Source organism: Haliotis asinina, chromosome 14 (genome assembly GCF_037392515.1).
Source record: "Haliotis asinina isolate JCU_RB_2024 chromosome 14, JCU_Hal_asi_v2, whole genome shotgun sequence".
Lineage (NCBI taxonomy): Eukaryota > Metazoa > Mollusca > Gastropoda > Lepetellida > Haliotidae > Haliotis > Haliotis asinina.
Window position 1 is genome coordinate 12,956,904 of NC_090293.1, and position 138,427 is coordinate 13,095,330.

The 138,427-nt window shown below is 40.8% G+C and overlaps 3 protein-coding genes and 1 long non-coding RNA gene across 5 annotated transcripts; 2 read left to right on the forward strand and 2 right to left on the reverse strand.

The window, feature by feature from the left end:
* Positions 1 to 2,083: 2,083 nt before the first annotated feature.
* On the reverse strand, positions 2,084 to 9,513 carry LOC137261693 (uncharacterized). Its single transcript, XR_010954861.1, has 3 exons — positions 9,382 to 9,513; positions 4,328 to 4,459; positions 2,084 to 2,422 (listed from the first exon to the last, which is right to left on the reverse strand). It is a non-coding gene; the product is annotated as an uncharacterized lncRNA (long non-coding RNA).
* An 11,727-nt stretch (positions 9,514 to 21,240) lies between these two features.
* On the reverse strand, positions 21,241 to 25,237 carry LOC137262197 (serine-enriched protein-like). Its single transcript, XM_067799992.1, has 6 exons — positions 25,048 to 25,237; positions 24,592 to 24,660; positions 24,170 to 24,392; positions 23,539 to 23,786; positions 22,334 to 22,491; positions 21,241 to 21,258 (listed from the first exon to the last, which is right to left on the reverse strand). The coding sequence occupies exons 1-6, from the start codon at positions 25,106 to 25,108 to the stop codon at positions 21,241 to 21,243; spliced, it is 777 nt and encodes a 258-aa protein (XP_067656093.1). The 5' UTR covers positions 25,109 to 25,237.
* A 25,018-nt stretch (positions 25,238 to 50,255) lies between these two features.
* Positions 50,256 to 108,961, forward strand: LOC137261075 (SCO-spondin-like). 2 transcript variants are annotated; one of them, XM_067798742.1, is made up of 67 exons: positions 50,256 to 50,620; positions 51,048 to 51,119; positions 56,325 to 56,409; positions 56,812 to 57,387; positions 58,035 to 58,301; positions 58,682 to 58,930; positions 59,484 to 59,744; positions 59,966 to 60,214; positions 60,584 to 60,781; positions 63,299 to 63,481; positions 64,209 to 64,400; positions 65,790 to 65,984; positions 66,487 to 66,678; positions 67,405 to 67,599; positions 68,111 to 68,308; positions 68,783 to 68,977; positions 69,565 to 69,762; positions 70,736 to 70,930; positions 71,461 to 71,646; positions 73,324 to 73,521; positions 75,233 to 75,424; positions 77,251 to 77,442; positions 77,984 to 78,175; positions 78,289 to 78,480; positions 78,694 to 78,885; positions 79,249 to 79,434; positions 80,131 to 80,322; positions 80,682 to 80,873; positions 81,341 to 81,529; positions 82,075 to 82,260; positions 82,558 to 82,749; positions 83,113 to 83,301; positions 83,973 to 84,161; positions 84,705 to 84,893; positions 85,167 to 85,358; positions 85,801 to 85,986; positions 86,259 to 86,450; positions 86,771 to 86,959; positions 87,122 to 87,310; positions 87,801 to 87,989; positions 89,032 to 89,223; positions 89,470 to 89,661; positions 90,197 to 90,388; positions 92,387 to 92,578; positions 92,940 to 93,128; positions 93,414 to 93,602; positions 94,533 to 94,721; positions 95,017 to 95,208; positions 95,545 to 95,739; positions 95,866 to 96,057; positions 96,765 to 96,956; positions 97,850 to 98,041; positions 98,206 to 98,397; positions 99,047 to 99,238; positions 99,888 to 100,079; positions 100,695 to 100,889; positions 101,885 to 102,079; positions 102,570 to 102,761; positions 102,973 to 103,164; positions 103,733 to 103,744; positions 104,097 to 104,291; positions 104,909 to 105,097; positions 105,703 to 105,843; positions 106,137 to 106,480; positions 106,913 to 107,018; positions 107,473 to 107,558; positions 108,239 to 108,961. In XM_067798742.1, the coding sequence occupies exons 3-67, from the start codon at positions 56,331 to 56,333 to the stop codon at positions 108,275 to 108,277; spliced, it is 12,567 nt and encodes a 4,188-aa protein (XP_067654843.1). In that variant the 5' UTR covers positions 50,256 to 50,620; positions 51,048 to 51,119; positions 56,325 to 56,330; the 3' UTR covers positions 108,278 to 108,961. The 2 variants fall into 2 exon arrangements, with proteins under 2 accessions (XP_067654843.1, XP_067654844.1); XM_067798743.1 differs by lacking the exon at positions 65,790 to 65,984.
* Positions 108,962 to 126,896: 17,935 nt separating this feature from the next.
* LOC137262016 (uncharacterized) lies at positions 126,897 to 137,009 on the forward strand. Its single transcript, XM_067799814.1, has 9 exons — positions 126,897 to 127,174; positions 128,637 to 128,696; positions 129,668 to 129,880; positions 131,411 to 131,599; positions 131,894 to 132,046; positions 132,411 to 132,751; positions 135,104 to 135,203; positions 136,160 to 136,236; positions 136,525 to 137,009. The coding sequence occupies exons 2-9, from the start codon at positions 128,642 to 128,644 to the stop codon at positions 136,582 to 136,584; spliced, it is 1,188 nt and encodes a 395-aa protein (XP_067655915.1). The 5' UTR covers positions 126,897 to 127,174; positions 128,637 to 128,641; the 3' UTR covers positions 136,585 to 137,009.
* The last annotated feature ends 1,418 nt before the right edge of the window (positions 137,010 to 138,427 follow it).

Consider the following 138,427-nt stretch of genomic DNA (forward strand, 5'->3'; position numbering starts at 1 on the left):
CGAAGAGCAGGAGGTGTCATAAAAATGTGACGAGCAGGAGATGTCTTAATAATGTGAAGATGTACCCTCACGAGCAGGAAATATCTTAATAATGTGAAGATGCACCCTGACAAGTAGATGTTTTAATAATGTGAAGATTTACGCTGACAAGCAGGGGATGTCTTAATAATGTGAAGATGTACCACGACAAGTAGAGTCTTGATAATGATGTGAAGATATGCCCCGAGGAGCAGGAAGAGCATCGGATGTCAAAATAATGTGATCATGTCCCCCGACAAGTAGATGTCTCGATAATGTGAAGACGTACCCTTTCGACGCAGGCAGGACAGTTCTTCATAACGTAGGTGAGATGTACCTTGACATGCATAACAGTTCCCCATAATGTAGGTGAGATGTACCATAACATTCAGGACAGTTCTTCATAACGTAGGTGAGATGTACCTTGACATGCAGGACAGTTCCCCATAATGTAGGTGAGATGTACCTTGACATGCATAACAGTTCTCCATAATGTAGGTGAGATGTACCATAACATTCAGGACAGTTCTTCATAACGTTGGTGAGATGTACCTTGACATGCAGGACAGTTCCCCATAATGTAGGTGAGATGTACCATAACATTCAGGACAGTTCTTCATAACGTTGGTGAGATGTACCTTGACATGCAGGACAGTTCTCAATGTGGGTGAGATGTATCATGACAAGTCTTCATAATGTTAAAATATATCTTGACGAGTAGGTCATGTCTCCATAATGTGTGTGATATGTACCATTGGAACGTATTTCCATTGACAAGAGTGGTATTCCTAGATTCAGTCAATGGAGGTTACATACATACCATAACGAAAAGATCATCTATTCAACTAAGCTGATGTTCAGGCCATTGCGCTGTCTCTGTTAAACGTTGTCGTCACTCCCGTGTACCAGATATTGCAGCAGTGGTGATAACGACCGTCCCCAGCCAGGAACCCCAGTGTTATATATCACACCCCCCACACACACCCCTCACACCTGTCACCTGTCACAGTTTTGGGAAACAAAATAACGGTTCTTACATGCACACATGTTCATTTACTGCATCCGAATGGTACTTGACCGAAGCAAGAGCCAATAAAAAATCTCATGGAAGTTTATAACACCGTGACTTCAATAAATCTTCCACAATTTGCCCCTCTTTTCACACAGAGAGAAGGTTTGTGTTTGCACACTGATAGCATGCCATATATTCGAGAACATTCCAAAATGGCGTTTTCAGGTATACTTCTACATCATTTGTACAGCAATATTGTTTTTTACTTTCAGGTGAAACTGTTTGGATGGATTATTGAAACTGGTATTCGTTTGCGTTGACGTTTCATATATATACACAAGTAAACACTATCGCAACACCCTCTAATTTTCATAATATCTGTATGTTACCATTAGCCTCAGGAAGGCGATTACCAAACCCAATCTCTCTAGGTCTCTGCGACCCATATTGTCTAAAACATGTTCTGTGAGACTGAGATCTGTACTCCTTGCGGGAGTTTCGACGTATGAAATGACACTGATGCCTAGCATTGTAGAGAGGATGTGTTGAGAGGATGGTCATCAAAGCCGGGTGCAACGACCTTGTCTGGGATCTCACTGCCACTGCAACGACCTTGTCTGGGATCTCACTGCCATATCGTTCCCACTCAATCCCACCCTGCAAAACGGAACGTGCTCCAAGTTTTGTTCCTAATTCCCCCGGCTATGCATTGCATCGAAACAATTCATCTGTAACGGTAAACTTGGACCCATGCTTCGAATGGAACGAGCCACCTGATACTTTAAATTTGTGGGTAAGGCTTCTTTCAAGGCACAACTCACCCTGTACCTTTATGTCCGGTATGACCTTGGGCTGGGAACACGTTTCGTGAATTTGGTTTAACCTGTCATCCAAAGATGTTAGTTTCACATTTGATCTTTGCCCTGTATTGCTGACAAACCATGAACAAGATCAGGGTTAACTAATCAATTGTGTATATTTGCAAGGGACGCACTTGGAAGGCAAGGCTCGTTCACTCACTCACTGTTTTCATTCCTGAGAGATATACATGTATCTAAAACCATGCAAAAGAAGTTTTATTTTCAAAACAATTGACTGTTAATTTGATGACGCCACATTGACAAGCGTTGGGTCGGTGAAAGTCAAGGACAACGGTCTCCTTTCACGTCATTCACGTCTCGAAATGCACATCATGGTTGTACACATTCAAAGGCCGGTCCATGCGTCCGGATTCACTCCTGGTCTGCACAAGTTGGCCTCTGTTGTCGCAGCTTCAATCACATGCAGAAATTAGAATGAGGAACGTTTCGTGAAAGCTCTACAGCCTGAGAAGGGCCAAAGCAGCAAGGACCATCGTTACTGACACCGAGCAGTAGACGTTAGCTGCCCCGCCTGAAATAATACAGAAACGGTAAGTCTCGAAATATAATAGATTTGGTTAAGGAAAATAGACCAGCATACACGTTATAGATTAGAGAAGGTATTGCATTGCATCTCGATCCTAACATAGTAGATGCATTTACACTTACATTTCAGTCTGCATTTACATTTACATTTACATTTACATTTACATTTACATTTACATTTACATTTACATTTACATTTACATTTACATTTCAGTCTGCATTTACATTTACATTTACATTTACATTTACATTTACATTTCAGTCTGCATTTACATTTACATTTACATTTCAGTCTGCATTCACATTTACCCAAACACTGAGATTTACACTTACATTGCCATTTACACTAACACGTACATGTACATTTAGAGTTACATCAACATTTACATTAACATTTGTACTTACACTTAATTTACATTTAGATTTACACTAACGTACATTTACATTTACACTCACTTACACTTACACTTACACTCATGAGAAATTGAAATACTGTACTAAGTAAGTGATGAAAACGACTGAGATAGTGACGTCACTTTGGTAAAAGCTTTGGTTGCCAACTGTATGTTATGGAACAGAGGTAAATGATTTTGTTCCTGCAGGAAAGGCAAAAAATTAATTTAATTTAATTATGACAACAGTTCAAATACTATTCATCTATGAAAACAAAGTATGGATTCATAGTGCAAATGAGCCAAACACACCCATGACTCCGGGATAAAACACAGTGTCTTAGCACTGATATAAAGTTGAACTGATCTGTTTTGTGAAGCCACCTATTACTCTGGTTTTTAACTTCCTCAACGTTCAACGTAAAGTGGCGTTGAATGAAGAAACGATCGCCATACAATGATGCACTATGACGATATAAACTCTGTGGTATGACGTAGGTTGCCACTGTAGTGTGTCTATTAGTGTTCTTAGATGTCCTACATCTTTTACGGTTGGTTTTCGTCAGCCACATGTTGTAATCTTTATGGCATCCCGTGAAGACAGTGAAGATAGTTCTTCAGCAACCCATGGCGACTATGAAAGGCGAATATGCTTGTCGTAAGAGGCGACTAACGGAATCGGATGGTCAGGCTTGCTGACTTGGTTGACTCATGTCATCGGTTCCCAATTGCGCTGATCGATGGTCATGCTGATGGTAAGGGAAAGGTCTGGTCCAGACTCCCTTATTTAGAAACCCCCGCCATATAGCTGGAATATTGCTGAGTGCGGTGTAAAACTAAACTCACTAACTCTATCAGTGAACGTTGCAGTAATAGTCCACAGCTTAATGCATTGTTTGTAAATTTAGATAGCAATATGTTAACATCCAGGTTGATATGCACACCCAAGTCTATATAATAGTGAGTGAGTGAGTGAGTTTAGTTTTACGTCGCACTTAGCAATATTCCAGCTATATGGCGACGGTCTGTAAATAATCGAGTCTGAACCAGACAATCCAGCGATCAACAACATGAGCATCGATCTGCGCAATGGGGAACCGATGACATGTGTCAACCAAGTCAGCTAGTCTGACCACCCGATCCCGTTAGTCGCCTCTTACGACAAGTCTAGTCACCTTTTATGGCAAGCATGGGTTGCTGAAGGCCTATTCTACCCCGGGACCTTCACGGGTCTCTATATAATAGGCTCAACCACATCCCAAGGGGTAAAGCTAATACTTGATAACAACCTTTATATCCAATCAAAGGCACAGGATCTGTCAAAGCTCACTAAGTTATATAACTAACCAGAAGACAAAATAATCCCTGCTTTCGCAGTCGAAATCCACACTTTTACACAGACATATACATGATAGATGTAACGTTCAGACTGCTTTGTGGCATTGGTGCCGGAACTCTCTACAGGAGATCAAGTTTCCATCATAGTGGAGTGCACATACTTGGAGTAGTCGTATCTGTGTTGCCGGCACCTGTCGAGCTGCTACCGCCAGTTGCTGGAGATGCTGGTGATGATTCGGTAGAAACCGTAGATGGCGACACCGAAGATGATGATGCAGCAAGGCCAACACAGGCTGAAAGAAATTGAGTGAACTGAGAAACTGAGAAATTGTGGGTGAGTGAGTTTATTTTTACGCCGCTTTTAGCAATATTCCAGCAATATCGCGGCGGAGAACACATCGTATCTATGTGGGGTACAGAACGTGACGAGCAGGCACTTTAACCACTAGGCTACCTCACTGCTCCAGATTAAGCGGGGAATCTGCACCTGCACGCATGAAAAATGCAACATTTTTAGACATTGGCCTCCTAACACAGTTATTAAAAAAATCAATTATTTCAACCTACCTCTCGTTATACAAAAAACAAACTATTGCTACATATTAGATCAAATTGCTTATATCAGCATTTATTATCGTCATGGCTTGGGTTCGCCAACGAAGGATGGTTGTCCATGTCGTCTGCAGGCACGCTCATGACTGACGAGTCCTATGCGGGAGCAGTTTCCACAGGTGAAGGCAACGTCATGTGCTGTGTCAGATGTGGCTTGGGCCTATTGGTTATTGGTTAACATGACATTCGGTGAGGGACTTGTTGATGCAGTCATTGTGGGTCATCCCTCTTGCTGGCCGGTGGAGAGAGTTCGTCATACAGGGAAATCTTTGGTAGGCGATGGTTCTCCATTCTCGAGACATGCTTTGCCCATCGAATGTGGTACTGCAGCAGCACGGCTTCAATACTGTGATCTTGGTCTGTTCCAGGACTCTAACCTTTGTGACGAAGTCACTCCAGTGGATGTTTAGGATTGTGCGGAGACAGTGCTGGTGGAAGCGCTCGAGGAGATGGCTGTGACTGCTGTAGGTGACCAGGTATCCGAGCCGTGGAGGAGAGTGGTAAGAACCACAGGGGAGTGGAGGAGAGTGGTCTACGGTCCCGTAGACTCGGATTTGTGTCTTGTTCTTCGGTTGTTTGTACAGACGTGTTTGGAACAGCAATCTGCCAAAATAAACTATTTGCCTTAGTGCTGTCAATTTCTTTGTCGACCCTTGCACTGGATGAGATGATGCAGCCCACGTAGATGAACTGTTATGTGGATTTCAGATTGTGTATCGCCAATGTTGAAATAGGGTGGAAGGTATTCTTCTTGGGGAGCAGGTTGGTAGAAAAGCCTACGTCTCCTTTAGGCTGACTTCAAGGCCGAACAGCGACGTTCTACATCAGCAACTCCTGGGTCTTGGTGTGGGCTTTGATAGAAGAGATTGAAGAGACTGCCATCCAGACAGTACCTGACATACACCCCATCCTCATCATCAACATCCTTTTATGCTTGAGCACCATGGTTTAAGATGATGCTGAGGAGAGTCGGTGCCAGGATGATTCAGATGGGGGAGGACTCCGACAGGTCGTCACTGATATTGACTCCGAAGCCACACTGGAGGTTTTCTTCGGCAATCGTCAATGCGAGGCCGTTGAGCAGGACCCTGGCAAGTACTTTGCCATCGACAGAGAGTATACGAACGCGATGGATGGCAGCGTCCTGTATGGTGTGGTATGCACTGAAAAGGCTTTTGAAGTGCTCGGACCAGCAAGCGGGGATGGAGGTGTTGTCCAAGAGGAGGTCTTCTCCATCTGCACTGCACAGGGAACTCTGGACCTGGTGGATGGGGCCTGATACTGCTTTCAGAGCTTCATACAAGCCTCTACAGTCTCCGAGGTCAGTGCACAGCTGGGTTCTCCAAGCCAGATGGTCCGACCACTTGTTTTGTAATTCTCTGAGTTTGCGCTGTAGAGTGCCCCGTGCGCGTTGGAAGGTAACTTTCTGGGCCTGATGAGCCGTTATGTCAGTGTTGAGGCGGGAGAGTGCATGTTCTTGGAGAGCTGAATGACGTTCCGGGAGGATGCCGTCAGCCTTGTCAAGCATGGTCCTGACACATCCAACTTTCAGGTCCTGCTCACTTATCCATGGTTTTGTTTGCATATTTGTTAGACCGTTCTAAAGATGCCCGTTGACTGCGGCTCGCCCAGGGTGCTGCCGACTGGTGTCGTCGTCACAAGGTCGACCAGAGTCTTGAACCGTCTACATGCAAGATCGAGACTACGGCTTTTCCAGTGACATCTTCCACCTGCCGCTTTCGCCCCTTTCCCATCGCTGCAAGGCTTTTTTGGGATTGTTGGTCGTAGAACGTGGGGGTGTCCTTCGGCCTGCGCGGGGTAGTTTTAAGGTGAAGTGCAGTGCAAACTGGCCCCTCCCTTTAAGCACGAGGTTCATCTGCCATGGCCTAGCAAGCTGGGACGGTGAGGTCCTCTCGCCGTATTTTTGATGTCGGGGTTCCCTCTCCTAGGTGAGGGCCGACCAAGGCTGACGAGCCCAACCCGCCTTGAGCAAACCTGGTTATATTGCGCCAAACACTCGCAGTTGCCCTCTCCTTTTGGTTGGAATCCAGGAGGTACCACGTGGAGGTTGGACGCAAAGTCTGCGCCACTCGGTGTATGCTTTACGTTCAGCTATGGAGCTCACCCATACCGGCTTCCAGTGACTATGTTGGCCCAATATACCCCCATTTACCCCCCTTCACACGTACCATTTATCATAGTTATTAAGAAAATATGCTGGACGTGCCCCAGAATGGCCCTTGGGGGCCTATAAGCATGACTGTCAAAGATAGATACGTGAATGTATATGTGTATATTGGTATTAATCAGTAGCAGAATAACTGGCGTCGCCGTCTCTGGTGAGCATCGTTCCTACTCTTTACTAGTGAGTACATCGCCAACAACACGAGTTCCTGTGTCCAGTCCAGGGGATCATGCAGGTCCGCAAGTTGTATGGAGTGGGAAGGAATTCGTTGTGACGTAAAAACAGTAAATCTTCCCAGCGTAAATCTTCCCGCTCGCAAAAGTGTTGCCCAGACGTTTCGTTCCATTGTTCTGTTATTTCTGCAGTGGAGGTAAGACACGCGGTCCCCAAAAGACCATCGCCAGAACGCAAACGGCACTGATTACTGTCATGCAGTGGCCACCGGGTTTCCACAATACACCTTGCGTGTCTTACTGTATCACCGAATCAGAGTACTAGGCTATGTTTTGGACTCGGTTCAAAACTTATCATCATTAAACAATACTGTGATAAGAGGTGACTGAAGTGATCCATTGTTCAGGCTGCTGTATCTAGTTGATGTCAGCGTTATTATTTACGTGATATCATGAAATCATTTTACTGATTAAGTAAGATTTGATTATTTGCAAACTTGGAGTAGTCTCGAGCGCGACTTCAAAACTGAAACACACGCCTTTGTCACTACTTGATAAATGGTGCCAGATTCCCGTGGACGTCCTCCCCATGTTCTTTAAAGTACGACTCGTGAAGATCCAGGTTAGAATTGATCTTCAGTAACCCATGCTTGTCGTTAGAGCGACTGACGGGGTCGAGTGGTCCGGATCGTCGACTTGGTTGACACATGTATTCGTATCTCTGTTGCGAAGATCGATGCTCGTGTTGTTGATAACTGAATTGTGTGGTCCAGACTCCATTATTTACAGACCGTCGCCAAATAGTGATTAGTCCGCATAAAACTACACTCACACACGCTATGTAGTGCAGGACGAGACTGGCCTCTTGCTCGAATACTGAACAAATGAACGTCATTATTCGTACCATTCCACCAAAGGTCGTGAAATAGTACTTTCAAAGTAAAATTAATATTTCCAATAACTTTTCAGAAAGTGTGACGTTGTGCCTGGCATCATTTTACTTGGTCAACACAGAATTCCATTTCGAAAACCGAATTAAAAAGAATATGTCTGTGATGCATATATTGCTGCTAGTGTTCGTATATGTTCAATCATCTAGTTCCTTGTTGATGACGTCAAACATAATGAACAGGATGTGATATATTGTTTGTGGAGCTTTGGAGGAAAACCGTTTTAACAAATCCGTTTCCTGTTGTCTGTTGTGTATGTAACTTTTTCAAAATAATTATTACCTACAAGTGTTAATGTATTAAATATGGTAAGTATACTCAATGCTGATAATGGGTAGACAGATCTGCACGTTTCATCACCCTTTACCCACACTCCGTGTTTCTAAGTTAGTAAATTGGATCATGAGTATGGCGACTTTGAGAAAGTCAACCTTTATCATGAAAATATTCTTGCCGATAGGAGGAGCCACTGAACATGTGGTCAGTGATATGTTTTGTTTTGTCCTGTATTATTGACGTTAAATGGATCATTGCTATTGTGAAGCAACATTGATGTACCCGTCCTTTAGCGAAATGCCAAGGTATCATACAACAAACAGAATGTCAGAATAGACACATGGTGACCACGTGAGTGAATGAACCTCGGCCTTCGTAGTCATATATATATCACTATATCACTAATGACTACCAAGGTTTTAAAATCTTCGCTCTATACCACCTTAGGTGCACGATGCCTTGAGACTGGTCGGAAACTCAAGGGTCCTACGGAGACGACATAGCTACTCCACCCTGTATCCCTAATGTCCCCCAACGCCTAACCACCCTTGTTCCGTTTTAACGTAACAATTTCAAGATTTTAAGCTCCAAGGGAACCACATACATAGTGTATCATTCATTTGAACATTAAATTGAAACTTGTACATCCATAAAGTTTAACAATATTCTTAGAAATTATTACATGGGTACAAGCATTTGTTTAACCCTCGCACATAACGAGATGGTCTTTTAGAAAGGGAAAAATATGCTTATCTGACGCCGTAAACGTCATTTGTATATTCCAGATTCTATACCTTTAAAACCTAAATTTCAAAATATTCTATTACTTTGTAAATGTAATTAATAACAATATTTGTCGATAGCCAGTGAGGTTCGCCATCATTTCAGCACAGGACATTACAAATCTTTTAACAATACACGTTTCATTATCGTGATAATTTTAACGCGATCACAAACAGATTTGTTATTAAGTATATCCGGCGTACAAGTGCCCGGTTTCAAAATAGGACAATACTCACCGAGAACGATAAGCATATAAAATACAGGCTTCATGATGAGATGATGGTACTTGCAGTAGCTGATCACGATATGCCGCACAACTCCCGTTTTCCTGGTGACGCTATAACTTTATACGCAACAAGGTTGTAAATAAGTCATGTGATGTGAGAGTGGTCATGTGATATAAAATTCCTATCCGATTAGGTGTTAAGGAAAAACACCCAGTTTGTGAATCGCTGTTTAATTCAAGCACCAGCTGTGATATCGGGTCACCTCCTTTTTCACAATATTATCACACTAGCTTGGGCATTGAGGATTTGCTTCAGAGTGATACCATACACATGTTCCCCGAACAAATGTCTGTCTGGGATACAAAAAATGGTATGAAACTGTTATCCTGAAGATATCTGGGACGTGTGTTTTCATTGTATGTTTCAGACCTTCTTTCTGTCAAGTCGCGGATTACTCCGAAAATGAAATGGGTTCCTTTTACGACAGGATGGGATACACAAACATAAACGTTCGCAGTCTCCAGTCAAACTGCATTTACTGCTACATCATCCCATCCTTGTTACAACAGAGCACTGAAATGAGGATTACGTGGTTATATTGACAAATGTACGGTTCGATAAGTGGGTGGTGTTCATGATGTCAACCACTGTTTTGATATGTCTGTACTATTTTATTTACTATTTTATTTACGGTCGGTAACACGACTTGAATATCTGAGCTTATCAGAAACCTTATCGTGCATTAATGACGTGATTGTGAGAAAGCTATTAGAACTATATCATTACCTGTGCAATGAATTTAGGAGATGTAACAATGAGATGAATTTGAAACACCCCACCCCACCAAACCCCAACCTTGAACCATAGGTGTACAGGTGCGTCAGCAACACACATAAAGAACGTTGAGACTTGACCGCTAAAAGCCCGCTGACCAGGTGTCAGACTAGCCACCTGATACTCATCTATGCGTCATTCCTGAGAGAGAGTGGATGTATCACAAAACTCATTCAGAAAATGCAAACAGTTTGCATTGAAAAGGAAGCTGTCTGATTCATCGCTGAAGCTCGAGCAAAGCCTATTGAAAACAAGATAAGCACGTTTCAGATATTCTCGGTCTGTATATGTCGACTGCCTCAGCGACTGCCCTACCTACCCGTTTGACTCAAAGCGGACAGATGAGTTGCAATCTGTCTAGTAAACATATTATAGTCAATGAAACACCGATCATAATCAAAACATCAGACTGTGTGAGTTGTTTTCAGAATTTAAGACCTAAAAATGAAAAAAAGTTGTTTAACAAACTATCATTGAAATATTGACACAGTGTACTATTTCGCACGAGGGAGGAGTGCACAGACAGGGTCAGTGAAGTGTGTGAGAAAGGATGGAGACAGCACAGCACACAGGTACATAATAAAATAATTTATTTTAATGGTAGTTTAGGACATATATTTCTGGAGAAAAAAGTTGGTCTGGTATTTTGATTACGATGAGCGTTTCATTGAATGTTATTTCAGGCAGACGGACTATACTTTGCATACCTCATCCAAATCATCTCCTGTTCTCCCGTTACCTCTTCGTCCAGACCTGAACACACCTACATGGTCTGTTGCGTCAGGTTACTAAAGCCAAATACACTTTAACAATAAAGACAAGTTGGGATACCCCGTTTTCAACCGCAGGTAATCAAGACATGATATCCGAACCCAGAACGTCTTTGGGGGTTACAGGTGAGCTGTGCTCAGCAGGGCTCTGCCTTAATAATAACAATCGCCTCAACATCTGTACAGCAATAGACCCATTCCCTGATGCCACAGGTTTGAAATTCTGTTCCCGTTGAAATAATTTGATCGTGTCCAACAAAAATAGGACATTGGGTAACCTAGTGGTTAAAGCCTCGCTTTTCACACCGAAGACCCGGGTTCGATTCCCCACATGAACACAATGTGTGAAGCCCATTTGTGTTGTCCGCCAGCCTGATATTGCTGGCATATTGCGTGAAGCCCATACTCATTCACTCAGATTATCTTCTGATACAGGATTTAGGTGTGACCCATAACAGGGCATTCCATACATCAGGGTGTGTTCTAAGTGAAGGAATCTAGGTCATATTAAGGAATACCTCACCAGACAATCAATAATAATAAGAACCAACATTCCAGTTCTTTTCAAAGTCGGACCGATTACTGCAACAGCCCATCAACTGGATGGCCACTAATATTACCATGGTTATTGTGACAGAAGCATATGCGTCGGTGAGATCAGACAAATGTAATATCTTTGTGGTAACAGAATCAGAAACGTCGGTGTGATCAGACAAATGTAATATCTTCGTTAGTGTGAGAAGTAGGCACGTCGGTGTGATCAGACAAATGTAATATCTTTGTGGTAACAGAATCAGAAACATCAGTGTGATCAGACAAATGTAATATCTTTGTGGTAACAGAATCAGAAACATCAGTGTGATCAGACAAATGTAATATCTTCGTGGTGTGAGAAGTAGGCACGTCGGTGTGATCAGACAAATGTAATATGTTTGTGGTAACAGAATCAGAAACATCGGTTTGGTCAGACAAATGTAATATCTTTATGGCAACAGAATCAGAAAAATCGGTGTGATCAGACAATTGTAATATCTTTGTGGTAACAGAATCAGAAACGTTGGTGTGATCAGACAAATGTAATATCTTTGTGGTAACAGAATCAGAAACATCGGTTTGGTCAGACAAATGTAATATCTTATGGCAACAGAATCAGAAACATCGGTGTGATCAGACAAATGTAATATCTTTGTGGTGACAGAATCAGAAACGTTGTTGTGATCAGATAAATGTAATATCTTTGTGGGATGAGGAGCAGGCACGTCGGTGTGATCAGGCAAATGTAATATGTTTGTGGTAACAGAATCAGAAACATCGGTTTGGTCAGACAATTGTAATATCAGTATGGTAACAGAATCAGAAACGTCGGTGTGATCAGACAAATGTAATATCAGTGTGGTACAGAATCAGAAACTGTAACATTCGGCTGCTCACAAAAAATATATGTTTCTTGGGCACAGTTTTTTCAAACGTGACAGGGGCGATAGGACTTTTTAAAACATTTTGATAGAAAAATGTGACGAGGGAGAAGAATATTTTTTTCTCTCAGAAATACAGCTTGGAAAGTTTACCAAGTGTTAATAAGTTGTAGATTCAGTCATACTCGTTCTTACGGACACTCATTCTTATAGTACACAAATGGATGATCTGGACGCTGCGAAGACAATTTTTTAATGGCAATAAAATGTTGTTACATGCACAAATAAAAGTGACGCACCGATACGCGAGAAACATTTCACTTTTTTTATTTAGACTTACTGTGATAACAAACCTATCAGTGAAATCAGGCAGTGGTAACATTATTGTGGTACCAGTTTGTTTGCTTAATATTCATATCTATATAATATTTCCCAAAGAATGAAATCAATACTATCGAATAAAAACATAAGTTGTGTAGAATAAATCGCAATTCTAGAAAGGTGATAAATAAGTATGAATGGATCAGTGAAAAATCATTTACTCATTGCCTTCAGTGAACTCGGTGCCCCCTCCCTGATATACATGCATTTATCATACCTCAGAGTACTGTTGGTTACGTGGTACTCAATAACATGTCGGGTTTGTGCGTGAAGGAGATGGCTTAAAGGCAAATTTACACGTGCAAACCCTTATTGGAAAACCTCCATGGTTACACCATAACAAACAAAGGATTAATTACAGTATAGTACAATGATGTCTGAGTGTTGTTTGTTGTACGATTGTAGGCAACCTACAAAGTTGGTATTAAATTGTCATAAATCAAATGCATGAACCAATCAACGTCAGAGCAAATCCTTTAATGCAAGAAATGCCGCAAGTATTCTTTGAAGTATAGCCTGTTAATCTTATCAATAAGTGCACATGCACACACACAAACACAAATGCACACACTCTCATGTTGAGGTTGATATATTTATTACTTGAAAAGTAATATGTCAGATAGAAGTTGAACGATTTTTATGCCCTTTCCAAATGCTATGCAAGTGGGACTCTCTTCTTTTATTATTGTTAGAGTTTCAAACCTCTGTTTGAACTCTTTGTGCATAGTTTACTCCCTTCCTACAGCTCACCGGAATAGCGTCCAGCGCTCATCCCAGCATAAACAACGAGGAACACTACTGAGAACCTACCTCGGGGTCTTACAATGACTACACGTCACTCTGAACAGCCGTAGTCGCGTTCTTTAGGATCCACGGTTCGAATCCAAGTTCAGATACCCACGGCCTCCCAAACAAGCTGACACATAAATAATATGATTTACATAACCTGTGTAGTAAAACACCCAGCAATGCAGATTTTGTGCGGTGTGACACCTGGTTCTCAGCAGCCCACACTTGTCGAGGCGACCACCCGGATCGGGTGGTCAGACCAGAGTTCGTGTGATTGAAGCATATTAACGTATCCCATTTCCTTAGAGCGATGCTCATTATGTCCACCATGAACGGATTTTCTTGTGAAGACAGTAATTTAGATACTGCTTTGTATATAGCTGGAAATACACTGTGTGACGTTAGGCAATACAAATATAAGCAGTAACGAAATACATTGGTCATTTTATTTCTTCACACGAAATGATGTTCTGTCACATTCGTCGCCGTGAAATTGCTGGAATTTTGCGAAAAGCGGCGTAAAACTATAGTCATCATGTCGGAGAAAGGGAGCTTAACCCCTCGATATCTGTTTGAACATGTTTTAAATCAAGGAACGTGTGATTGTCCGCTTGAACGTGGGTAATTACAATTTCAAACAAAATTGAAATTGAACTCGGGAATTGATTTAATATATATTGGAAAACTAATCTTCGTGACAAAATAGAAACCATGTTCTTACTTTATATGTAATTCGTTTGGGCTTTAATCATCAGTGCCTAGATTTTCGAAGTTTTCTTAGCGCTAAGATAGTCATAAGTTAATGTTAGTGTATGGCACTTACGACTATCTCAGTGCAAAGAGAGCTTCGAAAATCTGTGCCCTGAATTACTATAAATACATGATGTTCCAGAATCTATTTGACATGCAGATATGTAGACATAATATAGTGTAGATACATTGCTGAATATAATTCCTCTATTAATACAAACTGCACCTAGATTGCTGATTGCTGATTCACTAAACGAACTAGAGATAAGGAAAGGTGACTATGCTTGTCGTAAGAGGCGACTAACGGGATCGGGTGGTCAGACTAGCTGACTTGGTTGACACATGTCATCGGTTCCCAATTGCGCAGATCGATGCTCATGTTGTTGATCACTGGATTGTCTGGTCCAGACTCGATTATTTACAGACCGTCGCCATATAGCTGGAATATTGCCAAGTGCGACGTAAAACTAAACTCACTCACTCACTCACTAGAGATAAGGATGAGTCACTTGAGAGAATGTCGATATTTACAAAAAAAACGTATTCGCGCCTTGTGATATATTGACTTGTACTAAAGGGTAAATTTTGTGTTAGGCATGTCCGTTTAGCATGAGTTAAAAGTTAAGAAGGTTTTTTTTAAATGTTCAATAAAACAGTGAACATAAAAAAATGGAGTGAAGGTTCGTGTGATGAAATCGGCAATGACGGATTGAACAGTCTAAGTCCAGTACTGCAAACAACAAAGCAGCGAAAAACAGGGTAGCTGTAGATTTTGTGTATTGGGGTAAACCCTAAACCAGATATGTACTTGACTGTAAATTTAGACAAGATAGTTTAGAACTTGTACTATTGTTGTTGTTTTTTTCTAAATGTGCATGGAAGAAATGTTCTATAGATATATGAAGCCATTGGGATTTTCTCATGAGGATATGTAATGTGTTAATGTATAACAAGAAACATTAATGGTCGAGGACATTGTATATTAACTATGATTAGAAATATACATTGTTTGAAAAATTAAGGTACGATCAGTTGGAACCTACTGCCTTCCCCATCAGTTAAGACTAATAAATATAGCATCATATAGTATGAGCAGAAGTTATTGAGATTGCATGTTTGTATTTTTTTCACTCACTCATTACTCACGTATTAAATGCAAATCTTAGCAAAACATAGCCCCAGATTCAATGACAGATGAACAGTCAGCATTTTGTCAAGTGACTATGGGCAGCAATGCAGGCTTCAGTGCGCACGTCGGATCACCTCTTCTTTCATTTCAACTATATTTGTCAGATTTTTCTTATCGACACTTTCCTTCCTGTTTGATTTAGGTCAGGGCTGTAGCTTTGGACAATCTAATAATGTCATATTCTGGGTCCGAAACAAGGCCTGTGAATGCTTTGAACAATGTTTTTGGCCGTTGTCCTGCTGGAGAGGCCAAACATTTCCATAAACATTTCCATAAACATTTCCATAAACATTTCCATAGAACATTCTCTAAATCATCCATTCTGAGGATCACTGAAAATGTCATCTGCTAACAGGTAAGCAAAGGGGGATAACTCTTTACAAGCTAATGAAAAGGATTAACGAAGTTGTCTCTCTTGAATGAAACCATCCACTTGACAGCTGGTCAAGGTTGTTTATTCTAGAAATCCAATTAAACAGGTTCCTAAAATTCTCACTGATTTCTGCTCATTCTATGTCGGGTTACTTGCGATGAGGAAGCTATGTTCAAGAAATGAAACACCAATGACAATGTAGCGTCAATATTGTTTATGAATTGCTTCTTAAAAGATAAAATGTTTAATATGAGCACTATTGTGTAAGTGTAACAGTAGGAAATTCGACCCAATTCTTCCCTGTCTTCACTTTATATGCAAGTTTTGAAACACGATATGACTGATATTGTCGATCCATTCACCTTACACAGAATTTTCGTTTAATTTCGTCTCGCTTTAAATACAAATATAAATTGTAATATCTACCATCAATAATATTGTGTCTTGGAACTGATTGATTAAAACACCAATAAAATATTTCGCCTAAACTGTCTCAATATTCCACAGTATAAATAATGTTTTCAGATTGTGAAATGCAACCCACAACATTTCAGCAACAAAAATATCAACATATATGCCTTGTATGCCTCAACAGGGAGTGGAGGAATTTCATCTCAACACCCACCCTTTGCTCCTTGTTAAATCAAGATCAATATTCATACTCATTTACGTGGTGGTGGTTGAAAGTCATCGGATATTTTTAGTGTTACGATTTACGTGACTCATTCTAACTATACATTCTGTTAATGTCTAGCAACAAACGCAGTTTTCTCGGGGTATATTTACCTTCTTCCTGTACTGTCTTTGAACTTCCTCGTTTGCTCGAATAGCAGTGGTTTGAGCTTACAGTGGAGGATGTGTAGTTATATTGAAACGCTTAATATCCAGGTCCTAATTTAAAGTAACGCGGCGTGTTTTAGGAACTGGCACAGCAATCAAAAGGCTTTTAACTGTAACAGATATGGTGTAGTAGATAGAGGGTAGTTCGATCCACGGTCACGTCATACCAAGTACATGCCATTTCGTGTGTACATCGAGTTTTGTTTGGTATATGAGTGGGCTATCTATTTTAGACTATAATGGTCTAGCTAACACTGTCACACCGACACTTGTCCCGATGTGTACACACAAACGCGCACGCACATGCACACGCACTGGCACACACGCAGTCCATGCTCGAGTCTATACATGTACAATAACCGTGTACAACCCTACTCAAGCTCTCACCAACACGCTGGTAACAATTCACCAACACAGAAATAAAGCAAAATTAGAGCGCATTTAAATGGAAAATGAACAGGCACTAAATCCATGGGAATTAGATAAGTTAATAAGCCAGGAAGAAGTCCAACAAGCCATTCAAAGACTGAAGTCCAGTAAATCAGTGTGAGTAGACGGCATGTGTTCATGTGTAACAAATACCCAAGCTATTCAACACATTCATTCGCACAAGGCGTGGTAGATTTATCTAAAGCCTTTGACAGCGTCCGTAGGAACGGTTTACTGTGAAAATTATGAACATGGAATAAAAGGCCAAATCCATACACTGTGAAGTTAACGCACATGCATAAGTAAACTCAACCTATTCCGAATTCATCAGTATTGGAGCTGGAATAAAACAAGGAGAAGTTATGCCCCCCTTACTATTCAATTTTTGAATGGAGGATTTAGAACAGGGTCTACAGAATTGCGACAATGTTGGGCTGATAATGGACTGCTTCTATCTGTTCCTGATTCATTTTGTAGATGATATGGTACTTTTAGATTGGACACCAAAAGGTTTACAGAGACTGTTAGATCCACAGCATGAATGATGCCACACATGCGACGGTATATAAATGCTGATATCGCTAAAATAATGATTTTCGAGAAAGGAAGGAAATCATCCACTCCACTACAATCGGCAAAGTTAAAACAAGTTGCCAGCTTTCAATTATTTTCTATCCAGTCCAGTAAACTGTGGGTGTGAAGTTTTGGGATACACCAGTGAAATTGAGAAAGTACACCTTAAGTTCTGCAAGAGAATATTTTAAAAGTTCATTCAAAGCCTAACTCTATAGTCCACGGAGACATAGGAAGATATCATCACTACAGAAATGGGTTCTGCGGTATTTTTTTCAAATAAGTAAATCTTGGAGTGTATTTTTAAGATAATGATGGAAAATTGTTATAAGAATTTGGCTTCTTTTGTGGTTTTGGTTTTGTGTGTCTGAAACCACAGAGCGTAAACTCATAAGAATTTTGTAATATATTTAGGTAGCGTTTGAGTTTTCACAAAAAATGGCAAAATGATAAAGATTAGAGCACTAAGCTTGATGTATATTAAAACATTAAGCATACGTTTCCCTATGACCATTGTCCTATTCCTCGAAATATGTCCTGTTGCATTACGACTTTCAGAATATCATGTCATAGGTTAAGAATATAAGTTGGTAGAGCTTTACATTTAAATGGAGCATTGCGATCATGTGATTTTTGTTTTTAGCAAGGTATCCCTGCATCGAAGATGGGTATCATTTCATTTGTCCAAACTGTCGTTCATAAAGCAATGTTTATATGAAGAGCTAATTTTGTCTTGACTCCATGCCCCGAATGTTAAATGCACTGTGTAACGATGGCGAGCTCAGGTCCTTAGGAATAAACTTGTTCTGCCTCCTCCCGGACCTTACAAGAGTAAACTCTCAATCACAGTACAGACTCCATGTACTGACGCTTTGAGTGGAAACGCGGCGTGACAGTGACCCTCGGCGTGAGATTTTGTGGCCTTTAAAAAAGTCCCTTTAACTTATCTACAGATATGGCGTGAAGAGCTTCTCAATAATGTTCAAGGTTGTGTTTTGATCCTGTGGGGACTGGTTGTATGCCGACGGTGGTATTGTGATACTGCAAGGTGATTTTATTAAGTGGAATAAGTTCACTTTGACCCAACCCCTCTCTCCCTCTTTCTCTAACTCTCTTTTTGTGTGCAGGAAGGTGAGTTGTAACCCGAAGGGAGTATTTTGAGGTGATTTCATCCTGTGTTTCTATTCTATGGCGATGATCAACCAGGAGCGGCATCTATGGGGGTGATATGATCGTGCCACACCACTTCTCACCGCCCCAACTTGTCACGTGACTGTGTGCTGATTAGATGTTGCGCAGGTGCACCCAGTCAACAATGCATCACAGAAAAGGCGTGTTTGTTAAGCAAATATAACCTAGACGAGTGGTCTTGCTAAGATTAACAAGGTATAATACCTCAATGTCTGTTTGTGATTTTCAATACACCAGGAAGAAATACAAGTATGTGGACGTTAAGTAAACATTTTGTCTTCAACTGTTCACGAACCGTTGTACGTTTTTCAAACATAATTTTCAAGTGTTTATGCTTTTGACCAGCAGTATATTATCAACACACGCTGGGTTTATTCATCCCGTAAAAAAATACAATTTAAGTAGGAAAGTACACAAACAGTAATTTAAACTAAAACATAACAAAACTTCCCTTCCGACAACACAAACACTGGATTTCATCTACATGTTAGTAAGTAGAATTAGCTGTGTGTTTACAAACCAGCATATGGATCCGTACTATATTCCATACAAATACCGTCATGGGAGAAACACCTTACATGATACCTACATTATACCTTCATAGAATGTAGTAATCCAAATATTGGTTTGTTAATATAACTCCCAAACAGCGGCAATGTTCAGTATCAATCGATCCTTTCTTCTTTTCGACTTAAATCCTACGCTTTCACCAAAGTAGGTGATAGTTTGGGGATTTTTTACAGAATGAGCGCACATACGGGGCCATATCAATTATTCTCTTGTATCATTTGAAATCGTTTTGAATTTTAGTCGTGGGTGGTTATTTATCTGAATAAATAAACTGAACCGAATTTGAACCAATCCAGTGACTGATGTTATGAGCTTTGATATACGATAAAATGTTTTAAGTCAAGTCAAGCGTTAGTCGCCTCTTACGACAAGCATCGAAGACCCAGATGTTCATGGGTTACACGAGAGACGTAGGTGTACGGTGTATATAATTGTGCTAGATTAAATCGTTCATATTTCAAATGATACTAATCGAAAAGCATTGTCGTTCAATGATATTAATCTCGATAGGGACAAGAGAACGTGTTTCCTATGGATTATTTCAATATACGTCGTTTACCGAATGATAATATCTAACGTCCCTATCAGCGATAAGTGTTGTTGAAGGAAAAGCTATTTACTTTGACATCCAAGAAAATATAGCATGACGATCAAGATCAAGTAGCATTATATAATAAATCAGTCAGAGCTGGTGACTGCATTTCGATGGTGAAAACTGTAATTGTTGTCAGCTGTTATGGCGGTGAATGAACACTTCAGTTTTCTCAAGGTCCGTTCAAAATAGGTTTGGACCATTTCGAGGAGTATTGCTAGACATCAATGTAGCCTTCTCCATGTGATTGATGACCTGTTGTCACGGGTATAATTCATCTAGAATGAGTATCTGCACATACCTTTCGTGCGATCGTTCGTTCCTCGAGCTGGTTTCGAATTCATACTTATGAACAATGCATGAACCCAAAACTTTACCGACTCCATATTTGCGGTAGCCATGATACAGAGTAGGGCTTGGTTTTGAAGGATACTAACAGTTGAAGACACCTTAGAAATTAGTTCGAGTAATTTAAAGTTCGTCACAACCGAACCGTTGTCTTTATGAAGAAATATATATGAAAGTACGAGAAAAGCAGCACAGTTCGACACAACTGCAGTGTCAAGTGGGCCTCTGATACAACCTCCAAACAGTTTTGGCTTTTGACCTGTGTGATTCTTACACACTGTGCAACTTCTGAAAATGTGGATGTATGACACGTACATTCTTCACCGCTAATAATGACGTTGTGTGTAACTATATGAAAGGATACCCATGTTCACATGAATACATAACAGGCTTTGCTGAATTTTATGGATTACTGGAATAACAAAAGAAGTACTTCCGTGAATGATATGCCATTACATTGTACAATTTATACATGTATAATCATTTCCTGCACATCGTATCAATTGGTGTGCATAAATCTAGGTACGAAAAGACAACCTTAACTATCACTATGTGTATGTGTAAAGTCATGCCATGCAAGTCTATCAACAGCATACTGAAATCATTCGGTATCGTATATCAGCATAACGTTTACAATATACTTCAGTTTGACTACATTTACTGCTAGTGAACACGAGCAGTTGAAGATAAGGCGCGACAACGTATGACATCGTGGGTTTTTTATGTTTACGTTTATTCACTTTGAGTAATATGTACAATTTGAGCACTGCGTGATTTGAGTCACGCAATCTATAGCACAGCAGAGGAAACCTCTATCGACTCTTCTATCGCATCCTGGATATCTGCAAACAATACAATTGGTTAGTTTAGTTGGAACAGAAGCGACAAACTTCACTTTCCATACCAATAAGAAGTCTCTGCTTAAAACAGAGTTGATTTTACAACTGTGACCATATGAATATATATTTGTTTCAACAGTATTACACCCGTGAAGGTCTCGGGGTAGAATAGGCCTTCAGCAACCCATGCTTGCCATAAAAGGCGATTATGCTTGTCGTAAGAGGCGACTAACGGGATCGGGTGGTCAGGCTCGCTGACTGATTGACACATGTCAACGGTTCCCAACTGCGCATATCGATGCTCATGTTGTTGATCGCTGGATTGTCTGGTCCAGACTGGATTATTTACAGACCGCCGTCATATAGCTGGAATATTACTGAGTGCGGCGTAAAACTAAACTCACTCACTCACTCAGCAGTATTACAGCTGTTCGGTGTTGTTTGTAAACAAATCGGGTTTGGACAAGACAATACAATGATTATCACCATGACAGACCATGTGTTTATGAATCACCATAGATCGACCGTCAAAAACAATCGTCGTCAATTGTTCTTCTGAAGGGACGTGTGGTGCAAGTGAAACTAAGGAATTGCATCGGAAATAACAATAATAATATGTGCATTAATAATATGTGCATTTATACTGCGCCATACCACACTCACGAGGTGAATGTTCATAAAGCTAACAGTCAAAGCCGGTACATTATTACCCCGGATAACCCATTCTGTCAGGCGCTAGAAGGTTATAGCCACATGACTTATTCTACGGGGTACCCATTTTCTCAGGCGCTAGCGTCCGGTCACCCATCCGAGCATTGTCCGCGCCCATCGTTGCTTAAGTTCACCTGATTGTGACCTGAGCTTTATGCACAGGGTCACACGCCATCATTTTACCACTGATGCATCTAATTTGAAAGTTTCCTCCATCTGTCTACCTACCTTTCTTGAAAGCTTTGCTGGGGCCTTGAGTGTACCAGGATAAAACTTCTGCGCAGGAGGGGCAGGACGTTTTTTTGAAATATTGACAATGCTCAGTATCATCATGCTCGGTTTTACCTCATAAATATTAGTCACTCACCATCTGAAGGAATAGTTTCACATGTGGATTTGTTCTATACAGAGCACCAGACTTCAGGATGTCCGGCAGAGTTTCTGATGTTGTACATCTGGCTACGAACTCCCAGCACGCCTGGCGCAGGTCTTCCAGTTGGTACTCAGTCGAGGCACATATCAATCCTGAAGGACAATTTATGTATCTGTGTTATAACCCTTCCATTTATAAATAATATTACGCAGATGTTCAACACTTCCCCAACAGGAACTACACATACTGCTATCTCCACACTGATGCAAACCCTCGTTCCCCACAGATACGGAATGCATGTATGACAGTATTATATAATAGTCATGTGTGAAGACCACAAGTTCCTTTCCATATTTGATACCACAACTATACTAACTCGTTTGTGCAACTGCCACGTGATCAAGAGCATTTGAATAACTATCACAGTTTGTGAATCATACAGGAGTGACAATACCAGGTGAAAAGGTGTCCCACGATACCAGGAGTAACGTGTCCCACCATCGACACCCGACACAACGTGTCACCTGAAACCGATGGGTATAGAATAGGGGACCCTATAAGGTGTCAGTGATGCATCAGATTTCAGAAATGCGATCCACATATTCACCACTAAAGCATTTAAGCATTTCTTGAACCGGAGCCCTATTGACATGATTACACATGCCATTTGACATCTTGGTACCCTAGTATGGTGATCTACTTTCAGTTGTTTGCGATCTATAGCCAGTGCTTTATATCGTATTGTGCTCTTTGGCAATGTTTAACTCTCAATGCTAGTTTTAAGTTCATATTAATGATAGGCTAGTATTTTTACTGTCATTCGATGGCAGGTTTTTAACCTTTCAATTTATTGCTCTTAATATTGGTGTAAATTAAATTGTTCTCGTCACGATATGGCTGCAATGTTGCCGATGTGACTATAAATATTAACTCACTCACTCTCGGAGATGTCCAATTCCCTTAAGAAATGTAAACGTTCACAGAAATATTGTTCGACCTGAAGGGAGCTGACTATTGACCTGGTGGCAACCTTGGTCTTATAGATTAGTTTCTCTCCGCGTCAATATATGAGCATCACATCTGAGTGTGCATAACAGTGTATGTATAGGACACCAAGGCCAATCTCTACATAACCATATTGACAATCAACACACGAAACTTAACATGGTGTACATCCGTGTACAATTCCGTGTACTTACCTATGATAGTATCTGTTGTTATGGCCACGTGACCAAGGTGAACGAAGGTGACAACTTTCCTGAACACTTCGTGGTCGTAGTCGGGGACAGGGATGGTGATGTGGTTATCTCCGGTGCTGCATACTTTAGTTGCCTCAGAATTCGTTTTTGTTGATTTTGTCTTGAAGAAGGAGAAAAATCCATCCTTACTCTTGCCGGACTTTCTCGTATGTTCTTTCCGTTTTGATAGAAATAATCGATAGAAGTATCTGTAACAACACAAATAGAGATTAATCAAAACAAGGGTTATGTCTGCCACTAGTACTTGTATTGACAGGAATAATGATATGTATTGGAGGGTGAGCTTAAAGTTTGCCCTTAACTCTGAAAAACTGCAGGCCCAATCGACGCAGAGGACCAGGAAAAACTGTGGGTCATGTATAGCCCTATATTTCAGTATGGAAATAACACTCTCAGTTATAGGGGATAAGAAAGCCGTCGGCTATAAGGACCTACAGAAAACAAAAGCTCTGCATCCGAATAGTTTTCAGTGGGCTTTGAGTGTAAGGTCCGACGTCAGTTTCAAACGCTAATTAATCAGCACATTATGTCATCTCGTGGGAATTTTATTCTAGTCTTTCTTGACACTCACCTTGACCTTGAACCCATGACTGCCTGCAGTCCGTACACGGGTTCTTTCATTTTGCCAGCAAGGAATGTGACGTTACACATTTCTTTCACACAGAGTATGTACTGGAGCGTGTGTATGAGCGGCTTCGTACTTTCATACACCACTCCATCTTCACTGTCGTCAACGTCGCTCAGATCATGGGGACTGCTAGCTCGGGAACTATACCCAGACGTTGCTGATGAACCTAAAGGACAAGTGACTTGATTAATTAAACTGGATTAATGATGGGATCTATGGATTGTCAACATCTTTATTGTTGACTGAAACGTTTCGGCGCAGGTACTGACGCCGTTATCACCACTTGCTTCTCGTTTGAAAAATATTTGACGGGACAATTCTCCAAACCTACTCCCTGACATAACGGTAAAAACAATGGCTCATACCGTCTGTTTCCGATTCATCCGATGAGTAAGCATCGTTCACAAAAGCAATATGGCGCCGGTCTCTGGAATCTGAAACATGAACCCAAGATTTCGATATGGCAATTTGATGAATATATTAATGCAATGAAACCGATATGGTGAGGATACCGAAAGGTCGGAAGGGGGGGGGGGGGTATGTGAAAAGGATATTTGGGGATCACATAATATGCGTGACTGAGGTGCATGACATGAGCCACCGAGTTGTGGGCTCAGTTACACGTACTCCATCAATCGCCTCTTTCAATATAATATAGATTAAGGAAAACCAAGTTCTACAGATAGTCAACTTCTTTATCGATGATAACTTGATTACTTGCTCGACAACGGTGTTAACGGTTTCCCTTCATGTATATAACTTCCAAATGTATAACCTCTTCATGTGCATCTCGAATATGATGTGAATAATATAAAACTTACCTTGTAATTCTAACGTATCCACAACAAGAATATTCTCGTACTTGGCGGTGTTCGACTCCATAGGTGAGAATTCCGATTTCCCAAATTCTGTCAGAAGGCACTTGCTCTCTTTCTGCTCCCTTCAAATGCATGACCTTCAAGTTGATCACCACATTTTTATAATCTGCATTTGCGAGTGCTGAGGCTCGTGAGCTCGCTCACCGGTAAGGAAGTGTCCGACATGTGACAAGCCGTGACGTTTATTATGACGTCACCCGCTCATGAGTGCAGTTCACACCTGATTAACCGGTCAAAGGGTGATAATCCCCTGCAGTCTCTAGTCAAGTTGTCTTCCTGATTACATCTCATCGACATGTCTGTGACAGGTATGTTGTACTGACGGCATCTTTAGTTACCATCCATGGACGAGAGAGGACAGGTGAGCTCGTGTCGTGTCAAGATTATGATAACTGATAGGACTATTCTCAGTTATCGAGCTATTCCCCTTCATGGCCGTTCTCCAACAAGATTCAGCATCTTTCCAATGAAACAGATAAGAAATTATTTTTAATAGAAACGAAAACACAAAACGTTTGTTGTTTGGTGAAAGATGACGACCGAGCGTCTACCTACGTATCATTCCACTAACTCTACTGAAATGGAATAGATGGGTAAACAAACATGACTCTGGAATAGATGGGGAATAAACGTGATTTTATTGTAATCGAATAGATGGGTGAAAAACGCGATTCCTTTGTAACAATAAATGGGGACTATAAGTGGCTATTGAAATTGAATACCATAAGAAATGGAGACCATATGGTTTAAACATATTTATTTTATAATAGATCATGACGGGACTCACAACAATATTTACAAAATAATGTGTGCCAGTTTACACAGAAACGTTTAAAACAAATAAACTCAGTTTAAAATTTAGTAGCTACGGTGATGTTAAATATCATGAAGGAACACCATATACAAGAAAACTAAGTTCCGTAAATTATAAGTATGAGTGAGTGAGTTTAGTTTTACGCCGCACTCAGAAATATTCCAGCTATATGGTGGCGGTCTGTATATAATCGAGTCCAGACCAGACAATCCAGTGATCTACAACATGAGCATCGATATGCGCAGTTGGGAACCGATGACGTGTCAACCAAGTCAGCTAGCCTGACCACCCGATCCCGTTAGTCGCCTCTTACGACAAGCATAATCGCCTTTTATGGCAAGCATGGGTTGCTGAAGGCCTATTCTACCCCGTTACCTTCACGTCACTATAAGTATGAAATAATATATTAAGGAATAAGCGTTATTGACAATATACAACCTTTTCTGTGCTTAAATGACACTGTAAAGTACATGCTGGCGCATGCAATGAAACAAATACATGAAATATGAGTGCGAATGAAATAGAATTAAAACAGGCAGAAGCGGTTCAAATATGCCGACACAAACCCTCAAGCAACAGAGAACATGGATACCTCATTCCATCCGCTTACAATAAACTGATGAAAACAACTGAACAGATTACTCCAGCCATCATTACCATCTAATCCCATCTGCTTCCTCAACAATTGGCTTCCTCCTGTTGTTACTGCATTATTACATATGTTTGTTGTTGTTGTTGTTGTTGTTGTTGTTGTTGTTGTCCCCTTTGATGAATGAGCATGCCCAATACATAAGTCACATCTGTGCTGCATCACTGCAACCCCCACACCGCAAAGGTCGCACCACTCATCAACCACTCAACCCACCACCCCACCCTTCCCACAAATCTAAACCACCCCACCCCCATCCCCTCAACCCCACCCCAGACCACATCAACCAAAACAAAACGTTCCCTCCGCACCCCCACCTTCAACCCCCACCCTCAGCACCACTCTAACCAGCACCCCCACCACCCACCACCCACCACCCACCACCCACCACCACCACCCCAAAAAAAAAAAGAAAAGAAAAGAAAATAACACACCTCGCAAACCAACCAACAGTCACCCGCTTAAGGCATTCACCACCCTGGACGAACATAAACTCATCACGCTAAATGGCTATCAACCCACTAGTTCCCCACTTTCATGCCTTCAACAATCATCAGCCATAGACCTCACAACCACTACAACCACACTCACAAAATCTTCTACATGGCAGGTCCATTCAGACACCTGGGGCAGCGATGACTTCCCCATCAAAATCACTATAAAACACACACTCCCACCCAGCACCCAACAAGGACCTTGTTAAAAGCTCAGAGGAAAATGCCATACACAGGAGAATTCTAAATTTCATTCATGATTTCTTAAAGGACAGACAAATAATTATCAAATCTCACAACACACTTTCGGACCCATATCCTCCAGAAAATGGAACCCCACAGGGGAGCATAATATCCCCAACGATAATGAACTTCATTATAAATGATATCTTTCCGGACAAGTGGCAAGGAATTTCAACTGCTAAATTCGCTGATAATAGTTCCTTTTGGACCTCCTCAACCTCAGTGAAACAAACCACATTGAAAACACAACGAATGCTAAATTACATCCAAAATTGGGCCCACAAATGTGGGTTCCACATAAATGTTACAAAATAAACGTGGGCATACCATTAAAAAAAGCAATGGATGCAGAATTATACACCCAAACTACATCTCAATAACCAAGAAATTCAATTCGGAAAAGAAGCAAACTTCTTAAGGGTAATATTTGACCAACACTTAACATGGACACCCCAAATTAATATCTTGGTCACATCATGTCAAAAGATTTACACTTCGTGAGAGCTATCAATAGTACCATTTGGGGTGCCCAAAAAACCCACTTATCAACAACTATAAAAACCTTATCCAGTCGAAACTGGACTACGCCACCAAGGTCCTGCACTACCTACTTCCAACAACATCCAAAAATTAAACTGTGTCAAGTATAAAGCCCTTAAATTAGCGCTAGGCGTTAGGACAGGCAACTCCCAATACACACGTCTCCTACTCACAGGCATCCATTGAATCAGAACAAAAATAAACCAAACAGCACTCAACTACTGGGCTGGGGCCCAACACAACCCAATATTTAAACTAATCACAACAAAATACAACAGCACACACGATCAACCATTAACATGTTCAAAATAACCCAAACAGGTCCCCACCCACCCACTTCTCTAAACACTCTGCTAAACTCAGAACAACCACACAACATCCAACACACACTTCCATTACAAGTTACATTCAAAAATAAACACTCAAAATCACGACACGACTTATTTTATAACATCACCCTACAGATTCACTCACACCAACAACAGAACAAAAACATGACACTCCTATTTATACCAGGCCACACTCACAACTGGGAAACGACACAGCATAGACAGCAGCAAAACTAGCCAGAACACACTCCACAACATCTATTAACCAACACTCATCCAAAACAGAAATAAAGACCTCATTAAAACACATACCCTCAATCAAAACTACCAACACAACATCAGCAGGAACAAATCCATCTGGGTCGAATCTATTAAAACACAACCCATATATAAAACGGTCGCTTTCTCTCCTACCAAACACCACAATAATTATCATCTACTTCTTAACCCACTAAATCCACCAAACATATTTAAAGCCACAGCAAACTTCCTCACAAACTCAAACCTTATACATAAGACTTAGACAATCCCAAACAAATTAAGTCAATTCAAATAACCATCACATCTCCCCTACAACTTTAGACCTGGGACCTCATACATACTAACTAAAAGTGCTTTATGGTTCAACTTCTTTATTATACAAGGTCACAACGTTTCGAGACAGGTTCTGGTCTCTTCTTTAGGTGAAGTGACTTCACCTTGTATAATAATGAAGTTGAACCATAAAGCACTTTTAGTTTGATTCCTCCAACTTCTAAATGCCTTTGAAACAACTCAAACATACTCCCCAGCGTGGTCGTCTTCTCCGACGTCCGCGCGTCCGCGGTCGTCTTGCCCCCGTTAGATAAACAACAGCAAGCACAGCCAACACTCACGATCCCACATTCCAACTGCATAACTCAACACAGTAACTCTACTACCCGCTACCAGTGCATCGCCCCTGCCAACATTCCATCCCACTCACCCCCATTGTCACTGTATATTTATATCAACCACCGCTCCATCAACCACTTACCCCCAAATACCACACAACAACTTAACAAACCCAGCCTATCTCCAACCCACCGGCCTTCACGCTCCTACCAACCCCATTTAAACGTTTCCTGTCAAAATTCACTTAAGTTTAAAGTCCCTTCATTTACATGTTTTGGGCAGGTGATTTATCCGCTATTGTTTTCATAGCAGTAATTTACTTAAACCCCACCTACCCCATCGAGGACACTGGCTACGCTAAAAGTCGACGTAAAACACCAAATTAATAATAATGATCATCATCACTTTACTATTGCTTGACAACGGTACAAGAAGCTATACCGAAACGTCGCATCAGAATAAAAAGAGAAGCTTTACAGTATTATACTTTTCTCTGTAATTTTACTAAGTACACACGAGAATCGAGTAAGTGTATTGCTCAGAAACCATTTTAATTGACATACAACTTCGCTGTGACTTCGACGTTTCGGTGTAGATCCTAACAGCGTTATTAAGCAAATAACTGCATCCACTGCAAGAATGAAGTTGCAGGTCAATAATAAGTGTTCATCTTCATCACGTCAGCTTCTAAATGCCACCCAAGGAAGACAAAATGTGTCATGTGCCATGTATGTGTATAGCTACAGCGAACTATATGATTGAGTTAGCTGGTGTATCTGTACTCTAGTTGCTGGAATCTCAAACATGAATAGAATAGAATAGAATGTACAACAGAAAATACGACTGTAATAACGCGATGAGAAACTAATCTTATGCAGTGAAGATACAAACTTAAAGCTCAGTAGTCATCTAATTCATGTTAGTGGATAATCAAGTTTGACTCTTCGCAGGCTTTGGCGACAGATATTGGAAACATTCATCATTCTGGCATCATTTCCATGTCTTCACATTCATGTACCAAAGACCTGACACATTGGTAATACTTGATGAACTATTCCACATACATGCACCCTTACCAAACATGGCAATAAGACATTTCCCCAAACACGATACTATATTAATGAAGTGCATTGAATGATCTGAAATTCCGGTGAGAACGTATTTTAGTACTTGGTGCATGTCTTCTTGGTTCATAACATGCCGAGATCGCGATGAAGTTTCCAGTGCTCTACGGAATCCTGATTTCTGCGTGGGTTTCTTTTAAGTCTTGTCATTAAACACATGCTTCTGGATGAGTGCATACATTGATATTCCAGCTTTATGGACCGGGCTGTAAATAACTGAGCCTGGGACACACAACCCAGCGATCACCAGCGTGAACATCGATCCAGACAACTGTGATACGATGACATGTGTCACGCAAGTCTGCGAGACTGACCACCCGATCCCACTAGTAGCCTGTTACGACAAGCATGGGTTACTGAAGATCAATTCTTCCTTGAGATATAACCGCAATCGTTGAAATGACTCCACATTTGGCAGATACGTATTTTAATCGTATATGAAGTTTTATTGCTGTATTCAGTACTGACATATGTATCAGGGGTGGATTTCACGAGCAATTTCTTGTCCCGCACCCACAATAGCTCATCCCCATCTATTACGTTCTGTTTTCCGCCACCATATAGCTGGAATATTGCTGAGCGCGGCCTAAAACTAAACTCACTCACTCAAGTTCTGTTTTAACTGACAGAAGCTGCAACTGTTAATTAAAGGATAAGAGTAAGACCTTTTATGGTCGCTTCATACAATCGCTATTCTGTCTATCCCGACACAAGACGTTAAGAAGTCTTTTTTCATTTTAAAATTTCAGCTGTGAAAGCAAAGACTACATCTAATCACATCGTCATATCGTTAACGTTAACGTTAACGTTAACGTTAACGTTAAACGTAAATAACATTTCATAAGCTTACTTGTATCACCTGAATTCGCCACTGACCGATTTGTTACAAAGTTAATATCTCCAACAGACAGGGGGGCGGTAGGTTTGGTTAGTGGTGAAAGCGTGGCTCGTAACCCCGAGGACCCGAGTTCAGTTGCCCACATGGGTACAATGCATGAAGCCCATTTCTAGTGTCCACCAGAGTGAGAGTTAAGTTGTAATGGTTACATATATATCAGTTCAATTCTACGTCTGGAAACATGTTACAGAGCACTATAATAGATAGCTTTCATCCGTTCAAGCATTTCGTTTAACAACAAAACAAAATATTCAAAATTGAACATAGTATCATTTACCATAGTTTTTATTTGGAATGAAAGGTGACTCCAGTATGTGCTCTTTTGTAAATGGTGAGCTTTTACTTAATATGAGTAGTGCGTTACTTACGTTATGAGTAGTGTGATGTGCAATCAACTACGATTCACCAACACACAAATGCATGCATTTACACAGAAATAAACCGAAAAGCATACCGATGTAAATGGATTATTTGGGTCTTAAAACATACACACACCAAAGAATAGGAAGGCCCATGCCACATATTCGAGTGTACGTTTCCTTGTTTATAATGCATGTAAAGGAAGTAATGAGGTATATACCACATATCATTGACATCATGACTATAAACCAACACTGAAACCCAGATAACTTTATAATCAACTCAGTTGACTGCTTGATAATTACACAAATGATCTCGAAAGCATTCCTTCTCTACAGTGCTTATTGTAAGCGGTAAGGCAACCTGAAGTGGAATTATTCATTCAGTCATCATTTAAAGATTTACCATCTTGTCTCCCAACTTTTAATAAAAATATGTTGAATGTTAAATTATCCGATTGACCATTATGAAAATGGAGCCACGAGGTGCAGTATAACCTAGAAATGCCAGTTGTAATGAACCTGCATAGAATTGGATATCTATGTTCCGCGATCATTGTAAAAGGCTAAGATTGGCCATAAAATTTTACGGGACGTCCAAATGATAACCATCAACGTTTACCATGTTTTAATACAGGAAAGCTCTTATCTGAACTGGATTAGTATTTGTGTGCAACATATTTCGATTTAGAGCTATTGAATAATTGTTTGGTACCAATACATTTACACATTCTCTATACAACATGAAGCAGAAGCTGCTGTTTAGGGTCACTGGGTTTGAGATATGTTTATTGAAGTCCCTGTAGCAGAAACACAAGAATGTCGAAATGTAATATATTGATATTGACAAGTAAATGTCTTTTGTACGAATACGACTATGTACGTATCATATTTCTGAATCACTACGGAAATGTGATGATGCAACAGCTGGCGATCTTATCCCATGGTCACAAACACATGTAAAGACAGGTCAAACATTCGCCACCAAGCGTACTGCAATCGGAAATATAGATTTGTTAGTTGCCAATTTGAAAACATTCTCCAAAACTGTCCTCAGGCCTTGTATGCTATCATCAAACACATTTAGCGTAGAATATATAAAACTCTCCATGAAATCCTCGTGAAAGTGGGCATGAATTCTGAAACCATGGTTTAATCAACAGAAGCACCAAATACGTGCGGCGTTAAGCATATAATGTCGTATAATGTCATGAAGCAGAGAGGCGCAAATAAAGGGTGATGTTATACCGCTTTATCTATTTTGGGCAACATCACATCAGAACTTGATTAATTTGGGGAATGTGGGGCTCGAACTCCAGTTTTGAACTGACGAGATATCGCATGAGCTACTGAACTACCTATCTCTCTCGAGAATGCCAACAATGTTTCGTTATTGTAGTGTGAATTGGTTTATTGACTGGGAACGTGTGATAAAACAGCGCACTGGAGAGCAGGAAACTAAACTGAAGATATGTGTTCGCCAGAGCCAAATGACCCATGAGTACCTTATGTATTGGTCAAAATCTCATATACGTGAATTTGTATTCAACTTTTATGACTTCAATATAGATTCATAATGATTTTATTCGTTCTTGACAGGTCCCGAATGTGCACAGTGGTAATAGCAGCGACCGATAAATCTACTCCGTTTGGGTATGTAATGCAGTCTAAGTAAACAGTCTGGTGTAAATGCGCATTTCTCGCAGCCACCCTGGTATAGTGGCAGTAGCTATTGTGACAGTAGTAGTAGTAGTAATAGTAGTAGTAGTAGTAGTAGTAGTAGTAGTAGTAGTAGTAGTAGTGACAGGGGCACAACGGCAGATGTGATAGCAGTGATCGCGTCGAATCCCTCTCTTCCGCCACCCCCACCCCCACCCCACCCCGACCTCCTCTCTCTCTCCCTATCCACCCATCCATCTCTTCTGTATGGGCATTGCACAAGCCATCATCGTATCATTTGACGAAGCTACATTACCGTGCCGTGGCTTTGTCAGCTGACTCTCAGACGAGGAGACTTTCGTGATTTGACCATCCCGACTTCTAGTGTGAATCATATCCTGTCCATTGTCACTGTGGCGAATAACATATTCAAACTTACAAAAACCGAGCAAATTATACAAGCAAAATGTGCTGTCGATGCGCTTATGTCAATATCTGTATTGTGCGAGTGTTCAATACGTAGAAGGCCTCCCACATTACATATGGACAAACCTGTCTCCACCACGAGACTTGAGGTAAACGCCTAGAATTAATCCCTCATGCTTCACGTCACCTATTCATATCAAAGACAGATAGTTTTATGTTATGTTAACCTGTACTCAAACACATCGATCTTCTGTGAAAAAGAGCCTCGTCGTGAGGAAAAGGGTTTAAAGGGCGAAAACCTGTTTAACAGAATTGTTGAATGTTAAGGCGGAAGTCTTTCTCCATTCAGACCAGTTTTACTGAGCGACGAGAGCCGTAAATTCAAAACCTGTGTTGTATTTGTCAGCCAGAGCTATACTAGCCTAAGGGGAGATTTAAGGCGTTTTCGGGTGGAGTATCTATTTTCTTATTTTATTCTTGAATTTTGTAGATTAGTTTATAATCCAATCAATGTACAACGAATAGAGAAACTTTGTTCTGAATATCCACAATCTCAGAATTATTTCTGAAATTAAAGGAAAAGTAATATTTCTTTTCATTACCAGAAGATGAACACTTTTTATGAATAGACAAACGTTTTCGGGCTACAACGAAACGTTGCGTCTATTCTATTGGAATAAAGAATTTGGATTTCCTTCTCTAAGGAAGTCGCCTATTGAATAAAAAATGTTTTCCTTCAAATTATCAGCTTTTAAATGCCACTTACACAGGTTCTTATACCAGACACAATTATTTCAGGATTCTAATAATTAAAGACTTTGGACAAGGGGTATCTCTGATATATTTCGCTACCAATTATCTTCCAAATAAAGCCTGGACTCATGGCTCGCCAATGTAAATTTGCTGGAACATCTTGATGTGAGGAATCACCAAAGGCGCATCTATGAAGACTGGCCATGTGTTGAGAGGACGGTCATCAAAATGCAGTACAACAACCCTGTGTAGGATGTCCGTGTGCGACTGGTTCCATACCCGGTCAGTTTCAGGCAATTTCAGACCGATCTTTTGGATAAAAGACGATGTGGAATCGAACATTTTATAACACGCCAAGTGACGTCACACGCTTAGGAGAAATATGTATCCTCCCTAGCAGTTGTGACTCGTGGTACACCTGACGGCCCGGATCTCGATTTGTTTGTTGATGTTTTCTGACCAGTCGGCTGATAGTATACGTTTTTGTGTTGCGAGTGTGGATAACTATTAACGAATTTTATTGGAAACTGTGGTGTGTGACGAAACTAAGGTTCTGAGAACCTGAAGATTAACAATGTTGTCAGTCGCTGCTGCTGATCAAGTCATCGCCAAAGCTCGAATATTTCGTGGGTTTCGCCGAATTCCTGCAACTTACAGTCACACCTTACACTGTCAGACATAAAACAAACGAACATGCTTTCATTCATCTACAACCCCCAAACCAGAGGAAACGTTACATTTTCGAAATTTAAACATGTTCTCACTCATGGGCAAAATGGTTTTCGTGCCATTAGGCAAGATATTTTAAAATCAGTCTAATTTTAGCGAATGAAGTCACAATAAGTTACGTTTTGTGTCATGATACTTATAAACATACTTTCATTCGTTTACAATTTTCTAATCATAAATTCTGTGCGAAACCAGACATTCTCGCTCTAGGGCCTGCCCATAGGTTCGGTAGCGTAAATCTCGAGCCAAATATCATATACGGTTTTCATTATATTCATGACAACCGCATGGTCAATTTTGTCAAATCCTGCGAAGGGATGTCAATATGTTTTGAGCCTTGAGCATTTTCCATACCCAGGTGTCACAGCCTTTGGTACGACATTGAACCTTGGGGTGTAGCTGATGTGATACTTAAGTTTTGGTAACCTACTCTCAGAAGTTATTAAACAGCTCACATTGACAAAAAGAGACCCCCCTCAGGGCAATGAAAATGAATAAAATTGAGTATAGAGCAGTAATTAAGTTTTTAGTTCTTGAAGGAAACTCGGCGAAGAACATTGAAGAAAGGCCTTCAGCAGTTTATGGGAAGTCTTCCCCTTCATCTGCTACCATCAAACGATGGGTCAATGAATTTAAGCATGGTAGAGAGAGTCTTGGAGATGACCCCCGTTCAGGTCGCCCAACAACAAGCACTGGTCAGGAAAACATTGGCAGAGTGCATAGACTTGTGCTGGAAAATCGTCGAATCACACTCCACGAGTTAGAGGAGACCACAGGCATTTCACACGGATCCATCGAGACAATTCTTCATGAACATCTCGTCATGTCTAAGGTGTGCGCAAGATGGGTGCCAAGAATGCTTACAGATGAAATGAAGCAAACAAGGGTCACCATAAGCAACTCCATGCTAACCAGATACAATACGAATCCAGAAGATTTTCACTTTAGGCTAGTAACCTGTGATGAAACCTGGATCCACCACTATGACCCTGAGAGCAAACAAGAATCCATGGAATGGAAACATGTCACTTCTCCCAGGACCAAAAAGTTCAAAGCCTCCAGATCAGTGCAAAAGGTAATGGCGACAGTCTTCTGGGATAGCAAAGGCGTCATCCACATAGATTACTTACCAAAAGGAAGAACAATGAATGGGGAATATTATGCTAACTTGTTGAGGCAAGTGCGACAGTCAATCAAGGAGAAGCGACGGGGCAAGATCAGACGTGGTATTCTTCTAGATCAAGACAATGCTCCAGTACACACCTCTCAGGTTGCAGCCGCTGCTGTCCAGGAATGCGGGGACGAAATCTTGCCGCATCCCCCCTACTCTTCAGACCTGGCACCAATTGATTACCATCTGTTTCCAAATGTCAAGAAACACTTGCGTGGTCGTAGATTTCAGGATGATAATGAGCTTATTGCTGCTACTGAGGCTTGGTTTGAGGACCAAAATGGCGCCTTCTACAGAGATGGCATCAGCGCCTGGCAGAAAAGATGGAACAAGTCTCTCTCTCTCTCTCTCTCTCTCTCTCTCTCTCTCTCTCTCTCTCTCTCTCTCTCTCTCTCTCTCTCTCTCACAGAACCCATGTAGGGAATCGAACCCAGCATCAAAGTCAGTCCTCTGCATGAAAACAATCGGCATCAATTACTGCTCGGGACTAGTCTGTCTCAGTCCCTGAACCAAATTATTTTGCCTAATGCCAAGCCTTCTCTGCAGTGATTAAGCCCTATTTCCTCAGGTTCAGGAATCTCTGGTCTCCTTTTCAATTAAAATAGGTTTGTTTGTTACTGTCAAAGTTATATATATTCAGGGACTAAGTCTTAGTCTAGCTGGGGACCGATTCGGCTCAGTCTGAATGTGCAGGATAAAGTACCAGGGAAGTGCGAGGGAGGTGTGAAAGTAGGATCTCCTGCTTCGCGGTCGGACATACTTTCACACTTCACTAGGGCTGAGGTACTTACTTTTTGAATCATGACCAAGGCCGAGTATTTCATCCAACATATAAACCATCAAGTCAATTAAATACATTTTATAGCATCTTGAAAAACATGATAGTTAATCAAGTACAGACGTGCGCCACTCTGCATTGTTTATACCACGGTGGATGGTACATCGAAGAGCTCGCTCTGTTAATGCAACAGTGAACGCACCATTCTCTTCCCACAGAGGTTACTTGTCATATCTTCCTACGAACCTCTGTTCTAATACGGCCATATTTCGCGGTTCTCATAAAATCCCCTAGCCGCAAAAAAATGGCCGCAGATTTATCTCCCTTTTTTCTGTCCAATCAGAGCACGTGTTACATCGACTTAGATTCAACTTGACTAATGCAAGCAATGTGGAGAAACAAATATGACATGACTGAGTTCTGTCTAGAAGGAACATTTGGGTATTGCGCTCTGGAAGAGGTTCTAGTTTTCACGATGCATCCGGAAATTACCGAGATCTTGCAAACGATCACTTTTGAAATAAGGTCGATGATTGCACTACTAAATCTGATTGCCTGCAATCACGAGTCTTGAATACTTGAATACGAAAGGGTCGTATTAGAACAGAGGTTACGTAGGAAGATCTGACAAATAACCACTGTGGGAAGAGAATTTGTTATTTTATGCATGTTTTTTTATGAGCCTATTACATTTTTTTCATAAGTTTGTTCCAGTGCTATGGAACGAGACAGGCAGTAGGAATCACATTAATTTTGGGTGGATGTAGTGCTATTTTCAGAGGGGTTTTTAGGTGAAAGTAGTAGGGTTGGGTTAAGAGAAAGTAACTTAGGTATTAATATCTAAGTGATTATATTTCGTGAAATCATTATGTCTTTTTTTTGTGAAATGTGTTGGTTGCTTCTCTGCATCGATATCCATGAACTAGGAAACAGGGCGGCTTTAATTCGGAGCACACAAAACACAACGCAAAGCATTAGGGCATTTGTGTAAAGCCGATCCCGTTACATTACGAACTGTCCCTAATGTGCTAAACAGAGATGATAAGGTTATTTGCTCACTCACTCACTCACTCACTCATCAAGGTGTGATGATTTCGAGGGGGTCACCCATCTTGTTCTAGGGAGTTCAATTTGGTATTTGTGTACAGGGGTGTACCTTTACGGAGGTGTTGGGTCATTTACTTTGTACATGCAACTCCAGAAAAATTATCACACGCACGCACGCACGCACGCACGCACGCACACCGACAAACTATGAACGCTCTCTTAAGATGTTATGGCAGATTGAAAGTAACACGTATTTAAACTTTTATAATGACGCAGTTTGTTAGAAGACTTTAACAAAATAGCACTAAATACTGAACTGTACTGTTTAAGGGGTGAGTTTATGCATCGTGATAAATAACTAGTTACCTACAATATTGGAATCTGTGCGTTGCCAGAATTGTTTCTCAGTTTATACGAAATCAGTTATTTCAGATAGTTTAGGTCATCGCAGTGAAGCCTTTCGTATGTGCAAGATGTCTCCAAATGAGCATAAGGCATCAGCTTCCGATCTATTATTCGCTGTCCCCGAGAGATAAGGAAAAGTTAATCCGAACCAACTGTTCACACTCTTGAAACGGAAGGATATGATTCCGTAACTGGAAAAAAGTGCAAAGACAATCATATTCTGTGACCATCAAATGAAAAAAAAGGAATTGTTGAAAGATACTTTTGTTATTCATGTGACATTTCACAAGAGAACTAGGACATATATTCACAAAGCGATCCTAGATGTTAGGATGTCCTTGGTTCTGTCTTTATATGTGAATCGAAGCTATGAGCGATTTAGGACATCCTAGCACGAGGTTCGCGTTTGGAATAGCTAGCCAGGTATCTGGATAAAATACGAAAGTATCTGCGGTAGAAGGTCTTACTTTCACAAGTAAGAACAGGCTGACGGTCTTGCTTTTTAAAAGTCAGACATCCACCTGAGCAAGAGGTCATTACGTGAAAGTCGGGTACCTCTATTATAATGTGACGTATCACAGATTGGTTTATATAAGTCGACGAAGTCACTCTTCCAGAATTCTCCCCTCATCCCGCACCGTGATGGTCTGTTGTGCAAGTGTCTGAGGCGAGTTCTGACTTCGACGTACACGTCGATCGAGTTCATCCCATGGGTGTTAATTGGGGTTTATAGTTGGTTATTGAGAAGACCATGGCAAGACCTTGGCGATAGAATTGTGACGATAGCGGACGGTGACGCGTAATGTATAATATAGTGTTGCCATGCTGGAACAACTCCCACTGTCAGTCTATAATCGAAAGCATGTGGCCGATTTGCTGTCAAGCTCCCATGAAGCATCACTAAATCAGATCTACGAGGGCTGAATATCTCATCCCACACCAAGACACCGCATGTACCGAATCCGTCGACCTGTCGAATGTAATTAAGGGCAAAACGTTCATTTCTCCGACGGCAAGCACGCTGGTGAAGAAGAAATCGTGATTCATCGCTGAAGCAGAATCGCCTCCACTTTCTAAGGTTCTAGTTCCGGACTCTACGACAACAGAGGAAGTCTCCTGAGACGTGAGCAACAACTAACCTTGGTGGAATCCCCACTTGACAGTTTGGTCGGAAATTCCTCTCAAACCATGACTGCGTTGCGAGAACTCCACGGCTGTGGCAAGACTGAGATCAACAACAAACAACAATAAAATTCTTTCTCTGAAGGCGTTTGCTGTCGACGTCTTTGGCAGCACCGGCAGCACCGGCAGCACCAGCAGCTACTGAAGCTAGTTCGAATTTGGTGGTGTCAGTGTGGTGGTTGACGTAGATTTCTGATTCAGTCATAGGTCTTCATTTGTTCTTACAATGTGTACCTGTTGTTGTCCCTATGCTGATTCAAGCAAGATTCCAATTTTGTTTTGATTGTATTTTGAATATTATGGTGTGTAAATAGATATATTGTAATGATTGGTACTTTGGATTAGCAACTTGAATTGTTGGTTGCTGTACTTTCAAAGGGGGTTGAAGTACTGTAAAATTATTGTCCTCCTGAGAGCGTACGTAAGTCCCAAAACATTTGATGTAAATTTAAGTCGACCAGGTTTTTTAATCGTAGTATTCATGTTATTTTAATTTTGGCTAACTTTTCGTACAATCGCCAGCTACCTTCTGTCGCTGGTGATATATAGCCCGTGTTTTATATTGTGTTGTCCAAATAGTAATATTAGTTTTAACTTTCCACACTAGTTTTAAATTGTAACTGTGATATTCTAGTTGTTTTACTGTCCTTTGCTGACAGGTTTATTTATGAAATACATATCATCCATTTCAGACTTAAATGTGCTCGTCACGATATGGCTGAAATATTGCCGATGTGACGTTAAATATCAGCTCACTCACTCACTCACTCACACTCGCCAGCGGCTGAAGGGATGGTGTAGGGTCCAACTAGGGTCCATGCAGGAAGCAAATGTACTGTAAGTCCCCATGGTCCTTAGTATGGTGATCTACCTTCAGGTGTTGGCAACCTATACCTCATTTTTATATTGCACTGTCCTGTATAGATATAGGTCTATTCACTAGTCTTACATTCTACTCTGTGATATTCTAGTTAGTTTTACTGTCCTTCGTTGACAGGGTTTTACAATGTATGTGCTATGTATTCATTTGTATTTTTATAATTAATCGTTCACGATATGGCTGCAATGTTGCCGATGTGACGTTAAATATTAACTCACTCACTCACTCTTATACATACATAAAAGTGTTGCCCTTGCAATGAAGTTATAAAAATGCTTTTTTGTAACACTTACGTTAACGTTGAGGCCCATGTTAGTGTGCCCGTAAAGTCCATGGTTTAGAATTGCTCTTCAGCAATCCCTGTTCGTCGTAAGAGACGAATAACCGAATGTGGTGGTCGGGTGACCTTGCTGACACATGTCATCGTTCCACAATTGCGTATATTGATGCTCTTGCTGTTGATCACTAGGCTATGGCATCAGAAGCATAAACTCACGAGAAAGGAACTGCACCACTACAACATGGTGTACAGGGGATATGATTTAAACTAAAGCATCGGTGTGCAACGTGACGGCAAATTCCGGGTAAATTTTTGAGTTCTGAACTGTCGGTCAGCCTACACCACAGTAAGACGGTGGCAAAACAAACAGCAAATTTCCAACTTCTTTGAGGGGTGTGTTGGAGTAGTAAATAGAAGAGACAAAAAACATTTCCCCAGTCATTAGAAATCTAGGCCGATTTCATGATTACCGATATGAAGACTGTGTTACATTAACTTTCGTGATAAAACATCTTAGTTTTTTTCACACCATATACAAAGTAGGGCTTTATTCATGGCCTGCTACCAGATTATGCTCTGGACGCTCTTTGGATAATACTTCATAGATAAACATGCCACAACTCAACTTTGACCTGAAATATATTCTGTTGCCGACACTTTAAGAAATTTACTTGTCCGATATTTATCAGTGATTTACCGATATTTAGTTAACGATATCGATCTCTATCATATTCATGGATAACCCACCATAAGGTCCCCGACTAGCCTTTAAAGGTTAGCGATGTATGGTAGCTGAATAGTGCGTGGTAACTCTATACACAGCATGGCGATAATACCCGATGTAGACCTGAATACTGGGTGTCATCTCTCATTTGTTCAAGGTTAGGTCTACCATATTTATCAATAATCGGTCGGTATTTTATTCACGCTTATTGATCTCTGTAATACAGGTCAGTATCAAGTCCTATTTGATTTCTAAATATATTTTTATTTAGAGGACAACTGGACATTTTGGGAATCTTTGACTTTGACACACACATGCTCTGCTACACGCGGTACCAGTGTCATGGGAATAAAGTCCTGAAGCAGAAACGACGCATCTGGAACTGGTTGTCAAGGACCAAACGACCAGACCGAGGTGTCGCGATGTAGCGCATCAGTGTGCACAGGTAGGGTTGGTGAGTGATGTGAGTTTACGTTCTCGACGCTTTTAGCAGTACTCTAACAACATCACGGTGGGGACACCAGAAAGGGGCTTCATACATTGAACCCATGCGGTGAATATAACCCGGCATTTCCACGTGACGAGCGAACCGACTAACCACTGGCTACCTCACCGGCCCACAGGTAGGAATAAAAACTGGGCATGAGAAGAGATATATTTGGGTGGAATATTTAACCACCCTCAAATGTTTTGTAAAACGCACATTTTTCGAAAACGTGCGTTAATAGTTAAACGCGGCAGAATTTCTGCATTTACTGCCGGTAGGTGTAACTCAAACTTAACATGACACTCGACAGTCCGGTTTGTTAACAGGTTACGTGGAACGTTTATTGCAGTGGGTTTATTCAATTTATTGAATCTGAAACCGATATGGTAGGACCTGCTAGCTCTCTTCACCCGGTTTCATTACTCAATTACGGTGATGCATTGTATCTATTTATCCAGTAGTCGTGGCAAGTCAGTCTATAGACTTGATACTTTAAATTTAACCAGTTCAAAGAGCGCTGAATGCTAATGCAATGCCCATTGTATATCAGCGAGTAACCGCTCGTTGTTCCGTTTAAGTGAATGGATCCATCACTGTGGGATGTCAAACTCTACTGTTGGCATCTCTCGTCTTGGTCAACCTTCTTGCCTGTTACGAAGACGGTACTTCTATTGACTGAAACAGCCTTATATAAATATACACCGTGAATAAACAGCTAAGCTCCACCCAGTATATTTTGGAAAAATATGGCTTGGCACATAGGAAATCTTTCAGAAAAACGAGCCCTCATAATTTGGTTTAGTACCTTATTTTAAAAACAACGCCATAATGGAAATTATCTTTTACTTTCAACATGATACATGCGCTTTAGGAAAACAAGTATTTTGTTTTCCTAAAAATGTGACCTTCTTTTGAAAAGTGAAAATCAGAAATGACTTGATTGTCACATGATTGTCACTTTTAAGAAGTGAAACCTAAATTTAACAGTGTTGTATAAGCACAACAGTTATAGTTAGTATAGGTTTAAAAAGCAGTGTCATCATATCTGTAACAATATTTCTTGTAATTTTAAATACAAATGATTATGACATCCCTAAAACAGTTCCCAGATAAACCTTCCCTAAATATTGATTGGTCTTCCCAGTTAGTTCAGCCTCACATTTCCACAGCTTCACACCTTAGTTTTGAAATGGGCTACCGCTTAACTATTTATTCTCGGTATATATTGCACGCACAGGGTAGTGTGAAGTATATATGCTATCAATCCAGGAGAACACAAACACAAATCATTTTTAATGCATTTTCGTAATTCGTAATTATTATTATTATAATTATATTAATTATTATTCATAACACACCCATTTCCACACAGACAAAGCGGGGAATTTGAAGTATTAGAGTACCAACATTCAAGTTGGTGTCGCATTCCACGACTTTCCTCGAGTGTAGGTTTTGTGAAGATAACACATGTCGTTATTGTTTCACGATGCCACGTACATGATGTATGTAGTCACTGTTAGAGGAAGCCATGAATAGAAAGACTGACGCATTCACATTGATAACGTTTTCCCCCACACGCCTGGTTTGTTTTGTTTACGGGTTTGTGTGTGTGTGTGTGTGTGTGTGTGTGTGTGTGTGTGTGTTTATGCCTGTTTGTTTATTGTGTGTTTTCATGCCTGCATTATGTTGTTGCTGTAGATCTGTGTGTATGTCTGTCTGTCTGTCTGTCTCGCTCTGTGTGTGTGTGTGTGTGTGTGTGTGTGTGTGTGTGTAAGGACGAATTTATCCTATTTTCAAAGCCATCTCCTGCTATGTCGAACGAAAAATGTAAAATGATTTGCATAGGTTACAACTTGTATCAAGCATATTGGCCTGACCGAACAAAGCGTTGAAGATTAATCACAAAAAAGACGAGGCGTCTGAAATGATCTTGCGAATTGACTTGCCAATTACTCAGGACACAAAACCACTCAGACGAGAGAAATAATTCAACTGGCAGACACCCACATTCATTGAAAGGCCTGTACAACGCAAACAAATGCAGCTACTCTAATTCCTTCGTTGATGACGGGAGTACTGGAAGACACGCTGTTCTCACGTCGACCTTCACCTTTGACACTGACGTAATAAACGCCAACGTGTAACACATTAATTTGACTTTCAAATACATTCTAAAGAAAGTCAGCGGAACACTACAAGGAACCCGACAATAAAGACAGGTGGCTAAGGAACACCGTCGCATGTTCACGCAAGGTAGAATTCTTAACAATGCACATGTGACTGAGAGCCCAGATTTCCCTGACATCATCAGTGTTGTATCTCATTAAATTGCATTTCCAACACCATGCCGCCCGGTGACCCTCATGGGTGGGGATGCTTAACGTAAGTTCACAAGTTCACCGGAGCATCTTCATTTGATGGCGGCAGAGAAATAAAAACAAAGAGCAAAATACATGTTATACGTTGTACAAAGCCTATGCAACAATATTTGGTTCCCATATTTCCCTGATTTTTCGGGAATAAAGGTTCTTTTATCAGCGTGGAAATTGTTTGTTACATACATTTCACGCTCGTGGAGTATGTTAAGTGAGTAGGAACTTGGTTTCAATTCAGCCATTTCAGTTATCCATACATGTCGGCAACTCTTGTTTAAACTGGCGTTTGAGTTAGTACTTAACTCATAAACATAAGACCTTTTTGTGTCTCGTCAAGCGGTCATGGCGTTGTGACAAACATAAGCCAGGTGTCAGTGCTGGTTTTCAATGACCCTTACTTCCACTTTTGCTTCACCTTTCAAGCGTAACAAACGTGATTCGGCGGATAATCGAGAACGGGTATATTCTCGAGGTGTTTTAAATGATTGGTCATGGGGAGTATAGTAACGTTCCCAAATGCTCAGATCGATACCCATGTTGTTGATCACTGGATTCTCAGGTCCCGGCTCGATTATTTACAGACCGCCGCCATATAGCTGGAATATTGCTGAGTGCGGCGTAACACTAAACTCACTCACTATATAGATCACAAGAAGCACTGCTTTAATAATACGATCCTGACAACCAATTATTGTCACAATACCATGTTATTAACGTCTACTGAACCCCAACAGAAACGATGTAAGACGAGTACAACACAATAATACAGTTCACTCCTACACGACCCGTGAAGGTCCCGGGGTAGAATAGGTCTTCAACAACCCATGCTTGCCCTAAAAGGCGACTCAACTTGTCGTAAGAGGCGACTTACGGGATCGGGTGGTCGGGCTCGCTGACTTGGTTGACACATGTCATCGGTTCCCAAGTGCGCATATCGATGCTCATGTTGTAGATCACTGGAATATCTGGTCCAGACTCGATTATTTCCAGACCGTCGCCATATAGCTGGAATATTGCTGAGTGCGGCGTAAAACTAAACTCACTCACTCACTCCAACACAACAGCTGACGTCTTGGTGATCATGATGACTTTGAGCTGTTTTGTCACAGATGCCTATTTTCAGGGTACAGGGTAGTTTGTATTTCCAAACGTATTTCATCGACTTTCACCTGTACGTTTCATTACCACTTCCAACTCCTAGTCGAGTTCGACACAAAACACACACCTCCGTTGCCTGTTTGAGCTCGACAGTGTACGACAAAGCGCCCATAAAATATATTCTAGTTTGTTATTCGACAGAAGAGACTAACGCTGAAAGTAATGTCTTGATGTGGGTGGGAGGTAGGGGTGGGTCGTGGTACTCTTACGAAAGGTACATGGATTTTTTTTATTGGCGCTAGCTATCACATTAATCTATAACCACTCATGGGCCAAATGAGCCGTCAACAGAATGACCCGCACATCCGCCATATCGGACCAGGGGGTGTAGTTTGCCTGTTTTGGTGAGGGTTCGCCTACCGGTCGATCTACCCCCCAGGCAGTATGACTCAGTGGCTGGGGATAGGGGTCATGACCGTCTCTAACTATACACTAACATCTGTAACTTTCAACCTTAAAATGTAATTTTCTACAAACTTCTTTCGATGTTTCAACAGGTCACTAAAACAGCGTTTTGTGAAAAAACTGACAAAGGCTGTGATGCAAATGAAATCATGACAATCTGTATAAGAGAAATTGCGAATGAAGAAACACATGTCACTGTTGAATATATATATTATTTTTGTCTTTAAAAGAGCAACGTAAGAAGAAAGCAGACTCTGTGAGTAGCGCTGGACAATCATCATGTGTGTGGTGACTTTCATCCTTCCAACCTCAACCTGCAAGCGGGAGGTCAGGCAAGAGAAGAAATAGTATTTGAAAATATACACATTGATATAATTGTTTTACGTATTGTGTAGCTTATTTTATGACATTCTAAGCTAAGGTTTACTTGCTAGTAGTCAATGCACTTTTATCACATTTCAGTGTTACGAATAATTTACCACATTGTGTGTGTGAATCTGTATTATCAGTGTATGAAATAATTTTGAAACCCAGACAACCCCAATGTAATAATTTGACTATTTAAATGGAAAATTAATTAAGAAACATCTAAAAGTTGCCAGCCTACAGGAAACGTTACCAGGTTACGGGCTGCTGGACGGCCCTTATTTCAAACACCGTTTTTATGCAAAGCAACTGCGGCAGCATGTTTGTCTCATACAAGGTTAATATGTATTTCATAGCAGTTCCAACAACAGAAAGAAACAGTGATAGATATCTATTCGTCGTCAAGATCATTATACCGTATATATTTACAAATATACCCTCTATTTATTTTCCGGCGTATTACCACGGTTGAAACAACCTGAGCTTGCTTTCAGTGTAGAAATATAATTGGGCATCTGTCGTTCTTTGAATAGTAACTGTTTACTCCTCAAAGCAAATTCATGTAACGAAGCCCCACGTATGGTTTACTTTAAACATTTATATTTGCCCAGCATTGCGAACGGGAGTGATGAAATAGTATGTATACATTACCTTTAACAGAACGTGTTTTTCACAATATAGTCACACGGGCCTTTATGCCTTGGTTTGCTTATTGATATTGAGTGTATGGGAAAAACGCCCTCCCGCCTACTTTTCTACACTCCCATCTACATAAACAGGCAGTGTTGGTTCGTACTGGGCCATACAATGTGTGGTATTTGTCAGGCATTTCTGTGTTCCATTCAGAGTTCCCAGGCCGTGGGCAGAATTAGCTATGGTAGTTTATCGCTGACGAATATCACTGTCAAATTCAGACATATCGAAGTACGTAGGGAATAGCATGGATCCTATAAGCAATAAAATCTCTTACTATCTTAAATGTCCCACACAACCAGCCAGGTGGGACGACGACATCGTTTCAAAAACGTATATATTTGCAGAGCCCCGTGTGTAAATTCACTACCATTTTGAAATCATAGGTTGTATTTTGACCCGCTTAGTTTCCATCACGCTTGAGTCTCTACGCAGTGAGTTTCAGTCTCTATACAATGAGATTCAGTTTCTATACAATGACTTGCTTGGTCTGGAATCTCTGTTAACGACAACTGATCAGTCAGACCTCTAAATCAACTTTGATAGTCTGCGTCTTTTCCCTCCACCCTCCACCCTCCACCCTCCACCCCCCACCCCCTCTCTCACTCATTCTTCTGCAGTGGACCCGTGAAGGTCCCGGGGTAGAATATGCCTTCAGCAACCCATGCTTGACATAAAAGGGGGCAACGCTTGACGTAAGAGGCGACTAACGGGATCGGGTGGTCAGGCTCGCTGACTTGGTTGACACATGTCATCGGTTCCAAATTGCACAAATCGATGCTCATGTTGTTGATCACTGGATTCTCTGGTCCAGACTCGATTATTTACAGACCGTCGCCATATAGCTCATTCAATCATTCAATCTTGTGCAGTGTGTTTACAACTCCGATGTGTTATGAAAAAATAACAACAACGAAAGTGTAATATGATATATGAACAACCATAGCGTCAAGTGTTTGGACCGGATAAACTAGCCGTACTTTCCTGTCTTACTTAAACAGATACTTTTTAATTTACATAAACGGTATCACTGATTTATGTAAGCATTTATTTATGATGTTGTATAACTACAAACATGTGTCTCTTCATATTTCTACCCAAAGTCCGAAAATATCCTCCAAGGTTGGTTATATATGATGTGAACAGGGTAGGTCATGGGAACTCAATCTACACATGGGTGATCGTGCAGCGAAAACACCCGATATGGTTGTGAATGTTATTCGGTGTCAATTGACCCCAGAGAATGAGGACAAAACCGTCATTATCCCACAGGTTGAGGACTATTCATGCAGCCTTTGAACAACCATTGGTCATTTCCATAACAGTTGCTCTCTGTCAGCCTAACAGCAAATGGAGCATGACGAAGAAATACCAGGGTAGGTCTCCATTTAATGGGATGTATCGCTTCATTAATGAATAGAAGTGATCATAGCGTTGAGTGGGTTCCAATGGCACTATAAAAATGACTCCGGAGTATATGTATAATCGGATGACGCGCATTAAATACCTATTCGGATACGCCCAGATTCTGTGAGGCACACACGATTATAAAGACCTTTTGCCAGCCTTGTCGCATGAAAGGTCACTGCCATCCTACAAGTCACGGTTATTAATTTTTTCCAAAACGATATAAGATCAATGACCTTCATTTGTGTACATTTATATGTAGGATATTTGTATATCGTGATTTCTCCCCAAAAGAATTTACATAGCTTTTATTTTGTTCTTCACGTGGGAGCTGAACTGTGTAATGTGATTGACCACACATGTTATAAAACACATTGTTATTTTCTAGCATATATTGACATGTTTCCACGTTTGACAGGGAATGTTTATAGATGTTATGAAAGCGTATCGGACGCTTACATAAATATTTTGAATGACACTTTCGTGGTTTACGAATACTAATGTATGCAAAGATCAGCTTCAATATCTCTGCCTACAACCACGGGGTCTGAGTGGCCGGTTGTTTTTAGTGTATATATATATATATATATATAAGTATTTGTTAAATGATGGGCTAAGAAAACACTCATAAAATCTTTTCCGTGTTAACTAAATCTACTCTGATACCGACCTCAAGAACTGTCTGTTTGATAGTAAATGTACTTTGTAATTATGAGGCTTTACCTCTGACTACAAGAAGTCTTGACATTGGCCTCTGAATATTTTGACGGACCAACTGATCCCGGCTTCGAGGATCTGACCCGATTGGTGTCTGGGACTGATGACAAGCTTCTGATAGTCTTAATTATGTAGCCCGCATAAACTCATGGGGGTGAAATTCGGTTCTAATTCAAAAATATTCTGCCATGTTTTGAGTTTGTAAAAGGCTTCAAAAAGTGCTTGTGTGACAATGGTACAGTTAACCAGCTTCATTGTGAGGTGGAATGGTGATGCTGATTACTGTCACGTCATGATAACAGATGACGTCACAGATGCGTGGTACAAAGCATTTCATTGTATCGCACTTTGTCAGGAGGTATCATCGAAGTAACATTTCCCATTTCAGTTAGTTTCATATTACGCATATAGATACTTTGTCTTATGCGTATGATACATTGTCTTCGCGTTACACGTGCCAGTCCAGGTAATTGCAACCAAACTCATATTATCTGAAGTGACAATATATCCTAATAGGATTTGAAGAATACTGTCTTTTCAAAAAATGTTTCAAGGTATCCTATATATTTTTGAAAAGATCCCTCCGAGTGTTGAAGCTGTTTGGAATCAAGACGAATCATCATTTGTTGTTATCCCACGTTATGACAACAGAACACGCACTAAGTCATGTTAAAAACATTACTAAATACTTCGTGATATCGTTACATATGCCATGTATTAAAATATATTGAACTTTGCACCACTGACCATACCAACCAAAGAATCTTTGTCTCGACGCCCGTGTGACTCACAATGCTAAAACGTCAGGGTGATAAATAACATACACTCACAAATCAGTTGATACGTATATACACCAATGCCCTGGAGCAAACCGCTTAACTTCGTCTATCAGTACAAAACGCAATACTTACCTAACATGTTTGTTTTCATATGTACATATCATTATACATAAATTACTTTATGAGTCTGCAGTCGATGAAATACAGAACGCATGTGGCCTCGCTTCGCCTGTGTGGGAGGGTACACTCAAGCATACGCCTTTCTGCTTACCCAATCCAAAACCGGTTTTCGAAGAAAAAAAACACGCCTGTAGCATTACTATCAGTGATCAATCCTTTATGTAAATTTCAAATGCCTGAGCAATATTGTCAAATAAAATCACAAAATGGCGCGCCCTTGTCCATTCATACCGGGTCTCAGGCCTGACTGGTGCCTGTACGCATTTCAAGAAGTGCAATGTATTTATAGCCGTCCATAAATGTTCATCCAACTGGTTGCAATATTGAAGCGACAATCCTTTCGCAGCCACCCCAATTCCTACTCTGCGTTAAGCGTGAAGGGTAACCGGGGAGCCCCTGTCGAGCGACGGGTATTTTGTGTGGAGGTTGGTAATTATAATAACACAGGAAAGGGAGTCACCTCGCCCAGTGCACCACAGAGGACACTCCACACTAATTCTTCGGAGAGTTTCGTAACTGTTTCCCCATTTTAAAATGTTTCACGTCTTTAGGATGCCTGCTTGTTCATGATCGCTGGATTTAATTAAGAAAGGTAATTATTTATTATTATGTTTTCTAGACATATCTTTCTATCTACATATCTTTTACAGGGAGATATTAATAATGTGTTTATGTAATCAAGAAGGTTTGGGATGAATTCAGTGAAATCAGTCTATCTTCTTGGTGATATTAGTGACCTAAAATTGGACAAAGGGTGTGTTTCATTACTGACAGACACCCTTGCCCCACTGCCTTACTTCAGGAGCCGTTCACGCGTCTGTGAGCACGTGCATCAGTATTGAACAGCCTCATCTTCATGAGCTTCTCACTGCTGTTGACATGATGTAAGATGGTTGCTGCTGGAAGGGTCACCGGTGTGTGTCGAAATGGGTACTACTTCATGATCGGTCACACGCTTTAGTCGCATGCTGGCGATCCGTGTGGGCAGTACCTATTTAAGACTCTGTGTTCAATTTCAGTCGTGAGCCGTCTGGAATCTTTCGGATTTTCGTTCTGAAGAATGCTGTTAGAAGATAGTGTAGCTTTGTAAGGTAATAACACGTTTTATCTTACCTCTTCCAGATTACGTGTCCTTATGTTATAGCTATATGAACATGAGTCTAGTTGTACCAGACATGCTGTAATGTATGTGTGATTAGATATCTTTATATCTTTATATCTTTATATCTTTATATCTTTATATCTTTATATCGCAAATCCATTTGATAAATGAACGTGAAACATGACATTAGTTTTACCGTACCCCGACAAGCCTACACATCGGGCCGAAACTGACATTTAATTTAATATTTACACTGACATGGCATGGAATTAATATGGTACCTTCGTTATGTGTTTGAAAATGCTTCCTACAATTGCATCTTTAACATACTTAAAGCGTCAAAGGCAGTGCTCGGCGGTAACTGCTTTATTCAATGACCCCACCCGAAGCCGGTTTGGGCACGATTCGCAAGGCGGGTGTCTCAGCATGTACTATGACTAGAAATACCGGTACATGTTCTTCTCCGCCATTGTTGATAAACGGGGGATCTATTTTTGTTTAGGCGTGAATGTAAATGGCTTTATGTATGTGAGCGGAGAGTGGAGTGAACACCCGTCATATAACTGAACTGTCGTTTTACACATTCGCGTGTTGAGCCGTGACATACTTGGCTTGTTTTCTCATTAAGACAGATTAATTTCAAATGCCGGTATCGATGTAGCGATGTAGCTCCACATTAACTATATCACATAAGAGTCAAATAAATCAAGGAAAGTGGCCGTGGATCGAATGTTGTTTTACCTTTGTAAGTTGTTGTTGTGTATTCAATCATCATGGTTGTCAGTGAAATCGACAATATCAGTTACATAATCATGAAAATCTTCACTGTACGAGTCTGCCTATGTCAAAAGCATGTGTTTGTGAATCACTGTCTAGGAAAGATGGTTGCAGGTATTCGCGAAAACTGTGTGTATGTCACCCCGTCAGTAGCAGTCACATTAGCAAAGTCTCTTAAACATGAGAATACATGGCGCAAGATAAAAGTAAGACATTTATGCCCCTGGTGATTTAAACGTAGACGTTTCCTGGCCATGTCTACCTTGTAGGCTTCATAAAGACCTTGGATAATGTAACCCTGATCAAATATCCTTTTCAAGAGTCAAATGACGCTTTTCAATATCTTTACAAAAAGAACACTCTCGATTATACCTCATCATGTTATTCGCGAGTGAATTTAGTTTTACACCGCACTTAGCAATATTACTGCGATGTTGTGGCGGTTTGAAAATAATGATGTCTAGACCAGACAATCCAGTGACAAAGAGCATGTGCATCGATCTACGCAATTGGGATACAATGAGATGTATCAAGCAAGTTATCGAGACTGACCACCCGATCCCGTTACTCGTCTCTTACGACACACATGGGTTATTGACGATCAGTTGTAAGCCGGATATTCACGGGTGCAGAATGATATGAAATGTATACACCAAAGACTCCCCCGATAACCCGTTTTACGTCGTTTCTGGCTGTCGATGTTCTTGTACAGAGAAAATAAGTTAGGTATTTTGAGGAAATAACAATGATAACTGAAATTCGCCATTCATTTGCAACATATGTCATATTTGGGTTTTCCGACGATTTTATTGGGATCGTAAAGAGCTACTATTTTACTGTATAGTTGGTCCATGTCTGTATCATTGGCCCATTGGTCTTCCGCAGCCCAGGCTTGGTACTATGCGACAAACGGGGTTCTTAGTGACTGGCATCCATGAAGATCGTGGTTAGAATTGATCTTCAGTACCTATGCTTGTCATAAGAGGTGACTAACGGGATCTGGTCAGGCTTGCTGACTTGGTTGAGACATGTCATCGTGTTCCAGTTGTGTAGATCGATGCTCAGGCTGCTGATCACTGGATTGTCTGGTCCAGACTCGAAAACGTACAGACCGCGGACACATAGCTAGAAGATTGCTGAGTGCAGCGTAAATCTACACTCATTCATTCACGTATTGACATACTCGCCAACATGGTTGATGGTGGTCACCGTGATTAAATTCAGAGACCCATATCACCCACTAGACTCTCTGGTCCAGACAATATGTATATTTTGTTCCACAACAAGGCCATGTTTTCACACATGGAGTAGTTGGCTGTCCTGGTGGCCTAGTGATTGACAGGTTCGCTCGTCTCGGTTCTATTCCTGACCTTGGTACAAGCCCGTAGTTAGTGTGATATTGCTGGAATGTTGCTGGAATATTGCTGGAATATTGCTCAAAGCGACGTAAAGACAAACTCATTAACACCTGCAGTAGTTCTGACTTAAAGCACACCAGCTGTCAAGAGATATGAATTATGAATTGGTTGATATGGTAACCTACAATGACAAACATGCAAACATGTGGGTGCTTTAGACCTTCGAAAAGAATTCGATTGCACACTTGACCAAGGTAAAGACAGTCACTGCTCCAGTGAACGGATTTAAATCAGTTGCAAGGAACTTACGCGTGTCAATATCATCGTGTGCGATTGTGTATATTTTCAGTTGACACGGTCTCGGAAATAGCTAAAAATCAGACAAATGTATAAGACAATGCGTTACAACGGTATTAAAACTTAATCAGTACATGCCCGGTTGTAATTACAAATGTAATACACGCGTTCGTTTATCTATCACAAAGTCTCTACTTCTTGCTGCATCGCTGATTGTGTGTCTTTGGTATCAATCAGTGCATACCCGAGAAGGCCTCAAGCTATCTAATCTTAACACTATGTCTATAAATATACCCATCTTTAGTACAGGATTCTTGACAATCTGGATTTGTTGCTCGTCGGGAGCGGTGTTCAGAATTACTCACTCGTGACGCTTTGGCTACGGTTCGATACCACCGTCTTATTAATCCAGTTATATGTATTTCAATAGTGAGGTGGTGTGAGCGATTGAGGGAATATGCTTTTTAAGTCGGATTCAGCAATACTCAAGCAATATCAGAGCAGGTAGATACCAGAAATGAGCTTCACATATTGTACCCATATGGGGAATCGAACCTGCGTCTTCAGCGTGACCTAGAATTGCCCCATTGCTGACATGCTGATAAAATAGGATATCCGACAATTACATAAAGCATCCCCTTAATCCGTGGTCATAGATTTTAATATATTTCAAAGAAACAATATTAACTCCATAATTATATGCTTTCCAATTTTTTAGAATATTATATTATATTATATTAATACGAAAAGTAATAAAAAAGCTTTTCCAGCACTCACGTCGTCATGTGTGTAGTTATCAGTGCCAGTACGATGAATGTTTAATTTTTGCCAGGACTTCCTGGTAGGTACGCTGAGTGATTGTCAGTCAAGGCATATGAATCGCTAAGCTATTTCAACTGGCTTTTATAGTCTTGGTTTCTCCAACTGTCAATGCCTTTTTATTTTATTGAAGTTCACTCATAGACGAGAACCGGTTAATGTATACAGAGTTCTCAAGCCGCGTGATCATTACGTGGAGTATACTGTGCCCTTGGACAACTAGGACTACTGATGACATTAGACTGACAGCTTTCAGTGCAGTCTTACCACCTCGCCGACCAAGCAGTTATAAACGTAGGCTAAGGTTTTCATTTGCGTTCCTTGTTTCGTATAACGGTTTTGAGGTGAATGCATTCTACTATAAAAAAACAGCATGTCTGCAGAATTGTGGGTGTATGTATTCATCCTTAAAAAACACCGTTTGTTCTCTATGGTGACCTTTGATTTTTTTATGACATGTGGATGGCATATAGTGAGTGAGTTGTTTTTTTACGCCACGTTTTGCAATATTCCCGCAATATGGCGGCAGGACGTCCGAAATGGGCTTCCCACAGCGTACCCATTAAGGGAATCAAACCAGGGCATTCCCCTTGACGAGCGAACACTTTACCAACTGGACTATCCCACCGCCCTTGATGACCATGATTTGAGATCTGACGAATCGGTGACACGATTAATTCAGGTTCCTATTTTGAGTTGCTTAATGCGTTTCCGAGTTCAGAATTAGATTTCTATTTACTTGTCTTCGTGACAGATGCTTCTGTTAGGGCAGGATAAGTTAATATGTGCCGAACACCTGGTGTTAATGACAACTTTCCATAAATACGTACGGGAAATCCATTTACGTTGCTAATACCACAGACGTCTAATGATTCAATTATTGTTGTCCCGGGGTAGAATAGGCCTTCAGCCACCCATGCTTGCCATAAAAGGCGACTATGCCTGTGGTAAGACGCGACTAACGGGATCGGATGGTCAGGCGTGCTAACTTGGTTGACACATGTCATCGGTTTCCAATTGCGCAGGTCGATGCTCATGTTGTTGATCACTGGATTGTCTGGTCCAGACTCGATTATTTACAGACCGCCGCCATATAGCTGGAATATAGCTAGGTGCGACGTAAAAGGAAACTCACTCACTTACTTACTCAATTATTGTTACGGTTGATAAACAAACTGTATCGTACTGAAAGTTGATTTGACAAATGGAGAAGAATTGATTATCATATGTTTACATCTTTATGTTCACAACACATGGATTTTCGGTCTTTCATGAAGGTAGCCCCTCAGTGGTATAATGAAGGTGCAAGACATGTTTACGTAGCTAATCATGTCGGGTGATTGCTGGTTTGTCGCACTCAGCAATATTCCACCTATATCGCGGCGGTCTGTAAAAATTTCAAGTCTGGTCCTGACAATCCAGTGATTACCTGCATGGTCGCTCCAGGTTAGAGATCATCTCAGCACAGTATTGACGTGTGTAAGCAAATGTGTTTACTTTTACCACGCGTTTAGCAATATTACAGCAACATTAAGGCGTTTAACACCATAAATGGACTTCACGCATTGTACACTTCGGGAATCGAACCCGGATTGTCGGTATGAAGAAGGAACGCTGTAACATCTAGGTTAAATCAGTGCCCTAGTTTCAGGCCCATTTCTGGTGTCCCCAGCAGTGATATTGATAAAAGCGCCGCAAGACTAACCCCCGCTCACTCATTCGCCCACACAAGTCACACAGCATCACCGAGAAACCATTCTGTAGTTGTAAAGAAACGGAACATATCCGTGTAACCTTCGATATACGCTTTGGAAGCTTTCATCATTATGTATAATAATCCAGTCGGCCCAAACACACAACACACTTCACTGAACCCCTATTATTTCATGTCCATATTTAAGTATGACTTTTTACAAAGACCCTTACTGTGTTTTGTGTGCCAGGTAATCATGAGGCTCACAACCTGGACGTTAGCCACAACGTTAGTGGTCTTGGTCTGTATCAACTATTCCGCACAACAGACCACAGGTAAATATACTGACAGCTAAAAACGTTTTTTATCAAGTTTGTAAATATTAGACATACTTTTAAGAGATTTCATTATGCGGGTTTTTTGGGTTTTTGGTTTTGTTTTGTTTTTGTTTTGTTTTTTTTTTGGGGGGGGGTTGTTTGTTTTGTTTGTTTTTGTTGGGTTTTTTTTGCTTGGTTGGTTTTTTTGTGTGTTTTTTTTGTTTTGTTTTGTTTTTGTTTTGTTTTGTTTTCGTTGTTGTTTTTTTGGTGGGGGGAAGGGGGGCGGGGTTGTTAGGGGTTTTTTTCTGTCGAGTATATGTCAGGGAGATGGGGATGCTTTCGATTGAGTTACACTGTTGTCTTTCCGTGTATTCTTCCTATTCGTACATATTGCTCCTCACTGATATCTTTTATCGACAGGCTGTTCCGGAGCGTACACAGCTTACTTTGTCGTGGATGGATCAGAGAGCATCAACACCGCCAATTTCGAACAAGTTAGGGGTGCACTGATAACGTTTGTTAATCAAAGCATTACAGCCAACAGCCTTACACGTGTTGGAGTGGTCGTATACAGCAATAATGTGTCTGCTGTCATCAATGCGTCTTCGGACATCACCTCACTAGAAAGCGCAATACGGGCGGTTAGGCATCCCAGTTCAGGGACATTCACACATCTTGGTATAAGAAGAGCAAGAGCTCTTTTAGACTCGGACCTTTCTGGAAACCCACATATCATGATTGTGATGACCGATGGGTTGTCAAACTATCCTGATGATACGAGGGCAGCAGCAGCAGAGGCCAAAAGCTCTGGGATAAGAGTCTTTGCGGTTGGCGTTAATCCTTTGCTTAACTTCCCAACTTCACCGTACAAGCAGCGTTACGAGCAAGAGTTGATTGACATTGCCTCGGATAATTCCACAGCAATACAAATCGAAAACTTCGACAATTTAGCCGCCACTGTCCAAGCCATTGTTCAAAGCTTGTGCAATGAAATTGGCAAGTATTTTAAACTTTAATCTGACTCACAAAACGAATCAAGAGTTTATTGTGTATTTCGGCCATATGGCCCCAAATATAACAGAGTAAACAAGACAAAGTTGACTAAAACATTTGCTCAATCAACAGCTCATCGACAACCGTGTTTGATGACGATAGTCTATATGTGTGGAACGTTTCATTTGTATGGACCCGTGAAGATCCGGGTTAGAATTGATCTTCAGTAACCCATGCTTGTCGTGAAAGGCGACTAACGGGATCGGGTGGTCAGGCCAACTGACTTGGCTGACACGTGATTAGATCCCAACTGCACGGATTGAAGCTCATGCTATTGATCGCTGGATTGTCTGGTCCAGACTCGATTATTTACAGAGCGCCGCCATATAGCTGGAATATAGCTGAGTGCGGCGTAAAACTTAACGCACTCTCTCATTTGTTTTGATTAAATGTTCAAAGAGATGCATGTGTTGGGTAGACTATTTTAGTAACTGAAAATAATTCGCTCTACTTTATTGTGACACTTACTGTTTATCTGTCCTTTGATTTACTTGAGTCGTAATAACTTGTTCTCATCGCGATATGGCTGCGAATTTGCCGATGCGAAGTAAAATTTGAACTCACTCACTCACCTGTAATATGTGTTGCAGTTTCTGTCGTCAGACGCCCTGATGGCGTAACCCTCTTGGTTGGTGGTACGGCGTCATTCACGGTAGGCTTCAACCGACAGCCAACAAGCGGTTCTTGGATAAGATTAACACCTTCACGAGCCGACCTGACAAATGATAACAGATTCGTAAAAACTAGCAACGGTTTTGAGAGGACATTGACAGTACCTGGCGTAACACTCGGTGATGGAGGGACGTATTCATATTCGACCGGAAGCCTCAATCCTCAAGCCATGTTAACTGTCTTTAGTAAGTTTAAATGCACATTCTTTGAATGCCATTTGAACGTTGGACGTGTGTTTAATAGCATGTGATCATTTGGTAACAGATTTTAAACACATATTCTCTTACAACAAACTTTGAAATACTGTTTGGGTGGTGGCGTAGTCAAGTGGCTAAAGTGCGTGCTTGTCACACCGAAGACTCGGGTTCGATTCTTCAATGGGCACAGTGTATGAAACCTATTTCTGGCCTCCCTTGCCTTGTTATTGCTGGAATATGGCTAAACTCGGCGTATAACTGGAAAGAGTTATTCTCTCGCTCACTACATACTGTTTAATTGTATGAAAGATCCATCGCTATATAATACAATGCTCTGTGTTTTATGAACTAAACATTTTACATTGCAGCCCCTTTAACTAATCTGACAAGAACCGTTAGCCAAACAGCCCCTTTCACCACCCAGGTCAGCCCAACCGAGTCAGCTGACGGTTTCTGGTTGAAAGATGGTGTGCCTTTGACTAGTTCTGCGAAATATACCATCACGAGGACAGCTACTGGACGGACTCTGGTTGTGAATAATCTTCAGAGCAGTGATCAAGGACGATATACCTTTAGCCTGAACGGAGTCACAACGGACGGTTATCTGACAATCCCAGGTATGTTTCTTTGTTCATGATTCAGGGTGAATTGTACGGGTCTTTGTTTGTTTGTTTGTATTTCTTGCTTGTTGTTTGTTTATGTTTTTGTTTTTTTTAGTTTGTTGTTTTTCCTCTTTTTGCAAATGGTTCAGATAATAATCAACTGCTTTTAGCTGATCGATAAAATTATATTACATTGGATTGAGACAAGTAGTTATGTAATTATTTGCATGTATGGTCACATTTTGTTGACTGGACGTCCATTCACATGATGAGTCTGTGAAGACTCAGGTTAGAATGGGTCTTCAGCGACCCATGCTTGTCGTAACAGGCAACCAACGGGGTCCCCATAGCGTAACAAATACCCATAATGATGACCACTGGATTGTCAGGTCCAGATTCGGTTATATACAGTCCACCACAATATAATGGAATATTGCTGAGTTTGGCGTTAAACAACAAAGAAACAACAACAAAAATACCATGGCGTGCACCTTTCACAGTACTGTACTTTCACAGGATTGTTTGAGGTCTTCACTAAGTTGACGTCATCGTGTCGTGTTTGTTTCAGCTGTTATTACCTCTGACTTGAGAAATATAACTGTCCTTGCTGGAGCAAATCCACAGTTTGCAGCATTTGTCAGTCCTGCTGGTGTCACTAACGGTGTTTGGACAAAGGATGGAACTGACGTGACAAACAATAACCGGTATGCTAGAAATACAGTGGGTGCTCTACAGTCACTGAGCATACCCAACGCTCAGAACGTCGATGCTGGTCAATACGTTTACAGTGTTGGTGGATCTAGCACACAGGGAATTCTCACGGTTGTAGGTAAGTATCCGTAAATTTGCAACAATTTTAGTAAGGACACAAGAGACTTGACTCAATCTGTCAGCGAGGTTCGTTTTAACAAAAATGTCCAAATCATGTTCAGGAATGAATTAACGTTAACAGACCTCAACACTAAATGTTTCAGCTGACACTGACTAGAATCAAGACATCTTTATGTATGTTCGCAAGCCACTTTGTATTCCGATATTTATTTGTTTCAGGACCACTAAATAATTTTACGAGGAATGTTGGGGAAAGCCAAAGCTTTGAGGTGACCGTATCGCCTGGATTTATGGGTGGATCGTGGTTTAGAAACGGTGTTCCGCTTACCAGTGGTTCCAAGTATGTCATCACACCGGACACAGGTCTTGTCAGACGCCTCACTGTAAATAACATTCAATCAGGTGACGCTGGAGAGTATGTCTATGTCGTTAATGGCGTAGAGTCAAGAGGATTTCTGACAGTGAGAGGTATGTACACATACCTGTGTAGATCCGGCTTAGAATTGGTCTTCAGTAACACGTACTTGTCGTAAAAGGCGAGTAACGCAATCGGGTGATTGCAGTCAGACTCCCTGACTTGGTTGAAACATGTTATCAAAATTACGTCGATCGATACTCATGCTGTTGATCACTGGATTGCATAATCAATACTCACTTCCAGCTGTAATATTGCTCATGGTGGCGTTTACCAGTGAAGACACCTGTGCGCATACTAATATTAACAGATGAACCGTAGTAATATATATCACATTGTCCTTAACTTCAGCTGAGTGGTACTTAATATCATGATTTGGATATGACTTCGACCGTTAATTAAGTTCGCTGTTTCTTGTATAGCAACGAGAGTTGATGGAGGATTTTCCCAGTGGAGCCAATGGACAGGGTCGTGTCAGGTGACGTGTGGTAGTGGGGCTACAAGGAACGAAACACGAACTCGACGCTGTGACTCCCCGGTTCCTTCAGGTGGTGGAGCTCCTTGTGTTGGATCCGCCACCGAAACTAGAATAGTGAACTGTGGCTTGAGCAATTGTCCAAGTAAGTTGTCGCACATCTAAACACTTTTCTATATGTGTTCATTACATCTGGGGTCGTTGAATCCCCATACGGATACTATGTGGGAAGTCTATTTCCGGTTTCTCCCGACCCGATATTGCTTGAATATTGCTAAATGGACAGAACGCCGTACACATTCACTTGCCATTGCAAAGATGTGGATAAAGTATCCCTTTTCACATACTTGTGAGTCCATATGTGATATCAGACTGCACTCAAGGAATCCACATCAGTGACAATTATAGTACACCATGTGGTAGTGGAGGTACGAGTACTGCTGTAGGGCGTCAGTCGAATATCGCTGCACATCTGTCTCTGAATTAACACGCAGTATTTGCTCGACTATACCATAACGTGTGTGTGATCCGTGAAGGTCCCGGGGTAGAAAAGGCCTTCAGCATCCCATGCTTGTCGGAAGAGGCGACTAACGGGATCGGGTGGTCAGGCTTGCTGACTTGGTTGACACAGTCCATCGGTTCCCAATTGCGCAGATCAATGTTCATGTTGTTGATCGCTGGATTGCCTGGTCCAGACTCGATTATTTACAGACCGTCACGATATAGCTGGAATATTGCTGAGTGCGGCGTAAAACTAAACTCACTCACGTGTGTGTACAGATCTTTCCTAACTTTTTTTCTTTATTTCCAAGCGGTTATATTATCATTGTTTAACTAAAAACGATTGAAGACAACGGCAACACGCGTACAATTTAACAGTGGCGACGGGGTTGTCTGGGGGTTAAAGCGTTCGCTTGAAATCCCGGTTTCGATTTCCCACATGGGTATTATGTATGAAACCCGTTTCTAGAATGGCACTACTCTAACACACAATAAACATAAAAAGATAGAGCGAGGTGTTCAACTCACCAACACTTTCTGATATAACAGATCTTCATTGTATTCGTAAATACTATGATTGTCGTAAGAGGCGACTAACGGGATCGGGTGGTCAGGCTCGCTGACTCGGTTGACACAGGTCATCGGTTCCCAAGTGCGCAGATCGATGCTCATGCTGCTGATCACTGGAATTTCTAGTTCAGACTCAATTATTGAGAGTCCGCCGTCTTATACCTAGAATGTTGCTGAGTGCGGTGTAAAACTCAACTCAATTGAATTATTCATAAATAATGTGAATAAATAGTGTGTTCGTGGGGTGAGTTAAAGAACGCAAAGGCAAGTGAAGACACGCATCAGGTAAACCAGTGGTTGGTTGTGTGCGGAGACGATCAACGAATTCACTGACCTTTCTAATTTACGCTGTACGGTTATGTGTCCGCACGGGGGTGTTTAACGTTTGCTGACATAAAGGGGTATTATGTTAGCAGGGAGGGTTTATGAATATTAATGGAAAACCTTATTTCAGAATAATGCATTTGGATTGAAATGCTGTGTCGAATTTTTACATATGATTGCCCTTCAGTTTGAGCTACCATCACCAGAACCATAGAATAATTGAAATGATGTTTTATACATGCTATTGATGCTCCATAGTAATTCCATTGTTATTGAACGAGTTAATGATTTGGTATCACACGAGCGAAAATAAGTCACGAGTTTAATAGAAATGCTATTTCACGGAAACGAGTTTAGTATCCTGTTTATTACTCGCCATCATAATTTTATAGAAACTGCGGCGAAATTACCTACAGTGTGATGACTCTCTCCTTTCCGAGAGTCCAGCAAGGTCTAGTACCATTCCTACAGCGGCAGTAGCATTGTGACGTCATAACCTAAAGCGTTATGACGTCATGCATCTAGCAGGATTACACTGGTGTAATATTGCCATACAAATGTTACACTGCAGTATCTTCCGCGGCGTGTAATAATATAAGGGTAACGCTATTTTTCAGGGCATTGAAAAGACCTCGGGCTTCTGCAAATGATAATGCCCTGAAAAATAGCATTACCGTTATTATAGCTAAAATGAATAGAATTTTCGATAAAATAAGAATAAAGACAGCGGCATCGATTTAGAAGCATTTACTGCCAACAACAAAACGACGGAGGTCACTGACACACTTTTTACAAATATAGGTACGTCATAGAGCAACACAAATGACGTCACTATTGAGAGTGACGACATTCGACCTTGACCTTTGCTCACACTACCAGCCGCCCTTGTTTTCAGTGATCAACAACGTTAGACTTCAAGTCGATATTTTCATTGCTACAATTGTTATGCATAATGACACAGGTACATGTGACGAATGTGAGCCAGGTATATGGTCAGTAATGAACTCAAGTTTAAACGAGCCGAAGGTGATTGAACTTCAACAGCTGAGCTACTTATGACGTCCCGTAACAACGGCCTTGATAATGGCCCGTCGTCAAGCATTGTGCGGGCATTATCAAGTTACAGTAGTCCTCTCATTTCTGATAACGTGTGGTCGTTTTAATGATATTTCTGTCCATTTTAGCTATAAAATTGGATATCAAGCCCTCTCAAGCTGACATTTTTTTTCATAATTCACTGTCAACACGCTACCTTGTTTTATTTTAGCTGATGGGGTATGGCTGACATGGGGGGCTTGGACTGAAACTTGCCTCGCCACATGCGGTGTGGGTGTGAGAGGAATACAACAGAGGGAGAGAGGCTGTGTCGAACCTACTAACGGTGGAAGGCGGTGTTTGGGTGAAAGTCTTCAGACGAGATTTTCAATATGCACGCTACCATCGTGCGCTGGTAGGATTCTATTGCACCGCCTCATTTGTAGTGTTCCTAATATCTCTGTTGCATAATATAGGTATAACGATAATAATGGATGTTTATATACCCCTATATCTTCGCATGCTCAAAGCGCTACAATACCATCAAAAATGCTATACTCCAAGATATATATTGTAGGTTTTGAGAGTCAGTAATAGGGCCCCTTGAAAAGGTCGGTTGTAAAGCTTTCTGCACCAGTAAAGGTGAATGCAGTTCAACAGACCTGTATCCATTATACTGACACCATACTCATACATAATCTTATCATTTTTAGTGATAGTGTGTATCTTTGAACGATCCAAACTCATTAACATCAGTTCCCATAATCCTGTTATTACATATATAAGTATAAAGTGGCAAAGGTGTTGGAAACATGATGTTGCCGTGCTGCTAGCGTCCAGTACAAAGACATATTTAGCCTATTCAAAATCTTGTCCTTTCATCATTTTCCACAACGCTGTTCTTGCAGGCAGATCTCCGTAGTATAGAGTGATCAGTGATATACGACAAAATGTTGTGGATGACAACTTCTTCTTTGTTGTTTTCACAACGTTTCTGGGCTATTCATTGCCACTCGTCAGGTCGATGCTAACTTGTGATCAGTGATCTTGGAAACAATGATGTTACCACGGTAATAACGAGAAGATGACAGGCAGGCAGCCACTGACCATTTCGTTAGAGCACCCTGTATTCTCCTTTGCAGTTGATGGCGGGTTCACACAGTGGACTCAGTGGACCGACCCTCCATGTAACGTGACTTGCAACACAGCAGCAACCAAAGTGAGCACCAGAACAAGGACCTGCACCAACCCTCCGCCATCTGGAGGCGGCAGAAACTGCACAGGCCCGTATGTGGAGGTCAGGACTGTAAACTGCCTTCTCCCTGCATGTCCAGGTAAGGCCGATTATAAACTCCGAATTCAGTTTGGACAATGTCAAGATTATTCCCGGACAGGTCATGATCATATGAAACTAAAGCTTACCAAGAAAGTTTTGTGCTTGAAATGTTTTTCGTCGGCAAATATGGTGTTTTCCTTAAATTATATCAGTTATACAAAACTGGTGAAGCAAAATATCAAAAGAATGTACAATGTGTCTTTGCTATTGATCCTAAACTATGGATATGTACGTTCAGATAGATATATTGTTTTCAACTCAGATCCATAATCTTGATGTTCAGATGTGTGCCGACATAGAGATGAGGGAAGAGCATGACATGTTTGCATTCTTTGGTCCAATAACATTCTTTGGTCCAATAACGATGATATTGATGAAATAACGTGACATTTTATTATTATAGAATTCTCAAAGTATTTGTTTAACCTGGAGGATATCCTGAATCACTTGTGGTAATAATCAAACCAATACATGACCGTTGATAACCTGTATATATTGGAAATGTTCCCATATTCTATGTATATGTGTATTTGTATGTCTGATGAGTATTCTGTTACTTCATTATATCATTACATAACAATGATGTTTTGATGATCTTCAAACTCATCTGGACATTCGTTCATTCATCCATTCATTCATTTATTCATTCAGTCTCAAGTACATTTACGGTGTAATTAGAGTAATTAACCCAGACTATCAAATGCTCACAATGATCTCACTCCCTCCCTCTCTAATAGCCTGACACGTTTCAGTATGACGGAAGTAACAATGGGCCACAGGTTGTGTCCTATGCGCATAAAGATCTAATCTTTCAATTCAGCAGTCAATGGGGCTAACTCTATGCCTTATTTGCACACGATATTAACACCATAATCACTTTACAATATGCCGTGTCAACATTAAAAGCATCCTACAAGGCGATTCATCCAATATCTAAATTTAGCTTACAGACATCCAGCTTAATTTAGCTTAATTTAGCTTAATAACATACAATGAAACGCATACGTTTCTATATGAGGTCACAGTAGGTATTCTTGTTGAAACTTCTTTTTTGTTGTTCATGAAGAATTGGTAAAAGCCATCATCTTCAGGAGCACTGGAAAGCTGTATTTCGGAACATGCAATACAAAACTCTGAACTCATATTGTAGTTAACTTTGCCCTTTAGTGACTTCATGCACTTGACATGCATTTATCATGGATAAATGTCTTATTATTGACTGAATTATGCATTATCAGCTAAATGCTTTTCTCAGCTGCAGTGTCTCAGCTTATAATTCTAATACAGTTTCAATTTGCTAGGATCCATCCAGGTGAAGCTTCTGACATGTATGTGTTTTCGTCGCTTTAACCTCTAATATTTGCGTTTCTTCTTACCCACTGCCCAGTTGATGGTGGGGTATCTCCTTGGGGTCAGTGGTCCCCCCCTGCGTGTACAGATACATGTGGTGTGGGTATCTTCGGATTTTCTGTTCGTCAGCGGCAATGCACTAACCCTCCACCAACAGATGGTGGGAGAGATTGCACTGAACCACTGCAAGAAACTGGAAACCTACCATGTACTAGTCTTCCCCTTTGTCCGAGTGAGTGATCAATTCACATGGGTTTGCCTGTAATACAAATCTTGTTATTTTCATATAACTTACGAATGACTGTTGAATTAACTGTTCTGTTTTATGCTTATTATTTTCCATTTTTACACATTCCTGCATGTGCTTCCACCATGGCTTATTTGATCTATGTCATAATTTCCTGTGGTATGTAATACCACCATTTCATTGCGTCTGCCGTAAGCATGCAGTCAAATGCATGCCATTAATACGCTTGCTTTCATTTATATATATATTCAAAACTAAACCCGTTAAACGATGCATTTTTACATAAGAATGTATTATATATCCATCCGTATTTACAAAATATTACCGTTGTGCATAACCCGTACTGAACACTACGCATGCATTATAACTTTTTATAGACATTCACTCTCTATCTAAACTAAACAGTACACGAGGCAGTTCTCTTTTAAGTAATGAAGAGTGTAATTGCAGAAAACTAGCGTTACCCAGAATTCTTTTTCAACCACAGTTGACGGAGGATTTACTGCCTGGACTGCGTGGAGCCCGATCGTGTGTTCCAGAACATGTGGAGCCAGTGAAACCGCTACAATCAACAGGAGGAGGACCTGTACTAACCCACCTGTCCAGAACGGAGGAAGAAACTGCACTGGCGCTTACGAAGAATTTCTTGTAGTAAACTGTGGTCTCCCTCGTTGCCCAAGTACGTTGTTGACCATTGTTAGAGGACAAATGTTCGCTCTGTGAAGATACGGGTTACAATTGATTTCCCGCAACCCATGCATGTCCTAAAAGGCGACTGACGGGATCAGGTGGTCAGGCTCGCTGACAGATGTAACCTTATCCCAAATCCGGAGATCGATGCTGCGATTGTTAATCGCATTATTGTCTGATCCAGACTCGATTATTTACAAACCGTCGCCATAGAGCTGGAATAGTGTTGAGTGCAGCGGTAAACAACAACAAAACATACAAAACGGCAAACGTGTGACATTGTGTATGTACACGGTTGTCCTACTGCATTGTTGGTAATTGCATCATACAACAAAACAAAAACTTAATTTGTTACATTGCAGTATCTCTCTGGGAAGAAGACATTTTGAAGAAATATGTATAAATACTCAAGTTCAAATAATAATCATCGCGGAGCCTTGACTATTCTAAGAAACAGATTCATTGTGTGGTAAGGTTGAAAAAAATGCGATAGAATGTGTATGGACCACTGGAATTCGGGCATGACACCAGGTGTTCGGAAAACGCTAACATTACTTCAAAAACATGAACTTTTAATGTTAGACGTCATTTGGTCATTATTACATTTTGAAATATGTTCCTCTATATTTCCAAGTATAGCTTAATCTATTGACCACTCCTTCCTTTCTCATTCCTTAAATTGGCGCTCTATAAACCAATATTGTCATTATTACAGTCGATGGTGGATTCAGTGCATGGACACAATGGGAAAACGTCACACCATGCAGTCCCACATGTGGCGCTGTTTCTACGAGGCAAGTCAGGCGAAGGAGGTTTTGTAACAGCCCTGTCCCATCCGATGGTGGTAGAAACTGTACCGGGGCTTTTGAAGAACTCACACTTGTAAACTGCGTCGTTGGCGGCTGCCCACGTGAGTACTGTAGTTTGCATGTCAAAGTATTTCATGTCTTACTGTTTATTCTACACTGCGAAACAAATACATACTCACGAAATAGTCAGAGTTGTACAGTCGCTGTCAGCAGCGATATCTTATGGATGTGGAAAGTGTTTTGACGCTCCTGTTTCTATAAAGGAATAGAATTTTCGTACTTTGGATGATTTGTCCCTATGTGTCCAACCAGTTGGTTGGTCTCTTATTTGGAAGGGAAGGCCGGGTAACTTAGTGGTTGAAGTGTTTGCTGCTTGCGCCATAGACAAGGGTTCGAATCCCCACATGGGTACAATGTGTGGTGCCCATTTCTGGTGTCCCCCGCCGTGATATTGTTGGAATGTTGCTAATACTGCTTAAAACTAAACTCACCAACTCACTCTTACTTTGACGTTCTATATTTTTCATTGAAAACACGCATACGTGTATGTTGATAAGATAAATAACCGAGAGCTTTGAACAACTGATAAATTCCAGCTCTGGTATATTCCAGGTGATGGGGGTCTATCTGAATGGACTCAGTGGTCTGGTCCTGCATGTACCCAGTCGTGTGGTCCTTCATTCAACAGGACAGAGACAAGAACTAGATCATGCACCAACCCAACGCCTTTGAACGGTGGACGCGACTGTTCACTACTGGGGTCCACATTTGGCGTTCGATCAGTGAGCTGTGGTCTTCCTAACTGTCCAAGTAAGGCATGCAGAAGTCATCTGATCTAAGATATTACTCAGGAACATTCTTAAACTCAGGGGAACGCCCTTCTTATCTGAAATAACCTAGATGCACTTAGGCAAATGCAGTGGCCGTTAAAGTGTCGACGTTAAAGAAAGACATTACTATGTTAAGTATCACTGAATGGTATTCATCTTTCTCATATTCTCATGACAAAGTGTATTGTCATGGTGAAGAGATATCCAGATGATAAGGAAACACATAAACACGTAACACATAACAGATAAGGGAACACATTTCCAGATAACCAGGACAGGACAATACAAAGCGTACAAAAAGCCCTGGAAATGAATATGTAAGAGGATACGATGTCTCCCTTCTTTCGAGTCCATCAGCATATTATACGCGGTGAACATGATTCGCATGTTCCACATCTCTCCCCGTTTTTGTTTGAGAAACAATTGTTTCATAATACACGATCCATGTTTGCAGTTGATGGTGGCATCACGCAATGGAGTCAGTGGACCATTCCCGCCTGCCCAGAAACCTGCGGACGTTTTGCTACTAGGCTTCAAGAACGATTCAGGACTTGTACAAATCCCACACCAGCGTTTAATGGAGCTGACTGCCCTGAAACAAACCGTGCAGAAAGTAGACGCACCTCCTGTGGTCTTCCGGACTGCCCAAGTTTGTTTGTTTGTTTATTTCTTGTTTAAAGGCACACTCAGCAATACGGCAGCTATACACGGATGATACCATTTATTGTTCAGGTTCAGAATGAGGTCGAAATAAGATATTATGTTTACTAAAATATATAAGTAAACGCAGCGCTACCCTAAATATGTATTCTATGAGAATGCGAAAATACAGTTGAGTCAATACTTTGTAACATTTCCTGTTAGTGGACAATACCGTTGTAGACCCGTACAGGTCACGGGGTAGAATAGGCCTTCAGCATCCCATGCTTGCCATAAACGGCGACTATGCTTGTCGTAAGAGGCGACTAACGGGATCGGGTGGTCAGGCTCGCTGACTTGGTTGACACATGTCATCGATTCCCAGTTGCGCAGATCGATGCTCATGTTGTCCATCACTGGATTGTCTGGTCTAGACTCGATTATTTACCATAGCTGGAATATTGCTGAGTGCGGCGTAAAACTAAACTCACCCACCCACTCACTCACTCAATACAATTGTGAACATTGGAACAAAATCAATGCTACTTGTAAAAAAGTTTACTTAAGTACAAATACAATTTTCACATTGCTTTTCAGTTGATGGAGGTTACACTCAGTGGTCGTTGTGGACCCAACCTGTATGTACAGCGACATGTGGGCCAAATCAAAGTGGGTCAGTGTCTAGATTCAGGACATGCACCAACCCCTCACCACAATTTAATGGCAGAGATTGTACTTTGCTCGGATCACCAAACGAGTTTGCAACCAGGCTCTGTGGACTTCCTAACTGCCCAAGTGAGTCCTTTTCTACTTTTTGTTAGTTTTAGTTAATTTATCTGATTTTACTTTATTTTATCCTATTTTATTTCTTTATTATTTTCTGTTTTACTTTTCCACTTGTTGGGGGTGGGGGGTGCGGGACAATGGGGAGGAGTGTGTGTGTGTGTGGGGGGGGGGGGGGGGGGGCTGTTGGGTATTGTATAGTATAGTGGTTGTTATTTATTCACTTAGTATGTTGTTTATAAAATCTGAATATGCAGATACACTGAAGTCCCCGGGCTTATAGGCATTATAGGGTTTATAGGCATTTATCTATGTTTTGTCAACAAAGTGTTTGGAGTGCTTGTAATCAGTGGAATTTCATCCATATAGCTGCAGCAATTCCAAATTCAACAGCTGTTGATTTCTGATCCACCGTGCGTAGCCTTGTGGTTAAAGCGTTCATTCGTCACGTAGAAGGCCCGCGTTCGATTCCCCACATGGGTACAATGCGTGGAGCCCATGTCCGATGTTCCCCTACGTGATATTACTGAAATATTGATTACATCGGCATTAAACCACACCCACTGACTTACTCTGGTCTATCAATCACTTGATTGTCTTGTGTGTGAAGGGTAAGCGTCCATGTGAAAGATTAACCCTGCAAACAGCAATGAAATATAATTACTTCTTACGTAATGTGATTGCTGGACATGGTTACCCGTTTGTGGATGCTGGTTTTCCCACTCATTTTCCGAGGTACATTCATATGACTTCACAAGTATTTTCTTTTTCTTTTTTCTGACTACAGCCAAGACCAGCTCTCTCTTAGCGCTGATGCTTCATGCTCATTTCAGTTTTGAGTACACGTGAACATTTACGGGTTAATGTGTATATTTTGTGACCTTTTTTAAGAGATACTATAATGTAATGTTTAATTTGAGATATCGTCTTATAGACAATATCATTTTGACCTGTGTGTAGAATTATTATTTTTGTGTTTCTTTAGTTGACGGGGGTTACACTCAATGGACCCAGTGGAACATACCTGCATGCGGTGTGACATGTGGCGCAGCCACGAGAAATGTAACTAGGACCAGATCATGTACTAATCCATCGCCAGCTTTTAATGGTCGCGATTGCACTGTACTTGGCACTTCATTTGAACAAGTTACAAGAAGCTGTGGACTTCCGAGTTGTCCCGGTAAGTGATAAACCCTTCCCTGTAAGAATTCACAAAAGGTATAACTGTCAGGACAACTGATGGTCAGCCAGACGTTTGTGTATCTGTTTGTGTTGTTAAACAAAGTTCAACCAATGAAGATCCCGGTTAGCACTGATCTTCATTAACCCATGCTGGTACGAGGCGAGTGGCGGGATGGGGTGGTCAGACTCTCTGACCTGGTTGACACATATCTTCGTAAACGCATCAACATTGCGTAGATCGATGCTCATGCTGTTCATCACTGGATTGGTTATTTACATACCACCACCATATAACTGGAATATTGCTGAGCGGGGTGTTAAACAACAATCAATCCCAGTTCATCAGTTTCTTTCATCTTCGATGGTATGATGGGGTAAACTTTGTAGTTAAAGCGTTCGCTAGTCACGCCGAGAGCCAAGGTTCGAACCCCCACTTGGGCACAATATGTGAAGTCTGTTTCTGGTGTCCCGCGCCGTGACTATTGCTAGTATAATGCTAAAACCAAGTTACTCACTCTTCCTTTGTAGTCGACGGCACGTATACACAGTGGAGTCAATGGAGCAGCCCGCCCTGCAATGTGACATGCGGACTGGCGGCAAGAAAGCTTGAGACAAGAATTCGAACCTGCATCCAACCACAGTTCGGAGGATTACCCTGCGTTGGGCCATCTCTTGAGAATAGGGACGTTTCTTGTCAACTGAGTGCATGTCCATGTGAGTAAACATTTAATAATACCAATTAAAACGAAGGAGTGATTGGATTTACAAGAGTGATAACATACAAATGATGAAGCCAAGGAGGAAACAGATGGTGAAGAGAAATTAAGGGAAAATGTGACAATTTATTCCATTCCCTTGGAAATGTTTCATCTGTTATCTTACATACCTTACGTTTTCTCATATACCTTGTCACTGGCTCTGGTCGCGGTACATCATAGACATCACATCATAAACACATACTTCATAGACAAAAGCACATAGTACCAAAGTGCTATGAAGTCTGCTTTCAGCATTTATTTGAATTTGAACTTCATATAAATACACAACGTAATTATTATAATACCATCAGTCATACTGACCAATATCCGTGAAGATCAGAATTCAGGAAGAAATGATTTCCGATTTTTAGTGTGCAATACTTGAACTTTCCCCTCTTGAAGTACCATAATTTAATATCTGACACAATCATAAACATCGTGTTCTTCCGCTCCACGATCATGACATCATTGGCACCTCTCTCCCACCACGATCGTTCCATATTTACACTTTTTCAAAAGTCCTGGAACTTTTCTGTGACAATCTGAGAGGAAGTTGGTGCTTCAGAGTCAGTGAAGAATTCCGTACCTGTCCACCATCAGTCATCACTGATTTTCAGCCAGAACTACTTCCATTTCTTTGGATGTAAGAGCATGTGTACCGGCACATATACTGAGGGGAAAAAATAGGGGATCTCAAGTCTTACAACGCTTGTGAGGAAACCTTGGAGGAAAATAAACACGCGTCCTTTCATGTGACCCCTTAATTTCTACTTAGTATATATGAAGGTCATTCTTTGACGTTTTAAAACAATTTGATTGGGAGTCAAATCTGCAGCATTATTTAGTACATCAGTACATCATGCTTCAGACACACCTTGACGCCCACGACAGTGTTGTTCAACATAAAATATATTTCGCACACCTGATAGAGATTGATTGCAAATGCAATTTTTGCAAAGTTTGTTATTGTTATTTGCATCGCTGAAATGACATAACTAAAGTGATTGTTACAAGAGGTACTTTGGAACTTCCTTGTAATGGCATCGTGAGTGGCTTAGCGATATCATATGCAGTGTTACCAAAAACAACACTGTCTGGTCTATTGAGAAAAAAAAAGAGAAAAACAAGCACATAGTGACACAGTGTATTTCCTCTGACTGTTGATCAGATACCAACCCACTCGGCTGCACATGTAACATTGACATAATTATGTTTGTACTTCAAAACCACAAAAATATCAATTTTCAAAGAGGTTTTCCTCAAAATGTGATGTCAGTGCTGCTAATTAAAAGAAAATCATGGACTAATGTTTATTAATAGTTACCTTTTCACAAATTCACAATAACAGAATGAGCACTCATGCCATTTGCTTATCTTTCATTTAGACTTTTTGCATTAGAGATGCTTGACACTGGTTTATATCTGAGATTCCTGAAACTGTTTTCCTTAAGTGATGCTTGACACTGTTTTGTGTTAGTAGTGCCTGACACTGTTTTGTTTTAGTGATGCTAGACACTGTTTAGTTTTAGTGATGCATAAGACTGTTTTGTTTTAGTGACGTTTGACACTGTTTAGATTTAATGATGCATAACACTGTTTTGTTTTCGTGACGTTTGACACTGTTTTGTTTCAGTGGACGGAGGTTACTCCCTGTGGAGTGCATGGAGTGGCGTTCCATGCACAGGTTCCTGTGGCATATCGTACACCAGAACAGTGACCAGATCAAGACTCTGCAACAACCCAAGCCCATCCTTCGGAGGCCGCAACTGTGATGTACTTGGGCCTGCCACACAAACCGCAGAAAGGTTTTGTCCTCTTCCACGCTGTCCTAGTGAGTAAATATTTGTAATAAACGTCCTATACGTCATATCCTACACGTAATGCAACTTTCTTACATTGTTATATATGAAACATTTAGGGATGACGCTGTGATAAGTCATTTATGAAATGCCATTCCCATAAAAAAAAGTTTCATGTCATTACGACACTGTCATGTCTTTCGAATCGGTGCTCTGGAAACCAGGCTGTCATAAAACAAAAATAATAGCTTGGTTATTTAGAGTCTTTTCTTGAATTAGGGTAACTTCTTATAGCAAATTATCTATTACGGAATATGATACAACCACAGGGAATTGGTCGTATAAATTATCAAATATCCATAAACACAGGTAGTAATTTATCGTCAAAGAAGCTCTTTTCATGACGTTCAACGGCACCCCTAAATATATACATTCAGATGTGTACAGTTATTGGGGAGGTAAAACAACCATTGCAGGGGTTCAAAAATCCCCTCGCCCCACCCCCGGGACAAGTCAGTTTTCATTTCCGACAATTAACTAATGGTATCTAACGTGTCCGTGGACTACTAGATAATTTCCACTTATGGTTTCAAATTCCAAATAATCAAGGATTTCATATCAGTTCATAATGAAGCTATTAAAGTTCGCAGTGATAATACAATAGAGCTAGTAGAGAGTGAAATTATCACTCCTCGATAAATAGTCCAGTAAACATTAACATCACGTATTGGGTTATAAAAATCAGGGCAAGTGGAAAATTAGTCAGTCATTAGTTGCACTAGATACATGAGAAATATCTTCAAGTACTAGCCAATAGTGTTATTGAGTGGAAACCAAAATTACCAAAACATTTTCAGTTGTTGATTGAACTTGCAAAGATATGTCAAATATACATACTCGATAAACGTATGCGATTATGCAGCCAGAGCACATGTGGAAGTCGCGGTGGCTGAGCAAGCTACTCGGCTGACTTTGTGTGCTGGCGATTAGGTGCCTGACTCTGAGGGTGCGGGTTCGAAACCCGGATGGGACTCAACCGAAAAAAGTACTAGAATTTGTACTTTACTAAGAAAGTGAAATCCCAAATATGACATATGTTGCATTTGACCACTTTCTAAATGGCATCGTGTAATCATAATCAGAGCACATGATTAAGGCGAAATAGAAAATTAAAAGAGAGACACCACCACTTGAATAGACTGAATTAGGATCCGTTGACTCGATGGAAAGAAATTTGCAGCGTTTGTCCTAATCATATCGGGTTGAAATACCATGACATTATAAAAGGTGTCTCTAGCATATGACATGGTATCTATTTCATGTAGCGGACGTTAACATGTTAAATACTACTGGCACTCAAGGATAAATTTGCCTGGCGCAGAGAACGTTTTTACGAGAATTAGGCGGTGCATGGCGGTGAGCAAACCCATTTGGTTTGTGAAAAGGAGAGCAGATGTAGGCTAGTAGTGCAGTGCATGTCGATGGAATTGATTTCGCGCACAGCTACACACCCCTTGCTGATAAGACTCTGACGTGGTTTACACTCACGAGCAATTACACTTGATTGTAAACAACCTGGTGTCCCTCCGCTCACAATGACAAGCACCAGTGCTATTACGGGTCAACGTATCCTTGTTTGCCAGCTATCTGCTACCAGTAGTGGTAAAGGTTCGATGATGTTTCCTACAAGGAGGTCTGATGGTGTTTCCTACATGAAGGTCTGTTGATGTTTCCTACTTTCAGTCGACGGAGGCCTCACACCGTGGACACAGTGGAGCATCCCTGCATGTGACAGGACGTGCGGTCCCTTTGTCACCAGAACCGTCACCAGGAACAGGACTTGCACTAACCCAGCACCTCAGTTCGGCGGAGCGTCATGCGTGGGCTCTCTGGCCCAGGCTGAAGTCAGGAACTGTGGACTTCCCGCTTGCCCAGGTAGGTTATGACTTGTCTGCATAGTTCACGCAGATATAGCAGTCTTAAGTAGATGTTTTGGTCCTGAGAGTTACTGGTCAGTCACTGAAGGAGTGTTGCAAAGGTTCATGCAGATAACAGGAGTACTGTATTCCCCCACGGTCCCTTGTATGGTCGTTTACTTTAAGTTACGACTAAAACTCTATCTCTCACTTGAATGTTGTAATCTCCTTACATTATTGCATGTTGCATGTTAGTTTTATATCTCTGTGATATTCTACTTGTTTTGCTTTCCGTTGGTGCAGTTTCGATTCTTCGCTTTCGGTTTATCGTGGTCTCCCAGAAGTGACAGAATATGAATTTAATTGTACTGCTCAGCCTCGTTAATGGAACTGCCTGAATCGACTAAAAAGAAACAACCACTCGAATTCACAGTATTTTGCATTGCCTTCTTCGTCATTTAATACAACTGCAGTTTTGGTACCCTTGGTTATATGTCACCCTGGATATAATGCCATTTGCCGAAGGAAAATAGGAAAAATCTGTTTTAGGCTGTTATTCTCTATCCCTAAAATATACACAAATACAAATAGGGTATGTCGAAATAACTCACTTTGACCTAACAGGGTATTCAGTGGGACGTGTAAGAGGTTATGCAGATAGGCATATTTACTTGTAAAATTGGGCAAAAGAAATGCGGTAGAAAGAAATTTACGCCTAATTCCAAATTGTGCATTTAAAAGGTGTCCTTTGTAGTACAATATCATCCCACATTGATTTGCATAAAGTCATGGTCAAGCCGAACATAAATTAACAGAGGTTTCACATTTCCACATATTAACCACGTAAATTGCAGAGATAAATGTGGAAAAAAACATTTTTTTGTTATTTCCGACAGTACTTTAGTATACATACCTGAATGTGTTAATTGACATGACTCAAAGTATTTAATGCTTCAAAGTCTTGTATTCCCCGATGGGATAACACAAGTGACAATACACTTCTTGCCAACTACAAGTAGTCACCTGCTGCCCCTAGATGCGGGGATTATCAAGTCATTCAAGGTTCATTACAGGAGACATCAGCTCAGTCGGCTTGTTGATTGCATAGAGCCTGCAGATAGTGAGACTCTCCTACGTGTCCTACCTGCTTATAATGTCATCTTGGATATAATGCTATATTTTCTCCTGGACAAGCGGTGGCGTTATAACCAGGGTATACTCTACCTTCGTATGTAGTGCTGTTTTACAAGAGTGAGAACTCGTGAGAATCCTAGTTAGGATTGGTCATTTTGGAAGCTGGGACTAACGGGATCGGGTGGTCAGACTAATTGTCTTGGTTGACACATGTCATCGTGTCTCAGTTGCGTTGATCGATGCTCATGCTATTGATCACTAGATTGTCTTGTCCAGATTCAATTATTTACAGAACGCGGCCATATATTTGTAATACTGCTGATTGCAGATTAAAACTAACAATGAACAAAGTACAAGGGTGACAAGTTTATTGTATGCTGACCCTCATATCCTCGATCTGATATTATGACACTTTAAGGACTATGGTGGAACAGGCCTTCAGTAACCCATGCTTGACATAAAAGGCTGCTATGCTTGTCGTCAGGGGCGACTAGGATCGAGTGGTCAGGCTCGCTCACAGACACATGCCATCGGTTCCCAACTGCGCAGATAGATGCTCCTGTTGTTGATCACCGGATTCTCTGGTCCAGACTCGATTATTTACATACCGCCATATAGCTGGAATATTGCTGAGTGCGACGTAAAACTCAACTCGCTCACTCACTCACTTACGTCATGAGGTTATTGATCAATGTATATCGTTTGTAACAGTTGATGGTGGCTACGGCGCATGGAGTCCGTGGACCAACCCCCCTTGTAATGTTACCTGTGGACAGCAGGCACTGAAGCGGATCACAAGGTCAAGAGTCTGTAACAGTCCTCCCCCTTCGAATGGTGGCCGTCCCTGTGTAGGAAGTCCCGACGATAGTCTCATAGTCAACTGTAATCTGAACGTATGCCCGAGTAGGTGTTCCAAATTAAGTACACGAAAAAATATTTTAATGACCTATATTTTGGATGAATCTTTGTGAATCTGAATATTTTAACAACTATACATCTGGTATGTGTTTGTTGATACTTGATCAAATTGTGTTCAGTTCAATGATTCACTCAGAACAATATGCTACATATAACATCGTATATCGTGACCTTCCTAAAATGTATGGGGGGTGGGGGGTGGGGGGTGTTTGGGTAGGCGCGTGAATAAAGCGTTCGCCCGTCAAGCCGAAGATCCGGGTTGGATTCTCAACATGGGAACAATGTGTGAAGCCCATATCTGGTATCCCCCGCCATGATATTGCTAAAGACGGCGTAAAACCGTACTTCCTCAATCACTAAATGATATTTATGTCGAGCAGAATATGCTTTTTTTAAGTCTGATGCTCACTGCATAGGCTAATTTGAAAACTTCACATGGTGTAAGCATAAAACAGCCTGTTAGAAATCATACAGGTGAAATATGTTTTAGTTTGTTTCACAGTGTTTTATCGCACATATATTTAAGTTGACGGAGGCATAACACAATGGACCCAGTGGAACGTGGATCCATGTCCAGTTACTTGTGGCTTGGGACAAACAACACGTGCAACAAGAACCCGAACCTGCACCAACCCTGTCCCAGCTAATGGCGGGGCGGATTGTACAGAAACACGCGTGGAAACACAGCAAAGACCTTGCACTATTCCAAGATGTCCAAGTGAGTTGTTCTTTATGCTTGTGTGAACACTCAGGTAGACATACATGTGTACAACATTTGGAATATTTTAGTTGGTTTTCTCCAGCTACAAATAATTCTCTTATTCGTTTCAGTTGACGGCGGTTTTGGCCCATGGACACCCTGGGATAACCCGCCTTGCGCTGTAACTTGTGGTGTTTCTGCTACGAGAACATTAAGAAGAACAAGGCAGTGCAACAACCCAACCCCACTGTTCAACGGAAGAAACTGTTCAGGATCCTTCGAGGCTGTTGAGATTAGAAGCTGTAATTTTACTGCTTGTCCGAGTAAGTTACCAATCTTAATCACACCTGATGTACTGTGGTATTGTCATATAGCAGAAGATTAGAGGAACAGATTTGCCATCCTGATTACTGTTGTCCAAAAATAGTGTTTTGTCTGTTAACACAAATCTTCTGATACATATCATGTACTGCCGAAAGCGGCGTAATGCCATACTCACTCAAGCATTAATCACGTTCCATGTGTTTATATCTTAGTCGATGGCGGATACTCTCAATGGGAACCGTGGTCGATTGGTGCGTGCAGTGCCACATGCGGACCCACGGCCAACAGAAGCTGGACCAGAAGACGATTTTGCACCCAGCCTCCGCCTCAGTTTGGTGGTGCCCCTTGCTCAGGCCAATCCTCCCAAACGGAACTCAGGAGCTGCAATCTGCCCAACTGCCCAGGTAACGAGCAAATTGCACATTCTAGCCCAAACATTTGACAAACTATCCCTATCAACTGAGCAGCGTTTTGCCCTTGAAGATCCGGGTTTGATCTTCGGCAACCCGCTTTTGTCTTAAGAGGCATTTGACGGGATGGGGCGGTCAGGCTTGCTGACTTGGTCAGCATATGTCATCATATCCTACTTCTGCTCTTGATCACTGGATTGTCTGGTCCAGACTCGGTCATTTAGAGACCGCCACCATATAGCTGGAATATTGCTGAGTGCGGGATAAAATTACAGACCAACCAACCAAATGAGTGGCCTTTAATCTGATAACTGTACAGTTTAATACAATAGGGTCTTTTTTCATTTATGTAAACAGGTGATGGATTTTATCTCCAATGGACTCCGTGGGTTGATGGACCTTGCGGCGCGACATGCGGTATCTCCTTGACAACGAGTAGTACCAGAAGGAGAACTTGCATTCCCCCCACAAACGGCGGATTGCCATGCGAAGGGCCATCCACCCAGACCTTGCTGAGAAGTTGCAATCTTCCAAATTGTCCAAGTAAGACCTATAGGAATGCACAGGTTATTCAATACAAGTGAAAACCGCAATTCAGAGGAATGTGGACATGTAGTACGACTAGCCGCAGAGCAAGTTGTACGTAAAATGTGACTAACCGCAGAGGAAGTTGTACATAAAATAAGGTAAAATACGAATCGGCTATAATTGACATACACATAATGACAAGAAATGATGACCTGTAATAGCAGTTTTGTTAACTGTTTGATGAAAACAAAAAAAATGAGTACGAGCTGTAAGGTGGTTTTATTTGTGTAGGAAGGCTAAGATAAAATAACACGTGGCAATGCGCTCATTTACTTAACGTTGTGATTTACTTCAGACTAAATGAATTACATCTTCATGTGTTGTTTTTCATTTTCATTTTGATTATATTTACCTCCTACCTCCCGCAGCGACGAGAACTGCTTAACAGGGTCCGATTCACAAAGCGTTCGTAGCGCTACGATATTTGTAAGCGTATGATAAACGTACAGAGTTACGAGAGGTCGTAACTTTACGAATGCTTTGTAACGAATGCTCATCAGGATCCCAATCCACAAAGCGTTCATATCGCTACTACATTCCCAAGCCTATGTTAAACTATAGACTTACGATAGGTCGTAACAAAACGAATGCTACATTTACGTTACGTTTACTGTAACTGTGTCCCTCAATTCATGTTCATATTCATTCCAGTCAATGGTGGTTACTCTCAATGGTCACCGTGGTCCTCACCTAACTGCCCTGACCTTTGTGGAAGTAACACATCAGTAACAATAACAAGGACTCGGCAGTGCAACAACCCAGCTCCTCAGTTTAACGGACTAGGTTGTGTCGGGGCCACATCTCAGCCTCAGACATATGTCTGTGTTCACCCACCATGCCCCGGTAAGTAGCAATACATTTCACCAAAAAGATCACCAAGTAGTAGTAGTAGTAGTAGTAGTAGTAGTAGTAGTAGTAGTAGTAGTAGTAGCTGATGAAGACAAACAGCTGGCGGTTTAGTTAATGAGTTATCAACTTTTGTGGATAAAGGAACAGGTTTAGTCCATGAAAATATTCATGTTTACTCTTTGTGCCAATGTTATAAATAATGTCGTCTTGGATACCAATACTGGTCTTCAGAAATTCTATCAAGGGATGGATTTGAAAACAGATCCACTTGTTTATGAGTCGTACCACTTACTCTTCACGTATGATATACCTACTGTTTAGGATGATTAATATTTACAATCTGATTGTTTCAGTCAATGGACAATATACTCCATGGACTCAATGGGCAACTACACCCTGCGGTCGCACTTGTGGAGAAGATGTCTTTCAGGAGAGCTCAAGATACCGGAATTGTACCAACCCCGCTCCTTCTAATGGAGGCTTAGACTGTGTCGGATCTCCCACTCAGTATAACAGAACGGCTTGTAATGTTCCAAGATGTCCTAGTGAGTAAACTTATACCGAGCATGTATGACATGTAATTTGTTTGATGAATTGATTGAGGTCACACACAGCAATATTACAGCAATGCCGTGGCGATCTGTAAAATATACAGGTGAAATCGAGTTTGGACCATACAGTCCAGTGGTCAACATCATGAGCATCGGCCTACGGAACTGGGATATAATGACGTGTATCAACCAAGCCGACGAGCCATTCAATACCGTTAGTGACAACTTACGACAATCGTGGTTTGCTGAAGACCCAGATCCGCACGGGTGTACTGAACATGTTTTGTTATGTTCATAGCACTTAAAACTAAAAAGCATTTTGCTTGTTTTACTTACATCGCCTTACTTTAAGTGTACAATGGGGCTAATTCAAAACACGAATGTTGAGGTGGACTATCACATAAAAAAAGTTGTTTGTTTTAAAGATTCATTTTCATAACATATCGATCATTTTATCACAGTTGATGGTGGGATTTCTCAATGGAGTGCGTGGATTAACGGCCCATGTACTGTAACATGTGGACCTGGTACTCTGACCGCAAACAGGTACAGAACTTGCACGCAGCCGTCACCTCGTTACCTGGGCCGTAACTGTACTGAAAGCCGGCAAGAGTCTATCCTCAGACCATGTGCAGGATCTGCCTGTCCAGGTAAAATACCGCTGACTCTCACACATACACCTCTGTTTGGTTTATTGTTTTATGCTGCACTCAGCAAAATTTCCAGCTATATGGCAGCGACCTGCAAATAATCGAGTTTGGATGACAATCCAGTGATCAACAGCATGATCATTGATGTATACGAAGACATTGTCATCAAAGTCAGCGTGTCTGACCACCGGTCCGGTTTGTTGTTCTCCCACGACAGGCATGGGTTGATGTAGATCAGTTCTAACCCTGATCTTCACAGGTCTTCCAAACAACGTGAAACCAGCTGATTCCTTCACATGGTAGTTTGCATAACACTATCACATTTAGCAGAGACTGAGACGCTTGGGTCTTGGTGCGCCCTCCTGTATCAACCTTGTATACCAGAGAGGATCAGTGGTTTAATGAAAGGAATATTTCACACCCGAGAAGACATTACTATCATCCTTTTAATTTGAAGTTATTATCATAGCTGTCACAACAAAACAACCAAATACTCATAACAAAACATTCTGGTTTTCAATTCATGTGATTTTTTATTACAACAGTGCCCGGAAGATTTACAGAATGGACTCAATGGACTGGGTCATGCACAGTAACCTGTGGTCCAGCTTCACTGACCAAGGCGGAAACTAGGACAAGAACATGCATAGAACCTCTGAATGGTGGAGCAGCATGTGTGGGATCGCGAGTTGATACACGGAGTCAGGCTTGCAATTTACCCAGATGTCCAGGTACCGGACTAAATAAACATAAACAAGAACATACCTATTTTGTAAATACTGGTTGGCTACTGTCATGTGATGCATCCTGTTGATCTTAGGTCGTGATTGTGTGTGATGTACAAGACTTAACCAGACGTTCTGGAGAGGAGATTTCAGTACAACTTGTTTCTATTCTACTTTTAATATCATCGTTTTATGTCAAACAAGCATTAGTTTTCTTGACCCATGGTTCATTCCATGGATCGACCAAGTGTATTATTTGAAATAGTCGGTGGCATTATTTATCAATACTGATTATTTCATCAGTGAATGGACAACCCGGCCAATGGACAGAATGGACTACGCCACAGTGTTCCGCTAGTTGTGGTATTACCGCGACAAGAACGGAGACAAGGACGAGACCATGCAACAATCCCTCGCCCGCATTTGGTGGAAGCCCCTGCACTGACAATCTCTTTGCCTCAAGAGTAACAAACTGCAGACTCCCACCATGTCCCAGTAAGTTCTCACTTTTTGTCACCCACTCTTTGTATTACGTTTACATAACCTATTTGCTCTATGACTGAAGCCAGCTCCCTGCTGTCGTGGTTAGAGCATTCACTGGAGAGGAGAATGTCACGGGTTCGATCCCCGATACCACAAGACGTGAAACATGGTACTTGGTCATTGCTATTCCTCACATGGGCACAATGTGTGAAGTCCATTTCTGGTGACCTCGCCGTGATGTCGCTGGAATATTTCTAAAATCGGTGTAAAACTAAACTCACTGACTTGCAGGTTTGAGTGATAATTTTATTTGAGAACAAAATAGAACGGGACTGTAATCAACCAGAATTGTATTCATATAATCGCATATTTTAGTCAATGGTCAATACACGCTGTGGACGCAGTGGTCGGAGCCTGAATGCCCTGGAACCTGCGGACCTTCCTTCAAAACGCTGACCAGAAGAAGAACCTGTACAAATCCACCCCCGCAGTTCAATGGAGCACCCTGTACCGGACCAACGACAGATACTGAAACGCGACCCTGCAACAATACAAATTGTCCAGGTATGTGATACATGTGTACAGCGATACTTTTATCAATTAATGATAAATCATGTTACACTTCCCTGTATCACACGTGTATTGTCACCATGGGACTAGGATGTAACCCCCTGACGACAAACTGAAAGTTCAAAGGCCATCATGCTAAAACGTCTTTTTAGTGCATATGGTAATATTCCTGGCCTTTGTCAGACATGTACACGTGTTACTTACACATGTAAAGTCGCCCTAGACAAATAACACCATCCTGTTCTTACATATAAGGTCATGCTTGTTACATTGCTTGAATCACCTTGGTTACACGCCTTGAATACAACCTGGCTGTACATGTAAATACAGCCTGGCCACACATATAATATATCACCTTTTTTGTCTATCACGAAACCCAGGATGCATCACCAGCCTGATCACACATGTAACGTCACCTCTACTTACGCATGCGCAATGGCTATACATGTAACGTCATTATGGTTGCTTGTCAAGTCACGCAAGTTGCACTTGCATCATCATCTACACATGCAATACAATACCCGTAATACAATACCCGTAATACAATACCCGTAACACAATACCCGTAGTGCAATACCCGTAATCGCTGGTTTCACACAAGTGTTAAACATCTGAGACCTACCTACTGAGACCTATCCTGACTGTGAACACATGCTTTCTTCTAGTGGATGGAGGGATTACGCTTTGGGCTCAGTGGACCATTTCCCCATGCCCTGCTTCGTGTGGGCGGGCAACAAAGGTGGACATCAGAACAAGAGACTGCTTAAATCCGGCTCCACAATTTGGTGGACGAGATTGTCCTGAAACAAGGTTCGAAGAAAGATCTATCGTCTGCATTGATACTCCTTGCCCAAGTAAGTAGAGTGTTCCACATAGCAGTCTGTTTACATAACAGGATGACATTTTATCATGTCATCAATTTGAATCTAGTATGGAAATAAAACATGAAATTAACAGTTTAGCTCTTTTTGAGTGATATTTGAACAGAACTAACTTTGCCACAGAGATCTCAGATCATTTATTGGCATCATAACAAAGTCTATGTTAGGGTAAGAGGCGACTAACGGAATTGGGTGGTCAGGCTCGCTGACTTGGTTGATAAATGTCATTGGTTCCCTAATGTGATCCGTGTTCACGATGTCAGTCACTGGATTGTCTGGTCAAAACTCGATTATTTATAGACCGCCGCCATATTGGATTAACACTGAGTGCGGCGTAAAACTAAACTCACTCTATGTTAGTTTCGCCCTGAACTGATTGAGGGGAGCTAAGAACCTTAAACAGAGTTCAAGCCTTCTTAGTGATATCAAGCATTTTGTATTAATGATGTTCTCCATAGATGTGCCCACTAAGTGGTATAGACAGAACTATTTCAATTTTCTTGTCCTGGTTTACAGTCAATGGGGGCTATTCGAACTGGGGTCCGTGGTCTCCTTCTCCATGCCCTGCTACGTGTGGCGGAGGCAGACTATCACAATCTCGCCAGAGATTCTGTAACAACCCCACCCCTGCTGGAAACGGGGCACCGTGTGTTGGACCCACGCAAGAAACAGTATCTATTGAATGTGGAACAGACCCTTGTCCGAGTGAGTAATGGCCAAACATCATGCTTTCAGAAAGATGTCTATCATCAGTGACATCAGATATTTGTTTCATACATTTCATTTTAGAGAAAAATATATTATGACTGCAAAACGTCCAGCTTTAAAATATTAATATTAAACATTTGTACTTTCTCGAATATTGATTGTTTGTGGTAATGTATCATGACCGTTACCGGCAATAACTACATAAATGATTCATGTTTATTCAGGAACTGTATATCCATTGTCGTTATACAAACGTTACACTACTTTCAGCTGATGGAAATGTCACTCCTTGGTCCAGCTGGTCAACGCCAAACTGTTTTGGTACATGTGGACTAAACACAACAAGAACTCTTCAAAGGACCCGGACGTGTACTAATCCTGCCCCTGGGAACGGTGGAAGGTTTTGCGTGGTACCACTGTTGGAGACAACTGAGTTCAACTGCATTGTGCCCAGTTGTCCAAGTGAGTCCTTCTGATTATGTCTCGATGTAAATAGTTGTACTGGCAAACAAGTTTAAGTTGACCACCGACGTGACAATTGACCCGTACTGGCACATATGAGTGCCGCCCACTGGCGCTTGCCACAGGTTGCCCGCGATCAAGTGTGGTGCAATGGGTGAAGCATGTGAGAGTCTTATGAGCAGGGAGTGTGCAACTACGCGCGGAGTCGATTTTATCGTTATGCACTGCACATGAATTAGCCTACATCTGCTCTCACTTTCACATATCAAACGGGTTCCTTCTCGTAAACGCGTTCTCTGTGCCGATCCAACTTATCTCTGATTGCCAGTAGTAAGTATAATATCATTGTTACGGAAACAACAATTGATAATCATGAACAATTTGGTACCTTCTTCACATGAATGAAATTGTCCGCTACCTAACCGCTGATTTTGTTGGACAGTTGATGGAGGCCTCACGCCTTGGACGGAGTGGTCAGGCCCTGCTTGTAACTGCTTTGCTGGGAGCACTAGACAACTGAGAAGGTTTAGGAGCTGTACTAACCCTTCACCGAGTAATGGTGGACAACCGTGCAGTGAATCACTGACCGACACGGTGACGAGAAACTGTGATGTCACTAATTGCCCAGGTGAATTATCTCCTTTTTCCTCCATAAATGCACAACCAACCCATGAAGGTCTTTTGAAAATCAGGTCTTTTCAAATATATGATTTGTGTATCGTTCACTAAGTTCATTGTTCTGTTGCCCGATTTTAAGGAATCCATTCATATGTTTCACAACTTTTTGCCGTTGCGTCCTAATGGAATCTACTTATTCTCTTGTCTCAACATCTCTCCTTATAACCGACAATGAAACAATGTTTAAAACAGTGTATGAACCTATGTTTATTCCACGATCAGTTGATGGGAATGTAACCCTGTGGACTCAATGGGTCGACCAGCCATGTCCAGAGACTTGTGGACCTACTGTCACCAGAGCAAGAGTACGATCAAGATCATGCACCAACCCTCCACCGCTCAATGGTGGTAACGGATGTTCGGATCCTCTCACCGAAACTCTGAGGATAAACTGTAACCTTCCACAGTGCCCAAGTATGTTACTTCCGATCTGGTACTGACATTATCTGAAGCTAGTATAACACGTTACATATGCCTTCAGGTCAATAACACTGAAATCACCACCTTTCAATATACTACCCCCATATTAAAAGTTTAAGAGCCAACATGCTTCTCTGTCGTCATTTGTCCGAATGATTGAATAACTTCACAGAAAATATGTATCATTCTCTCAGGCTACCACTTATTAAACGATATAAACGATAAACGATATCACTTTCTAGTGATAAAAGCGTAAGTTCGTCTACACTGGCTCAGAATGACAACGTGTAACAAGTATGTCTGTCTTAAAACAGTTGATGGCGGTGTCACTCCATGGACACAGTGGAACAATCCTCCTTGTTCAAGAACCTGCGGACCAGGACTAAGATCAAGGACACGAAGCAGGACATGCACCAACCCGACACCAGCATTTGGTGGAAAGACTTGCTCAGAGCTACTGACAGATACCGACGTTGTCAACTGTACTGTCCAAAACTGCCCTGGTATGTATAATAATACGTACGTATATTCACCAGAGTCGTATCATATATGTATATACATCTCCCAGTGGACGATTTCCCTGGGATGCACCCCACTCTCCAAAAAATACCGTTCTCCGCCCCTGTGACCACTCACTTACCACTCACAACCAAATCACTTTTCAGTCAATGGTGGCTTCACACTGTGGACCGACTGGACCAGTCCACCATGTTCACCTACATGTGGCAATGCTACCAGGGTTCGCAACAGATTCAGGACGTGTACTAACCCCAGACCAGCATTTGGGGGAGCCCAGTGTTCTGGATCACAAGTGGATACAACAGTCGAAAACTGCAACAACCCAGGATGTGTAGGTACGTTCAGCTGAGCAAAGGACATAGTAGGTAATAATAGAACACCGTACAATTTGCCGAATTCAAATGTGCAGTGACTTGGCTATAACCAAGCGAGGGCAATTTTTCGATTAATATAATGTCACTAATGTATGTATAAAGATTAAATAAAATGTGTTTTATTTATGTGTAAGAGTAACGTCTCATACCTAGACATTATCATTTATACTAATTGCAGAATCACTAGTGTTACTAATACTGTAAAGAAAATTTATCTGAAATTTAAACACAATATCGAATGTTACTATCAAACAATTTTGCTGTAATTTTAAAAAAATATTGACTGTTACTAATACAGGTTTAAAACAATCTATCTGAAATTTCAAAAGAAATATCCGATGTTACTAAAACGTTAAAACAATTTATCTGAAATTGCGAAAGCGACGCTGAATTCTTTTTCTTAAACGCGATGTTCTTGAAAACTGAGCTGAACTATTTGTCAATGCTTCAGTCAATGGTGCCTACACGCCGTGGTCACAATGGACCTTTACTCCGTGCCCCCTTTCATGTGGAACTGCGTCTCAACGTCGGTATCGGTTCCGGAGTTGCAACAATCCCACACCAGCATTCGGGGGTCTAGACTGTGTTGGAAGCAGACTTGATACGAACGTCTTGGCTTGCAGTCTACCGGCGTGTCCAAGTGAGTTTTGTTGCTTGTCCATCATTCAGTTGTACTTATGCATCGAACGACCCATTGCAGTTGCTGAGTCTCCGGTAGCCATAGTGTATGTGACTATTGATTGTTTAGTATGTGGCTTCCGTTCCGTTGATAAATGCGTAGCACGAAATACAGAATGTTTGGATGCAGACTTGCAGCTTCATTGAGTTTATGTTCCAACTGTTTACTTGATCTGCGTTACTTGTCATTTAGTGACAAGGACTGAAGCTGCTTCATCTTGTTTTAGTCCATATAAGCTATACACCCACTTGGGAAATGACTGCAAATGAGGCAATTCAAGGAAGAAAACACTATTGCAATAGTATTGCAATAGTATTGCAATAGTTTGTCGCACTAGACTATCGCTATCGCAATAGGTGTTTCACACGCAATAGTCATCAGCACTCACGAGTGTGTGTGGTATAAGGAAGTACTAAGCAGCAATCCCACTGTCACAGCCGGTTTGAAAGTCTGTCAAGATTTCGAGTCTGGAGAAGACAACCCAGTGATAGATACTGGGAACATCGATCCAAGCCTACGGGTACGATGTCATACAACAAACTCACCTGACCATCTAACTAAAGCCACTGTGTTCTGGGTATCTATTGCAAACTTGAACTCCCCGAAGCAGAATCGGCGCAACAAGCACACTATGACTGACAGAGTAGGAGACTTGTGAAAAAGTTGGAAGAGAGGTGAAAAAGAACCAAAGAAACAGACCAACATATTTTAGAGAAATGTATAATATTTCAACAGAGGAAACGGTTGCGTTTGACACATCTCAGAGCATATGAGGTAATATGCAGCTATGACAGAAGGAGTGAGTTTAGTTTTGTGACGCACTCAGCAATATTCCAGCTATATGGCGGCGTGAAGGAAGGAGAAGATAAAGAGGGATGGAAGACAGTGAGTAAGATGATAGACACTGACTCGAAATGAGACTGTAGTGTCATGGGTGAGACACGGTCACCTTAGTGTTCCTTGTATCCCAGGGCTGGTATTGAATTATCTTGTTTTTTTTCAGTCAATGGGGGATATACAGAGTGGTCATTGTGGTCTAACCCTCCATGTGGTCCGACGTGTGGTCGAGGTGCTACAAAACAAGTGTCGAGATTCAGAACCTGCACAAACCCTTCACCAAGCATCGGTGGCAGACCATGTGTAGGCCCCTCCACTGTATCAGAAACAAGAAACTGCAATCTTCAAGATTGCCCTGGTACGTCTAAAAACAGAAACTACGAAAGTACGGTAAATTGGTACACGTCCACGATCACTATAGATCTGTGCCTCCATACCCTAAAGCCAAACATCCATGCATGTAAGATATGAATTTATCATTTCAGGTTTAGAAAAAAACAATATTTAAGATATGACTCCCCTTAAAAACAAACATTATGCCAATAGGTTTCATATATGATGCAATTTTCAACATATCCAATTTGTTTCTCTTTGCATTGAATAGTTAATGGTGGCATCAGTCAATGGGGTCAATGGGTTGTGGTGCCATGCTCTGGAACATGTGGCAGTACACTGACCAGAACAGTGTACAGGTTCCGAACATGTTCTGCGCCCTATCCGCAAAATAATGGTCTGGACTGTACGGAATTTCGGAATGAAACTACGGTCAGAAACTGCTTGCTTCCGGCCTGCCCAAGTAAGTCAAGCTTCATTTCCTTTTTCAGTGGACATTAGTTCGAACATGTTTCTAGTAGATGATGTTTATTCGGGAGTCGGGTATTTATGTCAACAGCAATAATATTCTTCATGATGGAACTGGATTTCCAATTGCCCAGAAACTTTGTGTTATACAATTATATTTGGTTGCCATCCACATACTTGTCTTATTCATTCACCAACTTTTCAATGCCTCTCAAGCACCTTACCAGCACGGCTCTATCACCTCTTTTTAGTGATTTATAATCTATGATCTCATGTAACTTTCACTTCTGTTTATCCTTATACTCACAGAATCCCTGGTGTGGACGTTTTCTGTTACAAATTGTTGATATCTGTTACAAATTGTTGATATCTGTTACACACATCTAACACGTATCTACTGTGTACAATGCTTTCGATAGTGAATGGGCCGTCTGGATTGTTTATGTAATGTTGGTTAAACATATGCAATCGTTCTGGTTGAGACTCTTATCAGTTACGAAATGTCATGATATCATTATGTTGTTCTCTAGTACATGGTGGATGGACAGTATGGACCCAATGGGTTCAACCCAGCTGTATTAGGAGCTGCGGACGCAATGAAACAACCACTGCCTCACGAACGAGAACCTGCACAAACCCACGGCCATCCCTGGGAGGTGACCAGTGTTCAGGCAGCGGTGTTGAGACAGAGGTCAGGGACTGTAACCTGCCAGTTTGCCCAAGTAAGAAAGCATTGTTACCTACAAAAATATTATTGTGGTGGCACTTGTCACCTGCTCCTGGGGTGGTGAGATACCCTAGTGGTTTAAACGTGTATTTGTTACGGTTCCCTTCATGGGGGAATATGTGCGAAGCTCATTTCTGGAGTCCAAAGATATTGCTAAAAGTGACGTCCAGCTTTCCACACCTTCCACTATTTATCTTGCTCCAGTACACATATGATCTCATGATGTTTTAGTTTGTTGAGGTAATATTTTCCCAGTATATCGTACACAGTCCTATGAGTTCATATTGGGCTATAAGAATATATGTTTTGTAATGATCTCAACGGTTTAAGTTATAATCTACACAGACGCCATCCACACTTACGTTTGTAAAACATAGACGTCATGCACACTAATTAATCGACACACCAGTCTACTTTACATAGCAATAAATGCTCTGAGAAAGAAACTGTATTCCCCCAAATCAAATCCCATTTGATATTTCTGTTATCACAACCATATTTAGTTTGGGGGATTTAGTATATGGAAAATAGGCTCCGAATTGTCAATCAAGTAACTCACTGTCAAACACTTAAACTCCCAATAGATCGCAAAGGGTATCGAAATAAGGGTATATTGCAATACAATTTATAAGACACAACCCTGGCAAACGTACTGTAGAAACCCCCGTTTGATTTAAGGAACCAAGTTGGGTGACACGTGTGACATACATTCCGTGACACAGGACTACGATAAATGTAAATATATGACCGGTTGGTCTACTCCAGCGCGAATCACTAGTAACTCCCTCAGAACTAGGTATTTTTGTCTATTGGGGCGGTCGGGTAACGCTGTCACGCCGAAGGGCCATGTTCGATTCCCCGCATGAGAATGAAGTGTCAACCTCATTTCAACTCATTCATTGTACGATGTGTCACTCACTCATTCATCATATGATGCTATCGAGGTACACCAAGCACTATGTGCACCACCCATTCAATGAGCTGATTTTTTGCAGACACGTGCATTTGTCGCATTATTTCACTTGCTTCGGTTACCGTTTAGTTTAAGAATGCAATGTTGCATGGAGCAGATCATGAAGATGACTTATTCTGTCCAAATTAGCTATTCTGCCGGTCAAAGAGATACATGTTTGTTGGATATAGCTATGTAGGTAAATCTTTTCATGGGGTGTTATTGCTTTGGAATCTCATGCTATGCTTGTATAACAGGACGAACCGGTTTAGCCAGCTCTTCTCCCATTCATGCTTTTTAAGTATAGCATAACGTGTTCCATGCCCCAACTGCTTAGGAGTGTGTAGGTGTTTTCTTTTATACGTATACAGAGTGGTTGCGTGGTTTCATAAGGGCTGTTTACATAGAGATTCAGAAATTCAGATTCAATATCAGGCGACAGTGATTCATCAGTAAATTTACGAAACGTTACCAAATCTCTTTACGTCTTCACAGTAGTCCTAATTTAAAATTAACAACTGAACATTCTGGTTCAGAGTTCACTTGACTGCATGGTGCGTTCACAGTCGACTGGTTAGAATACTGCTGTGTGGTGTCGAGTTTTAAAAGCATACAGGGGTTTTATTTTACAAATAGTGTGAATGGCAGGCCAGGTGATACTTGTTGCGAACACCGGGTGTCAGCACTGTTTTCCTACGGCCCATTCGCATACTTTTCAGAGCTATTCTGACCTTTACCCTAAGTGCAATCTGTTTTTCAGGATACGCAAACCTGGGTGTTCTTGTGTGATAACGTTTCATATTTAGGCAGCTTCATATCACTATGTTATCCTCACAATACCTACCTAGATTTTGTTGCGTGTTAAAAGTATATTTACCTAAGAGCGTGTAATGTCTCAATTCATCACGATTCACTATACAATAGACGTGCACATATATGCGAGTTCCGGGAAATGTATCTTCTCCTTCTTTGGACAATCACTTTGTCATACATTCAACTACTTAATGCGCTCAAGGCACACTTTCTTCTTTCTGTTACTAGTTAACGGAGGCATTACTCAGTGGAGTGAATGGAACATCCCGGCCTGTGGGGTCACATGTGGAACGTCAGCTGTCAAGTTTGCAACCAGAGTAAGAAGGTGTGCAAATCCTACTCCTCAGTTTGGAGGCGCTAACTGCACAGAGTCGAGAATTGAAACAGTCCAACGACCTTGCAATATCCAAGCATGTCCAGGTAAAGCCAACAAGTACCAAGCTAAGTTTCGGTCAGTTCTGCATCTCTGTTACAGATAATGAAAATAATGTGTCTATTCATATAGCGCCAAACTCCACACCAACTATGCTCATACCCATAGCAATCAAAACACAGCACATTATTACCACGGATAACCCAAGCAGGGTGTTAGGCCCTAGAAGGTTATATCCACATGACTTATTCCACCGGGTACCCAGTTTCTGCTGGGTTATTTTGATTTTTTAATATACATTTGTCGGGTCACCATATGAATCTGAAGACATGTCGATATGTTGCTGTATTTGTATCTTTGCAGTGCGACAATATTCGTTGAGTTGAGTCTGAACATCTGTCTTTTCAGTTAACGGAGGTTTTTCACAGTGGACAAATTGGGTGGACAGTCTCTGTGGTGTCACGTGTGGTACTGCTTTTAGGAGTGGAACGCGACGAAGGACTTGTACCAACCCATCACCGACTCCTGGTGGATCGAACTGTGTTGGAAATGACGTAGAGACTCGAACTACAAGTTGTTTCCTACCAGTATGCAGAGGTAAGATGTAGCTTTGTAGCTAGCTTGTCAGTTCTGAATTAATGTGAAGCCCATTTCTGGTGTTCACGTCGTGATATTGTTGGACTGTTGTTAAAACCATACTCATTCACAATGTAGAAACTATAGTGTTAGGTTCAGTTGTATTTTAAAAAAATTAAATTTTTATGGGTTGTGCCATTGTAGATATGAAATATCTGATAAGAGCCAAGAGTCTAACCCTCGTCCTTGCCGTTTCCGCGTTATGCAACTAGAACACCCTGTCTGATGTTTTACTGTTCTCCACAGTCGATGGTGGCATATCTCTCTGGGGGCCATGGGAAGAGCCTGCATGCTCCGTCACGTGCGGTGTTGGGAACAGGCAGAGAATTCGATACAGATTCTGCAACAGTCCTTCACCTCAGAATGGCGGCAACAACTGTACCGAGTCAAGAACACAAACCGAGTTTCAGACATGTACTGGTAACAGTTGCCCCGGTATGTGCAAGTGAATCGCCTAACTGTATGATACATTATAATCATTAATTCTTGTTTAAAAGCCTTTCATTTAAATGTACACATAACACATAGATATACTTATAACACAATGATTCAGTGTGAACTCTGTTCAAAATTCTTTAATGGCTCCATCTATGATAATACGTCGCTCGTATTTCATTCCTGCCACTGTGGTTGTAGTCTGTTGCCGTTTTATACAGCATGAACATGTGGAAACATGTAGTCATTATATCTTACAAAGGTCATCCTATAAACTCACGGGGAAATTATGCAAACTCTTTTATGACACATTTTGCTGATGCCGAGAATGCTTTGCTGATATATGCGATAAATATAGAAATCGCCAGGATGACACCTCGACACTCACATGTAACTGGTATTGAAAACAAAAATTTCCGAATCATTAATTTATGCAACCATATGAAATAGAACATGATGTACATTGTAAGACAGGTTGCATATGAACTTGTAACTGGTATCGAAAACATAACATTCTGAATATTTAATTGATGCAACCATATGAAATAGAACATAATGTACATTGTAAGACAGGTTACATATGAACTTCAAACTGACATAACTTGGTGTATTTTGTATGCTTTGTTCTGCATGTTCTGTGATGGATCAACCCAATCACGAGCTGCACATTAGGCTTTTGTAACGTCCCGTTTATTGTTTGTTTTGGAACATTTAGTTCAGTAGCACAAAGTGATGTATCAACCAAACATGTCATAATGTAGAATCATATATGTGACAGGCATGTCCAACAGTCCGTTAGTCAGAGACATGTCAAAACGGAAAGGGACGAGCTGTTTTTTAACAAATCTGATCAGGTGCAGTTGGTTACAAAAGAGACTAGTTAGAAAAGATCCATGACAAGTTTCAAATGTAATGTCCATATGCTTCCAGTAAACGGTGGCTTTACACAATGGACTGCGTGGTCTATACCGGCCTGCTCGGTCACATGTGGTGATGCTACGAAACTCATCACTCGAAGCAGGACTTGTACTCTCCCATCACCTAGCAATAACGGCCGGGACTGCACAGGGGACCGTTTAGAATACAATAGAACAAGCTGCAACAACAACCCCTGTCCAAGTAAGATATTATTTCTTTTTGTGTATTCCTTTATAAGATACAGTGGAAGCTGTTACAGAAAAATAATCCGGTTTAGACAATGTGCCGGATAATGGAGCTAATGATAAATGTACAAGCCACGGACTGGATTGAGGTTTTGGCACGCGTCGACAAGTTGCCGGATTGGACAGATGCCGGTTTTGACAGCTTCTGCTGTAGTATGGATGATTACCCATGTTACTTACTACCTGTTTTTGTACTATTTATCTTTTAGTTGTTCGTTAGTAGTAGCTTATACTCTGTTTCTTTAATACAGTACACGGCGGATTTAATCAGTGGTCTCCTTGGAGTACTCCGTCCTGTCCGAGAACCTGTGGAACCAACGTTACACGCACGTTCATCAGAACACGACAGTGCAATAACCCAACACCGGCTTTTGGAGGGTTAGATTGCATCGCTGAAAGATTACAATCCGACATTCGAGTCTGTTCACTCCCACTGTGCCCAAGTATGAAACTGATATAACAATATATCCTATTTGCTATTGTTACCGTTCACACCAATCTGTCTAACAAGGCAAAAGAGAAAATAATAATTTTACAAGAGTAACTCCTAAATTATATTTGGAAACGAAAGTAAATGAATACAATATATTGCATTTAAATATTATATTTTATTCTCGAAAGCCCTCAAAGAATGACACGCATTTCTTAATGAAATCAATACTGTTTTTTTGTGTTAGATGTGTTTAAGTCTTATTAAAGTGTATTTGCAAATGTAAGTTCTTAAATCAGTCCTTTTTTCGTATCGTGTCTTTTTCATCTTATTAATTTTATTTTTTCAGTCAATGGAGGTATTTCTGAATGGACGCAATGGACAAACCCTCCTTGCACCGTTACATGTGGCATTGGAGAGACCAGGACTGTTATCAGAGAACGAACCTGTACTAACCCTGTACCTCGTTTTAACGGCCTGCAGTGTACAGAGGTAGATAGGTTTCAGGCTGTAGTAAGGAGTTGTGGCCTTCCACCGTGTCCACGTGAGTAATACTCATGACCAACAATCGTACACCAACAGATTAAGCTATATCAGCATATTATATCAATTACGAGAGGTTTCATACCATGCAGAAGATTTATTCAATTTAATTTAATTTTGTGTGTAGTTGATGGTGGCTTTTCTCCTTGGTCGCAATGGAGCAATCCTTCCTGTCCTGCTTCCTGTGGCCCAACAGCTGTTCGAACTGTTTTCCGATCACGTACATGTACAAATCCTTCTCCACAACGTGGTGGTGCCAACTGCACTGGTCTTTACCAAGACTCAGAGGTCAGATCCTGCGGTCTTCAAACCTGCCCAGGTACGTTTAGTGTTATACCCATACCTCTCCCGTCAGAACTGAAATAGTAATTATAAGTGGCATGTTTCATTTTAAAACTTATATTCAGGGTTCAGTGTTTTTACTTAAGGGGCTTCATTCTAAAACTTATATTCTGGCTTTTCACTTGGGAAATCTAATGTGGTCGTCATGTATACTCAGGATAAAAGTATATTTTGCCAATAAAAGTTGTCTGATAGGAAATCATTCTAAAAACCAACTATTTTGATTTGGTGTAGCACTTTTCAGTTTAAAAACAAAACCATTACTGAAATTATCTTTTACTTTAAACAGGATATATATGCTTTTGGAGAAAAGGCATTTTGTTATCCTCCAAGTGATTCGGAAAATCAGAAATAACTGTTATATTGTGACTTGATTGTTTAATAACGTTTAATAGTGTTGTATAAGCAGGCTAGGAATAGTTATTTTGATACAGAAAAGCAGTACCATAATATTTCCTTCACTTCTAAATACAAATGACTTTGATATCCCTAAATCAGTTACTAGATAAACCTTCTCGAAATATGCATCGGTCTACGCAAATAGTTTCAGCCTAACAGCATCTCATCATAGTTTGGAAACAGGCTGGTGCTTAAATGTTTATTCTGAGTATATGTCATTGTGAAATCCGATAATCTGTGAAATGTATCACCCATTATGCATCACACGTCTGTTTCGCTGATCAGTCAATGGAGGCCTGACCCTGTGGACACAATGGACAAACCCTGAATGTTCAAGAACTTGTGGCCCTGGAACCAGAAGGCTGACCAGGGAGAGAACATGCACTAACCCAATACCTAGGTTCGGCGGTGCCAACTGCGTGGGGCCTTTAATCGAAGTTCAGGATAATGTGGCATGCTTTCTCAGCCCTTGTCCAGGTAGAAGTCATACACGACGTCCTCTTAGTGAGCGTGTTTTAGTATTATCCCACAATCGGAATACTCTAGCTATAGGGCGGTTCGACCTGTGATCAACCGTTTGAGCATCTATATATGCAGTTAGAATATGATGACATGTGTCTACCGAGTCAACGGAATTAAAATGCTTAGCAGTAGTCATGAATTAGCCACGCTTGTGCCAGAACCTGTTGGAGTTAACCTGAAAAAAATACTTATACATACTTTTTGACATTTATTGCTGAGCTGTTGGGGTAGTTGTTTGTGAGGTATGCCACCTAAGTCGGAGCTTTAGCCATGTGATTGAGACGCTCAACAAACACGTTGGAAACTGTCATTCTTCTATGTCAAGTTTTACATATAAATAACATCATCTGTGCAATTTCCATAAGCCATACCTTATTTGTGCATACCTGATTAAAATGCATGATTTTACAGTCATTCTTAGGGCACGCCAATATTGTACATATCATTGAAGGATGTTAATATACACAGATAGTAATAATACTCTCGTCTTTTATTATCACTGTCAGACAGATAAATGGCACTGAAGCATGAAAGTAAATAACTTCAACACAGTACAATTACCTATATTTCAAAGTAATATCGCTTGTACAGATGCAAGCAAAACGTTTCTAGGATGCTTTGGAAAATCTTGAAAATACCTTTTTATTACAATCTGATAATGATCAATACAATCTGATGACACACAAACGCATGGTCATGCTAAGAGGGAACGGCACAGAGACTTGTCTTTCAGATGAGAATTGTATTGAGTATCTACTGAATTTGTTCTCAGAAGCTTATAACAGAACTACTTTGACCCGTTATTTAGGATTCAGAACATGATGTCTGATGTTCTTTGTATGATTCAGTGAATGGTGGTGTCACCGAATGGGGACTGTGGAGTTCACCTCTGTGCACACAGAGCTGTGGGACTGGCGCATCAGCTCCTGTCTTCAGAATACGAAACTGTACCAACCCTCGACCGTCGAATGGAGGACTATATTGTACTCAGACATTGCAAGAAAATTCCACACGAAACTGTGGTTTAGCACCATGTCCAAGTAAGCATATCGGTGTTCATGTTACTGAGATTGTTTAAATTTCTTTTCAGTCTTAGGTGATATTTTTACAGAATATGTCTGATTGCCTGACATTTTAACTTTTATCAGCGCACATTAAAAAACAAATGTGTTTGAATAGTGTTAATTGTATATTTCTTATTCAGTTGATGGCGGATACTCTATATGGTCTCCATGGAACAATCCATCATGCTCAGCCTCTTGTGGATTAGGCATCACAAGGACCTTTGTCCGAAGTAGGGTCTGCAACAATCCAAGCCCCAGTAATGGTGGAACAAACTGTACTGGCCCATCAGTTGAGTTTGATACAAGAAGCTGCAATCTCAATCCATGCCCCAGTAAGTCATCAGAATAAATACGCCGTTGGTTTTAGGTTTTGTACGCTCCAGCTATATGGCAGCAGTTTGAAAATTATCGAGTCTGGACCTAACAATCCAGTGAGCATCTATTTTACATCGATCAAGTGGGATGTGACATGTGTTAACGAGTGTGACTGCCCCACCCCGTTTGTCGCCTCTGACTACACGCGTGGTTCCTGAAGTTTAAATCTGGATATTCACGGGTCATACCTATGTCAGTGATATGGCAAACCAATGAAGATCGTGGTGAAAATTGGTTCTCTTTAACCGATGTTTGTCTTGAAAGACATGTCATGCATATGTCAAACAGGTGGTTCAAGAGTTTGTACAAGAGATGTACATAAATTGCCATTAATAAGTTTTGTTTTGCGCGAAAATATTTCACAGAAAATGAATTAGTTGAAAGATGTGCTGTTACTAAGAAACGACTGTCGCATACATCCATATAATGAAGATGAGCCGAGAAATGTGGATAACAATAGTGTATTTATTTTGCGCTAATACTCCACACTCATGCATGCTCGAAGCGCACATTTAAATCTAGTTAGGGAAAGGTTTTCAATGAGCTGAATGATGGCGCAAGTTAATTAAATCATATAACATTGTATGTTCTTTCTGTTACCTACAGTACACGGTGGGCTGACACAATGGTCTCAGTGGACCAACCCAGACTGCCTAGTCAGTTGTGGTGTAACTGCAACGAAAACTGCAACGCGATCCAGATCATGTACTGCTCCAGTTCCGCAGTATGGTGGGCGAGATTGCACCGGATCTACCTTCCTAACAATCGAGAGGCCCTGCAACCTTGCTCCATGCCCAAGTAACGTTCTTTGAATAATCCTCCTCTTATTCTGCATTGCTAATTTTATTCGAAATGTATTGTCATCCTTGAGCTTCATTCACCTCTTGTTTCGTTGACAACACAAGAAACAGCTTTTTTCAATGTACGAACATAAATGTATGGTACAAATCTGCCTGTTGTTCTTCAAATTACAGGACATTTACATATTGCAGAAACTGCAGAGGTGTGGCAAAAACCAATGGTATCACTTTAAAAAGCTAAGACATATCAGTATTGTGCACAAGGAGTTTCCCTGTCAATCACAAGGGTTTCATCAGTTTCATCATCATTGCTATTTACATTATAGTGAGTTGTTTAATAGGACATAAATCATGTGGGCATTCTTCTGCAACTATCTCGTCTTTCGATTATATTGGAGGGGTATGTTCCTTGATTCCTCAGGCCGCTGATTGTCAAGTTCCAAAAACTTGAAGTATGCCAAACCTACCGAAAATACCTCCGTGACAGTTACATAGATCTGCAGTAGGACCTATTGCTGTAAGATAGCTCACACCACTGAAGGTTTTTTCATTGCCGTGTTTATAGGTTCTTGTACATGGCGACTTAAACAGTAACGGCAGAATTAGATACTGAACGCTCTTTTGATAATGTGGTGTTTTTGTTTCAGTTAACGGTGGATACAGCCAATGGACTCCTTGGTCAGATCCCCCTTGTGGAGTTACTTGTGGGGTAACAGCCACCAAAACCGTCACCAGAAGTCGGCGGTGTAATACCCCAACACCTGCGTTCGGAGGAGCACCCTGCGTTGGGCCACAAGACGACACGAAAAATACAAACTGCAGACTATCAAGTTGTCCAAGTATGCATTGACCAAGAAATCCCATATATATGTCCGTGACTATATTGTTCGATGTGACTGTGTTACGAAGTCTGCTATACTTGCCGAGGTTGCATAACTGAAAAGTCAATAGAAAGTAAAACGATTAGATTCTTGCAGTTGTCCATTTTACAGATGTTCATTGAGTGTACAAGCTGTTATGTTTAAAGTATTCAAAGTTTTCTATTTGTCCAACAGCTCGAACCTTGAAAAGTCACATTGAAACTTTACCAAACCGTTCCCTATATATCCTTGTGATCATCATTTACCTAAAGGAATTTAGGTCAAATGAAACCAGTCCCGATCTATAAACCTTCCACCACGGTCGGGCTCTACAGTTTATAATTCGTTTAGCGGTACAAATACTATGTGGATCGGTACACTGCAGTATCGGAAACAAATTACCATTATGTACTCGTGCAAAATGCTTGTTTTGTATACAGAAAACTACAAGAAACATAAACGTTTTCACACTGAGCCCATCATTCCACGTCTCTAAGGTGAAAATGTACATTCATTCCACACGCGTCAAAGATTGAACACCGATGATGAAATTCATATACTGTATACTATTATTGCCTTCATTTTGTATTTCAGTCAATGGTGGGTATTCCCTCTGGGGACAATGGAGTACTGGTGTCTGTTCAAGGACTTGTGGAGTTGCTTCCAGGACCTTCACCAGAGTCAGGGTCTGTACCAACCCATCACCACAGTTTGGCGGACGCGACTGTTCATTGCTTGGACCTTCAACTTCGACTGAGAGCAGACCATGCACGTTGCCCCGATGCCCAAGTAAGTAAACTCGAACACTGTACCATAAACTGTATGAGTGATGGGTTAACCACAAAAGAAATGCCTGGACCGAGACCCTTATTACCACACCCTTATTACCAGACCCTTATAGTGTCGGAAAATAAATTAATTTGATACGATTTAATCTACTTTTAAGAAGCGCTACCTCTTCACTTTCACTTGTACACTGGTCATATTTCAAAGGAGCGGTGGGGTAGCCTAGTGGTTAAAGCGTTCGCTTGTCACACCAAGACCCGGGTTCTATTCCCACATGGGTACAATGTGTGAAGCCCATTTCTGGTGTACCGCTGTTATATTGCTCATATATGAAAAGTAAAAATATTTTACTTTGGATTGGATTTTCTGGTCAGCCGATCACGTGATTGCTTAGTTTGTTAATAGGGCACCAGTATGGCTAAACTACTGTCATTCGGCGGAAACTAATATGTACTCTGTGGACTATGAGAAATTCTCTTAGTTCGTTTCCCCACCTACTTACATTCAGTAGAGCAATTTTTTTTTGTTCCATCCGTTATGTGTGTTTTCCACTTACGCTTTCATTTTCTCCAATATTCAGCAATTCATATTTTGTTAACATTACAATATCAACAAACCAGTACGAAATAGGAGCATAGAAAAATGGCTTATGTTCTGACGAGTGTTATTCCTGGATTCCTTAATATCTCTTCTTTGGTTATTGTTTAGATATGTGATGTAATGTAGTATGCTCAAATAATTCGAATTTTGTAAACCTCATTCTTAGTAACGGTGTGATATACTGGTATATGAGTATTTTTATCATTTAGCTTTGAGAGAAAACTCCGAGATGTCTCGCGGTTTTATTTTTACGCTGTTACCAACCTTGGTCCGGTTCCACACGGCGATCGTAACATTACGAACGGACGTAACAGTTTACCATAGGCTTACGATTGCCGTAGCGCTACGGCCTCCTGATCATAAAGTGGTGTATAAATTGTTTTCTTCAATGTGATCAGTCAATGGAGGAATCAGCCAATGGGGACAGTGGTCTGGACCTTCCTGTGGTGTTTCGTGTGGAGACCCGGCACGTACTCGAACTGTTGTCAGGGTGAGGAGTTGCACCAGTCCTGCTCCTCAAAATGGCGGTAGGGGATGTTCAGAGACAAGAAGTGAGACACAGACAAGACCATGTGGACTTTCCCCTTGTCCAGGTAGGATACAGACATTGAATATATCGTCCCTATTGTTAGAGTAATGTCGGTAATGTTGGATTGTCGATGAATGCTAAGGGATTTTACTTAAATTTCAAATGACTAGTCGCATGATTATGTGTATATATTACAATATTTCCCGTAATTTTGAAATAAAGATCTCATTGGTCCCATTTACGCATTATATCACCACAATTACATAAATCCTTTTGCCTCCTCCACAATGTGAGTCACCAGCACATGCATGTGATGCAGGTGGTGTTGTACCGCTAGTTTGACTTTCGGCATTAATTCCTTGTCATTGAGAGACTGTGGACCATGCCGTGTTTATATCTTATTTTTAAAGTTCGCGAAAGGCATTAGTAGTTGGACGAACATGAATTCATGACACGTTTAATGGATAGCAAGTTCTTATGTTCCTTTCACGACGTTTATGAGTTAGAATCGTGTTCCATCATTGATGAAATGCATTTCTCGTTCTCTCTTTAAGTTAACGGAGGAGTGTCACAGTGGGGTACTTGGGGTCCTCCGGCTTGCACTGCAACCTGTGGAGCCGGAGCTACAGGAACAAGCACCAGATTCCGAACGTGCACAAATCCTTCACCGTCAAGTGGGGGCAGATTCTGTTCTGAATCTTTGATTTCTACGAAAGAGGCCAGTTGTAATCTCATCAATTGCCCAGGTAAGATAATTATATTTCAATTAAATTAAATAATAATTTTACTGTTATCGTGATGTTGTTACTCATATAATCCCATTTCTTACTTATGTTTAGTTATGCATTGTAATTACCATATATCCATATATTACCATCCACTATGTTGACACTGAAGGCGGTGTTTTGTATCATTGTGATTGGCGATCTTGTAAATCTTTTGGGACCTACATTTCAGTTGATGGCAACTGGACACCCTGGACACCATGGCTGGATGCAGGGTGTCGCCAGACATGCGGTGCTGATGTCACACGGGAAATGTACAGAGTACGAACGTGTTCAAACCCATCCCCGCGAAACGGAGGACGCAATTGCACTGGGTCTGGCAGAGAATCGTTCCAACGCAACTGTGGTTTGAACCATTGCCCAGGTAAATGTTTATTTACTTGAAGGTTTACGACCTGTTGGGGGAAGAAAGATGGGGAAAAAAAGTTCGAGAATGCTACCCTTTGATTTGTTGTTGGCATCTGTGGGACTTTACTAGACATCTTAAATTATTAGAAACAGATGACAGTCCTTTGAGTATATTTTGATTTGATAACTGTGACTTGAACAGGATCAACCTCCTTACAATAGCTTAAAGTTCAACGTTACTCTGGGGACGAGTCCATTGTTCTATTGATATACTCATAAGCACGTTCCTCTACCAATATACACATAGGTACTTTCCTGTTGCCCTACGTATATACTTGTAAGAACGTGCCTATTGTCCTTCGAATGTAATCATAGGCACATGCGTGTTGTCCCACAAGCGTACATCGATTCTACATTCACAAACGTCACTATGGCACTATCATCTTCAAAACTAAAGATTTGACACATCTTCGTTAGTTATCACTTAATTTAATGGATTTTGAATTGTTACAATTTCAGTAACTTCTCTTTGTCATTCATTTGTTTAGTAAATGATTAATACATTTTGATTTTCTTTGTTACAGGCCTGATTGAAGGTGAGTAGTATTTGATTGCAGTTGTAGTTCCGGTAACACTGCATAAAGTCATGGCATAACTGATTTTAAAAAATATTAGATTATGAAAAACCTACATTTTACTTCATGTATGCCTGCGATGTAATATCCTTACAATCATAAGTCAGTCGCTTTCTTAAAGGAGTAGTCAACGAACATAATTTGTTTAATGGTCAGAACTTGAATTTGAATAAAATACTTGTGTTACATCAAATTGTATACAAACGCTTGCCATACAAGCTCGCTGACTACGTTGTATGGTCTAACTTCCAAATTGTTTGCAAATGCATGACATTGCAAGCTCGTTGACTACGTTAAATGGTCTAAATTCCAGGCATTTGTCGAGACACAATCAACTACATGGGCGTAGGTTACCGCTACCACCCGGAAGACTGTGACAAATACATCATGTGTTACTATAACACTACATCCGACGTTGTCGCTGTCTTCAAGACATGTCCGTTTGGTTATTACTGGGACCTGACCAACCTCAGATGTGACCGCTCCTGGAAGGTCAACTGTCCTCTTGGTAAGATGACCGAAATATAAATACCCTGGCAAAGAAATTGATTAATGATAATACGTAACGGGACCGCTGGTTAGAAATAACCACATTCGAATAGCGCCTAACTTGCAGATTGCATGATGTTGAACAAAATTATAATTTTTTTACAAAACTATAAAAGCATTTTTATCTTTTGAATATTGACTCACAATGTACCGTATGTTTGTAAGAATACGTAAGTATATATATTTCTATTTGATGGTAGTTTAAATTTGCAATTTATATGAATAGTTAAATAGATATGATAAGTGAGTGCAAAATGCTAAATTGAAATGGGGTGAAATTATTCTGGAGAGACTGTAACAGAATACATACACAATCTGGCACCTGCAGACACATTTAGAATTCGTTTTTAGTAATCAGTAGTAACAATGAGAGGATAACGGAATTATGTGGCTCGGAACGCTGACAATGTTGACATGTGTCATCGCATGCCAGTTACTAAGATCGATTCTCAATCACTAGTCTGCTCATAAATAAATATTTACGGACCGCTGTCATATGAGTTGAAATATTGAGTATGGCTTAAAGCAGTACACAAAAAGTCATGATCATAACGAGTTCCTTCTCATCTTCCATAGAAAAATGCAACTCCGACTGCGAGCCTATCTACGACATGGACGGCAGCTGCCGTGCTTACTGGGCTTGTACAAACGGGAGATCAGAGGCACAGTGTTGCAGCGTAGGTTACAGGTTTATGCCAGGAAGAGGATGTATGCCGGATCCCTTCTGTACAGACCCTTGTCCTGTTCCGTGCTTAGATGGCACAGGTTAGTTAATGTAGCAGACCACAACCATACCATCCACACAGTGAGAGGAGCGCTCGCTCCTCACGTCACACCGAAGGCCTCGGTTCGATTCAACACATGAATCCCCCTCTTGTGATATTGCTGGCATATTGCTAAAACGGCGTAATATTAAACTCACTAACTCCACAATGTGTTACGCAGACTGAAGACTGTCCTGGTTTCACACTCATAAGAGTGTGGCAAGTGCTTCTGTTCAGAGCTATCACCACCAGGGATTGATTGTGGTTGCAATCATTTTATTGTCACATTCTGTTTATTTATACCGTTATATTGCTTACGTCATAATACCATCTACCGCAGCATGACACAACTTGGTTTAACCCCACATATGCTATATATCGGAGGCTTAACGTTATGTGTTCCAAAACTATTCAACAAAATACAAGCATGCCTGTATTCATTCCTTTGTGCTGAAAGAAGAATAAAGTGAATCAAAGTCAAATGCATTTTTATCACCATCTTCTCTTTAAATACACCACTTCATTGTAATGAAAGAAAGAGAAAGGCTTAGGTGCTTCAATAACACTAATGCCAGTCTTTTCACTGAGAACATATGTTTTACACAGAATCGTGTGACAAGCGACCTGTCTGGACGGTGAGAACGTCATATGCCATCCAGGCTGGTTCCGTTGGATGGATGAACAGTGACTGTCCATTTGGTCAAGTTTACGACGTTGCCAAGTGCCAGTGTGTTGCTCAAACACCATGTAAGTCACGTTTTGATCTTTATTACTGGCATAAGAACCTCAGAATTCTATTTAAAAAAATCATATAAATAACTGAAGACAGGAATGGGGTTCAGTTTATTTTTGTAGAATTTACAGTTCACTCAGATGATTTTTTCCCCATTTCCTATTTAAAATAGTTTCCCCAAATGACTAAAATCATTTATTTTGGTTATAAAGCAGTACTGTGCATTTAACTGTTTGTATTAAAGATAACCCGAGGCACAGGAATATATATAAAGCATGTTGTTTATGGGATATTTTTTCTCTTTAAGCATGCCCGCTTGCTTTCGGGGTGGAGTTCGACACTGCCAATCCCAGCAGCTGGACCCTTCAAAACGTTCCTATATTCTTAAACCAGTATGGCAGGTTCAGCGGAAACAGCTTTGTTTCAACCAGTCAAGACTTGAGACGAACCAACGCTGCTTCCAGTATAGCTATCCGTTTCCGGTACAGAGAGAACGCGCCTGTTGCATCAAGACAACTGCTTGCAAAAAGTGTAGAATGTGCTGACTGTAGAAATGCTAGCTCTCTTGCAATATATCTAGAATCGTCGGCTGTGCGTGTTGAGATGTCTACCTGGAGAGGAGGAATGGTCCGTCTTCTTGCTTCCACATCGGTGAGACAGAGCTATATGTATTTATAAAAAAGTGTTATATAATAGATAAAAGACAAAACAATCCACACATCAACTGACACAACTGGTGCATTATACCGACAAGATCATGAGCACGTTTTGTATTAGTCATTCTGTGAGTTGAGTGAGTTTAGTTTTAAGCCGCATTCAGCAGTGTTCCAGCTATATGGTGGTCATTCTAAGAATTCTTGCACGTGTAAATGACAGGTTGATCGTGTACTGCCCATAAACGACATTTTCATGACAAAGCGATATTTCTATGACATAACAGCTAAAACATATGCAATGAATTTTTATTCAAAACGTATTATGTCACCGAACAAACTGTGTTTTCCATCTAACATGTGCCTCATTGTGCAACTTGTATTTTTTGTCGGGAATGATGAAACTTAACCACTTGGCATTATCATGCAGGGTTTCCAAACTAGTGAATGGAAGACCGTGACAGTTCTGTACGAAGGCTCTGCTCTAACCGTGGTGATCAAGACTGCGAGCTACGAATATATCAACAGGGAAACGGGTAGGTATTTCTAAATGATGTATCACTTGGTTGACTTACAATCATTACTTTCATATTTTCGGGGTTAACGACTTGCCTGGACGTAAATGATAACAATGGACACCGTATACATCGCCATACATCAGATCACGAACAAAGGGAATGGCATTGCTACCCAAGTGAACTGTCATTGAAATTACACTGTATTCGTGGCGTATACATTTTTATGCTACGATGGGAAAGAATGCTTTTGAACCACTGGTGAATACTTTCACGTACATAGTGACAGTTAACGTTTTTATTCATGATCTTTCAACATGTCTTAGTAGGTTACACGAGGACAACATATGTAACATAGTACCTTGAATGACATGTTGTACCTTCCATTAATGTATGTAGTCTACAACCAATTTGTGAAACAAAAACATTTCAATGACAAAAAGCATTTTGCAGTCATTAGGTCGTGATGTTTCAGCTCCTGACGCAATTCTCTTGACGTGCGGCTTTATCTTGGGATCAGATGGTTCTGCCACAGGGGGCTTTACAGGAGATGTTGACTACGTAAGTACTACTTTCTGCATGTCTCCAGTACAGAGGTACACGGCTTACACGTGTGTACACACATGGTCTAACATTACCTTCGTGAGACAACCCTGTGTCAGTAGTCTTTACAAAGAGACACGAACTGGTACGACGCCACGGTCGTGAGAGCAGTGTATTTATCGAAGTCATGTCGGGACATCTGAATGAAATGAAAGGAATCCTTTCAAATCGTAGACACTGAATGACCAAGTTTTACATGAAGGGTATTCAGTATAAATGTTCAGAGCTACACCCTTTAGAAATGTCCATATTACTAGGGCACAACATTCCGTTGTTAGGGTCAGTCAACCCTTTCAGTTTGTGACGGCAGTATGACGTCATTATAGCAAAGTGCGTGTAACTTATGTTCGCGTATAGTCACCTGTTTCAGATTTATACCCCCCATACATGGCAAAGAATTTTAGTTTCAATATACCTTTGTTAAATAATACGGTAAACGTGTATGGCCTGTCTGTGGAAGAGCCAGTCTACAATACTATGACGTGGTGAGCCATATACTAACCTATATGCGCCAACCTACATGGAGTAGACCACCCACTTTCTTATTGTGATGACAATAAAGTCATGATTCGAGGTGATCGATCTATTTAGTATCTGCCACTTTGCTTTTTCTTATTTTATTTCCTATTGTGTTCCAGATAAGGTATTATAGGTGCAAGCCTACAGACTTCTACTAAGGAACCGTGCCAACTTGCCCCTGCATAGGTACAGGAACTGAGGCACCTCGCCATGACATAACAACCATTTACAGAAACATTCGTGCATTTAGTTTAAGACTTTGAACGAACAAGAATCACATAATTTTCATTCTTACATGCATATGCTCACTGATAATAGATAGTAACATTCCGTATGATATACAAATCGCATGTGTTATGTATTGGACACGAGGCAAGTGACACTTGTTATATGTACTTACTGCTTTACTGAAACTACACGTTGTATTGCGATTCTCTACGAGAGAAAGACAATGGTGCCACAATAGTTCCACGTGATATTAGTTTTGTAATGTTATGAGATTAGAGTGTACAGTATATCGTTGATCGAAATGTTCTTGCCTCCATAAAGGCTGTAGATTTGTCTTTAGATTACTTGTTTATTGTGCTTTGTTCCATGTATGATATATTAATAGTATTGCGACGCACATGCAAATTATGTTTTTCTCACCTTCAAATGAATTACGAGATCGCATAGTAATTTTGTGCCTTAACATGTTACCGACTCGAATATTTATTCATGTAGTATTTCAATGGATCTCAGTTGTTTTCAGAAGGATATTTTGCTGTTACCGCTGTAAAAGTTGTGTAAATTCCTGTTTGTGTTTCGCTATTTTCATAATAAAATGTTCCTATTACATCTAACATGAGTTTGTATTGTATCTTAAGACAAGAACGCAGACTCGCCATACCAGACGGAATGGCGAAACTATTAGTAGTAAATAACTGATCAGTTGATATGGAGCACAAATATCCTGGAACAACTAGTATAATCATGGATATAATTTGACAAAGACTTAAAACACATACATATGTGTAAAAAATATTTGAATGAGTGAGTTTAGGTAAACCCCGAACTCAGCAACATTCTAGCTATATGGCGGAGGTCAGTTAATAATCGAATCTTGACTTGCAGAATTGGGACACGACGACACATGTCGACCCAGTCAGGGAGCCTGACTACTCGATCCTGTCAGTCGCCTCTTACGACAATCATGGATTGTGGAAGATGAATTCTAACCCAGAGAATAGAATTTAGAATATCATCTGAATAAATCATGAAAGCATGCGTTCACAAAAAGGTCAGGCTAAGAGTACGACGCCCGATGATGCACCGTCTCCATTACCCCCGAGAGATATTTCATTCGGCGTGGAAAGCCGGCGTGAATGGATCCAGGCCTATCCTGCTGTACCGGTTACGCCCGCCAAAATCAAAGTGCACAGAGGGCATTCCCCAAACCTACTGATGCAACACACGTGTTGTCACCCACCAAGGTCGCTACAATAGTTGTTCTAGTTTAATGGTTTCGTTGTTAGTGATAACAGCAGTGGGTGTCGATGTTCGAGTTCCTTACGGGTACCACCAGTCAAGCGAGGAGACACAGGCCGCTGTATGAGACATCGGTAGAGTATGTGTAATGGCCTGACTTAATGCACTTACAAGACGTGTTGAGAAACATCAAGATATTTATCAGCCGTGAACCTGGCTCTCTTTGGAATTTTGACAATACGATTTCGTCGAAGTAACAAGTGGGGCGATCGGCTATATACATGACAAGAGAACCATTGATGATATGTTCAGAATTCCTGTACACGGTGGCCCCCTTGTTTCATACAGCGATTTCAAAGATACTACTGTGGAAAATCCTTAAGGTTCAAGGACGTTATGTAATGTAAAAGCTATGTACATCTTTGAAATAGACATTATGTAATTCCTGAGCTATTGATAATACTGTTAGTATCATTTTCGGCGTTATAAAGCATGGTCATGTCGAAGTGTACATACGTACATAAAGGAAAGCCTGGCGTCGTGTAACGTTTGGGAACTCGTCACGTTAGTGTAGACACTAGGCTCCACACGGATGATATACCACGCTTAATGATTAATAGATAGTCACATTAGTATACGGTTATGTTTTCATCTATACAATCCCTGGATAAGAAGACTGACTCTCCCCTTGTGTTGTATCATCAATAATGTGTATGTTTGGCCAGTCAAAAGTGACTGATGTACCATAATTATAGTTCGGGCTCAAACACAGGCATAGACACAATAGCTTTGTAAGACATTTTCCGAACACCTTGTCTATTGAAAAGATCTTTCACTGTCGCCAATGGATACAGCATTGTGTTGTTCCCATGGTTTGCAAAGCCAAGAAATCCATACCGAGGGAGAGGTATCAAAAGTATGACAAGGATTTCGAATGGCAGTACTGTTAAACAGTAGATTGTGTATTGATTCACATAAATACATAATATTATGCAGACAGACAGATCCCATGCTGGCAAGTTGACACGCCTGATAAAAACCTCACGAAATAGATTTTGTTGTTTTGCTGCTCGCAAATTATCGATATTTGTCTGAAGACGCAGATTAAAATTTAAAGTGACTTAATGATTAACAGAAGCTGATAAAGATATGACTGATTAGTTCAGTCTCACTGGTATGATGTGTCAGATCGATCATGTTATAACGTGTTTATATCTAGTGTGTGAAGTCACACGGTGATGATGCGACAGACGCGTCAGTATCAGACGTTGTAATGGCAGCGATATCAGTGCGTCTCAATAACAGCAACAACAACAACAACAACAACAACAAATTAAAGCGCCAATACCCTTTTCATAACCATAACATACATTCCTATAAATCTTGGACGCTGTGAAAAGAATCTCTATACAGTATTCTACCACCATGGAGGCTCACACATCATCAATTTTATATATGAGTATGTCACGATTATTGAATATATATTGTTAACAATATGCTGGGGTAGTATTACAAGGTAAAACTTAAGGATCATGCACTAGAACATTTCGGATCATATAAGTGAGTGAGTTTAGTCCGCAATATTCCAGCTATATGGAAATAATCGAGTCTGGACCAAACAATCCAATGGTCAATACGATGAGCATCCGTCTGCGCATATGGGATACGATGATGTGTTAAACTAAGTCAGGGAGCCTGACCTCCCGATCCCGTTAGTCGCCTCTAACGACAAGCATGGGTTACTGAAGATCAGTTGTAACCCGGATCTGCACGAGTTGAGTAGTAAATTTGTACATCACTGCTCCAACTAATGATAAATGAAATACTGAATACTGGCAAGATACTTATGATTGCATTTCAGTCAAATTGGCACCCATCTTGGATTTCTGCAAAGGGGAACATTTGGGGTGGATACATATCCAGAAACGTTAGGAATGGTTCAGCATATAAGTGTGCGAAAGTGCACACTTTCCGCCTTAACTGCAAGAATACATGTCACAAGAACATTTCTTAACACGTGAGTGAATGGATGAGTTTAGCTTTACGCCGCCTATGAGCAATATTCCAACAAATATCACTGCTGGGAACACCAGAAATGAGCTTCACACAGTACCTATGGGGAGAATTGAACCCGGGTCTTCGGCGTGACGAGCGAACGCTTTAACCACTAGGCTACCCCACCGCCCCCTGAACAAATAAATCTCCCAGGCAGCGTTATAAAAGGCATGAAGTAAGTGACAGGACATGCACGATGTCGGACCACCCATGTCATTGGTATCCTGCACGTGAACATCGACATTATTGGGTTATTCCAGTTACACCAATTCAATTCCGGTTTTTGCGCCACCCCAGGTCAGCGTGGGTTGTGTCCAGTTGTATCTCCTTTGACCATCGGGGCGTATGACGTTGATTGTAGATAGTTTGAAGATCTTGATAAATTCTTAAGAAGCACAATGTAAAACTATTGTACAGAGTGTGCATCACACATCTTATAGATTAGTTTTCAGATAAACGAGGTAATGGTTGACATCCAGCTTCACATTACTTTAATATCTTTCAGTGGCCCTATCGCCTTGGGAACAAGAAAGGTAGATACAGATGTCAGACATGAGAATACCCAGGCCTCTGAACAGATTCTAATTTGTGTATATGCGCAAATAAAGTGATGGTAATTGTGTGTGCATTACATAGTTTTCTTGTAGAACGACAGAAATTAATGTTCATGGTTTTAGTGCCGTTGGTAACAGCTATAATTCACTAAGATTATCCCTGTTTCTCTTCACACTGTACAATACGTTTCACTATAACCATCGTCTCTGCAGACCTAGTGAAGGCCTTATCAGAGGTTCTATTGAAAGGTGCATTTAATAACGTGGACACCGTGGGGCAGATCGTGTGATGTTGGATCTGACTATCTGAATACGTATTGTGCTTCAAAAGAAATGTCTTTGAAATACATTGGGGTAGAATGCTGACTTTGTGTGCTGCCGATTAGGCCCCTGACTCTGTGAATGTGGGTTAAATCAGATTGGATTCAATTTGTGGTGAATTAACTCATTTTCATGTAGCACTGTATTCACAAAGTGTGGCAAAGTGTGTTAACATTTGGCGTGGTAGATACGTCCTGGACATAGCATTTGGTACTTTGAATTCATCATAAATAAGCAAATTAATATTTCTGATGTTTCAATTTGTTGTCATTGCACACTAGATCACAATGTGATAAGATACAGCACATTGCCTCCTCTGAGAGCGTGGATTCGAACCTGAATGTCACTGAACCCGCAACATTACTGGAACTTTACTGAGAAATTACGATGACAAACATGACATGTGTTGCACTGAATACTTTCCAATAGTCAGCGTTTAGCCATTGTCCCAGACCGTGGAAAGCCTGCTCTTTTACGCAGACTTGTATACAAGCACGTAATATAGACCTGACATTTGTCAATCTTGGCGTCTGGAGGTCATGGTGACCTTCACTGGGATGCAGACAGAAAAGAAAATGCACTGAGGTTATTATTTCTTAGAACAGTTTCATTGTTCTGCGGATAATGGATCTTTGTAAATGGCGAATACATTGATCTTTCCATAAAAAAATATCAGACTCAGCTATTCAGCTTCACTATTCTAGCACAAGGCTCATGATGTTCACCCTTTTGTGCGCATGAACTGGAACGGAACCCCGTGGTGACGTCATCAGCCTGGTAGCGTACACTCAATCAATCGAAATCCCGAACGCAAGCATTTCGTACTTTGAACTTTTTTTGTCAATGCCATATATACTTGTACAACTTACAAAAGCGTTCACATTGAGTGGTGCATTGTCTCGAGTCTTGACTGCAGCTGTTTGCCGGGTCACGTCGGCATTGCAAATAACACAAAGGCCGATGCTGCAGCTAAAGCAGCTCTTGACGAACCCTAATCTCTAGTGCTGCTGCCGTCAAGTGTCTTCAAATCCACTATCAAAAGTTATACTCTGGGCCTTGTGAAGGGTATGACGTCCAAACAGGAAGAAATAAACTTCAAGAATTGAAACCAACAATTGATAATATCTACTTGGGTTGTCAGTCCAGAAGGGATGAGGTAATTTTACGAAGATGTATTGACCACAGTCACTTTACTCAAGACTGTCTGCTCAAAACGGATGGAGATGGACCTCCTATGTGTATCTTGATGAAGTTTTCACCATGAAGCATAGTTTGCATGACTAACGGGTCTTCTAACGGGTCTTTCGTAACTGAAACCCTGACTATCGCCTTTCGGACAACAGAGGCCTGGTGAAATGGCTTTCTGAAAAAGTATAGATACAGCAAGTAAAAGCAAACACATTACGCAACGTTACGATATCGTACATGTGCACCAAAACATTTGCACAAGGTTTGGAGTGACCAGCCGTTGACAGGACAATGGTTATCATACCACCCTGCAAGGTGAAGTCAGGTATAAGCATTGCAACCATTCCCTTCAACCAAGTGACATCTTCACTCCGCCTGCAAGTGGTCGCAACCCACAGGCCGCTTTTACGACGAACAATGGGTTTCCACAAGGGTCAAAAGTTTAAGCCTTGGGTTTTCTTTAGTCCTGTGGAGAAATAGTGAGTGAGTGAGTTTAGTTTTACGCCGAACTCAGCAATATTCCAGCTACTATATGACGGAGGTCTGTAAACAATCGAGTCTGGAACAGACAATCTAGTGATCAACAACATGAGCATCGATCTGCACATTTGGGAATCGATGACATGAGTCAACCAAGTCAGCGAGCCTGACCCGTCAGTCGCCTCTTACGAGAAGCATAGTCGCCTTTTATGGCAAGCATAGATTGCTAAAGGCATGTTATACCCCGGGACCTTCATGGGTCCTGTGGAGAAACACAAACTCACAGCTAAATGCAATGTAAATTAATGGCACTGTACAATGACACCAGGTATTATCCTGACCCTTCTTATTTCCCTTTCGGATTTTGGGCAGTTTATTGTTTAATGCCACACGCAGCAATATTCCAGCCAAATGGCAGCAGTCTGTAAATCGAATCTGAACAAGCAAATCCAGTGATCAACAGCATGATCATCATCCATCGCAGATGGGACACGGTGACATCTGTCAGCCAAGGCAGCGAGTCAGACCACCCATTCCGTTAGTCACTTTTTATAATAAGCATAGGTTACTGAAGACCAATTCTAACACGGATCTTCACGGGTCTTTTGTAACTGGGAGTAGATCATCATAATTTATCATGTTCAGCCACTACGTTGTAAAGAAAACACTCATTGTGTATACAGTCGGTTGCTAACCTCCCGCGTTGACGAGAATGAATTAGGGCTTTCACAATTTCAATATTTTGAAAGGATTACCATGCCTGACAGGACAAGTATGCCGTCCCGTAAGCATGTTCACAAGAGCTTAACACTAAGGTCTATCACCAGCTACACACTCGTTTTCAAGGGTTTTCAAGCATTATAAAATTTAGAGATGGCTGTTGCTGGTTGGTCTGATTTAGCCCATGTCCTAAACAGAAGCCTTTGTCACGCACGCTTGTGTTTTAATCTTAAAACGTGCTAACGCTGTAGAATGGGGAACTGAAATCGATATTGTCATTCCAATGTTGTATTGGCCTTGTCCTATTGCACTGAAGTGTGTATTCACTTGTTCTGGGTTGTAGCGAGACTTCAGCATCCTTTTCATGCTGTTACCGAATGCAAGGGGTGTTCGGATGTCTCGCATGTCCGCGACATCTTGCCCCTCCGGCGTGGATCCTCGATCACAAAATGGATTACCAACTCGACATACACTCAATTCTTTACAGATTGCCTCCGTAAAACTGAAATATAACTGCTCCTATTATAACTTGCAAAAAGATGAAAATGTTTGATCAAATCGTGATAAACCAAGCCGATGCGTGATTCTTTACCTTATTCATATTAGATACTTTTCTATAATAAAGTCGTTGTTTATGAAAGGACAAATTTGAATCACATAATTGTAGACATTCACATTTTCTCAGTTACCCTGCATGACTCTTTCAGCACAGCTGAGAACCTCGCACAAGCTACGACGATTAAACTCTTGTCTTATTGTCGATGCGGTATGTTCTACCATACTTTCTCGTTGGGGTGCGTTAGCTAAGATTTGATGGCGACGAATAAATGCGTACCTATCTTGTCATGAAAGCTATGACGCGTATTTACTCGTGTACTCTACCTTAGAGTATATGTTTTAATGGGGCGTGTCAACGCCATTGACGTGTCAGTGCTTTCTCGTTTTATTACATTAAAACGTAACACAGCCGGTACGAATACTGGCGTTGTGTGGCGCACTTATCAAGGGCCTGGTTATTCAGCAATATTTCCTCTCCTACAATCATTCAATGATTATACAAATATGCAATGAAAGACAGAAACCTGTTTGTCGGGAGCATATTGAACCTAAAAATAGTTCTTTGCATTTCAGTGTTCTAAGTTAGCGGGGCATGCGTCAGCAGTGACATTTCATAAACAGGTCTGTATCAAACTTACGAAAGTAACAAAAACACGATGCCTATGACCTTCAGTTTCATGTGAAGGTCATTACATTGGTTACATAAATTTGTAAATTAACCCACACGTCACATATATCTTAAATCTTTAAAGTTTATGTAGTATTACATGTAAAATGGTAATGGCGTACCCATTATATCATGTTAACACTTTGTTTCAACAGTGACATTCAGAAGACGGGGGCAACAACAAAATCCAATTTCATTGTTATTACACCGCATCCGACATGTCAGTTTCCTCAATGTCAGTGGCTGATTACAGCTCCTCACTATTCACAGTAACAAACTCACATATACATATTTCACAGGTATAGGGTATTCTATACCGAATGTTGTTACACAATTATAGCCTTTATCTAAGCAGGTTTGAAGAACCTGTTTAACGTGTCTGGTGACATAGCACGCCTTATCTACCCGGTACACTCATTCAGCCCTGCCCACACCCGAGGGTGGGTCATACGCTGGCATTGCACGAGCGTAATAATTCAAGTTTGTTTTTTGTATTTTTAAGTCACAAGTACTGCGCATACTGGCTACGCACATGTACTTGTATGTGGTCGCTCCCCCGACAGGTTCTGCGGGCTCGGAAACTGATCGCCATTGACACTTTCGGTTATAGTAAATTCTTAGTTTGAATTCTTTTGAATTTTTTACTCTGGGTGTAACATGTCATGTAAATACAATCACACAATTACCTAACAATATGCATTCTTCAGCAAGTACCAAAGCGACATTTGCGGACATACTTCAATCAGGAAGTATCGGATAGATTAGTTCCTCATATTTCGCCTTTTCGTGAACACACCTGGCATCATCACTATTTTATAGTAGTTCATATGCTCTGTTATCTATCGCATTCACTGGATTGTCTGGTTCAGATCCGATATGTTTTCAAACCATGTCACGCAGCTGTAATACTGCTAAAACAAATATATGCTCTTGATGTAGTCACAACTGTACAATCCACTCTACATTTAATAGTGTCGAAAGGGTATTTTCGCCTTTGTTTAATGAACTGACATCTGTCAGAAAACATTTCATTTTGATCCAATATCCAACATTCTGATATTCTTGTTAAACATCCGATAAGATTGTTCTGCGGACTCTGAGTATGTCATGTTTAACAGTCTCTGGTATACACGGCGTAAATTGCATTACTTTCCGTCCCTGATACCATCCATGTGTGTAACGCTCGACATTCGCTGTCTCCAGAAGGATCATTGGATACGCATATGCACTCAGTGTACCATGTTATATCAGATACGTATATATTCAATATGGTTTTCTCATTTGAAATCATTTATTATGTTTTATATGTTTATTACAGTCGAGCTCTTGTCATAGTATGCCATTGCCTAGATTGTATGGATCAATTATTTTTAAGATCTATTTATGTCTTTAAATTTTAACTTTTATGGCATAACATTACATGCATTTGAAAAGTGCTGGTTTATGGAGCTATGGTTTTCAAAGGTTCAAACTAGCATGACATGTTCTGTCATTAATGAGTGCATATGTACACAAACAAGCATAAGCACAAGCAGGAAATAAAAGTGAACATATCACACACACACACACACACAAACACACAGGCACACATACAGATGATGAAAGCAAACATATCACACACACACACGCACGCACACACACACACGCACGCACACATGCAGATGATGAAAGCAAACATCACACACACACACAGACACACACAGACACACACACGCACAGGCACACACACATGCAGATGATGAAAGCAAACATCAGCATGTTTGACGTAACTTATCACAATAGAATTAAGGTGCAATTTTTCATTTAATATTCAAAATGCCTAAGTCTTAAGATTTAGTCGTTTTGAACATGGCATAAGTATAAACCTCATTTCACACATTGTTTCTTATGTATACCAGATATAAGGTTTAATCTTAAACAATCTCTTTATTAGAAGACAAAACCGGTTGTTGACTGTTCTGGAAACCATCAGAGCATGGCGACCCAGTACCAGCCAGCTCCCTCATCAGACGTAACCTGGATCGTCTGCTTTTCATGCATGATGTACCCCACGTGGAACCTATTCTACCCGGAACCCCTCCGGCTATCCCGATAAGACACAGGTTTCAAGAGATGAAAGACCTGTGCGCGTTCTTGTAAATAACATCCTTGGCGTGGGGTGGTATGTTGTTTATTATTCTTGCAACAGAGGCTCGGGTGAGGTATGACTTCAATGAACATGTATGGCCTATTTGCATAAGAAAAGACAGCCACACCTCCATCCAGTGTTAAAGTGTTAACGAGCCCTTTCCCTTCGGAGCATAACAAAATTCCATTTCCTTTTAAATGTATCACAATTAAAACTCGGAAGTCGATTTAACATAGACGTCATTCTTGGGCGATTGATAGGAACTGGTCACATGTTGTTGGGGCGTGGGTGTCAGAGAGATTCGGGTGAGAGTCATCACAAATATCGCACTCACTAAGTGAGGGTAAACAAGTAATGTTCAAGAAGAATTCTTAAAACAATTCACAAAGACATTCAGAAGATATCAAGAAAGTGTACCCGTGAAGGTCCGGGGTAGAATAGATCTTCAGCAACCCATGCTTGCCACTATGACTCTCGTAAGAGGCGACAAACAGGATCGGGTGATCAAGCTCGGTGACTTGGTTGATTCATGTCATCGGTTCCCAATCACACAGATCCATGCTCATGCCGTTGATCACTGGATTCTCTGGTCCAGACTCGATTATTTGCAGACCGCCTCCATATAGCAAGAACATTGCTGAGTGCAGGGTAAAACTAACCTCACTCAATTGCCTACTCCAGAATGTGACCGGCGTTGGAATGCTCTTATTTATTGATGATAAAAAAAACTGCCTCATGAATGCCAACAATATCCAAATGTGTACGATACCCTGGATACTGCTTTCAATAGTAAAGCAACCATCAATCTGTGTATTAACTGCACTGACTTCCAGCGCTTCACAAATACCAATATATTATTAAATGTATATATTGTTGGTATTTATAGTAATTATTCATTTTTCGTCCAGATCCGTGAAGATGAAGGTTAGAATTGATCTTCCGTAACCCATATTTGTCTTCTATCCCTATGGGGTCGGGTGGCCGCAATCGCTGTCTTGGTTGACGCATGCCATCAAGTCGTAGATCGATGCTCATGACGTTGATCACTAGCTGGTCTTGACCAGATTCGATTATTTACAGACACTTGCCATATAGCTGGACTGTAGGTGAGTGCGGCGTAAAACTAAACCTTTTCACTCACTTTCTGCACAGTGTCAAATATGGGAATATAGGATAAGCACATATATTCTGATGTGTAACTAAAACAAATTGACAAGCAGGCGTTACGCAAAACCTAAAATAACCGCACTGAAAGTTTACAGTCGTAGCAAGGAACACATGACTGACACGGGGAATTTGTCCACACTGACGCCTTAAAAGCTGCGCGGCACTTGTAACTCTGTGTTCATGTTTGTATAAGCTTACTTAATATTTACATCTTGTATATTTCATCAGTCAAGCGCGCATTTGCGACGCGTGATCGCCCAAGCCTCTTCGCAACAAACACCAATGCTCCTTAAGTTCAAATGGAGTTTTTAAAAATTCAGTGAAACTCAACATTTGCATCGTACACAACAGGGTTTTCTTCACCGTCTAGAAACATGTATTACGCAGGTCAAGAATGAAAGTGACAGCTTTGAAAGATGATGGCTATGTACGGGGTACTGCAAGGCTCCCACTTCAGGCCGGTCTTGTTTAGTGTTCACGAACTCGTGAAGCGTGGCCCGTTGCGTGGATACTTTGACGGCTGTAACGTGAGATAAGTCGCTAATGAAAACAGGTCGAATTCCCAGCTGGAGGAACATGAAACGAAGGTCAATACCCCCCATTCTCCCCTCTGACCGGGCACCAACATTTCAGTACGTGAATTGTATCAGTGACCTGATGACATTGTCCGCCCGGTATATTGTACCGACTGTAAAAGCGACCATTATATTAAAGTGGATTGTGAATGTGAAAGAACACCCAGTCTAGGCGTCACAAAGAGAACCCTACCAGACTTGACGCCCCACTCGCAGAGAAGAGAACGTGGGTGTCTTTTGAAAAGTGATTTATGTGCTCAATCGGGCGACCTAACGTTATCAGTCAGCCCCTGAGTCATTGCAGCCAACGCAATATTACACTTAGAAAATATATTTGATCTTTTTATAAAGTTTAATTTCACATACATCAAGGGCTACTACTTTAGAGAGCTTTCTGGTCATGTGTACATACTGATATATGTAGATTAAAAGATAAGATAACCTAAAAGTTCCAGGTGCTAGATATTGTGACATTAAAAATTAAGCTTGTGATGAGATAATGACAGTACACTCCTACACATCTCCCAGGTAGCTAGGAAAAAATGTCGGGGCTTTAAATATATTTTCGTGTAGCTGTCAGTGATAGCATGATCTGCAAATATTCCAGTGCAGTCAGACATTGGCGATACGCTATCGTATTGTCATACAATGGCTGCTATCAATCATCTTAATAGGCATCTCATGAGTCGAAGGTAGTACCTGTTTTAATTGGTAGTTAATATAGACGCAAAAAGGTTGAGGGTCACTCCAATTTTCAATATTAAAATGTTTAATAAATGTCATATTTAAATATTGAATAATGGGATGGTTCTTAATTTTTTGTGCGTATCCTATAGGCATGTCGCTCTTGAGTTAATCAAAAACGTTAGTGACGTAAGGATCCATGTCATACTTAAATATTGACTATTGGGATAGTCCTTAACTTTTTTGGTTGAGCATATAACAGACGTCGTTACTCTTCATGAGCTAATTAAATTCCGTCAGAGACGTGAGGATAGAGTATCTACCCTTATCGTGCAAGTGAGCTCTTACGTTAAGGCTTCACCTGACTCCGACCCGTTAGATAAGTGAAATATCGGTCATATTCCCTTGTTTGGAATCTGAGTCCTTGGGGAAAGTCCTTGAGGAAAGATTACAGGTAAATCCAACCCATGTGTGAGAATGTGTAAGATATCTGCCCTTGGTATTCAAGTCTTTGATTTAAAACGTCATGTAAATTTCATCCGCAGGAAAAGTCATCTCCCGTTGTTGGGTGTCCGAGTCCTTGAGGTCTGACTGTTGGTCAACGATCGAGTTCCAAATGATTTGGGGCGGAGTTGAGTAGTACAGTGGTTAAAGCACTGCGGCATAAAACTGGGACTCCCACGAATCTATATAATTCCGTCCTGTTGTCCTCTCTATCTGGCAGACAGCAGAATCTCGTAATCCTGAGCCCGGTTTTCTAGTATCTGTGTCAGTATTATCTCCCTTTCCTGACGTTCATGTCCAAATACCCTCTGCCCCGCCGAATTCTATTCTGGGAGGTAACAGACCAACTGGATTCACTCTCTATGCTGATGTTTTAAATCAGACCCCATAATTTCTTAATACAACTACAAAGACTCCACACTGAATCTGAATCTGATTCTGGCTCTGTCTCGCAATCCATGAACCATATTACTTCCCAATCAGTATTGAAACATATCTAAATGAAGTCTAGATTGTCCTCAGGTTCAAGAAGATCCCATCTCACTAGGGTTCACTTTTAGTAAACATGCAGTTGTTTGCTTTTATGTAAGTAATATCCTTAAAACGTTAGTCCAACAGTCCACAGACACTTTTCAGAAACAACTTAGCTGATCATGTGTTCAAGCTCGCTGACTTGGTTGTCACATGTCATGTTACATGGAACGACGCTCATGCCTTTGATCACTGGATTGTCTGGTTAAGACACGAATATTTAGAGACCAACGCGTGTAATATTTCTGCATGTTGAAGAACAAACCAACAGACCAAGTCATTCTTCGGATATCTCATACTAAGGCATTTTCTTGTCCACAGATCAAACATTTCTGAAAGCCAGTTTCATGAAAGTTCTCTCACGTCCCCGCAGATAATTGTGCATGCAGTATTACACTCCTGGCCATAGTTTAGAGACAGCATTTTCTGTCTGGTTCTAAATTACAAATATAGAAATAGTTTTCCTCTAGCTGGTCGTTTCTAAGACGTTTCAATCTGTGCCTAATCGGAAATATGAAACACTTGACAGAAATGGTATTCTGAACTATTCCCTTTGATTTTTGCCTTTGTAGACTGTTTGCAGGTAAACCATTGCCTTGCCTTTGTGTGTATTTGTGACCCGTGTCACTGGTTTTGTAATGATACGCTCAACTTGTTTGAGTGGCATGCTGGAAGTGGAGCCATACAATATAGGACAATAATTTATGGATGACAACGTCTTTATTTCGTGAGTGCGATGTTCCGGTACAGTTTTTGTACCCGCGTTGTCAAACAAGAGTGATACGCTCAACCTTTTTATCTCGATTCACCAAGACAAAGATAAAATGGTAATAGTAACTGACATTGTACATTGAGCACGAGGTGATAGTAACTTGCATTTAATGTTGGTGAAACAATGCTTAGTACATGTGCTCCATGCATTCTGTCAGAGGTAATGTTCTAATTACAGTTGTCACAGACAATATAGATATTCATATGTCTTTTTCAGACATGTTGACAAACAGAGATAGTATGATGTAATTTGAAAAGCAAAAAAATTACGGTTATGCCTAATTTCAAGAATTCATATTAACGTTACTGAGGATACTTCACGCGCTCGTGCTCGTCAACTGATCTCTGTCTGAACATGATCTGGAGCAGACAGTGCTAGGACTGATATCATAAGAATCCATCTACGCATTTTGGATGCGATGTCATGCACCATTCCAACCCGAAAGACCCCGTTATTCGCCTCTTCAGACAAACCTTCTTTGCTGAAGATCAGTTCAAACCCAGAACCTCAATGGCCTCTCTAAAATTTATTTCGCGGAGACATCCGTCCATACTTGTACGTTTCCTGATGTCATGGATGATCCGAAAGGAGCAACACTTCGGAGTACAATACCTTTGTCACCTCCTGTTGCTTGGTTTGATATCAACAAACTTGAGGGGAGATTTCTAGTTCTGCTCCAATTTCAAATAATACGTACATCATTATGTGAAACAGTGCATGAATGAGGATAATTATTCTCAACAATAACCGTGAGCAAATAGAAGCATTAAACCTATACACTGTTTACCACAACAGTTTGAATGGTTTTCATGGTGACAAAGTCACCGGGTGGCGGTGTAATTGCAAATGTCATATACACATGAAAAGAGGTATTGCAACAGATATCACTTCAACTCTCATATGCCAGTTTGCATTTAGATCATAGATATGTTTGTTTGTTTAATGATGTTGATCCTGCGGACGCCTATGTGTGTGTGTATCTAGATGTGTGTGTGCGTGCGTGCGTGCGTGCGTGCGTGTGCGTGTGCGTGTGCGTGTGTGCGTGTGTGCGTGTGTGTGTGTGTGTGTGTGTGTGTGTGTGTGTGTGTGTGTGTGTGTGTGTGTGTGTGTGTGTGAAAGTATACAGGTGTTCCTTTATTTTCCTCTATTTATTTCTGGAATTTAACCCACGGTGTAATAGGAAGCTTGCGAAGAATTCCGAGTAAGAATAAAGGAACACTCCTATTTTCACGTGTGCCCTTATTTGTTTCCATGATAGTATTGATATTGATTAGACATACGTGCTACGATCAAAGACGAGCATCACAATAGGTGCACCTTCATCATCCAAATGTTTTCAGTAAACGGTTCTTACAGCTAAAAAGCCCCACTGGTTTCGTTGTTGATAAGCACATATGGGGCCTCCACAAATGATAACTGTCCGATGCTAGCAAGTTATTGGTTTGATGACGGTCACTAGTGACTGTTAGGGCATCCAACGTTCCGGTCGACTACGGGTGTCAACTCCAAGGGAGGATACTACCCTTCCCAGAATCAAAAGACCCCATGTCAAGTGACGTGTTGAAACCAAAGTGGATTCCGCATCGACAGCCAGACCACTTATCCGTTGTTTTCCCCAAGGCTTGATGTTCCCTGGTCGTACTTATGTATATTCCGTTACACGTGACTGAGGGTGCTTGGTGCCACAGAAACACTACACATGCACAGAGGGTATCTTTGAGCAAGTACTTTTGGCGAGGATTCACTGAGAGTGAGAGCGTGCCGCTCACATTACTGTGAACTTAACTTTTTAGGTACCAGACAAAATCTGAAAGAACAACGGCTCACCACTAACATCTTAAACGGGGTTGTTGTGCCACATTTCGACAATGCAATGCCACAGCTCACATGTGTCCCTGGTTGTGGCAGAAACTCGACAAAATCCAGATCTCAATCAAACATGTCTAGGACATTATAGGTCACACCAAATTACACCACAGAGATCCCCAAGTACAAAATGTTTATATCATAGATCAAACCCTCCTAGCTCATTAGAACGCAATACGGCAACGTGAAATTTAACGTCTGATGCAGTCAGTAGGAGGATGCAGAGATGTTTTTGCTTTGACGGATGTCACCCCACTTATTGACTTTATGTCTGGTTATTGATATTGATATTTATATGATTGTATGCCAGAATCTGGAAAATGACGGTAATTGTTCACGACATTAGAGCATAGTTATCTGCACCACAAAATCGGTCAATTTTTGCCACATTTGCTCTTGTGAATAAACTACAGTCTTCGTTCTTTCTCGTTTTTTGTTTAATCATTCCCTGAGGGTCAGATAATCCAGCTTGTAAGCTAAAATGACGTGTAGTTCTTTTGATGCGGTTAATGGTAATATATTGATGAGGAGTTAATGAGGAGTTGCGATATTTGTTTCCATGTGTATACATTGTACCACAATGAAAGACCAGTTTCACTTCCGCGTCCGCACAATTAACTCTCAAATTAGAAACACATAACTCGATTACGGGGACAAGCGTGTCGTCCGTATACCCGGTCAAGTCAGGTGCTCTGTAGCTAAGGGTCATATAAGAACGTTTTACATGATAAACTGGGTCTCAATAGATAGAGTTAACGAGATGTATAATCTACACTTGTAACATCTATTGATATGGCTGAAGGGCACATTGTGTTTCATGGGGCCTGAATAACATGTACCTTTTACTGATAAAAATCAATAACAATGAAAAGAGGGCCTGAAGTGAAAGGAAAAAAATGTCGGGAATTCACATGAACTAACATTACCCCCATGATGTTTGTCAACCTTTTTGGACTTGGTGTTGATTGTTGTATTTATCTTTTATGTGATATCTCGACTGTTGTGTGGAGTCACCAGATGCCATATATTTATCCATTCTTAACTTCACAATATCTACAGGGGCACTGAGGCCGGTGTAGCCGAGAAATTCGGCCCTGGATGCCCCCGTGGCCTTGTGGCAGGTTCACAAAGATCTGTCTTCAAACAGACTTAGTCTTTCAGTAGTTTCAGTTTCATTTAATAGTGACGATGACGTTAAAATTTCATGAACTGGTTATGGTCGGCCATCTGTGATAGATACACTCCGTAGACATCAAAGCAGTACGTCTGCCAAAGATGTCACTGAGTTCACGTTTCGATTAAGGGTACCCTTTAAGTACTGCAAATGTGAACGCAATCATGTTCAAAGCCTACTGAAGATATCGCTGTCGTTTATGCTTTAATGAACAAATGGATGCTGCATTTATGCTTTCATTCTACGAGATGAATGTTCATCTGTTTATTTGAATTGAATTATGCCAAAGCTAATTCTATTTATTGCTAAATAACCACAATAAGAGGATTTGGTGGGGGAGGGGTCCTTGAAATGAGCGCGAAGGTATTTTACGTCCGATTCGTTGAGTTACACGCATCGATCCGAAAAAAATTGCCTTTCCAGTGATGGACAGAAGACCTGGTATCGGTTCACTTATTAAAAACTGCATTTGTTCTCAGGGTTTCGTGGTGTTTTAACGTTATCGATACTGTAATAGAATTCCAGCTACGAAACACCGTTGTTGTTGGCCTCTTGTTATTCAATACACAGGACAGAAGAGACAGAAGTCATTTTTGAATTACTCTTAAACTTTAGATGCTTGGTTAACAGTTTAGAAGATGCTATATGATGAACATAAGGGTTTTTCTGGGTTTGCTATCAAAATACACCAAGAAGATGTAACCAAGAAAAATCCTTATGTTCACTCTTAAACTTTGTTTGAAAGGCCCTGCTCTACACTGACGTCACTAATCTGTTTCGCTGTGTCCTTGTGTAAGAGCTGTTGTTTTGTGGAAACCTCTACCCAACTGTGTGATGAGTCAGCTGAAGAAAATGATATTCAAGCAGTCGCAAACTGCCATCTAATGGGACTCTTCTATTTTCATGATCCATTTAGTAGATGAAATCGCCTTTTTATCGTCGTGAAAAATGCAAAAAGATAGCTTTTCATCCTTGCTTTCGTCAGCGTGGGAAACATACAAAATGTCAATACTCTGAGGATCGTTTTGTTATCATATATAATTGATAATCAGATACACTGCAAAATACAAGGGGAAATGTTATGTTATCTGTGTCTGCAATAGTGGCAATTACCGTACTTCAATTATACATCCCATTATGTTGCTGTACACGACTGTATTTTTTACGGGGGAAGAGGGTGTAGGTCTCAGAGATAAGAGATAACAGAGCTTTGTTTTGTTTTCAAGATGTGAACCGTATTTTTTTAATTTGTCGTAAAAGCAAATCTACGAAACCAATGAGCGGAGTAAATGCCTCGTAGGCGTTCCGTGCCGCTGCGTTTACGACATACACAACGAATAAATGAATAAATTCTGTGGAGACATTGCACAAAGTGAATAATCAAAGAAGAATACCGCTAACTCGTCCAACCTGATTCCCCACCCGGTTACATTCATAGCAAGAGTTCCTAGTTGCCGTGGAGCTGCTGCAAAGGGCGGGTTGAGCTAAGAATAAATATAGAACAAGTCGGGTAGGATTGCCGCTCCTTGTCGCACGCCTGACAGCCGATTGGCGTCCATGTTTTCATGAAATAAACGGGTTGCTGACATTATGTGAATGTTTGGACGGGGTTTAACGGACTTCCTCATCTAACATCAACTTTAGGTAACGTAGAATCTTTCTATATATGTGTACTGATTAAATGGTGAGTTTAGATTGTCTTTTATATGCACGTTGTATAGATACAGGGCAGTAGTTTGCAAACACGGAGCAGGGACAGTGTTCAGTTTGATGATCTGGTTATGACATGAACAAGCATGTGTGAAGGGAAAAGATACATGGGTATGCTGGATTATCAACGAATATGATCAAGATGATATGGTGACGTTCGCCCAGATAATATGTAGCTATACTAAATGATTTTATTGCTCACTTTCGCCCAGTTATATCTTTAGAAAAACTATGAGTTATGTAGAACCTTTGAATCAGTCCGAAGTTTTTTAACCATTCGTCTAAATTATTCGGTACGTATCACATAAGATTATTCCCATCATTGTCACTCCGTACTCGTCCATATGTTGACGTGTAGGGAAATACGCGTCTATTACGATATATACCTATTTGTAAACCTCTTTAATGTGAACACTTTATTATGTGTGCTCCAGGATTAGTAACGTCCAGAGTCAAGGAAATCATTCGGAAATCATTCCATTACTTCGGCAATTATTGTCATCATCATTATTTTAGTTATCGGTAATATTTGAGATGGTTCATGTCATCATCATCATCATCATCATCATCATCATCATCATCATTTTTAATGCTGTTTTTCCAAAATGCTTCAGTGATATTTATTTCACATGGTTTTACTTTGTGCAACATCTTCATCATCATCGTCGTCGCCATCAACTTCATTATAAATATTATTATTACTGTTATTATTATTTTGTTGCTGCTGTTCCAAAAGGCTTCGGTAGTGTTTGACATGTATCTACTTTGTGCGTATACAGCTGATAGCTAATGCACAGTAACCCAGCTCGAGACACATTGTGCAGTGTTGTATTCTCACAGATATTCACATATTGTTGACACCTCAGATTACACGTTCTGGTGACTGTAATGATATGGTGTCAGCGATGTGTGTAATGTGTTGACCTTTTGTTACAGTGACGGTCGTCAGAGCTCCCTACATCCACCCGATGTTCGTCCCAGTCAAAACATTACTATTCTCCATAATTATGTTCTTTTTCTAAAAAATACAGTGTATATCTGAAGACTATTGTAGACCATAAATATTGATTATTATCAATACCCTTGTGTTATTTTGAGTACAATGTTACGTCATCTGCACTAATAGTAAAACTGATTCAAGACTGACTCTGACTTTACAGAGTTTTCGTGCCCGGTTAAACAAGTGTCATGAAATCTCGACACGAGTCGAATATTCTACCCAAAAGAGTAACATTTTTTATAGATGTTACTGTACATGTCATGTCACCAATATAGTGACTATTGACTCTACATATATTGATATAGCATGTAACTTCGTGGTAAATACAATAAATTCTTACTTAATGTTTAAATGTTTAATATCTTTTAGTTCAACATTTAATATTCATCTTTTCAGTGACGATGTGGTCGATAATACCAGTGCTATGTCTAGCAGTGGGCCTTGGAGGTGTTCATGGTAATGTATATAGCTTTACTTGGTTTTCCTTTCCTCCTCTTTAAACGTCATACTTGAACGTTTTGTACACGACAGTTATTATCCAAGAACATTCCGAATGACTAATTATGAAATACTTAATCATTGAGGTTCTTCGTAATCGTCGGTAAGATGAGATAATAACAACAATGATTAAACAATGAAAGACAAGAACTTCTCGATGTGTTACGGTCGGTTACTTGGTGTTACAGTTTTAGGGCGACGCGGGCCAATAAATGGCCTGTTTGCGGCTAACACAATGACTTGATTTAATAAACAATCATATGTAGTATCCTTACAATTTCAAAAGGGAATCGTTTACTTCAGAAAAGAGATATACAACCCCACTGATATCGATTTGTATAAGTATAATTATGCATATAACAAATATCCTCTGCTTTGTGTTACGAATTAAAAATCTAAAATAATCATTTTCCATTTCTGAAACATGAAATACTCATTGAACAGTAGGTTCAGATGATAAAGTGTGAAAATGATTTAAAGCCATAGACCTGAATCTGTCTCGATGTGTTATGACGGAGTTACTTCCCTTGTTACAATCAGCACCGGACACTATTGAAATAAATTTGAAATGAACAAAATGAAATTATGTTCACTCAACAAATGTGCAATACAAGGTCGACAGATCAGAAAACATTGAATGAAGAATCGCAATTTTAATTTTTATGAATATATTAGCCATATATATTTAACAATTGAAGTTGCTGGTTAGAATCAGTAACCATTGCTTGTCGTAAGAGGCGACTAAAGGGATCGGACGGTCAGACTCGCTGTTTTGGTTGACATATGTCCCCGTATCCCAGCTGTGTAGATGGATGCTCATGCTGTTGATCATTGACATGTCTGGTCCATACTCGAATATTGCTGCCTGATGCGTTAAATAACAAACAATTAATGATGAAAAATACATATGAAGTGTGTTGTGTTGACAGGCCAGTTACCGCTTTGTGATGAGGCGCCCTTAGTTGCGAACATCGGGTACAGATACAGCACCAGAGAATGCGGACACTACCTGCAGTGTCACAAGCAGCCACCTTCTCTTGGGGACGGCACCATCGTAGTGTCCAGGATGTGTCCACATGGCTACTACTGGAACCAAGACCTGGCTGAGTGCCGACAAAGCGGAACGGTTACTTGTCCTCTCGGTAAATATAATTATTGGTGGGGTTTTGGTCTGTCATACAGACACTGAAACAAATACAGTGGAAGCATTCTAAACCGGCACCCATCGGGACTGAAGAAATAGTCCGGTCTAGATAGTGTGCTGGATTGTAGAGGTGGTAATAAATCTTCAAGCCAAGGGTGAAACTAGGATTTTATGCTGGTGTTGACAACTTGCCGGATTGGACAGATGCCGGTTTTGACAGATTCCACCATATATTCAAAAAGCTCATGTAAGTCTAGAATATGCGGCATGTCTAGATGATCACAGTTTCATTTCTAAAATAATCATTTCTTTGGACTCCCTTTCATCCTATTTCACTTCTCTGATTAAGAACGTGTCTTTTCTGTGAAATATGTTCAGTTTAAACACTAAATGTTCGTCTAGGGGGTTGTGTGGGTACAGGAGGGTGTAGAACGTGTTTTCTGGGGTGTAAAGTCTAGATTTTTGTGAGTATACGCGTCCGTCACGCCACGTATTTAGCGTGAATACATTATGTGAAATCACGCCCTTTGAAGATGTATAGTTGGTGGTATGTTCCTGAAATAGTGGTCTGTTCCTGAGATAATTGTCAGTTGATACAAAGGATATTCGAAGCTGTTAGATCGGTATTGTGATACTTCAGCGGATAATTGCAATTAATTATGAAGCCTAACCAACCCAGACCCCTCCTAGGCGTATAGCGGTGTTAATATTAATCTACAATAACCAAACCAAAGGTCCTATTTGATATCTCTATTGAAAAAATATCCTCCAAATATCTTTTGTTGCATGACGCAGTGTGAATATAATGTACATCTACAGTAATAGTAGTGTACGTTTTCTTAACGAAACAGAGAGCTAGTTATTCTTACACTTTATACGTTGCATAGGGTGGTGTTGTTCTAGCATAACGTATGCACTCTTCGCGTTTGTCATTCATGGGAATGGTAACAGCTAATTAATTGATCAAAGTCTGACCAGAATTCTCAGATGCCTCTCCCCTCAGTAGTTGTGTTAAGAATTCATCAGCTGGCACCAACCAGCTAAGTGACAGTTAAGTGTCCAGTCATTTCAGACGCCTCTATCCTGATTCCAATTGTCGTACCGGTATTGAGTTTTGGCTGAAATCTGATAAACACCTTCATTTACATCGTTGATCCTTCAGCACGTTGTGTAAGCTTCACACAATGCTCTGTTTCGTGTTCGGCGTGTTGACACCTATATGCTACTGGAGTACCGTTCACGTCCCAAACACACCTTCAGTCACGCGTAAATGTTTTGTGTATTGTATTGTTACAGTGTTACAGTTAAAAGGTCAAAATTTTGTATATTATATAATTATTGTTACAGAGAAATGTTACAAGGTCAATGGGTGTTTTGGTATATTGCATTGTTACAGAGCAATGTAACAATGTCAGTCGTTTGTATATAGTATTGTAACAGAGAAATGTAACAACATCAATGTTTTGTGCACTATGTTGTTACAGAGAAATGTAGCGAAATCAATGTTTTGTGTATTGTATTGTTACAGAGAAATGTAACAACATCAATGCCAGGCACTTCAAGATGGAAGGAAGCAGCTGTCGTGCATACTGGGCCTGTAGTTCGTTCCGTAGCCAACCCGCATGCTGTGATCCTGGATTCCGTTATGTCCCAGAGCAAGGCTGTATTGGAGATCTGTCGTGCATGGACCCGTGTCCAGGCTCATGCGGAAGCAATGGTCAGTTGGTCAAGGAGTCAGACAGTTTAACCGAATTGCAATGATTAATTCATCTTATAACCTAGAATATATTGTGATTCGTCACGATTGCTGTGCTTTGAAGGTTTCTTAAAAATATCCTTCAACATATTATGTTGGCAGAGAGGCAGTAAGATACTTTTACCGTCACAAAATACCGCCTCCCTAACGGATTCCACATTTCAGTCGTATCTAAATTGGATTCGATTTCCTGTGACTATATGTTTAAACAGAATTAGAATTATGCGTAATCATAATGTCTCTCATCTTCTGTAGACATATGCCGTTCCGTGCCTGACTGGACCAGATCTAATTACTATTTCCACTACGAACTGGAAAGGGGCACCTGGAACAGATACGAACGCAAATGTCCATCGCTGGAGGTTTTCGATGTTATTGAGTGTGGTTGCATTGCTCCAGTCCGCTCAGGTAGGCGTGATACAAGCAGCCTTAATAAATTCATATTAACTGAATTCATGGTCCCTATCCACAAAGCGTTCGTAATATTACGGCGTGTCGCAACTCTATAGTTTATGATTGGCTAACGAATGTCGGAGCTCTTCGAACGTCCTCTGCAGCTGGATCGGAACGCAAGTATGATCATTATAATTATTAATTTGTTAACCCTATGTTTTATCGTGTGAATAGTCACGTGGAATAAAGAAGCAACGTGGGTTCATTATTTTCACGTTTGTGTCCTAAAGAAAAATAAATCTGGAAAGAATTCATCATATACAAGATTTTGTAGTCGACAAGTCTGGTATATTTTTATATATTATTTCTTTCGTTACAGGCTGCACAGCTGACTTCTCGATAAATTTTTCGTTTAATTCTACTGACGACATTTCGAGGGCGATTACCTCAAGTGTTACGATCAACCAAGGCCTTGGACAATTCGGGTCTGGTAGCAGCCTCATCGTCAACAGCGCCTTGCCGATTCCTACATTTGACCGTCCTCTTCTCCTTAAATTTCGCTTCAATGAGACGTTCGGGGGGACTGGGCGACGAAACCTCATCCAAATCCAGGACAACATTCAGTGTAACTCTCTCACAATAGACCTCAACCAAGAAGCCATTGAAATTTCTCTCACCCATCTTGAGAAAACAGAAGCCAATCTAATTCTTTCAACTCGGGTAAGTGAGTTACTGGGCTAATCATTTTTTTACTGTTTCTGTTATCTTTTCCCCTTATTTTCCTTCCTTAATTTCTTGCTTCTTTCACACCGTTCTCTGAAATATTCCAGATAGTAGACTGCACACAGTAAGACAAGCCTGTGTTTGACATCATGTGCACCGATCCTGATCATGTGCCCTGTTCGTCAAGGCAGTAAATCCTCCAGTCTGTACTAACAACCCAATGGCTGGAATTATGAACACGGTATCGTGTGATGTTAGGATTATGTATTGTGTTGTTGTAGTGACACAGTGAGTTGTTAAGGGTGAGTTGTTTTGTAGTTCAAGTGATGTATTGGAGTGCTAAGGGTAAGATGGTTTGTTGTAACAGTGACGCTTTGGATTGTTGAAGATAAGGTGTTTTGATAAAGTAAAGTATTGGATTGTTGGTGATGAAATGTTTTGTTGTAACATTGACGTATTGGGTTGTTGGGGAGTGAGGTAGTTTGCTGTTTGACTTGATACGGATGAGAATTCGGTGGAGGTTTTTTTTTTGTTAGAGTGACCAAATCATTTGTTACACATGTCTGTTTTAATGCGTTGATGGGGATTAGTATTAACATGTTCCAGAATTAGCGACCCGTGAAGATTCGGAATAGAACAGGTCTTCAGCACCCCATGCTTGCTACAAAAGGCGAATATGCTTGTCGCAAGAGGTGACTAACGGGATCGGGTGGTCGAGGTCGCTTACTTGGTTGACACATGTCATCGGTTCCCATTTGTGCAGATCCATGCCAGATCGTGACCTGATGGGGACGTGTGTTCGACTAGAAACAGTTTCTTGTTGTAGTGGCGGAATGAGATGTTGTACGGCAGTACTAACTATTACATGTGAGGTGTTTGCATGGTGAATCACCTACTGGGGTTGTGGAAACAGGGGAATATTTTGTAATCAAGTTTTCAGGCTTTTACATTGAACAAAATAGTTTCCCGATATCAGTAGGGCAGCATAAAATTCTTCTTTAAAGATAAGCAGATGAGTGAGTCATGTTTGAGACCGTCAGCGCTAAGATCCACCTCGTTACATAAATTCCGAATATTGGAGGATCGAGTATTTTGTGGGTTGTGGTGAATGTCCATTCAAACAGGTTGCTCTGACCTGTATAGGGCTTCTAATGACCACACTCATGGTCATTTGAATTCAACACACGCATAACAGACGAGTACCCTCCCTGTTTATCCCACTTATCCCTGTTTATCCCTGTTTATCCCAAGTTCCGGGACCACTCAATACCTTTCAGGTTGGAAGCTTAAATATTAATTTAACCAAATTTTCAAACAGTTTTGATTTTGATCTTTTTATATCGTTGTTAAATGATGTGATTAAAACGTCTTTGATGGGCATTTAAAGCTGAAGCGATGCAGAATATTAATATGTGAATGCACACCTGTAGCAAAATTTCTTCACTCCAGTAGTGTTATTCTTCCATTAATAGCATTAGAATTTATTCAGAATGATCCAGTAGGTTGTTGTACATGGAAACTTACGACATTATTTTAAAATCGTTGCTTATGTATTATTTCTGGTGTTAGAACCCACTGCTTCATTATGTGCGTGGAGAGGGGAGTAACATGTACAAAGTCTGTTACTTTGTGAAGCTATCATAAAATCCCATCATCCCCGTCCATTGGTTAAATTTTTTGTGTCGTGTTCAATGAATTGCAGTGGTAGCGTGTCAGCTTATCGTTGTCGAAAGTTCGAAGAAAAGTAGCCTCTGTCCCATTCATTATCATCATCATCATCATCATCATCATCGTCATCATCCTATTCTTCTGCTTCTCATTTTCCTCTTCATGTGGTAAACGTTTCGGCGTGTCGTTTTAAGGTTTACGGACTATACGACAATGTTTCATCGGCAGTCTAAAAGTTGGTGACTCAAAACTGAAACATACAACTTTAAGGGTGACAACTTCTTATTTATTGCATAGAGCGACGTTTTGATCTAGGTTTTTACATTGATAGTTATCGAGCTAGAAGTGAATGCAACCAGATGATGAGAGGTATACATGCATAGTGTCCTGTGACAACAACAACGAAAAATTGAATAACAACTGGTACATAATTGGGAGATGCCAGAGGATGACTAGAAGCAACACATGAGCCTGGCGATGAAGTCAATAAACAAGTGAACTCAGTTGTATGAAGTTCATAGGGTGTTTTTACAGAACATATTGACTGATTAATTCTTCATAGGCTGATGGTATGTAGTATCCTTGGTCTCTGTTAATCAAAAGTTTGTGGCAGAGGATTTCGATGGCTTCCGATGACAACATGGCTGTTTCCCTATTGCTACTGTTATTGTCATTTTCCAGCGTTTCTCTGGATTCATTGACGTGGCTGTGATGTACACAGGACGGGAGATCTCCGCTGTCGCCCGCGCTGGAAACAACATACACATGAACCGAGTCAGCGGTAAGAAAATTTGACCACTGACCCCTGTGCCTTTGTTTAAATATATCCAGATCAGTTGTCATTAAGAAGGTCAGTATCTGAATATCGTTACAATAAGATGGTACATTTCTGACGTACCCTCTTATAGGTCGAAACTTTCAGCAACGTCGTAATTATCTGCAGGGATGTGGTGTCAAAGAGCGGAACATTTGTTATATCAAATACTGGGGTGTAGCTAGCATTATGAAAACGCACCTCGTCTTACACATGATTATTGATAAAATAAATGGTTGGACACACCCTATTTATTTATTTATTTATTTATTTATTTATTTATTTATTTATTTATTTATTTATTTATTTATTTATTTATTTATTTATTTATTTATTTATTTATTTATTTATTTGAAAAAAAATGTCTCCATAATTGGGTAGACTTGTGGTGGAAGCATTCAATCATCACGCTAAAGGAGTGGGTTTGCTCGCCACATGAGTACCATGCTACGATATAGTGTCCTTTTTGGGTTTTGCTGTTGTTGTTGTTATTTGTTTTGGTTTTTTTATTTTTGTTTTTGTTTTGTTTGTTTTTGGTTTTGTTTTGTTTGTTTTTTTTGGTTTTGGTTTTGTTTTGGTTTTGTTGTTTGGGTTTCTTTGGGGGTCGGGGTGTGTTTTTGTTTTAAATTTTGTTTTTTGTTTTGGGTGCTTTTTGCTGAGATCTTTTCAACAACTTTAAACTAAATACCCATTCAGTATCACGTAATCTTAAATCTTAAATACAACCTGACTCCACAACCCTGACCCTGACAGACACTGACCCTAGCCATGACCATGACCTTGTCCCTGACGCTAACCCTGACCCTGACGTGGCAGATATATGAGTACTCACGTGAGGTTACGTATAAGTACGAAACGTTAATGTATGCATAGTAACCCCACTCACTCACTCACTCACTCACTCACTCATTGTTGTTTCACAGCACCAGCTTACCGGGTGATGAATAGTCTAAGGGTGGCATCCAGCACCGTTAACCCATTCACCGGCTTCTTTGACGATGTAAGTAAACAACCTAGTCCTTTCTTATGTCTTTAATTTGTAAACACGTCTCATGTTTGGTAGCACAGAGGTTAAAGCGTTTACCTCGAAGACCCGGGTTTGTTTCTCCACAAGTAAAATGTGTGAAGCCCATTTATGGTGTTCCCTGTCGCCATATTGTTGACCCGGGTTTGTTTCTCCACAAGTAAAATGTGTGAAGCCCATTTATGGTGTTCCCTGTCGCCATATTATTGGAATAACTTGAAGCTATGTGAAACACGACTTATATCATAACCCCGTCCATTGCAGATCTCTGTCTACAACTGTCATCCTAAGGGGAGACTCGTCGATCTCCTAAACTTCGTCTGAAGAAACTTTCACGTCTGAAGAAACTTTCACGTCTGAGGACACTTTCAAAATGCATTGTCACCGCCGAACAAATGGACACATTTAACAAATCACAGACAAAAGCTGCTCATGGCCAGTCCAATACTCATCATTAGCTTGTAGCTGAGTTTTATTTTGTATATAGTGTATCACTTAGTGACATTTTACAAAATTATTCTGTTTTTCCAAAGACCGTGTCCATTGAGGCTTATATCCAATTAAGTGTGTAAACATTACATCATGTGACATTAAGGACTAGAGTTATTAGCCCCCATGAAATAGTGTTCGATATTGTCAAACCTAAACATCGTTTCAGCTGCTTTATATTAATCGCCCATTGTTTGTTTTTTTCTGTGTCTTTTTGTTGAAATGTTGTATATAATGCTTGAATAAAAACATTAGATAGATTTTATTTAGAACTGTTTTGGAATAAGCGGGAGCCTGAAAGCGGGAGTCTGAAGGAAGATCCGGTTTAGAATTTGTCTTCAAGTAACCCATAACTTTCGTAAGAGGGGACTAACGAGATCGGGTGGTCAATTTCATCGACTTCTTTGACACATGACTGTCATCCCAGTAGTGTAGATCGATGCTCATGATGTCAATCACTGGATTTTAGGACCACTCAATTATTTACATACCATCTCCATACAGCTGGCCTGTGGCTGAGTGAAACGTTAAGCAGCAAAAATAAACATGGTTTTCCCCAGTGCCAATTCTGGTTGACCATTGTTCCCGGTGACCAATGCATGTCTTCAAATATGATGACATCATTGATCGTAATGGCGTGTAAGGCCCGGGTTCGATTCCCTACATGGGTACAGTCCTGTTCCCAGCTGCTGGGATATTGCTAAAGGCGACGTAAAGCCCAAACTTACCCGTTATAACCTTACCCGTTGATACATAAATAGGGGTCGGATGGGTGGTCCCGTGGTTAAATCGTTCGCTCGTTACGAAGTTCATTTCTCCAAATGGTTATAACCATTTTTAGTGTCCCCCTCCTTGAATTGTTAGGATTTTGTTGAAGGCGACGTAAAACGATTCTAATTCGCTCATTTCTGATAACCAACAGGCGGTTTCATGTTTATTCAATTCGTAGCACTACGGTTTATTCACCATTGTCAAATTTAGTCAGTATGCACACACAAAACGTATTGGAGGGAACTAATTTGTCTGGTGATTGTGTAAGTTCAAGGAGTGATACGATTAAACTTTGACCTAGGAATTTGACCTGGCTTACATAATGAATTTCTTTCACGAAAAATAGCGTAAAACGAGTTGAATTGTGATGGGAATAACTGTCCTGTGTTGACGAACTGGGGACGTATGCCGGTGGTCATACAGCCGCACATTTAACATTATATCGGTTCCGCTTACGTGTCGCGGACATAACTAGAATTGCGGCTCTATAACCGCCGATATCCGTCCCCAATTCGTAAAACACAGTACAGTTATCCCCTAATTTACATTAATTTTAGAAAAAGCTAGATGGCCATGAAGCAAGGGGAAATACGAGTAAATATACTCATGGAAACAAATAGGGGAACACATGAAATTACAGATGTTCCTTTATTCTTTTCCAGGTTTCTTCACACGGTGTGTATTGTTTTTGTTTGGGGGTAAAATTCTGGCAATAGATAGAGGACCATGTCTACATTCATATGTTTCCGTATTCGTTTCCAAGGGTATAGATGCACATTGAGTAGTCACTAATAATCTTGACTATTAGTTGTTAGTTGTTTAACGCCGCTCTCAACAATTGTCAGCTGTCGTTAAAACAAAGTGACGTATAAACAATAGCTTGACAGTTACCATAGCTTGTGTGTTG

What these genes read in the sequence shown, in the direction of transcription:
- LOC137262197 (XM_067799992.1), bottom strand. Translation starts at nt 25,108, where the DNA reads ATGGAGTCGAACACCGCCAAGTACGAGAATATTCTTGTTGTGGATACG. An exon ending in GGATACGTTAGAATTACAAG is followed by an intron (nt 24,661 to 25,047) that starts GTAAGTTTTATA and finishes TTCATGTTTCAG; the next exon opens with ATTCCAGAGACCGGCGCCAT. An exon ending in GTCATGGGTTCAAGGTCAAG is followed by an intron (nt 23,787 to 24,169) that starts GTGAGTGTCAAG and finishes GTGTTGTTACAG; the next exon opens with ATACTTCTATCGATTATTTC.
- LOC137261075 (XM_067798742.1), top strand. Translation starts at nt 56,331, where the DNA reads ATGAGGCTCACAACCTGGACGTTAGCCACAACGTTAGTGGTCTTGGTC. An exon ending in TGGTCTTCCGGACTGCCCAA is followed by an intron (nt 68,978 to 69,564) that starts GTTTGTTTGTTT and finishes ATTGCTTTTCAG; the next exon opens with TTGATGGAGGTTACACTCAG. An exon ending in CATTGATACTCCTTGCCCAA is followed by an intron (nt 84,162 to 84,704) that starts GTAAGTAGAGTG and finishes CCTGGTTTACAG; the next exon opens with TCAATGGGGGCTATTCGAAC.
- LOC137262016 (XM_067799814.1), top strand. Translation starts at nt 128,642, where the DNA reads ATGTGGTCGATAATACCAGTGCTATGTCTAGCAGTGGGCCTTGGAGGT. An exon ending in AGGCTCATGCGGAAGCAATG is followed by an intron (nt 131,600 to 131,893) that starts GTCAGTTGGTCA and finishes CATCTTCTGTAG; the next exon opens with ACATATGCCGTTCCGTGCCT. An exon ending in CATTGCTCCAGTCCGCTCAG is followed by an intron (nt 132,047 to 132,410) that starts GTAGGCGTGATA and finishes CTTTCGTTACAG; the next exon opens with GCTGCACAGCTGACTTCTCG.